At 55.9% G+C, this 138,069-nt stretch overlaps 5 protein-coding genes and 1 long non-coding RNA gene across 8 annotated transcripts in view; 2 read left to right on the top strand and 4 right to left on the bottom strand.

Annotated features, from left to right (window-relative positions):
* Positions 1 to 625: 625 nt before the first annotated feature.
* LOC129402521 (ras-related protein Rab-19-like) lies at positions 626 to 23,163 on the bottom strand. Its single transcript, XM_055129427.1, has 3 exons — positions 23,158 to 23,163; positions 4,828 to 5,011; positions 626 to 900 (listed from the first exon to the last, which is right to left on the bottom strand). The coding sequence occupies exons 1-3, from the start codon at positions 23,161 to 23,163 to the stop codon at positions 626 to 628; spliced, it is 465 nt and encodes a 154-aa protein (XP_054985402.1).
* An 89-nt stretch (positions 23,164 to 23,252) lies between these two features.
* Positions 23,253 to 29,094, bottom strand: LOC105942990 (ras-related protein Rab-19-like). Its single transcript, XM_055129420.1, has 4 exons — positions 28,915 to 29,094; positions 27,523 to 27,706; positions 23,924 to 24,160; positions 23,253 to 23,356 (listed from the first exon to the last, which is right to left on the bottom strand). Exons 1-4 carry the CDS (start codon positions 29,092 to 29,094, stop codon positions 23,253 to 23,255), a joined length of 705 nt encoding a protein of 234 aa, XP_054985395.1.
* A 1,736-nt stretch (positions 29,095 to 30,830) lies between these two features.
* On the bottom strand, positions 30,831 to 48,793 carry LOC129402516 (ras-related protein Rab-19-like). The gene is made up of 7 exons (XM_055129409.1): positions 48,788 to 48,793; positions 42,042 to 42,096; positions 40,162 to 40,379; positions 38,770 to 38,953; positions 35,378 to 35,614; positions 34,669 to 34,760; positions 30,831 to 30,914 (listed from the first exon to the last, which is right to left on the bottom strand). Exons 1-7 carry the CDS (start codon positions 48,791 to 48,793, stop codon positions 30,831 to 30,833), a joined length of 876 nt encoding a protein of 291 aa, XP_054985384.1.
* A 608-nt stretch (positions 48,794 to 49,401) lies between these two features.
* LOC129402515 (ras-related protein Rab-19-like) lies at positions 49,402 to 55,532 on the bottom strand. The gene is made up of 3 exons (XM_055129404.1): positions 55,332 to 55,532; positions 53,466 to 53,649; positions 49,402 to 49,676 (listed from the first exon to the last, which is right to left on the bottom strand). Exons 1-3 carry the CDS (start codon positions 55,530 to 55,532, stop codon positions 49,402 to 49,404), a joined length of 660 nt encoding a protein of 219 aa, XP_054985379.1.
* Positions 55,533 to 62,502: 6,970 nt separating this feature from the next.
* SLC37A3 (solute carrier family 37 member 3) lies at positions 62,503 to 96,220 on the top strand. Of its 2 annotated transcripts, none has more exons than XM_055121211.1 (15): positions 62,503 to 62,628; positions 69,315 to 69,467; positions 72,295 to 72,409; positions 78,506 to 78,598; positions 80,029 to 80,112; positions 80,354 to 80,499; positions 83,748 to 83,844; positions 85,282 to 85,366; positions 85,746 to 85,930; positions 88,658 to 88,799; positions 90,629 to 90,730; positions 91,182 to 91,229; positions 91,838 to 91,989; positions 93,890 to 93,955; positions 95,017 to 96,220. In XM_055121211.1, the coding sequence occupies exons 2-15, from the start codon at positions 69,379 to 69,381 to the stop codon at positions 95,101 to 95,103; spliced, it is 1,491 nt and encodes a 496-aa protein (XP_054977186.1). In that variant the 5' UTR covers positions 62,503 to 62,628; positions 69,315 to 69,378; the 3' UTR covers positions 95,104 to 96,220. The 2 variants fall into 2 exon arrangements, with proteins under 2 accessions (XP_054977186.1, XP_054977192.1); XM_055121217.1 differs by lacking the exon at positions 62,503 to 62,628 and adding an exon at positions 63,061 to 63,268.
* A 20,975-nt stretch (positions 96,221 to 117,195) lies between these two features.
* The window catches only part of LOC129405774 (uncharacterized), a 23,450-nt gene continuing 2,576 nt past the window's right edge, over positions 117,196 to 138,069 (top strand). The window contains exons 1-3 of one of the 2 annotated variants that reach the window (XR_008630768.1): positions 117,196 to 117,470; positions 117,732 to 117,943; positions 122,394 to 122,621. This is a non-coding gene — a long non-coding RNA (uncharacterized LOC129405774). Of the gene's footprint in view, positions 117,471 to 117,731; positions 117,944 to 122,393; positions 122,622 to 138,069 lie in introns of those variants that run through there. The other variant, XR_008630767.1, reaches the window with a different exon arrangement.

Here is a 138,069-nt window from a genome sequence, read left to right as displayed (position 1 = left end):
GATACTTGGGTATGCTGCAAGATACTCAGGTACTCTGCAGACAGCAGTTCTCTGCAGACACTGGATACTCTGCAAGATACTGGGACACTCTGCAGACACCGGGGTCCCTAGCACCCATGGGGTTACTCTGCAGACACCGGTGTACTCGGCAGACACTGGATACTCTGCAAGATACTGGGACACTCTGCAGACACCGGGGTCCCTAGCACCCATGGGGTTACTCTGCAGACTCTGGGTACTCTGCAGACTCTGGGTACTCTTCAGACACCAGTGTACTCGGCAGACACTGGGTACCCTGCAAGACACCAGGGTACTCTGTAGACAGACACTGGGTACTCTGCAGGCATTGGGTACTCGGCAGACACTGGGTACTCTACACACTGGGTAATCTATAAACACTGAGACACTACAGACACTGGGGTACTCGGCAGACACTGGGATACTAAGCAGTACTAAGGCACTTGGCAGATACTGAGGTACTCTGCAGACACTGGGGTACTCTACAGACACCGAGGCCCTCAGCAAACATCGAAGTACTCTGCAGACCCTGAGTACTCTACAGTCTGGGTAATCTGCAGACACTGAACTCTACAGATATGGGTACTCGGCAGGTCCCAGAGCGCGCTCAGCAGGTGCACTGGCTCTGGTCGCTCGCAGCCTGGGGGCTGGGGGCCAGCACGATGGTTGTGGACTGGGGGAGGCTGCTCGGGGCGCTGTCGCCACACACGGGCTGGCTGTTGCGGGCGATCAGCGCCTTGGCCATGAACTGGAAGACCTCGTTGATGTTCCTGGACTCCTTGGCCGAGGTCTCGAGCGCCGCCAGGAGGCCGTGCTTCTCCGCCATTGCGCAGGCTTCCTCGAACAGCACCTGCCGCTTCTCCCACAGGTCAGACTTGGTCCCTGGGGGGAGGGAGGGAGAAGTCAGGAGCCGGTGAACCGCTTATTCCAGTTTGGTTTTTCTAAACAGACTTTGAGGATTGCATTTCAGATGGGGCCGTGGCACTCCGGCCTTCCAAGCACGAGGCCTGGAGTTGGACCCCTGAGCCGAGCTTGGTCCCAGCAGCTCCGCCCTCAGACCTGGTGCAGCAACACAGGAGCAGGTATGTGCAAGCGTCCAGCAGGGACAGTGCCACTCCCCCCAGCCCCCAGCCAGGAGCGACATCCCCTCACTGCAGTACAAGGACATTCACCCTGGCACACAAAACTCAAACACCGTCGTGGGTAGCACGAAAGGGGGCGCTGTCGAGCCCATCTTCTGCCACTGCCAACTCAGGGAAGGCCAGAGGGGCGTGTTCTCGTCTCTGCTTTCATGATAAAGAAAGCTTTTACTGGAACTCGGTGGGAGACGTGTGTGTTCAAGAGAGAACATGGGCTTGTCCACAGTGGGGACAGGCCAGCGACATCTGTGCTCGAGAACACGGGCGTGGAGAGCCAGGCCAGAGGTGCGTGTTTTAGTGGTACGACAGGTCTCTGCTCTGAAGACCTGGTGGTGCTCAGGGCTGACTCCTGGCTCTGTGCTCAGGGATCACTCCCGGCAGTGCTTGGGGACCGGATGTGGGTCAGCTGCATGCGACATCTGTGTCCTGGCCCTGTGCTTTGTCTGAGCCCTAGGATGTTTTTCCCAGTCGAGAATCTAGACAGTAAACTGCGCAGATGCGCATCCCCTCCGCACTGACAGTGTCTGTGACCCCATCTCAGCACTCTCGGAACAGGCCCAGTTCCCCAGAGAGCCCAGGACCGAGGGGGCTGGCCGAGGGGGGCGTCCAGCTCTGCACCCCCATCCCGCAGGGGGACTAGGATGACTCGAGGCGGCATCCAAAGAGAAGCTCCCAGGGACGGAGGATTTCTTGCCTGTGTTGACAGTGAAACCAGGCGGGGCCGTTTCCTCCACCTGGTTTTCATTATTGTCCCCTGAGGGGCCTTGTAGCCCACCTCTGTCTCCCAGCTCCCCCTTCACTCCCCTCCCAGGAAGAACTTGACAACAGTTGAATGGAAACCAGGATCCTTTTGCAGGAAGTTGCAAATACACAGATCCTGGGAACCACCCAGTCCCCTGTGGGCCACCTCTAGCTACTGCACGAGATCAAAACCAGGAAATCACCCCTGACATGACCCACAGACATGACTCAGAGCCCGCCAGCCACACTTGCATGCTTGTGTGTGTGTGTGTGTGTGTGTGTGTGTGTGTGCTGGAATGTGTATAAGCATGAGCATATATGTGAGTATGCATGTAGATGTGTGTACACATGTAGAGGTTTGTATATGTATCACTGTAGCCCCGTTGTTCGAAGATTTGCTCAAGCGGGCTCCAGTAACCTCTCAATGTGAGACTTGTTACTGTTTTTGGCATATGGAATACGCTACAGGGATGTTGCCAGGATCTGCCGTGTGGGCGGGATACTCTCCGTAGCTTGCCTGGCTCTCCGGGAGGGACAGAAGGAAAAAAAAAAACTATTTACGTAATAAGTGCAAATAGGGGCTTGGGGGCATGTTCGACAGTGCTCAGGGCTTACTGTGACACTGTTCAGGGTCCGCTCCTGGTGTGGTGCCAGGGATCAAGCAGGGCACGAGCAAGGCAAGGCAAGGGCCATAACCCTGCAGCACGTCTCCCACCTCTGCTCCCACTCCGTCAGGTCTGGCCCCGTGGACTGGGACAGAGCCAGTCCTCCGTCCTTCCTCCTCCTTCCCAGGCCAGCTGTGCGGCTCACCCCTCCTGCTGCCACACTCCATCCCCACACGGGCCTGTCTCTGGCATTTCTCTGGCGCCCCCGGGAATCCAGCTGCACGCAGCCAGGTGTGTGGACGCGGCCATTGCAGGGTGCAGCCACCAGTGAGCCCCACCACCCAAGGAGCACTGGAGTCAGGAGTGAGGCCCAACCAAGGGGCAAGACTCCCTGCAAGGGTCAGGACCCCAGACCTGAGTACTGCAGCCTCGTGCAGGGGCGCCCCCTGGTGGCCATAACGGGCTGACAGGGACGGGAAGGGGATGAACTATGACTGGGGTCAGTCAAACTGGCCAGTGCTATGTGGCTGGAGAGAATCTTCCAGAGTGCAGCAGGCAAAGGCAGGTCTGCTCCTGGGCACAGCCCCCACCCCAGCAGCAGCCTTGGTGTGCCAGACACAGCTGCAAGGAAGGCCTTGCAGGAGATTCAGATCCGTCTCCTTTTCTGGGGCGGGGGGGGGATAGGAAGTTTGGATGACACCTGGTGACACTCAGGGCTTAGTCCTGGTTCTGTGCTCAGGGATCACTCCTGGTGGGGCTTAGAGAACATGTGGTGCTGGGGTCGAACCCAGGTCAGCTGTGACAAGTCAAGTGCCCTCCCCGCTGTGCTGTGACTCTGCCCTCCTGAGCACGCCTGATGTGCCAGGAGTAAGTGCTCATTTTCTCATTAAATGTTGATTTGCAGGGGGGGCTCTCCTGGCAGAGTTCAGGGGGCTACTCCTGGCTGTGCGCTTGGGCTTTGAACCCAGAGTCACTGCAGACGGATCTCTCCTATCCTCATTAATCATTTTATTGTGTGTGTGGGGGGGGCGTGGGGTGGGATTTGGCTCTGTGCTCAGGAGTGCCCCCTGGCAGTGCTCGGGGAAGCCTCTGTGGGGTGGGCAGCTGCTAGCCCAAGGCCCTGCCCTCTGGATTCCTTCACACGAGGAGTCTGAGTGGTCCTGGGCTCTGTTCAGCGCAGGGGACGCCTCTGGCCCTCGGACCCTGCGGGGCAGCGGGGCAGGAAGAGCCGACAGAGGAAGCAGCCCCATGGCAGAGAGCCGAGCCCCGAGGAGGAGAAGGAAGCTCTGCTCGCACAACTGAAGCGACAGGAGTGGCCGGAAAGGGCTGGCACTTTGCTAGATGACGCCGCAGCCCGAGAGTGTCCGGGCTGACCCCGCTGCTGCCTCTCTGCTCCTGAACCCCTGTCGGGGCTGGCCAGGGGTCCTTTCGTGTGTGTGTGGAAGGGGCGGTGATTGAACCCACAGGAGGCAATGCTCAGGGCGCGCCCTGCTTGGTCCCGGGGCTCCTGGGGTGTGTTGCTGGTGGTTTTGGGGACCATGTGGTGCAGGGATGGGACCTGGTCGGCCTCAGGCAAGGCCAGGGCACTACTTCTTTTTTTTTTTTCTTTTTGGGTCACACCCAGCAATGCTCAGCGGTTATTCCTGATTTAGCAGTCAGAAATTACTCCTGGCGGTGCTTGGGGGACCATATGGGATGCTGGGAATCGAACCCAGGTTGGCTGCTTGCAAGGCAAACGCCCTACCCGCTGTGCTATCGCTCCAGCCCATGATTTACTTCTCATACTATCTCCAGCCTGCAGAGCTTTTTTTCCTTAACAAATTAGCACCCCATGCTCATGCCCCGTGGGTCAGTGACTCTGATGATCCTTCCTGGGCCAGACCTGCCCTGAGGTGCTGTCTACTGCTGTGCTTTCTGGGCTGGGGGCAGGATCCCTCTCAGGCCCAGGGGTCAAACTAGCGTCTCATCCATTCTCGGCCTGGAGTCTACCACTGATCTCCCTTCCAGCCTCAGCCCTGCTTGTTCCTTTGCCGTGTGTGTGTGTGTGTGTGTGTGTGTGTGTGTGTCTGTGTGTCTGTGTGTCTGTGTGTCTGTGTGTATGTGTATGTAGGGGGGGAAGCACCAGACATGCATCCCGCAGTGCTCTGGGCCCTGGGGGTGCTGGGAATCAAACTGAAGGCCTTTGCGCAGGCCAGGATCGGACTCGCCGGGTCCAGCTGCCTTCCGGCCACTGCCACGTGCTCCATGAGCACTGTGCGTCCCAGAGAGCTGAGCCCCAGCAGGGGGCTGGCGGGGTCCCTCAGCCTCGAGGCTCCCATACAGACCCATCAGCATGATGACCAGGTTGGTGTCTCCGTACTTCTTCACCTCCTCAACCAAGTACGGAACAGACTCGAAGGAGGAGCGCTGCGTGATGTCGTAGGCGATGATGGCCGCGTGCGCCCTGCGGTAGTAGCTCCGCGTGATGGCCCGGTAGCGCTCCTGGCCCGCCGTGTCCCACAGCTGCATCTGGAGGGGGCGGGAGAAGAGGGAGTCGGGGGCGGCCCACCTGACGGGCACAGCTCCCTCAACTCTGAAAAACACAGTTTCCTGGAGTCACACAACTGCAGGGAGGGCGCTTGCCTGCTGCTCCTGGCCAATCCGGGTTCGATCCCCGGCACCCCATAGAGGCCCCGGAACCCTCCAGGAGTGATTCCTGAGCACCACTGGGAGTGGATCAAAAAATCGAAAATAAAAGGCAGTTTCAGGGTCAGAGAGATGGTACAGCAGGAAGGCGGTGCCTTGCACGTGGCTGATACAGATTCAACCCCCGGCAGCCCCCACGGTCCCCGAGCCCTGCCAGGGGGATTCCTGAGTGGAGCCAGGAGCCACCCCCGAGTATTGGCAGTGTGGCTCCAAAATACATAAGTAAGTAAGGCGGCTCTCTGGGCCTCCTTTCTAGGATATGGGCTCAGGGATCTGGTGCCGCCTGGGTTGTTACTTCCTGTTCCTCCCCCGACACTGAGGTATGCCCAGGCTTTGGGGTCTCCACCAGAGACTGGCTGGGAGGGTGAACCTGTTGTCCTGGTTTGGTGTCTTTTGTTCTTTTTAAAAAACTCTTTTTGGTTTGGGGCCACACCCAGTGAATTTAGGGATTGTCCTCACTGGGTGCTCGCAGTTGCACCCAGATGTGCTCAGAGAATGGGCTGGAGCAGTAGCACAGCGGAAAGGGCGTATGCCTTGCAGATAGCCGACCCGGGTTCGATTCCCAGCATCCCATATGGTCCCTTGAGCACCGCCAGGAGTAATTCCTGAGTGCAGAGCCAGGAGTAACCCCTGTGCATTGTCAGGTGTGACCCAAAAAGCAAAACAAAAAACAAACCAGATGTGCTCAGAGAAGCGGGTAACGCTCTCCCTCTGGCGCTAAGATTGTGTTATTTTGTCCACACACCCAGCTCTGCTCCGGGTTTACTCCTGGCTCTGTGCTCAAGAGCTCATTCCTGCAGTGCTGAGGTTTGGACCCGTTTGATCCCTGACACTGCACAGACCCCGGACCCTGCCAGGAGGGATCCCTGAACATCATGTGACATGGCCCGAAACCAAAACCAAACAAGCAAGAGGTGTGGAAGTCGATGTGGAGGTCTTGTTCTGTTCAGCAGGGAGAACCCTTCGTAGGGCGCAGCCAAAAGAACAGACGCAGAGCCCGGAGGAGGGAGAAAAGGCATTTATTCTATGGCAGTTACAGTATTTATACCTCCCTGTTGGGAGGAGATGGTGCCAAGACCCCCAACAGAAATGCAGGGTGTGGCACGGGATTTAGCTAGTAATAAACAAATGTTGATAGGATAAGATCAGTAAGATTAGGAGTGGCAACCTTTGCTAGGTGTGGCATGGGGTTAGCTAATGATTAAACAAATAGTGACAGGATAAGATCAGTAAGGTAAAATGGCTCCCTACATCTCCCCCTGTTTTGTTTTAAATTAAATGTGGTCAGGGGAGGCATTGTCCGGTATCCCTTGTGACATAAAGACTCCATTTTTGCAGGGAGAGGAAGGAAAGGATGATTGGGTCTATGCAGGGGGCTCCTCATAGGCCCCATCAATCCTTGGTTTTGGAGTAACCTCTAAGCTATACCGGAATACCTCGCAGGGAGCCGGGCCGGGGTGTCAGCCCTCCCTTGCAGTGCTTTGCCTGGCAACCTGATCCACAAGAATAAATCCTTGGGAGCCCGGCATCCTCAAGGTAAAGAACTGGGGGAAGATGAGGTCCTACAAATCAAGCCAAAGATCCTTAAACACTCGAAAATCTCATTTGTTACTCTAAGATATTAACCCAGCCCTGGACCCAAAGTAGCACTTGCTGTAGAGTGTCCAATTGTTGCTCAACATCACGGTTGACAGTAGCCTGCATTGTCCAAAGGTGGTAAGAGTCATTTTGTCATGTTTAGACGAAGTTGTGTGTCTGGACCGAGGCTTGAAGAACTATTCCTGCAGCAGCATCAGTGGTGGTTACAGCAATGAGTCCAGGATAGCTGCGATCAGGGGCCCAAGGAATTGTCAGGAGTGCCGGAGCAGTTGTGTCAGGTCTTCAGTCAGGAGCCCTTTATCGGGGGAGCGTTGCCATTCTCTGGTCAGGTTCACTGGTAACCATATGCGATCCGGCCCTTAATAAAATTATACTGTGGGGAGAATCTTGGATTGAGAGGGAAGAATTGAGACAGGTAAATAATGCACAATCACCAGAAAAGAAAAATCTTTTTGTGAGTTATCAGAGGTAGTATGAATTTGGGACTTGGTATGAATCCAAGTCTGAAAGTGAAGAGGGAGACAGGGAGGCACTCCAATGCAGACAGGATCAAGTGAGTATCCTAGAGAAAAAATTAAAAGGTGTTTCTTCTTTATTCGGCAGCTGAGGCATCTGTGAATCCCATGGAGGGGGTAAAAGAAAGGAATCGTTAGCCCAGATACTGGGTCCTGGCATGGTCCAATCTACAACCTGTAAAAGTGGAGGGTGAGGAATGTAAGTCCAATAGATATGTTTAGCTTACTAGAATTCAAGAGGATTTCAACTGTTAATAACTATTAATGTTCTCCCAATATGAAATCTGGATTGAAAACTTCAATTTCTTTGTAGGCGCCACATTCTGATTAGAAATCTTTGTTTAGACCTGAATCTAGCAAGCTCCAAAGATACTTAGATCTTTTAAATTGCTGGGCTCCATATCACTCTGACCTCCCTTGATTTTGTTTGCCCAGATCTAAGAATTACTGACTTTAAACTAGCTCTAATACTCGAGTGTTCCACAGACAGAGAGACAGACAGTCAGACAATAAACATCACACATGTGCACAAATATATACTTGATCGATCAATCTGACTCTTCAAGAATGGCAGGAAAAAACTGATAGACTGAGAAAGGAAAGAGCAGTCCCCAGGGCAAAGTGAGCCCTGTCGGCCGATTGGGAACATTGCTCCCCGTTTCTCTGCCTGAGCAGCCAGTTTCCTGCTTGTTGAAAAAACGGGTGAAGAAAGCACTTTTGTTGATATAAGCTGGCAAAACCTTCTCAAAGTTGTTGAAAACTAAGCAGAACTAAGAAAGATAATGAGACAATTGCACACACACTAGGAGCACACGCACAAATCTTACTCCTGCACACGCTCGGACCGGTCCTTCTTTCACTCGGGTGCGCACCCCACTCACCACATTCACACTGAGACTCCCGATCCTGCCCTACGGGCATCATCTTTGGTCTTGAAGTAACGCTGGTTCCTGCTCCAGCCAGGCCAAGTCTGAATAACTGTTCTGTGAGCGAGACCACTAGTTGGTCACTCCCGACGCGGCTGACTGAGCAGAAGCAAGTTCCTGGGCAGTGGCAGAAGGGACACTGTCCTCAGAGGATTCATTTATTCTCTGGGTGGAAGTCGGTTCAGCCAGAGCAGGTGTGTCGACCTGCCTTATCAGTCGTTCGGGGAGCCAGCGGGCTACACTATCAGCAGCATCAAATATGCAGGCTGATCCTCGGCCCCATATAAGGACTGGATCAGGGCCCTTCCATAGACCACTCAGAGGGTCTTTCCACCTTACTTTTGCATAAGTGTGGCTGGTGGAAGTATGCCAGAAACGGTCTGCTGCACTGCGACCTTCTTTGTCCAGTATAAGAAAGTTCATGACAAACAAAGCATGAGATAGTAACGTCTTAGGGGAAAGTGAGGCTGGGTACAGTTCCTTTTCTGTCCGGAGCTTTTGAATATATGTTTTAAGAGTGAGATGGGCTCGCTCCACTATCCCCTGCCCTTGAGGATTATAGGGGATCCCTGTATGATGGGAAATCTGCAGCTTCTTACAAAAATGCTCAAACTTTTTTCCAGTGTATCCTGGACCATTGTCTGTTTTTATTAGCTGTGGTTTGCCCAGTACAGAAAAGCAGTGCAAGACATGAGCAATGACATTTTTTGAGGCCTCTCCAGTCTGGGCTGAGGCGCAAACAAACCCACTAAAGGTATCAATAGTCACATGCACATATTTAAGCTGCCCAAAGGAAGGAATATGAGTGACATCCATTTGCCAGATGGCATTAGGGACTAGTCCTCGGGGATTGACCCCTAAGTGAGGCACAGGTAGAAGGGATACACAGGAAGGGCACTGGCGCACAATCTGTCGTGCCTGCTCACGCGTGATTTTAAACATAAGGCGGAGAGTTTGAGCATTCAGATGGTGAAGGGCATGTGCAGTTGTGGCCTCCTGCAGCGGATCTGCTTGTAGAGTTAGCGCTGTGAAAGATCGGGTGGCCAAATCTGCCAAGTGATTACCTGCCGCCAGTGGCCCAGGGAGGTTAGTGTGGGCACGAAGATGACCTATGAAAAATGGAGCTCGCAAAAAAAAAAAAAATAAATAAAAAAAAATAAAAAAATAAAAAAAAAATAAAAAAAAAAATGGAGCTCGCCGGGAGCGAATATACTGTTGGATTTGCAAAAACAATGACGTTGCGGGGGAGGAGGGTTTTATGTAACTAATAGTCTCCAGTAATGGTATAGAGAAGGCCACATAGGCACTATCCGTGTATAAATTGAAAGGAAGAAGGGAAAAAATTTTAAAAACCATTAGAACAGCTGTGAGTTCAACCAGCTGAGCAGAGGACTCCTTTGTGGAAAAAGAAACAGTCTCACCCTCACAGGCATAGGCGGCCTGGCCATTAGAGGATCCATCAGTGAAAATCACTTTAGCCCCAGGGATAGGGCTGGTCTTAGTGACAACAGGAAAAACCCATTGATGTAAAGCCATAAATTGTATCAACTTATTGGGGGGATAATGATTATCTAAAATTCCTGAAAAGGAAGCGCAGGCAATGGGCCAATCATCAGTATTTTGAAGAAGCCAATCTATCTGTTCCTTATTGTAGGGTTGAATAACAGAAGCCGGTTCAAGACCAAAGTGTCTGCGAGAGAAACCCCTTCCTTCAATAATTAAGGATGCCACTAAGAGATAGTAGGGTACAAGAACTTTCTTTGGTGTGGCAGGAAGGTGAATCCAAGAAACAGGGTTTTCCTGCCAAATTAAGCCTGTGGGAGAATGAGGAGTAGCGAAGATAAGGAGGTGAAAAGGGCGCTGATAATCTAGAGAGCAAACAAAGTGACCTTCAATCGCTTTTTCTATGAGAACTAGGGATTCTCGGGCTGCTGGTGTCAGACTCCGAGGGGAAGAAGGGTCAGCATCACCGCGCAAAAGGTCATACAGGGGCATAAGGTCTCCTTTGATAAGTTTCAGATAGGGACTGAGCCATGTAATATGCCCAAGCAGTTGTTGAAAATCATGTAGTGTCTTTAATGAAGTAAGCTTCAGCTGCGTTTTTTGCAAAAGTACACGGGACCCCTGAAGACGAAATCCAAGAAAGGTATAAGGGTCAGCGATCTGAATTTTTTCGGGGGCAATTTGAAAGCCAGACTGAGTAAACGCACGGATCACCTGATTGCAACAGAGCATAGTGGCCTGTGGGTCAGATCCAGCAAGCAATATATCATCCATATAATGGATCATATAGATGTCGGGCCATTGTGCCCTAATGGGAGCAAGAATTTGAGCTACAAATTTTTGACACAGTGTGGGGCTATTTGCCATTCCCTGGGGTAAAACCTTCCATTGAAAACGTTGCATGGGCTCTTTATAATTAATAGCTGGCAAACTAAAGGCAAAACGGGGGCGATCATCAGGATGCAAGGGAATTGAGAAGAAGCAGTCTTTTAAATCGAGTACTATCTTATACATTTCTGAAGGGATGGCTGCTGAAGCGCCCCGAAAATGACCATGGTTTTATTTACTGCTCGTAGATCCTGTAGCAGTCGCCAACTGCCGTTTTTCTTTTTTATAACAAAAATGGGTGTGTTCCAGGGGGAAGAGGTGGGTTCTATGTGTCCCGCTGCGAGTTGTTCCTGCACTAACAACCTGGCGGCCTGTAATTTTTCAGTGGGAAGCGGCCACTGGTCCACCCATACAGGCTCATTGGACTTCCATATGATCTTATCCGTATGGGGTGCAGGAGGAGCCGTGGCAGTTACTGAAAATAAACCTAAGCCTGCGCGGTCATTTTTCACTGGGTCGAGGGCTAGCGGTGCAGGCGTGCCCTGGAGGTATTTTCCTAGAACCTTTCCGGGAGAATAACCTGCTGCAAGGAGCATGTCTAGGCCCTTGGCATCAATTAGTATAAGGTCCATTTGTGAAAGAATATCCCTGCCCCAGAGATTGAGTGGGAGCCCGGGCAGAACATAGGGGCGTACCATCCCGGATTTTCCCTCCTTGGTGCGCCAATCAAGCGTAAATGAGCTTAACATAGGGTTTTGGGATTGACCTATACCCTGAAGGTGAGTCAGTGAGGGGGTGAGGGGCCACCTTTTTGGCCAGTCTTTTTCAGCAATGACCGTTACATCCGCACCAGTGTCAATCAGACCTAAAAATTCCTTCCCGTTGATCTCTAAAGTCATCAAGCCCTTGTGATTAAGAATGTGTTGGGCAAAAAATGCAAAAGTCTCTGACATTGGGGGTGGTTTTTGTACTGTTGTTATTGGAATGAGTATTAGCTGTGCTAGCCACGCGCCAGCGTCCAAGACTGAAAATGGGGAGAGTGATTCAACTACTACTCCAATCTGCCCTTGAAAATCAGCATCTATAATCCCGGGGAGTACTTGCACGCCCTGAGGGAGCATATTGCCTCGCCCAATAATTAGGCCAAAAGTTCCAGATGGCAAAGGGCCACAGGCGTTGACATACACTATCTGGGGTCCCTGTTCTTTAACTAATATTGTGCGGGAGGTGGCACAGAGATCCAATCCGGCTGAGTATGGGATGGCTCTGCAGAGGGATTGGGTGCTGATGGGTTGAACAGCCCATGATTTTGAGGTGCCCCGGTCATGGGAGAGGGAGCGAATTGGGGGCTGGACGCTGTTGGAATATTTCCCCTTTTCCAGCTGCCTTCTGGAGTTTTGTCACAGAAACCTAGCTGATCTTTGACCCCGCAGATCTAAGGTGCTAGCCAGGTTTGATTTGACATTGTAGATTCCAGGCTGCAGCCCAGCCTGGTCTTTGGGATGTAAATCCGAGTGCTTTCAGCCCAAAGAAGGCTTCCCTTTTGTTTTTGTATCTTCTTTCCGGGGGCCTAGATTAGCAGGCCTGCAGATACAAGAGAATTATGTTGCCTCAATGTTCTTCCTGTAAGATCTTTTGGTGCTTTTGGTGACGTCAATGTATTGCGCCCTTTGGAAGGGCCATGATCAATAAAAGGGGGAGAGAAGGTGAGGGGGGGAAAAGTGTATAGGGGCGGAAAGTGTATAGGCGCGGAAAGGATAGAGAGGATGGAGAGTGTATAGAGGGAAGACTGGAATAAACTGCAAGTGAGACCGACCATCTTGGCTCCGTTCCTTCCTTCGCCTGCCACATCTTCGCCATCAACCTCCCCGGGGTGGGGGAAGTGGCTGGAGGCTACCGAACTCGGGTGGCGGGAGAGACAGCTGCTGCCCTAGGCCCTGTGCCTGGCTCGGTGCGGTGAGGCGTCCCTTCCCTCACCCGCGCCTTTTCTTTTTATTTTTAACAACTGGCGTCCCTGTGCGTGCACGAACCTCCAACCGGTGTGCAACTAAAGGTAAGAATAGCGTTCGGTAGAACTCCACTCTAGAAAAGTTTGGTGGGAGAACAGAATTTTGTGGTGCAGTGAATTAAAATACTAGACTTACTGCCCCAGTAAGATGGGACAAAAACAGTGCCGCGAGAAGTCCGCTCAAAATTTTTCGCGCCAAACTGAACGTGGCAAGTTTTTTATTGAATTAATTAAGCATTTTGCAAAGAGAACTGGGCATCGTGTTTCTCGGGACCAACTCCGGTCCTGCCTAAAAATTGTCTATAAGTTTTATCCTTGTTTTCCAGATAAGGGTACTTTAGAGCCTAAGGTTTGGGAAAAAATTAAGGATAATGTCTTTAGGGAATTTAAAGGAGGGGCTAAAATCCCCAAACAATTCTGGGTAACTTGGGAAATCATTAATTCCATTCTCAAAGCTTTGGAAGATACCTCCGAGGAGGAGGAAGTTAGATATGCTATGGGAGGCTTTCCTCAGGAGTTAAACAGAGAGGATTTTAAATTTGAGGATGAAGTAAAGAAAGTTTCTACTACGGAGAGAGCCTTACCCTCAGCTCCTCCCATACCCAAGCCTAGAAAGAAGCCTGATGCTCAATGCTTGGCTGCTCCCGTACCCAAACCCCGAAAGCAGCTCAAGGCGTTTCCAGTGCAGACACGTTCTCAGAGCAAAAATCGCTCTGCCACTGATGAATTAACGTTCTCTACTGATGTTAGGCCAGAGAGACCACCACCTCCCTTGTATGACCCCACTTCTAGTGAATCAGAGGAAAGTGATGGGTATGATGAGCCAGCTACCACTTCCTCAGATCCTGAGTCTGAGAGCGGCTTGGTAGAGGAGGCTTCTCACAGGAGCCGCCGCCCTTCAACCAAGCGGCCTCCAGGTCGCTCGGGACATGCTCCCGATAGAAGCTTACAGCTGAGACCTCTCGACCGTAAATGGTCAATTCCACCCAGACCCCATGAGCTCCATCTCTTTTTTCCCATCCAGCTGGAGGAAAATCAGCCTCCATCTTATGAAGGGTTAGGAATGGATTCACTCAGTAATTTTAAAAAGGCCTGTGCCTTGTACGGACCTACATCTCCGTACTGTAAGGAGTATCTTACAGGCTGGAGCAAAAAGGCTCATTGGGTACCTCAAGATTTTCACGTGGTTGCTAAGACGTGCTTAAGCCCTTCTCAGTATATGCAGTGGAGGATGTGGTTCAGTGATGAGGCCAAGGCAAAACTACAGAGCCTAGGCCACGCTGGACGAAAATTTTCAGGGATTAAATTGACTTATGAGATGTTAATAGGTGAAGGGAAATGGCACGACCCTAAAAAGCAAGTCACCTTGCCTTGTGCTGTGTTTGCCCACGTCCGTGATATCGCCTTGTGGGCCTGGGAGAGGATTGATGCAGACGCTGAATTCAAGGGAAGCTATACAAAGATTATCCAGGGAGTCTCAGAGCCTTATGCAGACTTCATAGGGAGATTGATGGAAGCCATAGAAAAGCAGGTGAAAGGAAAGGAAACTCAGGAGCTTTTGTCCAAACAATTGGCCTTTGAAAATGCTAATGAGGATTGCCAGGCCATTTTGCGCCCCATTAAGGAGAAGGAGGATATTATGGGGTACTTGAAGGCATGTCGGAATGTTGGTTCTATCAAACATCAAGCAGGTATTAATGCTGTTGAGGCTTATGCCATACAGAGGCAAGATAAGGGCAAGTGCTTTAATTGTGGGAGATCAGGCCACTTCCGCAAGGACTGCAGGGCACCTCCAAACCGTGCCACTGTGAGAGCGCCACCTGGACCTTGTCCACGATGCCGTAAAGGAAACCATTGGGCCAGAGATTGTCCCTCCAATCTTGGTGTGGCTGCTGACCCCAATTCGGGAAACTTGCAGTGGGGCCAGCCCCAGGCCCCGCAAAATCAGGGGATGTTCCCAGCTGCAGCCCTTTTCCCCAGTATGGAGCTTCAGAGCTCCAGTTCGTAGATTCACTGCAACCAGCCACGGCAGGGAGCAATGCCTTGGATATTCCCTGCCCTGATACAGTTACCATCTGCCTCACCCAGAGTCCCGACACATTAAATTCTGAAGTAAAGGGACAAGATTTGAGCCCCCAGGTAGAAAGGGAGCTTGCTCAAGTGAACCTTGCAAGCAGCACATCAGGTTTTCATGGTTGTCTGGAGGATTTCCTGACAGTGAAGGTAAAGGCGTCGCCAATCTCTGACGCCACTCATGGAGTGCATCTAGAATCTCAAGGACAAGCGGCTGAGTTCAGGGAACAGGAAGCTATCCCGTGTATGGGACATGCGGAGCTGAGTTCTATACCTAATGGGCAACAGGTTTTGAGCCAGGATAAAAGTAAGGAAATTTGGAATCAAAGAGTCGTGTCTGTTGGTGAATTTGCACTGGCTAACCGAGCAGAACTCTGTGTAAAAGGGCTCAGCTACCCTGAGAGGCCTCAGTCAGGCCAGAGGTGGAGAAAGCCTTGTCTAGTTTCTAGTCTCAATTCCCAAGATCATCTGCCAGGAACTCAGTCTGGACAACCAAATCTCAGGTTTTTTATCAGAACCTGTGGTGATGTGCCAGTTCCAAGGAAGGTTATTCAAAGATTCAGGCTGGTACAGTTTTATTTTTGGGGAAGTGAACTTCCACTTCTAGTTCATGAGATGCCACCTCTGGGAAAACGGCTTCAGGGCCAGTGGGTACGTGGTTATTCTCCCACTCGGCAATTGCTTATTGACCCAGGAGGCACAGAGACGCCTCATTCCTGGGTGCTCACCCACTCAGCCACTACAGATGCTGAGTCTGGTGAGGGACAGAAGGCATTGTCACTAGGATACTTCTGCTTGTGTGTGTGTGTGTGTGCATAGTTATGAAGCAGGTTATTCTGGATATCAGAAAAGAGCTTCCAATGAGGGCTATAACTTGCCACATTGGTTTCTTCATTGCCCATGTGCCAGGGCTGGCTAATATCATCTCAAACTCAGTTTATGTTGTTGGTTTCTTCCCTGGTATTATGACTGTCTTTAAATGCATCAAACACTATAGTTCAAAAATTGCTTCAGCAGCTACAAGCTGTTTTACAAAAGTGCTCTGAATTTTTTTTTCCTTTTCCTTTGTTACTCATATCAGATCTCGTGCTGGTCTTACTGGATCATGACTTGAGCACAGTTTTTTTAAAAAAAAAAAAAAAAAGGAGGTATGCCCCGTTTGACTCCTTGTCCTTGACATTGTTTTCTTTAAAATTTTTGAATTTACCTCAAGGAGAGCCATTTACAACAGCTGAAAGGCATTTCCAGGAAGGTGCACAGGCTCAAGAGACTACTAATTCTCCTATTTGGATTAAAATTGACAAATTGGATAGCAGGGGGACTCCTCATTCGAGGAAAAGGCTATGTTTTTCTTTCAACAGATATCTCTACCAAGAAACTTTGGGTCCTGTTTTGCATTTTGTCAGGAGCCGAATTCATCTGCCTGCTTTAACTTTCAGAACTTTGCAGTTTTACAACCCTCCAAATTCCAGCCACAAGCCACCGCCAAACTGATTTCAGCTGGCAGCCACAAGAAAACCAGAGGAGGAGTTTGCATCAGAGAGCCTGCAGCAAAGGCCTCTAACTCCTCTAACATATCATGAGGTCACATTTAGAGCATTCCTTGTATCTTTCTTTCACAGGCTGTAGAATGGAAAACGCCAGGACCCCATATTTTGGATTGACAATTCCTTCCTTTTACCCTTTCTTTGGAATTCACAGGTGCCTCAGTTTCTGAAGGAGGAAGGAATGACTTTTAATAGGAAAACCTTTTAATTTCTTTCTAGAATAACTGTTTGTGTCGGAATTCCCCCTGTCTCTTTCTCTACCTCTAGGCATGGAGACATACCAAACCCCAATGGTTGAAGCCTCTAATAACTTTAAAAAAGTATTTTTTCCAAACACAAGCTAGGTTACACAGATATGACTGCCAGTGAACCTGACCAGAGAATGGCTGCATTCCCCTGCTGAAGGACTCCTGACAGAAGTTGTGATGCTCCTGTTCCAGTGCTCCCTGCCTGATCCAGTACTTCATGAAGTTCATCAGACTCCTATAGCTGCTCCTCTAGGACTCATTGCTGTGACCACTACTGCTGCTGTTGCGGAAACAACTCTTCAATTCTGATCCAGACACTTCATTTCTTCAGAATGGGACTGAATGACTCTCATCATTGGTGACTTTCCTCACCCTTGGACAGTGTAGGACAATTGGACGCTTTATTACAAGTACTGCTCTGGCCAAGGGTCGGACTGAAATTTTACTACAATTTATAAGACTGTATTGTGTTTGGAATTGTTCCTCTATTTCAAATTTTTATAATTTTGTAAACAGAAAAGGGGGAGTTGTTGGATATCATTGGTTCTCCCCTTGCCACTAGGAGCTTAGGTATATCGGCCACGCCCATCAAAGTTATGTTCATACAGACAAAAGAGTAGAAATAAGCCTGGTATGGCAATTTAAAGATAATCAGTGTATGGATGCAATAGATTTTTTCTTACTGCATCATTTTAATTTGGATTTTTAACCTGATGTATTTTAACAGAAATTTAACTCTTCCTGTTTTAGCTTGTATGCCCTTTTGATTTCCTGTAGATTAGAATTATGCTTTATTTTGTATAACACTCATGTTGTAAGATTTGACTGAATTTTTATGGGGTAATGTTAAGAATCATTTGTTAGCATATAATATATATATGAACAGTTAGAATAATGGATTTGTAAATTCATAGTACCTGTAATAACTATTCTTCTGGTATTGGGTTTTCAGTTATATGGCAAAGTATTTTTGATGAGTTAAATCTATGATTTTATATGTATGAGTGAGATATTGTCTTTCTCCTCTCTTCCTGTCTTTTGAATAGTTTAGTTTATAGCCATTTCTTTTTGTATGGACAAAGGAAGACATTTAATATTATGCCTTTGCAATTGGGATTTAATTGGCTTTGAATATTATTAATTCCCGGGCATCTGCTTTCTTGACTCTAGCCTTGGTTGCCCTCAGTTCCTAGCCCTCTAAAAGGCAGGGTCCCAACGTGGGACGAAGAAGGACCCAGGGCAAGCGGTAAGTTGTGTGCTACCCTGGCATCGAGATGGGCCTGGCCAAAGCTCCTAATGCTTAACTATATGTTAAGAGCTTGGTCATGGGGTGTAATGTCATGATCCAAAAGCGACGAGACAGGGCCCTGCTAGGGCTAGGAAAGACTAATCTGGCCTGAGCGCTGTAGTCTGAGATCGAAGTGACTCCCGGAGAGCAATTCTAAAAGTTTAATGCATCTCTTGCTATGCCCATACAAAATGATTAATATTGTGAATGCTTATATGTTTTCAGACAAGGAGAGGAGAAACACAACCATTGGGATTTCATCCTTGGATGGGTCCTGCTGAAAGAGTATCTGTCCTAGAGAATAGGTGTTCTGCTAGTGTTATTGAACCTTTTGTGCCTAGTATTTTATTTTATGGTTAAAATCTGTTCTAAACAAAAAGGGGGGAGATGTTGGAATATTTCCCCTTTTCCAGCTGCCTTCTGGAGTTTTGTCACAGAAACCTAGCTGATCTTTGACCCCGCAGATCTAAGGTGCTAGCCAGGTTTGATTTGACATTGTAGATTCCAGGCTGCAGCCCAGCCTGGTCTTTGGGATGTAAATCCGAGTGCTTTCAGCCCAAAGAAGGCTTCCCTTTTGTTTTTGTATCTTCTTTCCGGGGGCCTAGATTAGCAGGCCTGCAGATACAAGAGAATTATGTTGCCTCAATGTTCTTCCTGTAAGATCTTTTGGTGCTTTTGGTGACGTCAATGTATTGCGCCCTTTGGAAGGGCCATGATCAATAAAAGGGGGAGAGAAGGTGAGGGGGGGAAAAGTGTATAGGGGCGGAAAGTGTATAGGCGCGGAAAGGATAGAGAGGATGGAGAGTGTATAGAGGGAAGACTGGAATAAACTGCAAGTGAGACCGACCATCTTGGCTCCGTTCCTTCCTTCGCCTGCCACATCTTCGCCATCAACCTCCCCGGGGTGGGGGAAGCGGCTGGAGGCTACCGAACTCGGGTGGCGGGAGAGACAGCTGCTGCCCTAGGCCCTGTGCCTGGCTCGGTGCGGTGAGGCGTCCCTTCCCTCGCCCGAACGGCCCATGATTCTGAGGTGCCCCAGACACGGGGGAGGGAGCGGACTGGGGGCCCTGGGGCTGGCCCTGTGCCCAGTTTCCCGGCCTGGCCTTCTGGCGGCACTCTGACGCCCAGTGGAAACCCTGTTTGCACTTAGGGCAAGGACTTCTAGGTCTGGGCCGCGATTTTTTATTGGGACAGTTTAAGAAATGTCCAGGCTGCCGACAGCCAAAGCACAGCTTGTTCTGACTGCTCGATGGTTGAATAGAGAACTGTTTGAAGGCAGCCCCTATAGCATGCCCTATTTTTTGGGTGGTGGGATCAACCTCGGAGCATAGCCGAATGTATTCTGAGAGGGTCTTCCCATGCTTATAGGGGCGGAGTGTGGCCTGGCAGATGGGATTAGCATTCTCATAGGCCAAATGGCGGATCAGCTCATTATCCGTCTCTTCGTTTCCCATGAGTTTTTCAGCCGCCTCCGTGAGGCGCCCTATGAAATCACTATAGGGCTCGTTAGCTCCCTGACGAACCTTGGCTAAGGATGTTACCACCGACCCTTTAGAGGGAAGTGCCTTCCAGGCCCGGAGGGCAGCCACATGTATTTGGGCAAGTAGCCCTGGGGGAAATTGAGCCTGCACCTCATTAGAATCAAAGGGTGCCTGACCCTGAAATTTAGCAAAGATCCAGGATGAGGAAGAGCCTCCTGCCTCGACGTGCGCCATTTCTTGGCATCGTTCTAAATAATCTGCTTTCCACAAGAGATAGTCTCCCCTACTCAGGACAGCCTTAGCGACTGAGAACCAGTCCTTCAGCGTGAGCCATCCCTCACAAAAGGAGTCCAAAAGGCCAAGCGTAAAAGGAGCAGTGGGGCCGCAAGAAGAGACAGCAGCCTTTAAATCTTTCAGGTCTTCGAATTTCAATCTACGGTAGCTTTGGCGGATTGGTGCCTGCGGAGCTACGTCCTGAGGGGAATTTTCCTCTTGGGAATGTGCCCCTTCCTCAGGCTGATCGGCCTCCTCAACTTCTCTGTCTGAGGGATCATCATCAGGTGGAGCCGTGGCAGAGGTGGGGTATATGGGGGCCCGAGAATGGGACCTGGTAACTGGGAAGGCAGCCATAGGTTTTGAAGCTATAGTGTGGCAGGGCGGAGGAGAGACCGAGTTTGCACTAGATTCTTGGGAGAGGGTAGAAGGCTGCAGGGCACTCACTAGTTCCTGAACCAGCTGCCTTATTAAGGCAGCGGTGTCCTGGGCAAGCTGGCGGGGTGCCTCACTGGCGTATGGGGGATTAAAAAAGGCAGTGTCATGGGACAGATAATGGAGTGGTGGAGCTGACGGCTGACACCTCTCCTCCTCATCTACCTGGGTAGCCTTGTCCTCCAGCTTACACCTCTCCTCCTCATCTACCTGGGTAGCCTTGTCCTCCAGGGGCAAGGATTTAAGTTCCGGAGGAGAGGGATCGGGGATATCAGAAGTCACAGGATAAAGTCTCGGAGGTGCCTCTGCGCGGGAGGAGTCAGTCCCCTGCATGGGGGGTGCCTCATCCAAAAAGACTGAGGAAGCCTCTGAATTCTGAACTCTGGGTGAAGCTTCACCCAGCCCTACCTGGCAGCGCTTCCCGGGGGGAGAGACAAATGGCTCTTCCTCTCTGAGCCCCTCGAGGAGGGAAGGGTGGGTGCTCGGGGAACATATGGGATGCTGGGGATCAAACCTGGGTCGGCTCATGCAAGTCAAACGGCCTGCCCACTGTACTATGGCTCCAGCCCCTCACATATTACTTTTTTAAAATATATTTATTTCTTATTTTGCTTTTTGGGTCACACCCAGCGATACACAGGGGTTACTTCTGGCTCTGCACTCAGGAATTACTCCTGCAGTGCTCAGGGGACCATATGGGATGCTGGGAATCGAAGCAGGATCGGCCACATGCAAGGCAAACACCCTACCTGCTGTGCTATCGCCCCAGCCACTCAAGTATTACTTTTTAGCACTGAAGAACTCCAGGCTAAAGAACCTCTCTCCAGCCTGACGTCAGCAATAATGACCCCTTCAAGTCCAGGGAGCTGCTTTTTTTTTTTTTAAGTAACAGATTTTATTTAGAGGCTTTTGAGGATGGGAGGAAGGGATAAGAAAGGGAGAGAGAGGGAAGAGTAACGCGCTGAAGAGAGAACGAGGGCTTCTCCAAGGGTGGAGGAAGCCCCTGCACATACCCGAGCTTTAGACGCAAAAGTATGAAAGCATGGAAGTACACATCTCCAGAGGGGAGATGCGGGTGACACGTGTGCTCGGGCGACACATGTGCCGGCCACGCGGGCGCAAACACAAGTGGGGAGGGAGAATAATGCCCTAGGCTCTAGAAGCCGGTCCTTCCCTTCCGCTGGAAAACCTAGTTTCTGCAGGTGGCTGGTGCATTTCAATGTGCAAAAGGAATTTCCATCCTGAAGATATGAAAAGCTTGTTTCAGGATCCCCTAGCCTTCCCAGCCTGGGCACTTTGCTTGGCAAACTTTGGTACTCGTTTGAGGGGTTTTGTTGTCAGGTTTTTGTGGTGTCCCTGGCCATGCAGCTTCAGGTTTGTGTCCTGTGTTAGCGGCCAGGTGGCAGGGTCAGGTGTTTACCCTTTCCAGATGGCCCTGTGCTTGACCACGCACTCCCCCCCTTCTCTCCCCCTGGGCAGGGAAAGGGATGTCTCTATTTTGATTTTGCTTCCCCTCCCCTCCCCATTCCTGGCTAAAGTGGAAGTCAGCCTGACCTCTGGGGTCAGCCTTGTCCCCAAAATCTGGTCTTGGAGGCATCTGAGCCTTCATTGTGGCCCTGTGCCGGGGTGGGGTGTGGCGGGGGTCCCTGCTGTCCGGAAGGGGGTCGTGCGAGGTGCTGTACAGGAAGCTCTCTGGCCGCAGAGAGCGTCGGGCTGAGGCGCTTGCCGTGGGTGCTGCTGTCGGGTCCCTCCCTGGCACGTGGTCCTTGAGTGCAGTTGGGGAGGCCAGAGCAGCCCTGGGTGTGGCCCAGACAGCAGCAGAAGGCTTTGGTATCTGTGCGAGTCGCACCCAGGGCTTCTGCCATGCCAGGGCTGTGCTCGGTGCCGGTTCAGTTTCCACCCCCCCTTTTGGGCCATACCTGGCTGTGCTAAGGGCCACTGCTGACCGGGCTGGGGCGTCTACACGGGGCTGCCAGGGATTGAACCTGGTTGGGCCGCGAGAAAGGCAGGCGCCCGCCCCGCTGTGCCGCCTCTGCAGCCCAGCTGCTGCTCACTAAATGCACCCGGTGTCCCGGCACCTGCCCGCCAGCAGCGGTTTCATTCTCAGCAGTCAGAGGTTGGCGCTATCTAGGTGTCTTGGAGGAGGAAACAGTCACTCTTGCCTGTGGCTTCCTGGGGGGCCTGTTGTGCAGCACAGGCTCTCCTTCATCCCTGCCCCCTCCCCCCACTTCCCTCCACTACTTCCTGCAGCCCTAGAAGGAGCAATATGCACTTCCCCCATTGGGGGGCAAAGCGGGGTCCCTCCCATCAGTGCTCAGGGCTCTGCTTGGGGGGCCATATGTGCTGCTGGGGGTTGGAACCCAAAGACAAAACCCAGAAACCTGGGAGGAAGGCCAGAGAGAGAGTCCCGGGGCTGAGCCTCGCATCCCACTGACCCTGATGAGAAGCCCCCTGCATCTTGTATTGTCCGCGAAGAACCACTAGGGGTCACTCCTGAGCACAAAAGAAGGAGTATCTCCTGAGCACTCCTTGATGTGCCTGCTCCCGCACACACACCCCTCCCTCAAAACCACCCCCAAAATCTAGTGAGAAGAAATTGGGGTTTGGGGCCGTACCCTGCAGTGTTCAGGAGCTAATCCCCGTTGGTGCTCAGGGACCTCGTGTGGTGCAGGGCTGACCCCGGTCGGCTGGTACAGGTAAGAGCCTTCCCCCCGTGCTCTCTTGGATGGTGGAATTGGGATCGTAGATTCCTTTCGTACGTAACCGACACCAAGTGCTGCAGGAGGCGCCTTTGGGGGAGGGCAGGCCACACCCGGTGGTGCTCGGGGATCACTCCTGGGGGTCCTTGGGCCTCAGGGCTCAGGAGCAATCCTGGGGGAGCACTCTCGGCCGTGCTCTGAACTGGAGTTGCCGGGGGCCGTCCCCGGGCAGACGGTTCCCTGCCGGTGCTGGGGTTGGCCCAGCTCCGCTGGCCCTAGGGTCCTGTGCTGCATCTCAGCAGACAACCAGCTTTGTCCAACAAGGTTTATTGCTCCCGGGGTCTGCAGGCCTACGGGGCCAGGATCGGTTTGATACTCGGTACACACTGAGGTATCTGCAGACACTGGCTACTCTGTCCCAGCTCAAGGGACAGCGGGCAGGTGACTTCGACTCTGCACACTTAGAGTGAGTGGACGGTGTCGTGTCCGAGGAGATGGGCACACAGGGCAGCCACTGACCCCAGCAGGACGCGCCCCCACCCTCACCGGCATTCGGGCCTGTCGCTGCTCCCTGTGCCCAGGCCGGGTTCCTGGAGATGGCTCCGGAATGTTCCAGACCTCCTGTCTCCTCCCTTGTCTTCTCACCACTCTTCAGTCAGGGCCGAAGGGGAAGCGCCCCTGGGGTACTCAGACCGTCTGTGGGAGAGCGCCGGCCCCCACTGCGACCCGGGCAGCTCCCTGGCGTCTGCAGGAGAGAAAAGGCCCAGGGGACGTGCCAGAGCAAACCTGTCCTGTCCAGTCTGGCTGTCCCTGGGAGGCCAGCAGAGGGACTCGGCCCTCCTCGGAGGGGGAAGGCGAGTGGCAAGCAGCTCCGGACCCTGGGGCATGGCAGAAACCAGGCACTCGGCAGACACCGTGGTCCTCAGCACACAGGGGGGGTACTCTGCAGACACTGGGTACTCTGCAGACACTGGGGTATTCTGTGAGACACCGGGGTACTCTGCAGACTCTGGGTACTGTACAGATTGGGTAATCTGTAAACGCAGAGACACAGCAGAGACGGGGTACTCTGCAGACACCGAGGCCCTCAGCACACGGAAATACTCTGCAGACCCTGGGTACTCTACAGACAGGGGTACCCAGCAGACACTGGGGTACCTGGCAGACACTGGGTATATATCTACCCACATGGGTACTGGGCAGACCCCAGGAGCGCGCTCAGAGCAGCACTTGGTCTTCTTGCTTGCACCCTCGGAATTCAGTTTCACACCATTGGAACCGAGTCTCGCACCCTGGGAGCCCTGACTCGCACCATGGGATCCCTGGGAGCGGGGGGCCCGCACGATGGCCATGTAATGGGGGACGCTGCTCAGGGTGGGCAGGCTGTTGCTGGCGATCAGCGCCCTGGCCATGAGCTCGAAGGCCTCGTTGATGTTCCTGGACTCCTTGGCCGAGGTCTCGAGCGCCGCCAGGTGGCCGTGCTTCTCCGCCATTGCGCAGGCTTCCTCGAACAGCACCTGACGCTTCTCCCACTGGTCAGACTTGGTCCCTGGGAGGGAGGGAGGGAGAAGTCAGGAGCCGGTGAACGGCTTATTCCAGTTTGTTTTTTCTAAACAGACTTTGAGGATTGCACTTCAGATGGGGCCGTGGCACTCCGGCCTTCCAAGCACGAGGCCTGGAGTTGGACCCCTGAGCCGAGCTTGGTCCCAGCAGCTCCGCCCTCAGACCTGGTGCAGCAACACAGGAGCAGGTGTGTGCAAGCGTCCAGCTGGGACAGTGCCCTCCCCCCAGCCCCCAGCCAGGAGAAACATCCCCTCACTGCAGTACAAGGACATTCATTCACCCTGGCAAACAAAACTCAAACACCGTCGTGGGTAGCACGAAAGGGGGCGCTGTCGAGCCCATCTTCTGACACTGCCAACTCAGGGTCGGCCAGAGGGGCATGTTCTCGTCTCTGCTTTCATGATGAAGAAAGCTTTTACTGGAACTCGGTGGGAGACGTGTGTGTTCAAGAGAGAACACGGGCTTGTCCACAGTGGGGACAGGCCAGCGACATCTGTGCTCGAGAACACGGGCGTGGAGAGCCAGCCCAGAGGTGCGTGTTTTAGTGGTACGACAGGTCTCTGCTCTGAAGACCTGGTGGTGCTCAGGGCTGACTCCTGGCTCTGTGCTCAGGGATCACTCCTGGCAGTGCTTGGGGACCGGATGTGGGTCAGCTGCATGCGACATCTGTGTCCTGGCCCTGTGCTTTGTCTGAGCCCTAGGATGTTTTTCCCAGTCGGGAATCTAGACAGTAAACTGCGCAGATGCGCATCCCCTCCGCACTGACAGTGTCTGTGACCCCATCTCAGCACTCGCGGAACAGGCCCAGTTCCCCAGAGAGCCCAGGACCGAGGGGGCTGGCCGAGGGGGGCGTCCAGCTCTGCACCCCCATCCCGCAGGGGGACTAGGATGTCTCGAGGCGGCATCCAAAGAGAAGCTCCCAGGGACGGAGGATTTCTTGCCTGTGTTGACAGTGAAACCAGGCGGGGCCGGTTCCTCCACCTGGTTTTCATTGCTGTCCCCTGAGGGGCCTTGTAGCCCACCTGTCTCCCAGCTCCCCCTTCACTCCCCTCCCAGGAAGAACTTGACAACAGTTGAATGGAAACCAGGATCCATTTGCAGGAAGTTGCAAATACACAGATCCTGGGAACCACCCAGTCCCCCGTGGGCCACCTCTAGCCATGGCACGAGATCACAACCAGGAAATCACCACTGACATGACCCACAGACAGGACTCAGAGCCTGCCAGGCACACTTGCATGCCTGTGTGTGTGTGTGTGTGTGTGTGTGTGTGTGTGTGTGTGTGCTGGATCGTGTATATGCATGGGTATATATGTGAGTATGCATGTAGATGTGTGTATACATGTATAGGTTTGTATATGTATCACTGTAGCCCCGTTGTTCATCAATTTCCTCAAGGGAAGAGGATGAAATAAAGGGCAGTCGCTGGCTGGGGTCAGTCAAACTGGCAAGTGCATGTGGCTGGAGAGAATCTTCCAGAGTGCAGCACGCAAAGGCAGGTCTGCTCCTGGGCACAGCCCCCACCCCAGCAGCAGCCTTGGTGTGCCAGACACAGCCGCAAGGAAGGCCTTGCAGCAGATTCAAATCCGTCTCCTTTTCGGGGTGGGGGGGATAGGAAGTTTGGATGACACCTGGTGACACTCAGGGCTTAGTCCTGGTCTGTGCTCAGGGATCACTCCTGGTGGGGCTTAGAGAACATGTGGTGCTGGGGATTGAACCCAGGTCAGCTGTGACAAGTCAAGTGCCCTCCCCGCTGTGCTGTGACTCTGCCCTCCTGAGCACGCCTGATGTGCCAGGAGTAAGTGCTCATTTTCTCATTAAATGTTGATTTTTGCAGGGGGCCTCACCTGGCAGTGTTCAGGTTTGAACCCAGAGTCACAGCAGAGGGATCTCTCCTGCCCTCATTAAACCGTAGTTTTGTGTGGGGGGTGGGGTGGGATTTGGCTCTGTGCTCAGGAGTGCCCCCTGGCAGTGCTCGGGGAAGCCTCTGTGGGGTGGGCAGCTGCTAGCCCAAGGCCCTGCCCTCTGGATTCCTTCACACGAGGAGTCTGAGTGGTCCTGGGCTCTGCTCAGCGCAGGGGACGCCTCTGGCCCTCGGACCCTGCGGGGCAGCGGGGCAGGAAGAGCCGACAGAGGAAGCAGCCCCGTGGCAGAGAGCCGAGCCCCGAGGAGGAGAAGGAAGCTCTGCTCGCACAACTGAAGCGACAGGAGTGGCCGGAAAGGGCTGGCACTTTGCCAGATGACGCCGCAGCCGAGAGTGTCCGGGCTGACCCCGATGCTGCCTCTCTGCTCCTGAACCCCTTGTTGGGGCTGGCCAGGGGTCCTTTCGTGTGTTTGTGTGTGGAGGGGGCAGTGATTGAACCCACAGGAGGCAATGCTCAGGGCGCGCCCTGCTTGGTCCCGGGGCTCCTGGGGTGTGTTGCTGTTGGTTTTGGGGACCAAGTGGTGCAGGGAGGGGACCTGGTCGGCCTCAGGCAAGGCCAGTGCTTTACTTCTTTTTTTTTTTCCTTTTGCTTTTTGGGTCTCACCCAACAAAGCTCAAGGGTTTCTGCTGGCTCTGCACTCAGAAATCACTCCTGGCAGTGCTCAGGGGAACATATGGGATGCTGGGAATTGAACCCGGGTTGGCTACATGCAAGGCAAATGCCTTACTTGCTGTGCTATCGCTCCATCCCGTGTTTTACTCTTTTTTTCTTTTGCTTTTTTGGTCACACCTGGAGATGTACAGGGGTTACTCCTGGCTCTGCATTCAGGAACTATTCCTGGCAGTGCTCAGCGGACCATAAGGGATGCTTGGAATCAAACCTGAGTCGGTCGCATGCAACGCATACGCCCTACCCGCTGTGCTATCGCTCCAGCCCATGATTTACTTCTCGTACTATCTCCAGCCTTCAGAGCTTTTGTTCCTTAACAAATTCACACCCCATGCCTCATGCCCCATGGGTCAGTGACTCTGATGCTACTTCCTGGGCCAGACCTGCCCTGAGGTGCTGTCTACTGCTGTGCTTTCTGGGCTGGGGGCTCGATTCCTCTCAAACCCAGGAGGCAAAGTAGCGTCTCATCCATTCTCGGCCTGGACTCTACCACTGATCTCCCTTCCAGCCTCAGCCCTGCGTGTTCCTTTCCCGTGTGTGTGTGTGGAGGAGAGGGGGCGCCAGGCATGTGCTCTGGGGCCCTGGGGTGCTGGGGATCAAACTCAAGGCCTTGGCACAGGCCAGGTACAGACTTGCCCCGTCCAGCTGCCTCCTGACCACTGCCACGCGCGCCTGAGCACTGCTCATCCCTTGGAGCTGAGCCCCAGCAAGGGGCTGGCAGGGTTGCCCGCAGCCCTGAGGCTCCCATACAGACCTATCAGCATGATGACCGTGTCCGTGTCTCTGTACATCTTCACATCGTCAATCCAGTCTGGAACAGACTCGATCGAGGAGCGCCGTGTGATGTCGTAGGCGATGATGGCCGCGTCCACCTCATGATAGAAGCTCCTCGTGATGGTCCGGAAGTGCTCCTGGCCCGCCGTGTCCCACACCTGCATCTGGAGGGGGCGGGAGCAGAGGGAGTCGGGGGCGGCCCACCTGATGGGCACAGCTCCCTCAACTCTGAAAAACACAGTTTCCTGGAGTCACACAACTGCAGGGAGGGCGCTTGCCAGCTCCTCCTGACCAATCCGGGTTCGATCCCCGGCACCCCATGGAGGCCCCGGAACCCTCCAGGAGTGATTCCTGAGCACCACTGGGGGTGGATCAAAAAATCCAAAATAAAAACAGCTTTAGGGTCAGAGATATGGTCAGCAGGGTACACGCCTTTCACGTGGCTGATACAGATTCAACCCCCGGCACCCCACACGCCCTGCCAGGGGTGATTCCTGAGTGGGAGCAGGAGCTACCCCTGAGCATTGGCAGTGTGGCTCCAAAATTCATAAATAAATTAGTAAGTAAGGCGGCTCTCTGGGCCTCCTTTCTAGGATATGGGCTCAGGGATCTGGTGCCGCCTGAGTTATTTCGTGTTCCTCCCCCACACCGAGATATGTCCTGGCCTCCGGTTCTCCACCGAAGGCACCCTGGCTGGGAGGGTGAACCTGCTGTCCTGAGATTTGGTGTCTTTTGTTCTCTTTAAAAAAATCTTTTTGGTTTTGGCCACACCCAGTGAATTTAGGGATTGTCCTCGCTGGGTGCTCGCAGTTGCTCCCAGATGTGCTCAGAGAAGCGGGTAACGCTCTCCCTCTGGCGCTAAGATTGTGTTATCTTATCACACACCCAGCTCTGCTCCAGGTTTACTCCTGGCTCTGTGCTCAAGAGCTCATTCCAGCAGTGCTGAGGTTTGGACCCGTTTGACCCCTGACGGTGCATGCAGACCCCTGACCCTGCCAGGAGGGATCCCTGAACATCATGTGACATGGCCCGAAACCAAAACCAAACAAGAGAAAGGAGAACAAAGAAAACAAAACGGTCACTTGCCATGTCCCATGTGTGCGACTAGTTCTGTGCACTTTGTTCACGGTATCTGCGTGTGCAGGAATTTGACTCCCGGTAGCCATAGAGAAGTGGACACACCTGCCCTTCACATGGTGACATGGAGCGATGGTTTCTTTCATGCTTTGCCCCTTCCCGATGCTTTGATTTTAAAGACCCCCAGGACTTGGGGGAGGGGGGCTGATCCTGTAAGAGGTTCCTGTTCTCTCTTTACCCCACTCCTTCCTGACTCTCGTATCTCCTTGAGGAAAACCCAGCCCGGCTCCCCAACCTTCACTTTCTTGCCGTCGATGTCCAGGGAACGCAAGATGATGTCCACGCCGAATGTGATCTGGTGGTCATCGCTGTAGACCCCGGTGGCGAAGGTCTGCACCACACACGTCTTGCCCACGCCAGAGTCCCCGATGACAATGACCTTGAACTGGAAGTCGAAGTTGTCGTCCAGGGCCATGGTGAGGCTGGGGAACTGCGTGGCTCTGCTCGCTGGCTCTGAGCTCAGGAGGGAAGGAGAGACCCGCTGAGTCACAAGGAGATGCCCCGTGACCGTCAGCACGCCTGCCCTCGGGGGACCCACTTGCGTGTTGAGTGGGGGCCAGGCTCAAAGCTTTCCCCGCCGTCCTCTGCGTGGCCCTGTGCACGGTCAGCACTGAGATGATGCTGGGATGGAAACCCTAGTCGGGGAGATCGCGTGTGCTCGAGAAGTGGGGTATCACAGGAGACCCCACCATTGTGCACCTGCCTTTCATCAGCGGACTCATGTCTCGCTCCCGTGCACCCCAGAGTGGTGTGGGGAGACGGGATGCCCAGGCTCCCAGCAGCCAGTGCGGGGGCAGGATGGTCAGGTGCGGGGGCCAGAGGGAAAGGACAGTAGGGAGGGCATTTGCCTAGCACGTGACTGATCTGGTTCGATCCCCAGCATCCCATAGGGTCCCCCCAGCACTGCCAAGGGTCATTCCTGAGGGCAGAGCCAGGAGGAACCCTTGGCATCACAGGCTGCGACCCAAACAGCAATAAATAAATAAAGGAGATATCTTAAAATATATATATTTTATATATAATATATATTTTATATGTATATATATTTTAAGATATCTCCTTTATTTATTTATATATATTACATGTATATACATATATATACAGAGGGAGGTATGGGCCAGAGAGAGCTCAAAGGGCTGAGCTCAGGCTTTGCGTGCAGGAGGCCCGGGCTCCGTCCCTGGTACCACATGGCTCCCTGACACCTCCAGCAGCACTGCTGGGTAAAGCCCCGAACCAAAGAAAAGATAAAGGTTGGCACAGTTCAGTGGGGAGGCTGTTTGCTTTGCGATTGGCCGCCGCAGTTCCACCCCGAGCACTACCAGGAGTAATTCCCGAGCATGGCAAGGTATCGCCCAAAAACCAAATATGTATCTCCGTGCTGGAGTTCGTTGTCTAATATATATCTACACACATACACACTCACACACAGACACAGACACACACTTTACATGTTGTACTTTTTGAGGGGGAAGTCTGGGTGTCACATCTGGTTGTGCTCAGGGATCCCCCTCCCTCCACACACACACACACACACACACACACACACACATACACACACACACACATACACACGCACACATACACGCGCGCACATACACCCCCCTGCTCTGCTGTCTTTGAGCCCCGCAGGCACTGCCTCCCTCTGGGTGCTCAGGTGCGGCTGCTGGGGTGCCCTTGGCCCCCCGGGGTCTCCACCTGCTGCCCTGCGCCTCTGTGCCCAGGAGACCGGCCGGAGCCCTTCCTCACCACAGCCCAGCAGGTATTCTTGGAAGGGCCCGTCCCTGCGGGCGCCCTGGTTGGGTGTCTTAGTCTAGGGTAAGCCCTGAGCAGGGCTGTGATCCCCCCAACCAGCCCTGCCCCTGACACCCCCAAAACAGAGTCCTAGAAAAGGCGAGGGGGCTCATGAACCCTCGGACGGAAAAGTATGAGTCCTAGGAGGTCCAATCCCAAGTTCCCCAAGGGGTCCCCCAGTTCTCCAGGCCCCCCTGAAGCCCAGGACAGAGTGAGCGGACCCCCGGCCACACGGCCCACCAGGCGCCCACTTTGCCGTCCTCTGACCCCCAGGCCTCGCTCCCCGCACCCCTCCCTACCTGTCTCCTGCTGCCCCGGTCACTGTCCTGATGAGAGAAAGGAGCCCCCACCCTGGCCATGCTACCCCCGCAACCGGCCTGTGCGCTCACCTTCCCGCAGCCGAATGGTGCGAATCCCGCGCTCGGTGCCCTGGGAACTGTAGACCTGGGCCCGGGGGACCGTCGCGCAAACGAAAGTGAAAGGAAGACCAGGGCCTGCAGCAGCCCTTGGTGACAGGTGGGACGGGCGCAGATGAAACGCCCTGCCAAAGCCTAGACCTCATCCCGTGTGGGGACGGCGCCGGGGCAGGGGCCCTGCAGTGGGGTCTGGGCTTGAGAAACCGAGGGGCTCTGACGGGACAGCCAACTGGGAAGCAGAGAGCACCTGGGGCAGGCGCTTGCCTGGCCTCTTGTCCACCTGCAGTGGGTGCCCGATGCCACGTGGGGCACTGCCAGGAGTCACAGTCAGGAGTAGCCCCTGAGCACTGTCAGGTTAGAAACAAACAAACCAACCCACAACACTCCTCCAAATAACAATAACGTGATGTCTGAGCCAGGGATGGCCCCGCGGGCTGGGGGCTGTAGGAGGCCTGGGTCTGAGCCCCTCTGGGAGTGGCTCCTGAGCACTGTCCAATCGGCCCCATTCCCCTTTCCTGCCCGAGAGAAACGCTCAGGCAGACCCGGTCCACAGGATGGAGGGGCGATCACAGGGAGTCCGAGAGTCCAGTGTTGGCTCCTGATAACAGTGTCTGGAAAGAACAAGCCAGACGCTTCACCCAGCCCTACCTGGCAGCGCTTCCCGGGGGGAGAGGCAAATGGCTCTTCCTCTCTGAGCCCCTCGCGGAGGGCAGCGTGGGTGCTCGGGGAACATATGGGATGCTGGGGATCAAACCTGGGTCGGCTCATGCAAGTCAAACGGCCTGCCCACTGTACTATGGCTCCAGCCCCTCACTTATTACTTTTTAAAAATATATTTATTTATTTCTTATTTTGCTTTTTGGGTCACACCCAGTGATACACAGGGGTTACTTCTGGATCTGCACTCATGAATTACTCCTGCAGTGCTCAGGGGACCATATGGGATGCTGGGAATCGAACCAGGATCGGCCACATGCAAGGCAAACACCCTACCTGCTGTGCTATCGCCCCAGCCACTCAAGTATTACTTTTTAGCACTGAAGAACTCCAGGCTAAAGAACCTCTCTCCAGCCTGACGTCAGCAATAATGACCCCTTCAATTCCAGGGAGCTGCTTTTTTTTTTTTTTTTAGTAACAGATTTTATTTAGAGGCTTTTGAGGATGGGAGGAAGGAATAAGAAAGGGAGAGAGAGGGAAGAGTAACGCGCTGAAGAGAGAACGAGGGCTTCTCCAAGGGTGGAGGAAGCCCCTGCACATACCAGAGCTTTAGACGCAAAAGTATGAAAGCATGGAAGTACACATCTCCAGAGGGGAGATGCGGGCGACACGTGTGCTCGGGCGACACATGTGCTCAGCCACGAGGGCGCAAGCAGCACATGGGCTCAGGCAGCATATGCGCCCAGGGAGCTGCTTTTTGAAACACAAGTAGGGCGGGAGAATAATGCCCTAGGCTCTAGAGGCCGGTCCTTCCCTTCCTGCTGGAAAATCTAGTTTCTGCAGGTGGCTGGTGCATTTCAATGTGCAAAAGGAATTTCCATCCTGAAGATATGAAAAGCTTGTTTCAGGATCCCCTAGCCTTCCCAGCCTGGGCACTTTGCTTGGCCAACTTTGGTCCGCGTTTGAGGGGTTTTGTTGTTGTGTTTTTGTGGTGTCACTGGCCATGCAGCTTCGGGTTCGTGTCCTGTGTTAGCGGTCAGGTGGCAGGGTCAGGTGTTTACCCTTTCCAGATGGCCCTGTGCTTGACAACGCCTTCCCCTCCCCTCCCCTGGGCAGGGAAAGGGATGTCTCTATTTTGATTTTGCTTCCCCGCCCCCCCATTCTTGGCTAAAGTGGAAGTCAGCCTGACCTCTGGGGTCAGTCTTGTCCCCAAAATCTGGTCCTGGAGGCATCTGAGCCTTCATTGTGGCCCTGTGCCGGGGTGGGGTGTGGCGGGGGTCCCTGCTGTCCGGAAGGGGGTCGTGCGCGGTGCTGTACAGGAAGCTCTCTGGCCGCAGAGAGCGTCGGGCTGAGGCGCTTGCCGTGGGTGCTGCTGTCGGGTCCCTCCCTGGCACGTGGTCCTTGAGTGCAGTCGGGGAGGCCAGAGCAGCCCTGGGTGAGCCCCAGACAGCAGCAGAAGGCTTTCGTGCCTGTGCGAGTCGCACCCAGGGCTTCTCCCATGCCAGGGCTGTGCTCGGTGCCGGTTCAATTTCCACCCCCCTTTCTGGGCCATACCCGCCTGTGCTAAGGGTGTACTGCCGACCGGGCTGGGGCGTCTACCCGGGGCTGCCAGGGATCGAACCTGGGTGGGCCATGAGCAAGGCAGGCGCTGCCCCGCTGTGCCGCCTCTGCAGCCCAGCTGCTGCTCACTAAATGCACCCGGTGTCCCGGCACCTGCCCGCCAGCAGTTTCATTCTCAGCAGTCAGAGGTTGGCACTATCTCGGTGTCTCAGTAGAGGAAACAGTCAGTCTTGCCTGTGGCTTCCTGGGGGGCCTGTTGTTCAGCGAAGGCTCTCCTTCAGCCCTGCCCCCTCCCCCCACTTCCCTCCACCACTTCCTGCAGTCCTAGAAGGAGCAATATGCACTTCCCCCATTGGGGGGCAAAGCGAGGTCCCTCCCAGCAGTGCTCAGGGCTCATTCAGGTCTCTGCTTGGGGGGCCATATGTGCTGCTGGGGGTTGGAACCCAAAGACAAAACCCAGAAACCTGGGAGGAAGGCCAGAGAGAGAGTCCCGGGGCTGAGCCTCGCATCCCACTGACTCTGATGAATAGCCCCCTGGCGCCTTGCATTGTCCTCGAAGAACCACTAGGGGTCACTCCTGAGTACAGAACCAGGAGTATCTCCAGAGCACTCCTTGATGTGCCTGGCCCCCCCCGCCCCCCCCACACACGCACCACCACTACCAAAATCTAGTGAGAAGAAATTGGGGTTTGGGGCCGTACCCTGCAGTGCTCAGGAGCTAATCCCCGTTGGTGCTCAGGGGACCTCGTGTGGTGCAGGGCTGACCCCGGTCGGCTGGTACAGGTAAGAGCCTTCCCCCCATGCTCTCTTGGATGGTGGAATTGGGATCGTAGATTCCTTTCGTACGTAACCGACACCAAGTGCTGCAGGAGGCGCCTTTGGGGGAGGGCAGGCCACACCCGGTGGTGCTCGGGGATCGCTCCTGGCGGTCGTTGGGCCTCAGGTCTCGGGGGCGGGCCTGGGGGAGCACTCTGGCCATGCTCTGAACTGGAGTCGTCGGGGGCCGTCCCCGGGCAGACGGTTCCCTGCCGGTGCTGGGGTTGGCCCAGCTCCGCTGGCCCTAGGGTCCTGTGCTGCATCTCAGTGGACAACCAGCTGTGTCCAACAAGGTTTATTGCTCCCGGGGTCTGCAGGCCTACGAGGCCAGGATCGGTTTGATACTCGGTACACACTGAGGTGTCTGCAGACACTGGCGACTCTGTCCCAGCTCAAGGGACTGCGGGCAGGTGACTCCGACTCTGCACAGTTAGAGTGGACCGTGTCATGTCCGAGGAGATGGGCACACAGGGCAGCCGCTGACCCAGCAGGACGTGCCCCCACCCTCACCAGCATTAGGCCTGTCGCTGCTCCCTGTGCCCAGGCTGGGTTCCTGGAGATGGCTCCGGAATGTTCCAGACCTCCTGTCTCCTCCCTTGTCTTCTCATCACTCTTCATTCAGGGCCGAAGGGGAAGCGCCCCGGGGGTACTCAGACCGTCTGTGGGAGAGCGCCGACCCCCATGCGCGACCCAGGCAGCTCCCTGGCGTCTGCAGGAGAGAAAGGGCCCAGGGGACATGCAGAGCAAACCTGTTCTGTCCAGTCTGGCTGTGCCCGGGAGGCCAGCAGAGGGTCTCGGCCCTCCTCGGAGGGGGAAGGCGAGTGGCAAGCAGCTCCGGACCCTAGGGCGCGGCAGAAACCAGGCACTCGGCAGACACCGGGAACTCTCAGACACCGGGTACTCTGCAGACACCGGGTACTGTGCAGACACCGGGTACTCTGCAGAAACCGGGGCACTCTGGGAGACACCGGGGTTCCCTGCAGACACTGGGTACTGTACAGATTGGGTAATCTGTAAACGCGGAGACACAGTAGACACTGGGGTACTCTGCAGACACCGAGGCCCTCTGCACACAGAGGTACTCTGCAGACCCTGGGTACTTTACAGACACGGGTACTCGGCAGACACTGGGATACCTGCCAGACACTGGGTATATTCTGCCCACATGGGTACTGGGAAGACCCCGGGAGCGCGCTCAGCAGGAGCACTTGCTCTTGTTGCTTACACCCTGCGAATCCAGTCTCACAGTCTGGGAACCCAGTCTCGCACCCTTGGAACCCCGTCTCGAACCCTGGAAGCCCCGTCTCGAACCCTGGGAGCCCCGTCTCGAACCCTGGGAGGCCCGTCTCGCACACTGGGAGCCCTGTCTCGCACACTGGGAGCACTGACTCGCACCCTGGGAGCCCTGAGTCGCACCCTGGGAGCCCTGTCTTGCACCCTGGGAGCCCTGTCTCGCACCCTGGGAGCCCTGGCCGCAGGCGGCCATCACAATGGTCTTGGAGTAGAAGACGCTGCTCAGGGCGGGCTGGCTGTTGCGGGCGATCAGTGCCTTGGCCATGAACTGGAAGGCCTCGTTGATGTTCCTGGACTCCTTGGCCGAGGTCTCGAGCGCCGCCAGGAGGCCGTGCTTCTCCGCCATTGCGCAGGCTTCCTCGAACAGCACCTGACGCTTCTCCCACTGGTCAGACTTGGTCCCTGGGAGGGAGGGAGGGAGAAGTCAGGAGCCGGTGAACGGCTTATTCCAGTTTGTTTTTTCTAAACAGACTTTGAGGATTGCACTTCAGATGGGGCCGTGGCACTCCGGCCTTCCAAGCACGAGGCCTGGAGTTGGACCCCTGAGCCGAGCTTGGTCCCAGCAGCTCCGCCCTCAGACCTGGTGCAGCAACACAGGAGCAGGTGTGTGCAAGCGTCCAGCTGGGACAGTGCCACTCCCCCCAGCCCCCAGCCAGGAGAAACATCCCCTCACAGCAGTACAAGGACATTCACCCTGGCAAACAAAACTCAAACACCGTCGTGGGTAGCACGAAAGGGGGCGCTGTCGAGCCCATCTTCTGACACTGCCAACTCAGGGTCGGCCAGAGGGGCGTGTTCTCGTCTCTGCTTTCATGATGAAGAAAGCTTTTACTGGAACTCGGTGGGAGACGTGTGTGTTCAAGAGAGAACACGGGCTTGTCCACAGTGGGGACAGGCCAGCGACATCTGTGCTCGAGAACACGGGCGTGGAGAGCCAGCCCAGAGGTGCGTGTTTTAGTGGTACGACAGGTCTCTGCTCTGAAGACCTGGTGGTGCTCAGGGCTGACTCCTGGCTCTGTGCTCAGGGATCACTCCCGGCAGTGCTTGGGGACCGGATGTGGGTCAGCTGCATGCGACATCTGTGTCCTGGCCCTGTGCTTTGTCTGAGCCCTAGGATGTTTTTCCCAGTCGAGAATCTAGACAGTAAACTGCGCAGATGCGCATCCCCTCCGCACTGACAGTGTCTGTGACCCCATCTCAGCACTCGCGGAACAGGCCCAGTTCCCCAGAGAGCCCAGGGCCGAGGGGGCTGGCCGAGGGGGCGTCCATCTCTGCACCCCCATCCCGCAGGGGGACTAGGATGTCTCGAGGCGGCATCCAAAGAGAAGCTCCCAGGGACGGAGGATTTCTTGCCTGTGTTGACAGTGAAAGCAGGCGGGGCCGGTTCCTCCACCTGGTTTTCATTGCTGTCCCCTGAGGGGCCTTGTAGCCCACCTGTCTCCCAGCTCCCCCTTCACTCCCCTCCCAGGAAGAACTTGACAACAGTTGAATGGAAACCAGGATCCATTTGCAGGAAGTTGCAAATACACAGATCCTGGGAACCACCCAGTCCCCCGTGGGCCACCTCTAGCCATGGCACGAGATCACAACCAGGAAATCACCACTGACATGACCCACAGACAGGACTCAGAGCCTGCCAGGCACACTTGCATGCCTGTGTGTGTGTGTGTGTGTGTGTGTGTGTGCTGGATCGTGTATATGCATGGGTATATATGTGAGTATGCATGTAGATGTGTGTATACATGTATAGGTTTGTATATATATCACTGTAGCCCCGTTGTTCATCAATTTCCTCAAGGGAAGAGGATGAAATAAAGGGCAGTCGCTGGCTGGGGTCAGTCAAACTGGCAAGTGCATGTGGCTGGAGAGAATCTTCCAGAGTGCAGCAGGCAAAGGCAGGTCTGCTCCTGGGCACAGCCCCCACCCTAGCAGCAGCCTTGGTGTGCCAGACACAGCCGCAAGGAAGGCCTTGCAGCAGATTCAGATCCGTCTTGTTTTCCGGGGCGGGCGCGGGGGGATAGGAAGTTTGGATGACTCCTGGTGACACTCAGGGCTTAGTCCTGGTTCTGTGCTCAGGGATCACTCCTGGTGGTTCTTAGAGAACATGTGGTGCTGGGGATCGAACCCAGGTCAGCTGTGACATCAAGTGCCCTCCCCGTTGTGCTGTGACTCTGCCTTCCTGAGCACTCCTGATGTGCCAGGAGTAAGTGCTCATTACCTCATTAGATGTTGATTTTTGCAGGGGGGCCTCACCTGGCAGTGTTCAGGGGCTACTCCTGGCTGTGGGCTCGGGGCTTTGAACTCAGAGTCACAGCAGAGGGATCTCTCCTGCCCTCATTAAATCATTTTGTGTGTGGGGGGGGTGGGGTGGGATTTGGCTCTGTGCTCAGGAGTGCCCCCTGGCAGTGCTCGGGGAAGCCTCTGTGGGGAGGGCAGCTGCTAGCCCAAGGCTTGCCCGCTGGATTCCTTCACACGAGGAGTCTGAGTGGTCCTGGGCTCTGCTCAGCGCAGGGGACGCCTCTGGCCCTCGGACCCTGCGGGGCAGCGGGGCAGGAAGAGCCGACAGAGGAAGCAGCCCCGTGGCAGAGAGCCGAGCCCCGAGGAGGAGAAGGAAGCTCTGCTCGCACAACTGAAGCGACAGGAGTGGCCGGAAAGGGCTGGCACTTTGCCAGATGACGCCGCAGCCCGAGAGTGTCCGGGCTGACCCCGCTGCTGCCTCTCTGCTCCTGAACCCCTGTTGGGAATGGCCAGGGGTCCTTTCGTGTGTGTGTGGAGGGGGCGATGATTGAACCCACAGGAGGCAATGCTCAGGGCGCGCCCTGCTTGGTCCCGGGGCTCCTGGGATGTGTTGCTGGTGGTTTTGGGGACCAAGTGGTGCAGGGAGGGGACCTGGTCGGCCTCAGGCAAGGCCAGGGCTTTACTTCTTTTTATATTTTTTTTCCTTTTGCTTTTTGGGTCTCACCCAACAAAGCTCAAGGGTTACTCCTGGCTCTGCACTCAGAAATCACTCCTGGCAGTGCTCAGGGGAACATATGGGATGCTGGGAATTGAACCCGGGTTGGGTGCGTGCAAGGCAAATGCCCTACTTGCTGTGCTATCGCTCTAGCTCTTGTTTTTTTCTTTTGCTTTTTGGGTCATACCAGGAGATGCACAGGGGTTACTCCTGGCTCTGCTTTCAGGAATCACTCCTGGTGGTGCTCAGAGGACCATATGGAATGCTGGGAATCGAACCTCGGTTGGCCGCATGCAAGGCAAGCTCCCTACATGCTGTGCTATCGCTCCAGCCCGTGCTGTACTTCTCGTACTATCTCCATCTTGCAGAGCTTTTTTTCCTTAACAAATTCACAGTTCATGCTAATGTCCCAGGGGTCAGTGACTCTGATGCTACTTCCTGGGCCAGACCTGTCCTGAGGTGCTGTCTACTGCTGTGTTTCTGGGCTGGGTCCAGCTGCCTCCCGGCCACTGCCACGTGCGCCATGAGCACTGCGCGTCCCAGAGAGCTGACCCCAGCAGGGGGCTGGCGGGGTTACCCGAGGCCTCGAGGCTCCCATACAGACCCATCAGCATGATGACCGTGTCGGTGTCTCCGTACTCCTTCACATCGTCAATCCAGTCCGGAACAGACTCGAAGGAGGAGCGCCGTGTGATGTCGTAGGCGATGATGGCCGCGTCCACCTCACGGTAGTAGTTCTTTGTGATGGCCCGGTAGCGCTCCTGGCCCGCCGTGTCCCACAGCTGCATCTGGAGGGGGCGGGAGCAGAGGGGGTCGGGGGTGGCCCACCTGACCGGCACAGCTCCCTCAACTCTGAAAAACACAGTTTCCTGGAGTCACAGAATTGCAGGGAGGGCGCTTGCCTGCTCCTCCTGGCCAATCCGGGTTCGATCCCCGGCACCCCATGGAGGCCCCAGAACCCTCCAGGAGTGATTCCTGAGCACCACTGGGGGTGGATCAAAAAATCCAAAATAAAAGGCAGTTTCAGGGTCAGAGAGATGGTACAGCAGGAAGGCGGTGCCTTGCACGTGGCTGATACAGGTTCAACCCCCGGCAGCCCCCTAGGTCCCCGAGCCCTGCCAGGGGGATTCCTGAGTGGAGCCAGGGCCACCCCTGAGTATTGGCAATGTGGCTCCAAAATACATAAGTAAGTAAGGCGGCTCTCTGGGCCTCTTTTCTAGGATATGGGCTCAGGGATCTGGTGCCGCCTGGGTTGTTATTTCCTGTTCCTCCCCCGACACCGAGGTATGTCCAGGCTTTGGGGTCTCCACCGAAGGCGCCCTGGCTGGGAGGGTGAACCTGTTGTCCTGAGGTTTGGTGTCTTTTGCTCTTTTTTAAAAAATCCTTTTGGTTTTGGGGCCACACCCAGTGATTGTCCTCGCTGGGTGCTCGCAGTTGCTCCCAGATGTGCTCAGGGAAGCGGGTAACGCTCTCCCTCTGGCGCTAAGATTGTGTTATTTTGTCCACACACCCAGTGCTGCTCCAGGTTTACTCCTGGCTCTGTGCTCAAGAGCTCATTCCTGCAGTGCTGAGGTTTGGACCCGTTTGACCCCTGATAATGCATGCAGAGCCCGGACCTGCCAGGAGGGATCCCTGAACATCATGTGACATGGCCCGAAACCAAAACCAAACAAGAGAAAGGAGAACAAAGAAAACAAAACGGTCACTTGCCATGTCCCATGTGTGCGACTAGTTCTGTGCACTTTGTTCACGGTATCTGCGTGTGCAGGAATTTGACTCCCGGTAGCCATAGAGAAGTGGACACACCTGCCCTTTACATGGTGACATGGAGTGATGGTTTCTTTGATGCTTTGCCCCTTCCCGATGCTTTGATTTTAAAGACCCCCAGGACTTGGGGGAGGGGGGCTGATCCTGTAAGAGGTTCCTGTTCTCTCTTTACCCCACTCCTTCCTGAGACTCGTATCTCCTTGAGGAAACCCCGAAAGACCCCCCCAACCTTCACTTTCTTGCCGTCGATGTCCAGGGAACGCAAGATGAAGTCCATGTTGACTGTGTTATTCTGGTCATCGCTGTAGACCCCGGAGGCAAAGTGCTGCAACACGCTCGTCTTGCCCACGCCAGAGTCCCCGATGAGAATGACCTTGAACACGAAGTCGAAGTTGTCGTCCAGGGCCATGCTGAGGCTAAGGAACTGCGTGGCTCTGCTCGCTGGCTCTGAGCTCAGGAGGGAAGGAGAGACCCCCTGAGTCACCAGGAGAGGACCCTGTGACTGTCAGCACGCCTGCCCAAGGGGGACACACACGCGTGTAGAGGGGGGGCAGACTCAAAGCTTCCCCCGCCGTCCTCTGCCTGGCCCTGTGCACGGTCAGCACTGAGATGACGCTGGGATGGAAACCCTAGTCGGGGAGACCGCATGTGCCCGCGAAGTGGGGTATCACAGGAGACCCCACCATTGTGCACCTGCCTTTCATCAGCGGACTCACGTCTCGCTCCCGTGCACCCCCAGAGTGGTGTGGGGAGACGGGATGCCCGGGCTCCCAGCAGCCAGTGCGGGGGCAGGATGGTCAGGTGTGGGGGGCCGGAGGGAAAGGACAGTAGGGAGGGCATTTGCCTAGCACGTGGCTGATCCGGGTTCGATCCCCAGCATCCCATAGGGTCCCCCCAACACTGCCAAGGGTCATTCCTGAGGGCAGAGCCAGGAGTAAGCCGTGAACATCACAGGCTGTGACCCAAACTGCAATAAATAAATAAAGGAGATATCTTAATATATATATATGTATATATATATATATATATATATATATATATATATATATATATATATAGTGAGGCGTGGGCCAGAGACAGCTAAAAGGGCTGAGCTCAGGCTTTGCGTGCAGGAGGCCCGGGCTCCGTCCCTGGCACCACATGGTTCCCTGACACCTCCAGCAGCACTGCTGGGTAGAGCCCCGAACCGAAGAAAAGATAAAGGGTGGCACAGTCCAGCGGGGAGGCTGTTTGCTTTGTGATTGGCCGACCCCAGTTCCATCCCGAGCACTACCAGGAGTGATCCCCGAGCAAGGCAAGGTATCGCCCAAAAACCAAATATGTATCTCCGTGATGGAGTTCGTTGTCTAATATATATCTACACACATACACACTCACACACAGACACACACACACACACTTTACATGTTGTACTTTTTGAGGGGGAAGTCTGGGTGTCACATCTGGTTGTGCTCAGGGATCCCCCTCCCTCCACACACACACACACGCACACACACACGTACACACACACACATACACGCGCACACACACACAGCCTGCTCTGCTGTCTTTGAGCCCCGCAGGCACTGCCTCACTCTGGGTGCTCAGGTGTGGCTGCTGGGGTGCCCTTGGCCCCCCGGGGTCTCCACCTGCTGCCCTGCGCCTCTGTGTCCAGGAGACCGGCCGGAGCCCTTCCACATGACAGCCCAGCAGGCATTCTTGGAAGGGCCCATCCCTGCGGGCGCCATGGTTGGGTGTCTAGGGTAAGCCCTGAGCAGGGCTGTGATCCCCCCAACCAGCCCTGCCCCCGACAACCCCAAAACAGAGTCCTAGAAAAGGCGAGGGGGCTCATCAACCCATGGACGGAAAAGCCCCGAGTCCCAGGTGGTCCAATCCCAAGTTCCCCAAGGGGTCCCCCAGTTCTCCAGGCACCCCTGAAGCCCAGGACAGAGTGAGTGGACCCCCGGCCACACGGCCCACCAGGCGCCCACTTCGCCGTCCTCTGACCCCCAGGCCTCAGCCCCCCGCACCCCTCCCTACCTGTCTCCCGCTGCCCTGGTCACTGTCCTGCTGAGAGAAAGGCGCCCCCACCCCGGCCACGCACCCCCCCCTACCCGCCTGCGAGCTCACCTGCTCGCAGCCGAAAGGTGCGAATCCCGCACTCAGTGCCCTGGGAACTGTAGACCTGCGCCCGGGGGACCGTCGCGCAAACGAAAGCGAAAGGAAGACCAGGGCCTGCAGCAGCCCTTGGTGACAGGCGGGGACGGGCGCAGATGAAACGCCCAGCCAAAGCCTAGTCCTCATCCCGTGTGGGGACGGCGCCAGGGCAGGGGCCCTGCAGTGGGGTCTGGGCTTGAGAAACCGAGGGGCTCTGACGGGACAGCCAACTGGGAAGCAGAGACACCTGGGACAGGCCCTTGCCTGGCTTGTTGTCCACCAGCAGTGGGTGCCAGGTGCCACGTGGGGCACTGCCAGGAGTCCCAGTCAGGAGTAGCCCCTGGGCACTGTCAGGTTAGAAACAAACAAGCAAACCAACCCACAACAACACTCCCCCATCTAACAATAAGGTGATGTCTGAGCCAGGGATGGCCCCGCGGGCTGAGTGTGTGGAGGAGGCCTGGGTCTGAGCCCCTGTGGGAGTGGCTCCTGAGCACTGTCCAATCGGCCCCATTCCCCCTTCCTGCCCGAGAGAAACGCTCAGGCAGACCCGGCCCACAGGATGGAGGGGCGATCACAGGGAGTCCGAGAGTCCAGTGTTGGCTCCTGATAACAGTGTCTGGAAAGAACAAGCCAGACGCTTCACCCAGCCCTACCTGGCAGCGCTTCCCGGGGGGAGAGACAAATGGCTCTTCCTCTCCGAGCCCCTCGTGGAGGGCAGCGTGGGTGAGAGAACAGTTTGGGAATGTGGGTGGAGGTGGGGAAGCGTTTTCTCCCTCCCCCACCCCATCTTTCTTTCTCTCTTTCTCTTTCTTTCTTTCTTTCTTTCTTTCTTTCTTTCTTTCTTTCTTTCTTTCTTTCTTTCTTTCTTTCTTTCTTTCTTTCTTTCTTTGTTTTCTTGAATCACCATGTGGAAGTTGCAAAGTTCTCAGGCTTATGTCTCAGTTATACAATACTCAAACACCCATCCCTTCACCCGTGCCCATATTCCACCACCAAAGACCCCAGTCTACCTCCCAACCCCTGTCCCCGCCGCCCTCCATCCCCGCCTGCGTAATTGATAAATTTCACTTCATTTTCTCTTTACCTTGATTCCATTCCATATTTCAACACAAAACTCACTATTGTTGGAGTTTCCCCCCAAGAAAGACAGCCTTACTGCCAAGGAAGCATTTGATAATTAGTTTTCCATTGCTGAGACTGGAGAGATATGAAGTCCCGCTGTATCAAGTATATAGAATTTTTTTCCCTCCTTTTTGCGCCACCAAGTTTGTGCCTGCTCAATAAATAGTCCTCATATTATGGCTGACACCATGCTGCCCGAGGAGAATAAAGGATATTTCCCGTCCTCGGCTGGCGTGGGGCTATGGCTTAGTTCACAGTCTAGAGACATGGCTGCAAGTAGTTTCTGGTACCAAAAGTAGTCTAGTTGGCCTCCGGATTCTGGTTGATCAGCAGCAACGTGGCCGCACAAAAGTGTGGCCACTTGTGTCGAATTTCGGTGGAGCATGTGCTGGTATCGGCCCGAGACTGCCCAAGCGTCCCACTGTTCCAAGTACATAAATTTTTTTCCCTCCCATTCCCACTCCTCTAAGTTTGTGCCTGCTTAATAGACCTCATAATATGGTGGATGCCACACCGGTTTCTCCCAGAAAAGGGAAAAGGACCGAGAAAGGAGGATATTTCCTCTCCTCGGCCGGCGCGGGGCTATGTCTTAGTTCACAGTCTAGAGAAATGGCTGCTACTTTGATTACCTTCAATATTTCAACAAAAAACTCAGTATTATTGTTTGGAGTTTCCCCCCACAGTCAGACCTGCTAAAAAGGAACCGTTTCACATTGCTGACAATTAAGAGATATTAGGTTTTGGATCTCTGTATAAAGTCCATGGAAAATCCATCACTGCAAGCGTTTACTTCCCTTTTGTGGTGCTCATATGATGGAGAAGCCTGGAGAGAAAAACCCTGCCCCGCTGGCGGTGCATGGGCCAGTGGCTCGGTTCACAGTCTGGAGGCCTTTCTGGGAGCTGCTCGTGTCCAAAGTAGTTCAGTTGCCTCTGGGGTGGAGCTCGTGGAGCACCAAAAAGGGCTCTTTCTTCCTTCCTTCCTTCCTTCCGTTCTTTCTTTCTTTCTTTCTTTCTTTCTTTCTTTCTTTCTTTCTTTCTTTCTTTCTTTCTTTCTTGCTTTCTTGCTTTCTTGCTTTCTTGCTTTTCTTGCTTTCTTGCTTTCTCTCTCCCTCCTTCCCTCCCTACCTTTCTCTCTCCCTTCCTTCCTTCCTTCCTTCCTTCCTTCCTTCCTTCCTTCCTTCCTTCCTTCCTTCCTTCCTCCCTCCCTTTCTTCCTTCCTTCCTTCCTTCCTTCCTTCCTTCCTTCCTTCCTTCCTTCCTTCCTTCCTTCCTTCCTTCCTCCCTCCCTTTCTTTCTTCCTTCCTTCCTTCCTTCCTTCCTTCCTTCCTTCCTTCCTTCCTTCCTTCCTTCCTTCCTTCCTCCCTCCCTTTCTTTCTTCCTTCCTTCCTTCCTTCCTTCCTTCCTTCCTTCCTTCCTTCCTTCCTTCCTTCCTTCCTTCCCTCCCTCCCTCCCTCCCTCCCTCCTTCCCTTCTTCCTTTCCTTCTGGTTGTTGCCCAGTGGTTACTCCTGGCTCTGTGCTCAGGTGATGGTTGGTACTGGAGCTTGAACTAGGGTCATCAAATGGTTGATTCTCTACTATTTCAAGAGTCCTGTATCACTCTATCACTGTTATCACTGTTATCCCGCTGCTCATCTATTTGCTCGAGTGGGCACCAGTAACATCTTCACTGTGAGACTTGTTACTGTTTTTGGCATATCGGATACGCCATGGGTAGCTTGCCAGGCTCTGCCTTGCTGGCGAGTAGATAGGTTGTTTTTTAAGGGGTCGATGGAGGGGTCACACCTGCTGACGCTCAGGGCTTGCATCTGGCTCTGCACTCAAACTGCTCGGGACGGTGCTGGGGACCATGTGGGCTGGTGGGACTGAGCCCGGCCAGGCTGTTGCCGGGCAACCCTACCCACTCTCCTATTGCTCGGCCCATACTGGTGACTTCTGGGGTTGCTTTTTTAGCAGGGATTGGAATTTAGTTAGTTTTAACATGATTGTGTTTGTTTTGGAGCCACGTCCAGTGGTGTTCAGGGCTTACTCTTGACTGTGCTCAGGGATCACTCCGGGTAGGGCCCCGGGGACCATATATGGAACCGGGGTTGAACCCGGGTCAGCTGTGCACAAGGCGAGCCACCCAACCTGCTGTACTATGTTCTCTAAACATTTTTTTTTCTTTTCAGGTCCCAACCACAGTAATTACTCCTGGCTCTGCACTCAGGAATTACACCTGGAGGTGCTCGGGGGACCTTATGGGATGCTGGGAATCAAACCCGGGGTGGTCTCGTGCAAGGCAAATGCCCTACCCGCTGTGCTATTGCTCCTGCCCACTCCAAACACAATTTTTTTTAACAGTAGTGGTTTCGAATGGGGATCCCGAAATCACGTATGAATAATATCTATAATATCTATACATGTCTGAAGACACCTGGATTTTCTGATATCATTAAATTCCATGTAGTGAACATTGGTTACCAGTGACTGTCGGCATGCCAAACAAACGCAAATGGCGCTGGTGTTTAGAGTTGAGTGAACTTGCCCAAGATCGCACACACACACACACACACAAACTCACAGAACTGTAATGCAAACCCAGAGAACGCTAAAGTCCGTGGGTCTAAATAATCATACGACTGAAATTCAGACATAAAAGTTTTGTAATTGCAGCTCAAGGTGATTCAATTAAAAAAAAATCAACAAGTCCCTAAACCACTTTCAGTGACTCACAATTAGTCTTCCTTCCAGAATTGGGACTCGGTGTGTATTTCAAGGGCCTGAGAGCCTTCATTCTTTCTAAGGGCAGAGGGACTGGGAAGATGGTGTGTGGGTAGGACACCTGTCTTGCATACAGATGGTCCGGGTTCGGCCCCTGGCATCCCAGGTGGTCCCCAGAAGGAGTAATTCCTGGGTGCAGAGTGAATAGTAACCCTGAGCTTCGCCAGAATTGGAAAGAGAAAAATTCTTGGTCTTTGCCAAGCTGCATATATTGCTTTTAACCATTATTATGTATTACTTTTTGCTTTTTTTTTTCTTGCTTTTTGATTCACACCCAGTGATGCACAGGGCTTACTTCTGGCTCTGCACTAAGGATTACTCCTGGTGGTGCTCGGGGAACAATATGGGATGCTGGGGATCGAACCTGGGTCAGCTGCATGAAAGTCAAACGCCCTACCCACTGTACTATGGCTCCAGCCTCTCATGTATTACCATTTATTTATTTATTTATTTATTTATTTATTTATTTATTTATTTTTGCTCTTTGGGTCACACTCAGCGAAGCACAGGGGACAGGGGTTACTTCTGGCTACTCAAAAATTACTTCTGGCAGTGCTCAGGGGACCATATAGGATGCTGGGAATCAAACCAGGATCGGCCACGTGCAAGGCAAACGCCCTACCTGCTGTGCTATCACTCCAGCCCCTCAAGTATTACTTTTTACCACTGAAAAACTCGAGGCTAAAGAACCTCTCTCCAGCCTGACATCAGCAACAATGAAAACTTCAAGTCCTGGGAGTTGCTTTTTGAAACACAAGTAGGGAGGGAGAATAATGCCCTAGGCTCTAGAGGCCGCTCCTTCCCTTCCTGCTGGAAAACCTAGTTTCTGCAGGTGGCTGGTGCGTTTCAATGTGCAAAAGGAATTTCCATCCTGAAGATATGAAAAACTTGTTTCAGGATCCCCTAGCCTTCCCAGCCTGGGCGCTTTGCTTGGCAAACTTTGGTCCTCGATTGAGGGGTTTTGTTGTCAGGTTTTTGTGGTGTCACTGCCCATGCAGCTTCGGGTTCGTGTCCTTTGTTAGCGGTCAGGTGGCTGGGTCAGGTGTGTACCCTTTGCCAGATGGCCCTGTGCTTGACAACGACCGTCCTCCCCTCCCCTTCCCTCCCCCTGGGCAGGGAAAGGGATGTCTCTATTTTGATTTTGCTTCCCCGCCCCCCCATTCTTGGCTAAAGTGGAAGTCAGCCTGACCTCTGGGGTCAGCGTTGTCCCCAAAATCTGGTCCTGGAGGCATCTGAGCCTTCATTGTGGCCCTGTGCCGGGGTGGGGTGTGGCGGGGGTCCCTGCTGTCCGGAAGGGGGTCGTGCGCGGTGCTGTACAGGAAGCTCTCTGGCCGCAGAGAGCGTCGGGCTGAGGCGCTTGCCGTGGGTGCTGCTGTCGGGTCCCTCCCTGGCACGAGGTCCTTGAGTGCAGTCGGGGAGGCCAGAGCAGCCCTGGGTGAGCCCCAGACAGCAGCAGAAGGCTTTCGTGCCTGTGCGAGTCGCACTCAGGGCTTCTCCCATGCCAGGGCTGTGCTCGGTGCCGGTTCAGTTTCCACCCCCCTTTCTGGGCCATTACCCGCCTGTGCTAAGGGCGCACTGCCGACCGGGCTGGGGGCGTCCACCTGGGGCTGCCAGGGATCGAACCTGGGTGGGCCGTGAGCAAGGCAGGCGCCCGCCCCGCTGTGCCGCCTCTGCAGCCCAGCTGCTGCTCACTAAATGCACCCGGTGTCCCGGCACCTGCCCGCCAGCAGAGTTTCATTCTCAGCAGTCAGAGCTGGGCACTATCTCGGTGTCTCGGTAGAGGAAACAGTCACTCTCGCCTGTGGCTTCCTGGGGGGCCTGTTGTTCAGCGCAGGCTCTCCTTCCGCCCTGCCCCACCCCCCACTTCCCTCCACCACTTCCTGCAGCCCTAGAAGGAGCAATATGCACTTCCCCCATTGGGGGGCAAAGCGGGGTCCCTCCCAGCAGTGCTCAGGGCTCATTCAGGTCTCTGCTTGGGGGGCCATATGTGCTGCTGGGGGTTGGAACCCAAAGACAAAACCCAGAAACCTGGGAGGAAGGCCAGAGAGAGAGAGTCCCGGGGCTGAGCCGCGCATCCCACTGACTCTGATGAATAGCCCCCTGGCGCCTTGCATTGTCCTCGAAGAACCACTAGGGGCCACTCCTGAGCACAGAGTCAGGAGTATCTCCAGATCACTCCTTGATTTGCCTGCTCCCTCCCACCCCGCCGCCACCAAAATCTAGTGAGAAGAAATTGGAGTTTGGGGCCGTACCCTGCAGTGCTCAGGAGCTAATCCCCGTTGGTGCTCAGGGACCTCGTGTGGTGCAGGGCTGAACCCGGTCGGCTGCGTACAGGTAGGAGCCTTCCCCCGTGCTCTCTTGGATGGGGAATTGGGATCGTAGATTCCTTTCGTACATAACCGACACCAAGTGCTGCAGGAGGCGCCTTTGGGGGAGGGCAGGCCACACCCGGTGGTGCTCGGGGATCGCTCCTGGCGGCCCTTGGGCCTCAGGGCTCAGGAGCAATCCTGGGGGAGCACTCTCGGCCGTGCTCTGAACTGGAATTGCCGGGGGCCGTCCCCGGGCAGACGGTTCCCTGCCGGTGCTGGGGTTGGCCCAGCTCCGCTGGCCCTAGGGTCCTGTGCTGCATCTCAGCAGACAACCAGCTTTGTCCAACAAGGTTTATTGCTCAAGGGGTCTGCAGGCCTACGGGGCCAGGATCGGTCTGATACTCGGTACACACTGAGGTGCTCTGCAGACACTGGCTACTCTGTCCCAGCTCAAGGGACAGCGGGCAGGTGACTCCGACTCTGCACAGTTAGAGTGGACCCAGCAGGACGCGCCCCCACCCTCACCGGCATTCGGGCAGTCGCTGCTCCCTGTGCCCAGGCCGGGTTCCTGGAGATGGCTCCGAATGTTCCAGACCTCCTGTCTCCTCCCTTGTCTTCTCATCACTCTTCAGTCAGGGCCGAAGGGGAAGCGCCCCTGGGGTACTCAGACCGTCTGTGGGAGAGCGCTGGCCCCAACTTCGACCCCGGGCAGCTCCTTGGTGTCTGCAGGAGAGAAAAGGCCCAGGGGACGTGCCAGAGCAAACCTGTCCTGTCCAGTCTGGCTGTGCCAGGGAAGCCAGCAGAGGGACTCGACCCTCCTTGAGGGGAAAGGCGACTGGCAAGCAGCTCCACAGAGCTTGGGCGCGGCAGAAACCAAGTACTCGGCACACACAGAAGTATTCTGCAGACACCGAGTACTCTGCAAGATACTTGGGTATGCTGCAAGATACTCGGGTACTCTGCAGACAGCAGTTCTCTGCAGACACTGGATACTCTGCAGACACTGGGGTACTCTGCAGACACCGAGGCCCTCAGCAAACATCGAAGTACTCTGCAGACCCTGGGTACTCTACAGACTGGGTAATCTGCAGACACTGAGACGCTACAGACACGGGTACTCGGCAGGTCCCAGAGCGCGCTCAGCAGGTGCACTGGCTCTGGTCGCTCTCACCCTGGGGGCTGGGGGCCAGCACGATGGTTGTGGACTGGGGGAGGCTGCTCGGGGCGCTGTCGCCACACATGGGCTGGCTGTTGCGGGAGATCAGCGCCTTGGCCATGAACTGGAAGACCTCGTTGATGTTCCTGGACTCCTTGGCCGAGGTCTCGAGCGCCGCCAAGAGGCTGTGCTTCTCCGCCATTGCGCAGGCTTCCTCGAACAGCACCTGCCGCTTCTCCCACAGGTCAGACTTGGTCCCTGGGAGGGAGGGAGGGAGAAGTTGGGAGCCGGTGAACCGCTTATTCCAGTTTGGTTTTTCTAAACAGACTTTGAGGATTGCATTTCAGATGGGGCCGTGGCACTCCGGCCTTCCAAGCACAAGGCTGGAGTTGGACCCCTGAGCCGAGCTTGGTCCAGCAGCTCCGCCCTCAGACCTGGTGCAGCAACACAGGAGCAGGTGTGTGCAAGCGTCCAGCAGGGACAGTGCCACTCCCCCAGCCCCCAGCCAGGAGCGACATCCCCTCACTACAGTACAAGGACATTCCCCCTGGCACACGAAACTCAAACACCTTCGTGGGTAGCACGAAAGGGGGCGCTGTCGAGCCCATCTTCTGACACTGCCAACTCAGGGTCGGCCAGAGGGGCGTGTTCTCGTCTCTGCTTTCATGATGAAGAAAGATTTTACTGGAACTCGGTGGGAGACGTGTGTGTTCAAGAGAGAACACGGGCTTGTCCACAGTGGGGACAGGCCAGCGACATCTGTGCTCGAGAACACGGGCGTGGAGAGCCAGCCCAGAGGTGCGTGTTTTAGTGGTACGACAGGTCTCTGCTCTGAAGACCTGGTGGTGCTCAGGGCTGACTCCTGGCTCTGTGCTCAGGGATCACTCCCGGCAGTGCTTGGGGACCGGATGTGGGTCAGCTGCATGCGACATCTGTGTCCTGGCCCTGTGCTTTGTCTGAGCCCTAGGATGTTTTTCCCAGTCGGGAATCTAGACAGTAAACTGCGCAGATGCGCATCCCCTCCGCACTGACAGTGTCTGTGACCCCATCTCAGCACTCTCGGAACAGGCCCAGTTCCCCAGAGAGCCCAGGACCGAGGGGGCTGGCCGAGGGGGGCGTCCAGCTCTGCACCCCCATCCCGCAGGGGGACTAGGATGTCTCGAGGCGGCATCCAAAGAGAAGCTCCCAGGGACGGAGGATTTCTTGCCTGTGTTGACAGTGAAAGCAGGCGGGGCCGGTTCCTCCACCTGGTTTTCATTGCTGTCCCCTGAGGGGCCTTGTAGCCCACCTCTGTCTCCCAGCTCCCCCTTCACTCCCCTCCCAGGAAGAACTTGACAACAGTTGAATGGAAACCAGGATCCATTTGCAGGAAGTTGCAAATACACAGATCCTGGGAACCACCCAGTCCCCCGTGGGCCACCTCTAGCTAAGGCACGAGATCAAAACCAGGAAATCACCCCTGACATGACCCACAGACATGACTCAGAGCCCACCAGCCACACTTGCATGCCTGTGTGTGTGTGTGTGTGTGCTGGAATGTGTATAAGCATGGGCATATATGTGAGTATGCATGTAGATGTGTGTACACATGTAGAGGTTTGTATATGTATCACTGTAGCCCCGTTGTTCGTAGACTTGCTCAAGCGGGCTCCAGTAACGTCTCAATGTGAGACTTGTTACTGTTTTTGGCATATGGAATACGCTACAGGGATGTTGCCAGGATCTGCCGTGTGGGCGGGATACTCTCCGTAGCTTGCCTGGCTCTCCGGGAGGGACAGAAGGAAAAAAAAAATATTTACATAATAAGTGCAAATAGGGGGTTGGGGGCATGTTCGACAGTGCTCAGGGCTTACTGTGACACTGTTTAGGGTCCACTCCTGGTGTGGTGCCAGGGATCAAGCCAGGGCACGAGCAAGGCAAGGCAAGGGCCTTAACCCTGCAGTACGTCTCTCACCTCTGCTCCCACTCCGTCAGGTCTGGCCCCGTGGACTGGGACAGAGCCAGTCCTCCGTCCTTCCTCCTCCTTCCCAGGCCAGTTGTGCGGCTCACCCCTTCTGCTGGCCACACTCCATCCCGCACACGGGCGTGTCTCTGGCATCCCCTGGAATCCAGCTGCACGCAGCCAGGTGTGTGGACGCGGCCATTACAGGGTGCAGCCGCTAGTGAGCCCCACCACCCAAGGAGCACTGGAGTCAGGAGTGTGGCCCAACCAAGGGGCAAGACTCCTGCAAGGCTCAGGACGCGACACCTGAGTACTGCAGCCGCGTGCAGGGGCGCCCCCTGGTGGCCATAAGGGGCTGACAGGGACGGGAAGGGGATGAACTATGACTGGGGTCAGTCAAACTGGCAAGTGCCATGTGGCTGGAGAGAATCTTCCAGAGTGCAGCAGGCAAAGGCAGGTCTGCTCCTGGGCACAGCCCCCACCCCAGCAGCAGCCTTGGTGTGCCAGACACAGCCGCAAGGAAGGCCTTGCAGCACATTCAAATCCGACTCCTTTTCGGGGTGGGGGGATAGGAAGTTTGGATGACACCTGGTGACACTCAGGGCTTAGTCCTGGTTCTGTGCTCAGGGAGCACTCCTGGTGGGGCTTAGAGAACATATGTGGTGCTGGGGATCGCACCCAGGTCAGCTGTGACATCAAGTGCCCTCCCCACTATGCTATGACTCTGCCCTCCTGAGCACGCCTGATGTGCCATGATTAAGTGCTCATTTTCTCATTAAATGTTGATTTTTGCAGGGGGGCCTCACCTGGCAGTGTTCAGGTTTGAACCCAGAGTCACAGCAGAGGGATCTCTCCTGCCCTCATTAAATCATTTTATTGTGTGTGGGGGGTGGGGTGGGATTTGGCTCTGTGCTCAGGAGTGCCCCCTGGCAGTGCTCGGGGAAGCCTCTGTGGGGTGGGCAGCTGCTAGCCCAAGGCCCTGCCCTCTGGATTCCTTCACACGAGGAGTCTGAGTGGTCCTGGGCTCTGCTCAGCGCAGGGGACGCCTCTGGCCCTCGGACCCTGCGGGGCAGCGGGGCAGGAAGAGCCGACAGAGGAAGCAGCCCCGTGGCAGAGAGCCGAGCCCCGAGGAGGAGAAGGAAGCTCTGCTCGCACAACTGAAGCGACAGGAGTGGCCGGAAAGGGCTGGCACTTTGCCAGATGACGCCGCAGCCGAGAGTGTCTGGGCTGACCCCGCTGCTGCCTCTCTGCTCCTGAACCCCTTCTTGGGGCTGGCCAGGGGTCCTTTCGTGTGTGTGTGGAGGGGGCAGTGATTGAACCCACAGGAGGCAATGCTCAGGGCGCGCCCTGCTTTGTCCCGGGGCTCCTGGGGTGTGTTGCTGGTGTTTTTGGGAACCAAGTGGTGCAGGGATGGGACCTGGTCGGCCTCAGGCAAGGCCAGGGCTTTACTTCTTCTTCTTTTTTTTTTTTTTTTGGGTCACACCCAGCAATGCTCAGGGGTTACTCCTGATTTAGCACTCAGAAATTACTCCTGGCGGTGCCTGGGGGACCATATGGGATGCTGGGAATCGAACCCAGGTTGGCTGCTTGCAAGGCAAACACCCTACCCGATGTACTATTGCTCCAGCCCACGATTTACTTCTCATACTATCTCCAGCCTACAGAGCTTTTTTTCCTTAACAAATTCACACTCCATGCCTCATGCCCCGCGGGACAGTGACTCTGATGCTACTTCCTGGGCCAGACCTGTCCTGAGGTGCTGTCTACTGCTGTGTTTCTGGGCTGGGGGCAGGATCCCTCTCAGGCCCAGGGGTCAAACTAGCGTCTGATCCATTCTCGGCCTGGACTCTACCACTGATCTCCCTTCCAGCCTCAGCCCTGCGTGTTCCTTTGCCGTGTGTGTGTGTGTGTGTGTGGGGGGGGGCACCAGGCATGCACCCCGCAGTGCTCTGGGGATCAAACTCAAGGCCTTGGCAGGGGCCAGGTTCGGACTCGCCCGGTCCAGCTGCCTCCTGGCCAAGGCACACGCGCCCCATGTCCCGGAGAGCTGAGCCCCAGCAGGGGGCTGGCGAGGTTGCCCGAAGCATCGAGACCCCCGTACTGACCCATCAGCATGATGACCAGGTTGGCGGCTCCGTACTTCTTCACCTCGTCAATCCAGTGCGGAACAGACTCGAAGGAGGAGCGCCGCGTGATGTCGTAGGCGATGATGGCCGCATGCGCGCTGCGGTAGTAGCTCTGCGTGATGGTCCGGAAGCGCTCCTGGCCCGCCGTGTCCCACACCTGCATCTGGAGGGGGCGGGAGAAGAGGAGTCCGGGGCGGCCCACCTGACGGGCACAGCTCCCTCAACTCTGAAAAACACAGTTTCCGGGGCTGGAGCTATAAGCACAGCGGGTAGGGCGTTTGCCTTGCACGCGGCCGACCCGGGTTCGATTCCCAGCATCTCATATGGTCCCCTGAGCACCGCCAGGGGTAATTCCTGAATGCAGAGCCAGGAGTAACCCCTGAGCATAGCCGGGTGTGACCCAAAAAGCAAAAACACAAAACAAACAAAATACCCCCACAGTTTCCTGGAGTTACAGAACTGCAGGGAGGGTGCTTGCCTGCTCCTCCTAGCCAATCCGGGGTTCGATTCCCGACACCCCATGGAGGCCCCAGAACCCCTCCAAGAGTGATTCCTGAGCACCACTGGGAGTGGATCAAAAAATCGAAAATAAAAGGCAGTTTCAGGGTCAGAGAGATGGTACAGCAGGAAGGCGGTGCCTTGCACGTGGCTGATACAGGTTCAACCCCCGGCAGCCCCCATGGTCCCCGAGCCCTGCCAGGGGGATTCCTGAGTGGAGCCAGGAGCCACCCCCGAGTATTGGCAGTGTGGCTCCAAAAGAAAGAAAGAAAGAAAGAAAGAAAGAAAGAAAGAGAGAGAGAGAGAGAGAAAGAAAGAAAGAAAGAAAGAAAGAAAGAAAGAAAGAAAGAAAGAAAGAAAGAAAGAAAGAAAGAAAGAGAGAGAAAGAAGGCAGCTCTCTGGGCCTCCTTTCTAGAATATCGGCTCAGGGATCTGGTTTTTTTATTTTCTTGTTCCTCCCTGGACACTAGGAGGTATGCCCAGGCTTCGGGGTCTCCAACGGAAGAACCCTGGGTTTTAATCTTTTTATTTTGGGGCCACACCCAGTGAATTTAGGGATTGTCCTAGCTGGGTGCTCGAAGTTGCTCCCAGATGTGCTCAGAGAAGTGGCTGGGGCAGTAGTACAGGGGGTAGGCCGTTTGCCTTGCAGGCGGCCGGCCTGGGTTTGATTCCCAGCATCCTGTATGGTCTCCTGAGCACCGCCAGGGGTGGCTGATTCCTGAGTGCAGAGCCAGGAGTCACCCCTGTGCATTGCTAGGTGTGATCCAAGAAGCAAAAGAAAAAAAACAAACCAGATGTGCTCAGAGAAGCGGGTAACGCTATCCCTCTGGCTCTAAGATTGTGTTATTTTGTTCACACACTCAGCTCTGCTCCTGGTTTACTCCTGGCTCTGTGCTCAAGAGCTTATTCCTGACAGTGCTGAGATTTGGACTCGTTTGATCCCTGACGGTGCATGCAGACCCTGGACCCTGCCAGGAGGGATCCCCAAGCATTGCCTGGCATGACCAAAACCAAAACCAAACAAGCGAAAGGAGAACAAAGAAGACAAAACGGTCACTTGCCAAGTCCCATGTGTGCGACTAGTTCTGTGCACTTTGTTCACGGTATCTGCGTGTGCAGGAATTTGACCTTCCGGTAGCCATAGAGAAGTGGACACACCTGCCCTTTACATGGTGACATGGAGGGATGGTTTCTTTCATGCTTTGCCCCATCCCGAGGCTTTGATTTTAAACACCCTCAGGACTTGGGGGTGGGGGGAGACACTGTAAGAGGTTCCTGTTCTCTCTTTACCCCACTCCTTCCTGACTCTCGTATCTCCTTGAGGAAACCCCAGCCCAGCCCCCCAACCTTCACTTTCTTGCCGTCGATGTCCAGGGAGCGCACGGTGAAGTCCACGCCGATGGTGTTCTGCTGTGCCTCGCTGTAGACCCCGGAGGTGAAGTGCTGCACCACACACGTCTTGCCCACGTTGGAGTCCCCGATGAGAATGACCTTGAACAGGAAGTCGAAGTTCTCGTCCACGGCCCTGCCGAGCCCGGGGAACTGCATGGCTCTGCTCGCTGGCTCTGAGTTCAGGAGAAAAGGAGAGACCCGCTGAGTCACCAGGAGAAGCCCCTGTGACCGTCAGCACGCCTGCCCTCGGGGGACCCACTTGCGTGTTGAGTGGGAGCCAGACTCAAAGCTTTCCCCGCCGTCCTCTGCGTGGCCCTGTGCACGGTCAGCACTGAGATGATGCTGGGATGGAAACCCTAGTCAGGGAGACCGCGTGTGCCCGCGAAGTGGGGTATCACAGGAGACCCCACCATTGTGCACCTGCCTTTCATCAGCGGACTCACGTCTCGCTCCCGTGCACCCCCAGAGTGGTGTGGGGAGACGGGATGCCCGGGCTCCCAGCAGCCAGTGCGGGGGCAAGATGGTCAGGTGCGGGGGCCAGAGGGAAAGTACAGTAGGGAGGGCATTTGCCTAGCACGTGGCTGATCCGGGTTCGATCCCCAGCATCTCATAGGATCCCCCCAGCACTGCCAGGGGTCATTCCTGAGGGCAGAGCCAGGAGTAACCCCTGAGCATCACAGGTTGTGACCCAAACAGCAATAAATAAACAAATAAAGGAGATATCTTAAAACATATATGTATACATATATATATATATATATATATATATATATATTGTCAGGCATGGGTCAGAGATAGTCAAAGGGCTGAGCTCAGGCTTTGCGTGCAGGAGGCCCGGGCTCCGTCCCTGGCACCACATGGTTCCCTGACACCTCTAGCAGCACTGCTGGGTAGAGTCCCGAACCGAAGAAAAGATAAAGGATGGCACAGTCCAGCGGGGAGGCTGTTTGCCTTGCAATTGGCCAACCCCAGTTCCATCCCGAGCACCGCCAGGAGTGATCCCCGAGCATGGCAAGGTATCGCCCAAAACCCAAATATGTATCTATATTGCTGGAGTCCGTTATCTAATATATATTTATATCTACACACACACACACACACACACACACACACACACACACACACACACACACACACACACACCCCACACTTTACTTACTGTACTTTTGAGGGGGAAGTCTGGGTGTCACAGCACCTGGTTGTGCTCAGGGATCACTCCTGGCTGTTATCAGGGGATATGTGTGATGCTGAGGATCAAAATGGGGTGGCTACATGCAAGGAAAGTGCTTTACCTACTAGGCTAGCTCACCGGCCCCTACACACACACACACACACACACACACACACATGCACACAACCCCTCTGCTCTGCTCTGTGAGCCCTGCAGTCACTGCCTCACTCTGGGCGCTCAGGTGTGGCTGCTGGGGTGCCCTTGGCCCCCCGGGGTCTCCACCTGCTGCCCTGAGCCTCTGTGTCCAGGAGACCGGCCAGAGCCCTTCCACATGACAGCCCAGCAGATATTCTGGGCAGGGCCCGTCCCTGCCGCCTTCTGCTGCTCCCCCGGGCAGGCGCCCTGGTTGGGTTCCTTGTTTCCCACCTCCCGCTTAGAGACTTGGGAGGGACAGAGTGAGCGGACCCCGGCCATATGGCCCACCGATGGCACCCACTTCGCCCTCCTCTGACTTTTCCAATGAAAGAAAAGCCCTTTCACTTCCGGGACCTGGTCCCGGACACCTGAGCTGAAATCTGACTCCCAGGCGTCACCCCTGGCCCCCAGGACAATCTCCAGCCGCCCCCGACACTGTCCTGCTGAGAGGAAGGCGCCCCCACCCCGGCCACAGCACCCCCCACCCCCCACCCCCCGCCGGCCACACCTGTGCGCTCACCTGCCCTCAGCCGCCAGGTGCGGCTCCCGCGCTCGGCCCGCGCCCCTTCCTCCTCCCGCCTCGCGCCGCGGCGGGAACTGCAGTCCTGCGCCCCGGGGACCGTCGCGCCCAAGAAAGAGAAAGGAAGGCCCGGGCCCCGGGCAGCCGTTGGGGACAGGCGCAGGTGAGACGCACTCGGCTTCCCGCGGGCCACGCTGTCACCCAGCCAAAGGCCAGACTCCAGCATCGGCCGGGAGCGCCCAGGCTCCTCCCCCTCGTCCCCGCGTGGGGACGGCGCCCGGGCAGGGGCCCTGCAGTGGGGTCTGGGCTTGAGAAACCGAGGGGCTCTGACGGGACAGCCAACTGGGAAGCAGAGAGCACCTGGGACAGGCGCTTGCCTGGCCTGTTGTCCACCTGCAGTGGGTGCCCGCTGCCACGTGGGGCACTGCCAGGAGTCTCAGTCAGGAGTAGCCCCTGAGCACTGTCAGGTTAGAAACAAACAAACCAACCCACAACACTCCTCCAAATAACAATAACGCGATGTCTGAGTCAGGGATGGCCCCGTGGGCTGAGGGCTGTAGGAGGCCTGGGTCTGAGCCCCTCTGGGAGTGCTCCTGAGCACTGCCCGCTGGCCCCATTCCCCCTTCCTGCCCGAGAGAAACGCTCAGGCAGACCCGGCCCACAGGATGGAGGGGCGATCACAGGGAGTCCGAGAGTCCAGTGTTGGCTCCTGATAACAGTGTCTGGAAAGAACAAGCCAGACGCTTCACCCAGCCCTACCTGGCAGCGCTTGGGGGGGAGGGGTGGAGACAAATGGCAACTGTTGCAATAGCTCTTCCTCTCTGAGCCCCTCACGGAGGGCAGGGTGGGTGAGAGAACAGTTTGGGAATGTGGGTGGAGGTGGGGAAGCGTTTTCTCCATCTCCCACCCTGTCTTTCTCTTTCTTTCTTTCTTTCTTTCTTTCTTTCTTTCTTTCTTTCTTTCTTTCTTTCTTTCTTTCTTTCTTTCTTTCTTTCTTTCTTTCTTTCTTTCTTTCTTTCTTTCTTTCTTTCTTCTTTCTTTCTTTTCTTTCTTTCTTTCTCTTTCTCTCTCTCTTTCTTTCTTTTTTCTTTCTTTCCTTCTTTCTTTTCTTTCTTGTTTTCTTTCTCTCTTGCTTTCTCTCTCCCTCTTTCCCGTCTCCCTTCCTTCTTCCCTTCTTCTCTTCCTTCCTTCCTTCCTTCCTTCCTTCCTTCCTTCCTTCCTTCCTTCCTTCCTTCCTTCCTTCCTTCCTTCCTTCTTTCCTTCCTTCCTTCCTTCCCTCCTTCCTTTCCTTCTGGTGGTTGCCCAGTGGTTACTCCTGGCTCTGTGCTCAGGTGATGGTTGGTACTTGAACTAGGGTCATCCAAATGCTTGATACTCTACTATTTCAAGAGTCCTGTATCACTCTATCACTGATATCACTGTTATCCCGCTGCTCATCTATTTGCTCCAGCGGGCACCAGTAACATCTCCATTGTGAGATTTGTTACTGTTTTTGGCATATCGGATATGCCATGGGTAGCTTGCCAGGCTCTGCCTTGCTGGTGAGTAGATAGGTTGTTTTTTGGGGGGTGGAAGGAGGGGTCACACCTGGTGATGCTCAGGGCTTACTTCCGGCTCTGCACTCAAATTGCTTGGGACAGTGCTGGGGACCATGTGGGTTGTTGGGACTGAACCCGGCGAGGCCGTGTGCCGGGCAACCCTACCCACTCTGCTATTGCTCGGCCCATACTGGTGACTTCTGGGGTTGCTTTATTAGCAGTGATTGGAATTTAGTTAGTTTTAACATGATTGTGTTTATTTTGGAGCCACATCCAGTGGTGTTCAGGGCTTACTCTTGACTGTGCTCAGGGATCACTCCTGGTAGGGCCCCGGGGACCATATATGGAGCCTGGGTTGAACCCAGGTCGGCTGTGCACAAGGCGAGCCACCCAACCTGCTGTACTATTTTCTCCAAACACAATTTTTTTCCTTTCTTTTTGGGTCACGCCCAGCGCTGCACAGGGGTTACTCCTGGCTCTGCACTCAGGATTACTCCTGGAGGTGCTCTGGGGACCTTATGGTATTCTGGGAATCAAACCCGAATTGGCTGTGTAAGGCAAACACCCTACCTGCTGTGCTATTGCTCCTGCCCCCTACAAACACAATTTTTTTTTTTAACAGTAGTGGTTTTGGATGGGGATCCCGAAATCACATATGAATAATGTCTATACATGTCTGGGGACACCTGGATTTTCTGATATCATTAAATTCCATGTAGTGAACATTGGTTACCAGTGACTGTTGGCATGCCAAACACACGAGCGAATGGAGCTGGTGTTCAGAGCTGAGTGAACTTGCCCAAGGTCACACAGGAAAATAAAAATCACAGACTGTAATGCAAACCCAGGGTCTAAATGTAATGCAAAGTCGATGGGTCTAAATAACCATACGACTGAAATTCAAACATAAAAGTTTTGTAATAGCAACTCACGGTGATTCAATTAAAAAAAAAATCAACAAGTCCCTAAACCACTTTCAGTGACTCACAATTAGTCTTCCTTTCAGAATTGGGATTTGGTATGTATTTCAAGAGCCCAAGAGCCTTCATTTTTTTTTTTTTTTAGCTTTTTGGGTCATACCCAGCGATGCACCGGGGTCACTCCTGGCTCTGCACTCAGGAATTACCCCTGGCGGTGCTCAGGGGACCATATATGATGTTGGGAATCGAACCGGGTCAGCCGCGTGTAAAGACAATATGATGTAGGCAGGTAGATAGTAGATAGGGAAAGGCCCCTGGCAATGAAACTTAGATTATCAAAGTCTCTGGGGAGGAGAATCCTGAGACTGACCCACCCTGTGGATACAGGAAACGGACCTGATAAGACCTTCAGCAGACCCTGAGGATAATAGACCCCTCCCCAGGAGGTTCCCCAAAGAAGGCCATCACCACTCCCAACCTCCCTGGTAACCTTAGCAACGAACTTTTACCTGGAAAGAAGCCCCCACGTGGGGGCAGGTTGGAGAAACCCTATAAAGGCCACCTTGAACAAAGGAAGTGCGCGCATATGCTGCCTGAGCACATGTGCTGCTTGTGCCATGTGGCCGAGCACATGTGTCGCCCGCATCTCCCCCCTTGAGATGTGTACTCTCATACTTTCGTGTCCAGTGCTAGGATGTGTGTAGAGCTCTCTCCACCCTTGGAGAAGCCTGCGTTCTCTCTTGAGCGCGTTATTCTTACTATTTTCTCTCCCACTTATCCCTTCCTCCTTCCCTCAGAAACCTCTGAATAAAATCTGTTACTTCAGGGCTTGTCTACTCCTGAAATTCTTTTCCGCGAGCGAGACAAGAACCCAGTAACCCTGGGTCCCGGGTGTTTGAGGCGGTTGGAGAGAAAGTGACCGTCTTTCTCCTCCCCGTTTCATGTAAGTCACCCGTGGGGCCCACCGACATCAAAACAACCTACCCGCTGTGCTATCGCTTTGGCCCCAAGAGCCTTCATTCTTTCGAAGGGCAGAGGGGCTGGGAAGATGGTGTGTGGGTAGGACACCTGTCTTGCATGCAGATGGTCCGGGTTCGGCCCCTGGCATCCCAGGTGGTCCCCAGAAGGAGTAATTCCTGGGTGCAGAGTGAGTAGTAACCCTGAGCTTCGCCAAAATTGGAAAGAGAAAAATTCTTGGTCTTTTGCCAAGCTGCTTATATTACTTTTTACCATTATCATGTATTACTTTTTTTTTTCTTTCTTTTTGAGTCATACCTGACGATGCTCAGGGGTTACTCCTGGCTTTGCACTAAGGAATTACTCCTGGCGGTGCTTGGGGGACCATATGTGATGTTGGGAATCGAACCCGGGTCAGCTGCATGCAAGGCAAATGCCCTACCCACTGTACTATCGATCCAGCCCCTCATGTATTGCTTGTTTTTTTTTGCTTTTTGGGTCACACCCATCGATGCACAGGGATCACTCCTGGCTCTGTACTCAGGAATTAACCCTGGTGGTACTCAGGGGACCATATGGGATGCTGGGAATCGAACCAGGGTCGGCCACGTGCAAGGCGAACGCCCTCCTTGCTGTGCTATCATGCAAGAACTGGAGGCTAAATAACCCCTCTCCAGCCTGACATCAGCAACAATGATCCCTTCAAATCCTGGGGGTTGCTTTTTGAAACACAAGTAAGGAGGGAGAAGAATGCCCTAGGCTCTAGAAGCTGGTCTTTCTCTTCCTGCTGGAAAACCTAGTTTCTGCAGGTGTGCTGGTGCATTTCAGTCTGCAAAACGAATTTTCATCCTCAAGTTATGAAAAGCTTGTTTCTTAGCTGGACAAGTCAACCCAGGTGATATCCCCACTGACCCAGATAAAGTGAGGGAAGTTGGGGGAGAACTGTGTGTGACAGGGGGTCTTGCGGATCTTTGATCTTTACACTGGAGCACTAGAGGTGGTTTGTCTTGAAGCAACTTCTCCTGGGCTTTGTCTGCTGGCCCTAGAGGGAGACATTCCTTTCTGTCTTTGTCATGTACAGGGCAGTGCCTCTAATGCATGACCAATGGGAGGTAAAGCAGGGCTGGAGCACGTGGTTTGTGGTTCACAGGCTTTGAACCCCTAGGGTCCATCCTTGGCGCTGGCTGCCAGAAGCGACCCCCAGGACTGAGCTGGGGGTAGTGATTCCCGGTCCCACGCCGGCCACTGCTGGGAGTGGCCACAGAACAAGCAACAAAGAGCAGAATAAGGGGCTGGAGCGATAGCGTTTGCCTTCCACGCCGCCCACCCGGGTTCGATTCCCAGCATCCCATATGGTCCCCCAGCACTGCCAGGAGTCATTCCTGAGTGCAGAGCCAGGAATAACCCTTGTGTATCGCCAGGTGTCACCCAAAAAGCAAAAACAAACAAACAAAAAAACAAAGGGCAGAATGAAGGATTTTGGGTTTTGTTCTTTTGGGCCACACCCGGTAAGCTCTACCTCCGGCTGAAAAGGGGCTTTTTTTTTTTTTCTTGAGAAAAGATGATCTTCAAGGCAGTTCTCCCCGGATGATTCCTCCCTCACCCCCTTTCTCCAACTAACACCCGTAGGCGGAGTCAACCCGCCCAGCCTCCAGGCTCAGGGACGTCCTGGCTCCCAGCTGCAAGGCCCCCGCGCCTCCCCCCCATCCTCTCCCTTCCCCCTCCCCGCTCCCCACTTCCTGCACCAGAGTCCGGGAGCACAGGTGCGACCGCGCCGCCGGACTACAACTCCCATCGTGCCCTGGGCGGGGCGGTCACGTGACGCCCGGAAACCCTGGCCGCGGCCCGGGGCTGAGGTGGCGGCGGGGGCGGCGAGCAGCGGCGCGCGGAGCGAGCACCTCCCGGAGAGCAGCGCGGGCCGGCGGGACGCTGCGGTTCCGGCGCCTCTCGGGTGCGCGGGCCGGGCTGGGCGGGACGGGAGCGCCGCGCCCCGTGCGGGGGTTCGGGCGGGGGGGGGGCTCCCCGGGGACCCCCTTCCCGAGCCCCGCGAGCGCGGCGTGGGGATGCGCGGTGGGTGTGGCCGCGCGGCCCCGGGGCCCCGCAGCTTGGCCAGCGGGCAGGGGGGCGCCGGCGGCCTGGGCGCGGCCCGTCTGCGAGCCGCGGCCTTGCTCAGTGCCGCGATCTTTGCAGGGCGGCAAAGCGTGCACGGGGGGCGGGGGGAGAAGGGGGCTTCGTGGAAGAACTTTATTTTGAGGGGGCGGGGTGGGGGCGTTGGATTCGGGCCAGCCCTGGCGGTGCTCGGGTCTTACCCCTGGCTCTGCTGCGCTCTGGAGTCACTCCTGGCACGGCCCTGGGGACCATAGGGGATGCCGGGGATCGAACCCGGGTCGGGCGCGTGCAAAGCGAGCACTTACTTCCCCGCAGTAACTGTCCGTCGCTCGGGTCTGGGACCAACTCTTTCTTGCCTTTTGAAACGGGCATGAGTCCGGTCAGGGTGTGGGGCATGAGTCCGGTCAGGGGTGTGGGCGAGCGGCTTTATCATCCCTGCGGTGGTCCTTGTGGAATGCGGTCTGGGCACTCTTTGGTAGAAGGTAAGGAGTAGGGGGCTGTGGGGGGCTGGAGGCGCGCTGAGATGCGATGATGCCCCAGGAACTCGGAACTCTGAAATCTTTTTGGAAAGAAGACCCCGACGGGGCAGGCGAGCGAGCGAGAGCTGAGTGGTTTTCAGTGTTTAAATCATCTTGCTGCCTTCCGACGGCAGGTTTGTGGCTGAGTCTCGGGCCAGGTTCTGTGCTAAGAACCTTCCAGGCGATCTCCTTTCAGCCTCCACGGAGGAAACTGAGGCTCCAAGAGAGGGTGGGGTGGGGAATTTCCACTTGATCTTAAACGCCATTTGTGGCTCACACGTGGCGCCAGATGCTTTTCTTTACATCTTTCGAGGTCTAGTTTCTGCCACAGGAAATTTGATCCTGAAATGCAGCTTTGGTAAAGGTCTCCTTGGCGCCTGGTTGCTCTGAATCGCCCCTGTTCATCTGTGTTCAATGAAATGTCCCAGCAGTGACCCTTCACTTGAATGTTCTTTGTCTAGCCAGGAAAGGAAAGTTCTTTGTTCAGTTAGGAAAGGGTTTCTCTTTTTTGCCCTTTTTTTTTTTGCTTCTTGGCCACACTCAGCAAAGCTCAGGGGTTACTCTGGGCTCTGCTCAAGGATCAGTTCATGCCATATGGTATTCTGGGGCTCGAACTCAGGCACATGCAAGGCAAACACGCTCTACTTGCTGCCCGATCTCTCTGGCCCCAGGAAAGGAGTTTTCTTTTTTTTTTTTTCTTTCGCTTTTTGGGTCACACCTGGCGATGCACAGGGGTTACTCCTGGCTCTGCACTCAGGAATTACTCCTGGCGGTGCTCAGGGGACCATATGGGATGCTGGGAATTGAACCCAGGTCCATTTCATGCAAAGCAAACACCCTACCGGCTGTTCTATCGCTCCAGCCCCAGGAAAGGAGTTTTAATCTTGAAAAGGAGTAATTTCCAACCTGGGTTCGACCCTGGGCACCGCATATGGTTCCCTGAGCCCTACCAGGAGTGATCCCTGAGCACAGCCGGCTCAAAGATGTTTCCCCCCACGACCACCCCATTTTTTTTTTTTTTTTAGTCAAGTTGTCTTAAGAATCTTTCCAGAACAAGTGGGATTGGAATGTGGCCTGGTGGAAGCCTGCATGAGTACCTTTCGCAGATAAGTGCTAGGTACTGTCATCTGTGGTCATGAAACTGCTTCAGTGAATGGAGGGATTTATGTGGTACAGGTAAAGGGCATTGGGTGGGACCGTGTGGGATTAAAAAGTAACCAAAGAGCTGGAGAGAGAATGGGAACCACGGGTGAAGTGCTTGGAGTGCCCCAAACCAAAGCACTTACTGGGTACTGGGGCTGCTGGTTCGAACTGCCAGTCCGGTTCCAGCCCCTTTTAACAGAGGGCAGGGATGCCCTGCAGACTGGTATGTCTGAGTGGGAGGTTTCTAATTACAGCTTCTCTTTGAGCCTCCCCTGTGCCCACAGTGCAGGCCCGGGTCTGGCTTTGAATGCCCCTTCACCTCCTCAGGGGGCTCCTTTCGAACTCAGCTTCCTGGGTCAGAGTCCAGAGTGCCCCAGCTGTGGGCCTGGCAGGGCCCGAGTCCCGGGGGATGGCTGCCTTGGGAATTCTCCATCTGTTCCTCCCCGCGCCTGCTGGGCTCGGCCGCCAGTGGGGCGCAGGGCTCAGGTGAGCACCGCTCTGGGCTTTTCCTGGGTGGGGGTCAGCCCTTCCACCTCTGGACTCTGACCTTTGGCCCCCGTTTTTGTATTTTTCGGGGCACGCCGGGACCACACCGTGCTGGAGGTTGGACTCAGGCTCCTGCGTCCTCCTGTCCTTGGACGAGTTTGTTTTTAGGGCAGAGCCCCGAAGGGGGGGGGGGGGGCGGGCTCAGGGCTTCCTTTGGCTCTGCACTCGGGGCTCACTCCTGGTAGGCTGGTATGTGTGGGGGGTGCATGTGGGGTGCCGGGGATTGAACCCGGTTGTGCGGCGTGCGAGGCAAGCGCCCTCCCATTGTACTGTCTCTCCGGCCCTGCTTTGGGCGTTGTAGCCGGCCCCGCCCACTGTTTGGATGGAGCTTGCAGTGAACGTGTGGGCAGTGCTGAAGGGCAGGAGCGGTGGGGTCGAGGTGGTCACCATGGGCAGGGCAGGGCGGGGCAGGGCAGGAGCCAACGCCACAAGCTCTGCGCAGGAGCAGGAGGAGAGCAGAAAGCTTTTCAGGCAGTGGTGGAAGGGGTTAGTGCAGGGCTGGGGGGTGCAGGTGGGCTGGGAGTCAGTCAACAGGAAATGCGCCCCCCTGGCCTTGTGAGCTGGGGGGGTGGGGAGGCAACAGGGAATGCCTGGACAGGGTCCGAGTGCAGCGGTGAGAGGAGCTGGTCAGTGGCGGGCTGGGCAGGGAGGGCCTTTGGCCTCCGGGTTCCCTTTGGAAATCAGTAATGGAAAGACAAATGAAGACCCAGCATCGCCGGGCAGTGCCCAGGCTGTGCCCCCTCTCACCCTTGGACCCCTGATACTGCCAGGGGGCCATGGGCGGGGGCCGTGGGGTGGGCACGCGGGCTCTGGAGCCCAGGCCCGGCCTGTGTCATGGCGGTGTTTCTGCCCAGTGTGGGGTGAGGGTCGCTATAGAGGGAGCCCGCAGAGGCTGGGGGGCTGTGGACTGGGGTGGCGGGATCTGGGAGTCGGTGGTCTCAGGATAGGGGATCTGGGAGGGATTGCATGTGTATCCCTGGGGAAGAACGGGCAGGAAGTGGACGCTGAGTGCAGGAGGGGGAGCACTGAGCCAGCTCTCCCGGGCAGCTGGCGGGGGCGGGGAGGTGGCACACACCGGGTAAAGGGGGCACCTGGGGGAGGCGGAGAGGGCAATGAAGGATGCGTGAAGGGGTAGCCTGGGGGCACCCCGGAGGGTCTGGGTCAGAGTTAGACGTAGGCGGTGTGGGACTAGCCGAGGGGAGAGCGGGAGAGGGAGCGCGCCCTGGGGAGGGCCAGGTGTGCGGGTTCGAGGGGTGGGGCAGAGATGGCCCTGGAGACTGGCGAGTGTGCCCGCGCTGCCTTCGAGGTTGGGAAAGCAGAGCTTGGGGAAGTGGGCAGGGCCGCTGGGCTGTGTTGCTAGCCCTCTGGGGTTTGTGGTCGGAGTCGAACAAGGAAACCAGCCCGCCTGTGTGATTTCCCCTGGCCACACTCGGCTCCGGGTGCCAGGAAGGAGGCCAGAGGCCGCTGAGCGAGCCGGGCGAACTCCAGTCTGAGGAGCCGGGGGCGCGGCAGACGGGCCGAGAGAGGCCGAGAGGGGCCAAGAAGGGGCTGGAGGGGGTGGCAGGGTTCCGGGTGACAACCACTGCTGGCTGCTGACCCACCTTGGGCTCCAGGTGTGGTGGCAGCGGTGTCCCTGGGGCACCGTAGTGGCTGGGGTTGGTGACCAGGGTCCTTGTGCAGCTTTGAGCGTGTTAGTGGCCGAGGGGGCCGGGTGGGGACGGCCCCCCGCGCCAGGCTCCGTCCACAGCCCCCGAAACAGCATCTCCCCTCACCCACTTTGGTTTGGGTGGATTCTGAGTAGAATGCGATACGGGCGTGGGGTGGCGGAGTGGAGTGACAGTCCAGCGGGGAGGGCGCTTGCCTTGGCACGCGGCCAGCCCAGGTTTGATTCCCGGCACCCGTATGGTCCCCCTAGCCTGCCAGGAGTGATCCCTGAGCACTCTGGTATTGTCCGAAAACCTACAAAAGGAAAAACAGTGTTTGTTTGGGGGGCTTGTGGACCTTCCTTGGTGGTGCCTGGGGTCCTCTGGTTCTGGGCTCAAAGGTCACGCCCAGCCATGTTTTCCCTGAACTTGCTCTGGCTCTTGCCGTTTCTGCTCTCGGATGGCAGCTTTGTTGGGACCTGCACGGGGACAGTCCGAGTGAGGTGCTGCCCGGAGTTCTGATCCCTCAGCTGAATTCTGGTTTTCTCACGCAGCGTTTCCGTACACTTGAAAAAAATGTTAAGGCACATTCAGTCTAAATTTAAAGCGGGGAGAAAGTGGGGTGTGCTTCCAAAAGTGGGGCGTGCTTGAGAGTCAGACTCAGCAACAGCTGCCTGGGCGCCCCCCGCTGAGACGGAGGGAGAGACTCGCCAGGGGGTGGTATTAATTATTATAATTACGTGACTCAGGCCTCTAAGCAGCTTTCTGCCAACAAAGGACGAAAGTTTAAAATGATTATCCCAGGGTCCTTTATTCTTTCTTTCTTTCTTTCTTTCTTTCTTTCTTTCTTTCTTTCTTTCTTTCTTTCTTTCTTTCTTTCTTTCTTTCTTTCTTTATAAATTTTCTTTTGCTTTTTGGGTCACACTCAGCCATGCTCAGGGGTTACTCCTGGCTCTGCACTCAGGAATTACTCCTGGCGGTGCTCGGGGGACCATACGGTTCGATCACCAACCGGAGATCGAACCCGGGTTGCCATGTGCAAGGCAGATGCCCTCCCTGCTGTGCTGTTGCTCCAGCCCTGGTCCTTTACTTTATAGTTTTGGGGCCACACCCGGCGATGCTCAGGGCTTACCCCTGGCTCTGCACTCAGGAATCACTCCTGATGGTGCTCGTCGTGGGGTGGGGGAGGGGGGACTACATGGGGTGCCAGGGATCGGACCCAGGCCAGCCACAAGGGCCCTACCCGCTCTGACCACCCCCCTCTCCTCCCAGAGTCCTTTATTAATAGGCCTTTTTCCGCCCCGTCACCATAGCAGTGGAAAAGGCGGTTCACTTAGGAATGAGGTAGGTCCAGATGGTCTTCGGCAGTTTGGCCATCGTGTAAAGCGATCAGCGTCACTGTCTGCCCGGCCCACAGCTGCTAGTGCTGGAGCGGGTCCTCAGGGAATGATTTTACCTGGTGAGAGAGAATTTATGGCCCTTTTCCTTTGGGGGGAAGGGGAGGAGCCCACACCCGGTGATATCAGCTCAGGGCTGACTCCTGACTGCACCCAGGAGCCACTCCCGGCGGTGCCGGGGGACCCTGGGGGTGCCGTGTGCCAGCCCTGCGCCCCCCTGCCAGCCCCTGATGGGCCCGTGGCGCGGCTGTGTTCGGTACAAAAGCTAAAGAGTTTTTGAAGCGTGGACCAACGGTGGTGTGTTTGAGCTGGGCTGTGGCGGCAGCTGGACAGGAACCCCGACAGCCTGGGGTTTGGAGCCTCCTGGGGGGGCGGGCAGGGGCCTCTCCTCCTCTCTCCGGCCATCTGGGCTGGGGCTTGGCACCATGAGGGTGGCATCGTGACCAGGGACATGTCCCAGCCGCTCGGCTCAGGGAGCAGCCAGTAGAGAGGGGGCGGCTGCCCAGGGCGGGCCAGTGCCACGCCCACTCTTGGCCCCTCGCTACTTTGTCTCGGAATCCGGCCTGCTCCGGTGTCTCCGCTGGGGTGAGGCTTTTGTGTTTGATTTTTTTGGGGGGCCACGGCCTGGGTGCTCAGGGCTTACTCCTGGCCCCGTGCCTAGGGATCACTTTTGGCTAGACTTGGGACCGTTCGGATGCCGGGGATTGAACCCTGGTTGCGAGCCCTGTTTTGGCCCCACCTGCTCATTCTGTCAGGATTTGTGATTTTCTTCTAATTTCCACTCGAGTCCTTTCTAGTAGGTGCTCATCTCGGTTCCCAGCATTTCTGTTTTTTTTTTTTTTTTTGCTTTTTGGGTCACACCCAGCTATGCTCAGGGGTTACTCCTGGCTTTGCACTCAGGAATTACTCCTGGCGGTGCTTGGGGGACCATATGGGATGCCGCGTGCAAGGCAAACGCCCTACCCGCTGTGCTATCGCTCCGGCCCCTCTGTTTTTTTTTTTTTCTTTTTCTTTTTGGGTCACACCCGGCAATGCACAGGGGTCACTTCTGGCTCTGCACTCAGGAATTAACCCCTGGCGGTGCTCAGGGGACCATATGGGATGCTGGGAATCGAACCCGGGTCGGCTGCATGCAAGGCAAACGCCCTCCCCGCTGTGCTATTGCTCCAGCCCCCTTCCCAGCGTTTCTGTTTGCTTGTTTCCAAGGCACTCTCTGTGGCTGAATTGGGGAGATAATCTGCCCGCTGCCGGGTCACGGAGATCCTGTGTCTGTCTTTGCAGGAGGAAATGACGTGACTGGTTCGTGCTCTGGACGTGAGGCCGCAGCAGGACCGTAGGGGGCAGCATGGCCTGGCCTCGCCTGGTCCCCCGGGGCGCCGCCCCCTCCCGCCTCAGCCACCACCACGTGGTCGTCTTCCTGCTCACCTTCTTCAGGTCTCTGCTGCCCCCGCCCTGGGGCTTCACGCTGTGTGCACGTGTGTGTGTGTGTGTGTGTCTGTTTGTGTCTGTGTGTGTCCGTATGTGCCTGTGTGTGTGTCTGTCTGTGTGTATCTGTGTGTCTGTATGTGCCTATGTGTGCCTGTCTGTGTGTTTGTGTATGTGGCTATGTGTGTGACTATGGCTCTGTGTGTGTCTGTGTGTATGTCTCTGTGTGTGTGGCTGTGGCTGTGTGGCTGTGGCTGTGTGTGTCTGTGTGTCTGTCTGCGTGTGTGTCTGTGTATGTGAGACTGTGGCTCTGTGTGTGTGTGTGTCTGTGTGTGTCTGTATGTGCCTGTGTGTGCCTGTCTGTGTGTGTCTGTGTGTTTGTGTATGTGGCTGTGTGTGTGACTGTGGCTCTGTGTGTGTCTGTGTGTCTGTCTGTATGTGTATCTATGTATGTGGCTGTGTGTGTATGTGAGACTGTGGCTCTGTGTGTGTGTGTGTCTGTGTGTGTCTGTATGTGCCTGTGTGTGCCTGTCTGTGTGTGTCTGTGTGTTTGTGTATGTGGCTGTGTGTGTGACTGTGGCTCTGTGTGTGTGTCTGTGTATGTGGCTGTGTGTATGTGAGACTGTGGCTCTGTGTGTGTGTGTGTCTGTGTGTGTCTGTATGTGCCTGTGTGTGCCTGTCTGTGTGTCTGTGTGTGTCCATATGTGCCTGTGGTGCCTGTCTGTGTCTGTGTGTTTGTGTATGTGGCCGTGTGTGACTGTGGCTCTGTGTGTGTGTCTGTGTACGTGGCTGTGGCTGTGTGTGTGTGGGGGTGGGGCCTGGGCTGTGTAGGGTTTTTTGGGATTTATTTTTCGGGTTTTGAGGCTCCCCGTGAGGCTCAGGAGTTGCTCCTGGTGGTGGGACCATATGGGTGCCAGGTACCCAACCCAGGCTGGACGCATGCAAGGCGAAAGCCCCACCCTCTGCGCTGTGACGTGTGCTCCTGACCTGGGTGGGGGAGCGGTCCCGCTCCCTGGGTGCCCACTCTGCCGCTGACCCACCTCCCTAGCCCTGAGGGCGCGGGGGCTCGGATACCAGTTTGTCATTTGCAGCCTGCAGAGAGCCTGGGTGTCCCGCTGGGAGCCGGGTGGGAATGGGGACCTGGGGTGCCCCGAGACATCCGTGGGGCTACAGGCAGCACCCCCGCACGGAGCCTGGGGCTCCCCCCAGCACAGCCTAGGGCTGAAGCGCTCCCCTTCCAGTCTGCTCCTTTATGAAGACCTAGGCCTGGGGACGCGCTGAACCTTGTGTCTGGATGTAAACTGAGGGTGTTGGATTCCAGCTGGGTCAGGCCAGGAGCGGCCCCCGTTGCCCTTCCTGGGTCATGACCCCGTGACAAGGACCGAACTCTGGTTCCTCCCATCACTGGCCCTTCAGGAGCTGCCACGTGTTTCTCAGCGCTGGGCTTCCAGCTCTGCTGGAGTCTGCGTTGGTGGGTGGGCGGCACCCCACCCAGGGTGCCTGGGGTGCCCTGTGTGCTAGCAGTGGGGGGTCCGTCCATCTGGGCCTCTCTCCAGCCGTCTGGGGCTGGCATACCCCTGGCTCTTGTGTGGACATCACTCACTCAGCTGTCCTGATGATTTCTTTCTCTCTTTTTTTTTTTGGGGGGGGGGCGTGGGTACATCCAACAGTGCTCAAGGCTTACTCCTGGCTCTGCACCCAGGGGTCATTCCTGGCCATGCTTGGGGGACGTATGGGATGCCAAGGATCGAGAGTGGGTTGACCACCCCCAAGGCAAATACCTTACCCACTATATTACTGCTCTTGCCCGCTTCCCCCCCTTTTAGGGGGACCACACCTGGCAGTGCTCAGGCGTCACCCCACTCAGGAGTGACTCCTGGCGGTGCTCCGGAGACCAAGTGTGTTGGGATCCGAGTCAGGCTCTGTGGGTGCCAGGCAAGTGCCCTCCCCGCTGTCCTCTCCTCTGGCCCCATGGTGACAGTTTTTGAAGACAGGAACCACGGGTGGACAGCTGTAGTTCAGCAGTCAGGGGGCGCACCTGACCTGGGCTTCATTCCCAGCACTAGGTGGTTCTCCAAGCCTCGCATCGTGGGGTGCAGTCTTAGGCCCCCCCCAGCACCCTGGGGTGGCCCGGGTACCCCTTATGCCACAGGGCCTAAGCAGTATTGCATCCCCAAGCTCGGGCACTGAATCGCGGGTCCAGTGAGCTGAGATTTGTTTTATTTATTTATTTTCCTTTTTGAGTCACACCCAGCGATACTCTTGGCTCTGCTCAGGAATGACTCCGGGCGGTGCTTGGGGGACCATATGGGATGCTGGGAATTGAACCTGGTTTGGCTGCATGTAAGGCAAATGCCCTCCCCGCTGTGCTGTCGCTCTGGCCTCGAGCTGAGATTTCTGGTGGGGCCCCTGGAGCTTCTGTGCGCTGTTTAGCGGAGCCCCCACCTCCGCCCTCCCAGAAAGAAGGCCAGGACCAGGGAGATGTCTCTCCGTGTGGAGGAGCTGAGGGACACGGGGTGGGCCGTGAGGGTGTAGAGGTGGCCCCACAGGCTGGGAGCGGACGTGGTCTCTCACTACCCCTTAGGGTCCGAGACAGGGCTGGTGTGAACCCTAAAGCAGGACTCTTTTTTTTTTTTTTCTTTGGTGGGGGCGGTGCAGGGAAACCCAGAAAGCATCAAATGAGCACTGCCAGGGGCCACTCCTGAGCACAGAGCCAGGAGGAAGCTCGGAGCACCCCTCAGTGTGACCTGCCCGGGCGCCCGCCCCTGGGTTCCGAGGTTGGCGCCTGCGCGGCCGGCCCCTGTCGCTCACCGGCCCTCGTCTCTCTCTCCGGCAGCTACTCCCTGCTCCACGCCTCGAGGAAGACCTTCAGCAACGTCAAAGTCAGTATCTCCAAGCAGTGGGCGCCCACCGCCGCCAACGCGTCCACGTCCGTGGCACTGCCCGTCGAGGTAAGCGGGCTGCGTTGGAGGGTCTCCGGTGGACGGGGCGTGCGGCCACTCGCTGCTCTCGCTTGGACCAAAGCGCTTGGTTGAGCCAAAGCTGCACACGTGCAGGGGCAGCTCTGTCCCGGCTCTGCCCACAGCCTCCCCAGCGGCGCTCCTGCTGGCTCTGCCGGCCCGAGGGAGGGTCCCCTGTCCGGGGCGCCGGGAGAGCAGTTAGGCGTCTCTGCCTCCCGCAGGAAGGCCCGTGTGCGTCAGCCCGGCCACGGCCCCTTTAAGGAGAGCCACCTGTCCCTCACGCGGGGACTTTGTGCCCGGCTCTCTGTTTACCGAGCGCCGTCCTGGCCCGATAGCTTTGCTTGTTCTGGCTTCGGCAGGCCCCGTGGCCGAGGAGCTAGGGCGAGTTCTGTCGGGGCCAGTTCGGAATTAGCCTGATAGCTTCGTGTTTCCTGCCGTCAGGGAGGGCAGAGCGCAGTGTTCGTGGCTTTCTCTGCCCCTGAAAGGGCAGGTTTTGTCTCCGCTGAGGCCCAGGCCTGGGAGTGCAGTGACGAGCACAGTGGCAGCTGGGAGTGCAGTGACGAGGATGGTGGTAGCCGGGAGTGCAGTGACGAGGATGGCAGTGGCTGGGAGTGCAGTGAAGAGGATGGCAGTGGCTGGGAGTGCAGTGACGAGGATGGTGGTAGCTGAGAGTGCAGTGATGAGTATAGTGGTGGCTGGTGGTGCAGTGACGAGTACAGTACAGTGGAGGCTGGGAGTGCAGTGACGAGTACAGTACAGTGGAGGCTGGGTGTACAGTGACGAGTATTGCGGCGGCCGGGAGTGCAGTGATGAGGATGGTGGTGGCCAGGAGTGCAGTGACAGGGATGACGGTAACTGGGAGTGCAATGACAAGGATGATGGTAGCCAGGAGTGCAGTGACAAGGATGACAGTAGCTGGGAGTGCAGTGACAAGGTTGACGGTAGCTGGGAGTGCAGTGACGTGCAGTCCAGTGGAGGCTGAGAGTGCAGTGACGAATATGGCGGTGGCCGGGAGTGCAGTGACGAGTACAGTGGTGGCTGGCGGTGCAGTGACGAGTGCAGTACAGTGGAGGCTGGGGTGCAGTGACGGATGAGGGTACAGTAATGAGTGCAGTTGCTACTGGGACTCTGGTGGTGGTTGGGAGTGCAGTGGCTGGACACTGTGCCTGTCCCTTGTGTGCTGCTGACCTCGTGGTTGTTTCCCCTCGAGCATCTTCTTGTGGTGACTTCCTGACCGAGAGCGGGAAAGCCTTCTTTTTTTCTCTTTTAATTTAACTTTTTTGGAAATTGTTCACAATCATTTATTACATTCAGTATTCCAATACCAATCCCACCACCACCCCAAAAGCAGGTCCTAAATAACTTATTTTGTATTGCTTGTTATGAATAATTAGCTAAAAATGATCCAAGTGTGTGAAGATTGTTGTATTTTACCCTGGAGCCATTAAGCCCTTTATATGAGATTACTAACATGTTATGGTTGAGCCTTTGTGTGCTTGTGTGTGTGTGTGTTTATTTATTTTGGTTGGGATGAGATCAGTTGCTTTCTTCTTTACACTCCATCACATGTGGTGTGCTACTCTTGGTACATCAGTGGTGTAGAGTATAAGATGTTGTGGCCGCAAATTCCAGGAATTTCTAACTTTTAAATAGGATGATACAGCTGGAGATAAATTTTTTTTTTCTTCTTGGGTCACATCCAGCGATGTACAGGGGTTATTCCTGGCTCATGCACTCAGGAATTACTCCTGGCCGTGCTTGGGAGACCATATGGGATGCTGGGAATCGAACTTGGGTCAGCAGCGTGCAAGGGAAACCCCCTACCCACTGTGCTATCACTCCAGCCCCTGGAGATAAAATTTTAACTGGATGGTGACTTTGGGGTCAGGGGGTATCTCTGCAGCTTGTGGCTCTCTTCTGCGATTTATTTATGAGTCTCTGGATCATGATCGTTAATGAGCTTTTATGGCACCAAAGGCTGTTCATGAGTGTGACTGCCAGGCTCCCGGGAGAACAGGGAGATGAGGGAGGGCACCCATCCCTGACTCCTTGAGAGCCTGCAGATTTTGGTCACAAAACGCCCATACCTGGGCTTTTCAGCAGATTCATTCATTGTCCTGAGCCTGTGGAGATTGGCCGTGATTGGGTTCTGGAGGTCTTCAGCTGCCTGGGCTCTGTTGGGGTAGGTGGGGGGGACTCACCTACCTCACTCCCGGGTGCCCCAGATGACTCAGCCTGGTGTGGAGGCTTCTATGCAGCTTGTGATCTCTTCTGAGATTAATTTGGGGGAGCCTTCTTTAGGACCAGGAAATGTCAGATGAGTCTGAGCTCAAAAAATATTCTGTGAGGGCCAGGACAGAGCTCTGGGTAGAACACATTTTTTTTTTATTATTTAAATTTATTTATTTTTTAATTAGTGAGTCACAGTGAGGGTACAGTTACAGATTCATACATTTTCGTGCTTGTTTTTCCCTCATGCAATGTTTGAGAGCCCATCCCTCCACCAGTGTCCATTTTCCACCACCAATGAACCCAGTATCTTTCCCACCCCTCCAATTCCATCCCCCACCCCACTCTGTGGTGGGGCATTCCAATTTGATATCTCTCTCTCTCTTTTTTTTTTTTTTTTTTGCTTTTTGGGTCACACCTGGCGATGCACAGGGGTTACTCCTGGCTCTGCACTCAGGAATTACCCCTGGCCATGCTCAGGGGACCATATGGGATGCTGGGATTTGAACCCGGGTCGGCCACGTGCAAGGCAAACGCCCTACCCACTGTGCTATCTCTCCAGCCCCTGATATCTCTCTTTCCTTTTGGGTGTTGTGGTTTGCAATAGGGGTATTGAGTGGTCATCCTGTAGAACACATTTAAAAAAAAAAATTATCAGGGCTGGAGCAGTAGCACAGCGGGTAGGGTGTTTGCCTTGCACACGGCTGACCCGGGTTCGAGTCCCAGCATCCCATACGGTCCCTTGAGCACTGCCAAGGGTGATTCCTGAGTGCAGAGCCAGGAGTAACCCCTGTGCATCTCCGGATGTGACCAAAAAGAAAAAAAAATTATCTTCATAAAGTTGTTCACAATAATTGATTACATTCAATACTTCAGCACCAATCCCACCACCAGTATTTCGTTTTTTCCCCACCATCTCGCAAGCCTGCCCCACAGGCAGATGTTACATAATTTATTTTGTATTGTTTGTTGTGTATGGCATGAGAAGTTGCATGACTGCAAGCTCCTGGAATTCTAAAATTTTAAACAATTAGGGTCCAGAGAAGTCTGCAGCAAGCTGCTCAGTTCTGAGATTCCTTTGTGAGTCTCTGGATCATGGCGGCTAACTCCCTTAAACGGCACCTGGAGGCTGTTGTGGGCGTGACAGCCAGGACCCTGCAGGGGCGGCGAGATGGGAAGGAGCAGCCTGGCCGGAGTTGGCAGTCACTCACTGGTCCTGTGGACCTGGGTCTTTCACTGGGTCCTGGAGGTTTGCGACCACCGGGATCCATCGGGGGCAGGTGGAGGGACGACACCTGCTCCTGTCTGGGCACCTGGTGGAATCGGCCTGGCACAGGGTCCGGAGGCATCTCTGCAGCGAGCTAGAGCACATGTTTTTGTACGGGTTTGGCCCTGGGTTCGGCCCCTGTCACCTCCGCAGTGTTTTGTCTGTGGTTTAACGCTCTTTTCTGTTTATGCGTGTGGTTTCTTTGCTTTTATCTTGGCTCGCTGGGGGTCCCCTCGTGATGCAGTGCTGAGGATTGAACTCCCTGTTGGTCAGGCGAGGCCGGTGCTTCACCACTGGAGCCATGTCCCTGCACCCCATTTGGTTTTGTAAAGTGAGTTTTTTTCCCCCTTTTTCTTTTCTGGACCACACCCAGCAGTGCTTAGCACTGACTCCTGGCTCTGCGCAGGGAACATTCCTGGCAGGCTCAGGGGGCCATTAGGGTGCCAGGGATCCAATCCGGGTAGGTGATTCTTGGGTTACTCCTGGCTCTGCACTCAGGAATCACGCGTGGCGGTGCTCGGGAGACCATATAGAACACTGGGGTTCAGACCTGGTCAGCTGCAAGTGCCTTACCCACTGTACTATTTTTCCAGCCTTTTAAGATATCTTTAAGTGAATGAAATAAACTCAGTGTTAATGTACATAATACTTTATGACAAATGGCGTTTGAAACGCCCACCAAAAGGCACTTAACCAGAAAAGTGGCTTTTAAACTCATTCCCCACCTCTTGGTGTCTGGATTCAGAGAAGATCAGGTTCTCTGGGTCTGATCTCAGTCTCGGCTCTCTGTAGCAGACCTTGGAGGGTTTGGAGAGCGCGTGCTCTTTCTCTGATACATTGTGTCCAGGCAAGACTGTCTAATGCCTCTTCCCTAATTGGCGGTTTTCTTTGTCAGGTTTCAGCAAAACAGGTCAAGTGGCAATTTCATAAAGGTTAGCTACAAGGTAACTGAAACCGAAACAGTATCCATTAACTTTGTATGCCATTTCATGCCCCTCCGTGGGGATCCATTTATCTGTTTTGTCCTTGGAATACAATTGAAGGGACAGCCCCCCAGTTCACGCTTTCTGTGGACACCACTCGCAGGCCTTGGGCAGCTCAGGGGTGACCCCTGGTGGTGCTGGGGGCAACATGCAGTGCCGGGGATGGACCCCCTGGTTATCTGCGCTCCAGGCAGGCACCTTAACAGACAGTAAGGGGTTAACCCTTCCAGTCTCTGCTGCCCTCGTTTCACTCTTTATTGGGGCAGGACCTGCCAGATGCCCAACTCTGCATAATTACCATTTGCCTGTTATTAATTTTTGGGGGGGCGCTGGAGAGGGTAGGGCTCCACCTGGCGGTGCTCACGTCCTCTTCCTGGCTCTGTCCTCGGGAGTGCCCCCTGCCAGTGCTTGGAGGACCGGATGCGGTGCTGGGCCTAGGCTGGGGTCAGCAGCTTGCCAGGCGGGTCCCTGTGTTCTCTCTCTGGCCCTTGCCCGTCATTCTTCCACGGAGAACTGTCAAAGCACGCCCAGGCTGATGCATAAATCCTTCCGGTGTGCCGAAGTGCTGTCTGTCCCGTCACAGTCCAGTAGCGGGCGTGAGAGTTTTCCGGCCTGTGGAATGCCGCTAATACTCTGTCGCTACGCCAAAGCCACCTTCTTTTTTGTTTCTTTTGCGGGGAGGAGTCCACACCTGGTAGTGCTCAGGTCACTCTCAGTGGTTCTCAGGTCACTCCTGTGGGTGCTGGGGCGCCACCCAGCTTCCTGCCCTGGGACTGTGAGCATGGAGCTCTTTTTTTTTTGTTTTTTAATTTTATTGAATCACCGTGAGATAGTTACAAGCTTTCGTGTTTGGGTTACAATCTCACAATGCTCAAACACCCACCCCTCCACCAGTGCACATTCCCCACCACCAATATCCCGGGTATACCCCCCCTTTACCACCCTCCCCCTGCCTCCATGGCAGACAATATTCCCCATACTTTCTCTGTACTTTTGGGCATTATGGCTTGCAGCACAGACACTGAGAGGTCATCATGTTTGGTCCATTCTCTACTTTCGGCAAGAGCATGGAGCTCTTTCTCCAGTCCCAAGACATCCTTTGAAAAGGCCAGGCGAGGCTCTGGAATGCTGGTCCAGATGGGATGGCTTGCCTGGCCCGAGGCTGACCCGGGTTCAATCCTGGCACCCCATGTGTTCCCCAGAGCCCTGCCAGGACGGATTCCTGAGTGCAGAGCCAAGTGTGGCCCAACCCATCCCCCTTCCTTCCACCCCCCCCCTCAAAAAAAAGCCACGTGCAGGGTCAGGGCTATATCGGCTGAGCTTTCGTGGGTGATGCCCTGGCCTCCGGCCCCAGTGCCTCTCGCTCTGCCAGGTTGAGAGAGAAGCCAAGTGAAAGTGACTCTCCCGCCTTGGTTACTGAGCGTGTGTGGCGGTGAGGAGTGTCCCGACCAGGAGATCAGGAGCACGGGCTGTGCTTCTCCCGATGGCTCCTGAGCGAGGGTGTCGCCCCCCACCGCCCACCGCAGGGAGGAGGCGAGTCGCGGGTGGGCCTGGCGCACGGGTGTCGCTGTCGGGAAGGGACCGTGACGCGGCCGTGTCTCACCATAGATCTGGAGCCGCAACCACCTGTTCCCCAGTGCGGAGGAGGCCACACTCTTCCTCGGGACACTGGACACCCTCTTCCTCTTCTCCTATGCCGTGGTGAGTATCACGGGCCAGGGCGTCGAGGTGAGGAGGGAGTGAAATGACGGGCCTGAAGCCAGGGGTGACAGGTTTATTGATGGCGCAGGATTCAGTGTGGCTCAAGGTTTTCCTTTGTGACACCGCCGTGCCCTTCCCTGCCTCATTATCCCTCTCCCCATCCCCCCGTCCGTGCCTCTTTCCGTCCGCCATATATCCACCCACCTGCAGGGAGTAGCCCCTCAGCACTGCCGGATGTGACCCCCCCGTAAACAAAAGATAGGTATCCATCCGTTCCCACTCCCCTGTTCCATCCGTCCAGTCCTTGTCTCTCTGTCTGTCCATCTTCACCCATCTACTGCTCTCTGGGTCCATCCACTGATCTCTCCTTCCCTCCCGTCGATCAGCTGCACATACAGAACGCCTGGCTGTGAGTTGGAGCTGGGGCCACAGTGGCTGGGGAACCCCTCTGCCCTGAGTTGAGCCCCTGAAGGAGCCGGGGTTGAGAGTCCTGTAGCTCCAGGGAGTGCCTGGGGGTTCCTGATACTGGGGGTGCCTCTCCCTGGGGCGCCCAGAGTAAAGTGAGGCCTTGATGGAACCAGTAAGACTTGTTTGCTTTGATCACCTGGAGTAGGAAGCCATGGGCACAGCAGCTGGAGTGAGGCCCCGGGCCTGGGGGTGCTTCTGGGGATTGAGAACTGGGCAAGAGCCAAGGAGAAACATTGAAGCTGGCCCGTGCTCTCTTGGTGGCCTAACATGACGTGCCCAGTGCGCGCAGCCTCTTAGGCACGCTGGCGTCCGAACTGGGGTTTAGAATCAAGACTTTCATTATGTGTCGTGTTTATGGGAGGAGCCTGAGAGTGTGGCCCTTGGGTTGGCCTCGGCCTTTCAGTTCCTGCCTCTCTGAGGACACTGAGCAGAGACAGAACATTCTGGTGCTAGAACAGTAGTATAGCAAGTGGGGTGCTTGCCTTGCCCGCTACCGACCTGGGTTCATTCCCCGGCATCCTGTGTGTTACCCCACCCCCTTCCCCTCGGGCCCCACCTGAGTAAGCCTGAGACCACTGGGTGTAGCCCAGAAACCAACAGAGCATTGCTCCCTCGCTCCAGCTTCCTGCCCTGCAGAATCAGGGTCAGACAGGCAGTGCCTGGGCCCGGAGCTGTGGTTCTGAGGACAGAGTGGGACAGGGTGTCACCCCCAAATGCCTCCCGCCCCCCACCGAGGGGACAGCCCATTCGTCCATCCCCCAGGGAGAGAGCCCACGTATCCACAGCTTCGGCCAAGCGTTGTCCTTGGCTGTCATTTATTGCTCAGTTTCCTTCGAGGAGGTTAGGGGGGTCCCGCGGCGCCCAGGTTTGCTCCAGATGGCCGAGTCGCGGGGCAGCGTGCAGAAGGCCACCGGCGGCTGCTGGGAGCCCCAGGGCGCCTCGTGATACGGGCTCGCTTTCAGGGCCTGTTCATCAGCGGCATCGTCGGGGACCGGCTGAACCTGCGATGGGTGCTGTCCTTCGGCATGTGCTCGTCTGCGCTAGTGGTAAGTGGCCACGGGCTGTGGCGTCCTCACCGCCCCCTGCCCAGCCGTCACTGCCCTTCACACCCTGGCAGGAGCCCAGAGCCTGCCTTTGGGTCGCGCCCCTTCCGGCCTCCCTGCTTTGGCCCCGCCCCTCATGGCCCGCCCCTTCCGGCCTCCCTGCTGTCAGGCCCGCCCCTTCCACCCCCCCAGGGGCTCTCCCCACCTGCTCCCTGCCCACTCCTGCCCGTGGCCATCCCCGCAGGTGTTCGCCTTCGGCACGCTCACGGAGTGGCTGCACTTCTACAACAAGGGGCTGTACTGCTGTCTGTGGATCGTGAACGGCCTGCTGCAGTCCACAGGCTGGCCTTGCGTGGTCGCTGTCATGGGCAACTGGTTCGGGAAAGCCGGGTAGGCCACCGTCCCTCCCCCTCTCCCCACCCCTGGGTCTGTGGGACGCAGTGGACAGCCCTTCGTCCGCGTGGGGCCAGGGAGGTGGACATTGGCGCAGCTCTAGCTCATGGGACACTCAGTGCTCGCTCCTGGGCCACTGTCAGATTCTGAATGGGGCCGAGGCGGTACGTTTCCTTTATTTAAGAGAAAAATAAAACAGAAAGCTTTTGGGGCTTACTCCTGGCAATGCTCGGGATCATAGGCGGTGCTGGGGACTGAACCCTGGTCAGGCATGTGCAGGGCAAGCACCCTGCCCACTGTACTGTCCAGCCCCAGCCCCCAGGACTGTCTCTCCTGCTGATAGTTTTGTTGTTTTCTTTTTCTTTCTTTTTTTTTCTTTTTGGGTCACACCTAGCAATGCTCAGGGGTCACTCCTGGCTCTGCACTCAGGAATTACCCCTGGCAGTGCTCAGGGGACCATATGGGATGCTGGGATTTGAACCCGGGTCGGCCGTGTGGAAGGCAAACGCCCTACCCTCTGTGCTATCACTCCAGCCCCCACGTTTTGTTGTTGTTTTTATTTGGGGGCCTCAGTTAGTTTCCAGTGTCCCAGACTCCTCACAACTCTGTAGCCATCCATTGTGTCCCGACGGCTTCGGGGTTTGCTCGGTAGCTGGGCACACATGCGCTTGGGTGCACCCCTAAAGCCATCACCACAGTGAAGATGAGGACATGTTCGTCTCTCCCCAAGTTTCCCTCAGTCCCTTGGTGATTCCTCCCTTCCGTTGCTGTCTCTAGGCAACTCCTCATCTGCCTTCTGTCACCTTAATTTGCGTTTGCAAAAATTTATATAAATGGGCTTGCACAGTATGTACTTGTGCTTTTCTCCTTCGTTTGGAATAAATTGCGGACCACACCTGGCAGTGCTCAGGGGTGTCCCACGGCTCAGTGCTCAGGGATCACTCCTGCTGGTGACCGGAGGCCATGAGGTGTTGGGAGTTAGACCCAGGGCCACACACGTGCAAGGCTAGTGCTCTACCGCAGCCCCATCCGTGCCCCGGCCCTGCTTTTGAGATTGATTTGTGTGTGTGCTGGGGGTTCCTTCCTGTGCCCCGGTTTTCTCTTCCTCAGCAGCAGTGGCTGACTTATTTACCTGATGAGCGTTTGGGCCCTTTTCAGTTCGGGGCCCATACAGAGCTACTGAGAACTTCGGGTACGAATCTTCAAGCAGACTTACGCCTTCCTGTCCCCTGAATCGGCACGTCAGACCAGGATGGCTTGGTCACAGGCAGCTGTGCTTGTCTCTAAGAAACTGTCAGTAGGGGCCAGAGTTAGTGCACAGCAGGCAGGCCTCTTGCTTGCCTTGCACCAGGCCCATGGGGTTCAAATCCTGGCACCCCATATGGTCCCTGAACCTGGCCAGGAGTGATCTCTGAGCACCTCCAGATGTCACCCCAAACCTTGTGGCAGCGCTTCTCCAGGGGCACCCACTTGCCCGCTTACCTGCAGTGCGACACAGGTCATCCCTGCCTCAGGTGTCCCGTTGGGCCAGTGCCCTGGATTCGGGACACGTCACTGTAGTGTCGGAACATCTTTTCCTGTGCGTGTTCCAGCGGGTGTTTGGGGAAGGCCTGTTAAAATCCCCCCCCCTTTCAGAAACCTTTTATTCGAGGTCATTGCCCGTTGGTATTTCAGTGCACGGTCTCTGCTCCAGTCGCTGTGTCTTGAGAGTTTTCACATTCCCGAGACTCCCTCCTCCCTCTCTCCACCTCCACCCCTGTTCCTGCTCCTTAGCTCAGGAGTGGCCCTCGCAGGGCCTGGGGGGCCCGTCTGTGGTGCCCAGGATTTGAACGGGATCACAGCTCACAGCCGGCTGGGCCACTGGGGTGAAAGCACCTCCTCTCCTGTACTCTGGGGCCCACAGAGGCATCTTTGTAGGGAACTCATACACGTGTTTTCCCCCACGTCGTGGCTTAGGGTCGTTAAATTCTTTTGGAGTGGGGTGCTGGAGAGAAGTATAGGGCTATATCTATGGCCTTGCTTGCTCGAGACTGACCCTGCACTCAGCTCTCCCAGGAGTGCTCTCTGAGCCCAGAACCAGGAACAACAGCCCTGAGCACTACTGTGCGTGGCTCTAAAAACAAAACCAAATTCCCTTTATATGTCTTCTGAGAGGCCCCAACTTGAATTTCATTGTAGCATCTTAGCAAGAAGAGACCTAGTTTTCCCCACTCTTTGGGGAATTTGGGGAGCATTTTTTTTTTAATTTAATTTTTAAATTTTATAAGTTAGTTCACAATATTTGATTACATTTAATATTCAAAGACCAATACCACCACTATTATACCTTCCCACCACAAAATTCGGGATGTTTCCATCCCAAACCCTAATCCTCGTCTCAAAACACAACCAAAAGAAGATACTTTGTATTGTCTGTTATGAAGAACTGCTGAACAGGCTTACAAAAAAAGTGTTTCTATAGGAAACAGTGTGAAGATTGTTCTATTTTGGCAGGAGCCATTAAGATATTCTATAGGATATCACTAACCTGTTGTTAAAGTTTGGGTGATGTGAGCTTTGGTATATATACTTGAAAATATGTGTATGTGCATATATATGTATATATATGTACATTCCCTCTATGATTTGTTGTCCACTGTCCGAACCCCATCAGATGTGTTGAGGTAATTATGGAGAGTGGGTAGGGAGTGTCTCACGATGCCTCTCAGTCCAGGAATATGTTCACTTATAGTTGAGGCTCGGCCCGAGCGTGTGGGGAGGGGCCCGGAGCATGGCGGCGGTTAGGTTGTGGAGGTCGGCTGCCGGGGCTGGGTCCCTTGGGGCGGGGAGGGCTCTCACATCCCTCTGGGGCGCCCCGAGTGAAGCAGCCTTTGGGAAGCATCTTCCTAGGACAGAATGCAGATGACCCCGTGAAACTTCGCTCTTAGGCAGTTGCTTTAGAATCTTTCATTAATGGGGGCTGGAGTAATAGCACAGTGGGTAGGCTGTTTGCCTTGCATGCGGCCGACCCGGGTTCGATTCCCAGCATCCCATATGGTCCCCCAGCACCACCAGGAGTAATTCCTGAGTACAGAGCCAGGAATAACCCCTGTGTATCGTTGGGTGTGACCCGAAAAGCAAAAAGAAAAAAAAAATCTTTCATTGATGATCTTTGGCGGTGCGGGTGGGGGGTGGAACCCCGGGCCTCACACCGCTGAGCCCAGAGCCGCCCCTCTCATCCCGGTCCTGCCCATCTCCCTCCGCAGCCGCGGCGTGGTCTTTGGCCTCTGGAGCGCCTGTGCCTCAGTGGGGAACATTCTCGGCGCGTGCCTCGCCTCCTCCGTCCTGCAGTATGGCTATGAGGTGGGTGTTTTTCTTGAGCATACGTTTTATTTTCCAAGGAATAATTCGGGGGCTGCGGAGAGCCTCCAGGGTGGTGGGCCAGAGAGAGAGCGCAGCGGGGAGGGCACTCGCATTGTCCGCGGCCAACCCAGGGTTGACCCTCGGCCACCTCTGATGGGGCACTCACCTGTGATGGAACCTGAACCTGCCATGCATGAAGCCTGTACCCCTGCCCCTGAGCTGGTTCCTGCGGGCCTGGAAACTACTCTGTGTGTGCGTGTGCGCGCGTGTGTGTGCTGGCTTGTGTGTCCCCACGCAGTCCAGAAACTCTGTGTGTGTGTGTGTGTGTCTGTGTGTGTGTGTGTGTGTGTGTGTGCTGGCTTGTGTGTCCCCATGCTGTCCAGAAACTGTGTGTGCGTGTGTATGTGTGTGTGTGTGTGTGTGTGTGTGCGTGTGTATGTGTGTGTGTGTGTCTATGTGTATGTCTGTGTGTGCATGCTGGCTTGCGTGTCCCCACGCAGTCTCCGTCAAGATGACTGAGCATGGCGCTGGGGCTGTGCGGGAGCCGAGGACGGGGTGGGGGGGGGGTGGGCGGCTCTCCATCTGCCTCCGGTTGCCTGGGTCCTGAGCCGACTCCCTCGCAGAACGTCAGTAATTAAAAGTGGCTCTTCCGACAGCAGATGCGTCTTGCAGCAGCTCTGTGTGGTGGCTGCAGTGGGGACTCCCGGGCCCACGGCCAGTCCAGCTTGCAGTGTCACCCCCCGCTTGTACTGACCGGTTCTGGCCGGGGCTTTGCTTTCCCCATCCTGCTGCCCCCAGCTTTGACTTCAGGAAACATTTGGGCTTCTTGGTTTGGTTTTGTTACTTGCCATTGCTTTGCTAAAAAAAAAAAATTCTGACCCTTTCTCCATGCCAGGGTCCGAGAAAGTCATTTCTCTAGGTGGCCCTCCAAGGGCCTCCTGCTCGCCCTTCCGCAACGTCCTTCTCTTCCCTCTTGCCCCCAGTCCTGTGCTCTGGCCGGTGCTGACAGCTCTGTGGGGGTGGGTGTGCTTTGCTTGCCAGCCCCTCCTGCAGGCCTGGCCTTGCCGCCTCACCCCTGCTCCCGTCCACGCCACCCCTCTGTCTCGTGCCTGCTTCTGTCCACGGCACCCCTCTGCCTCGCCCCCGCTCCCGCCCACGCTGCCCCTCGGGGCCCGCTGCCTTCTCCCGGCCAGTCCCCGGGTTTCGGGGAGCTCGGGCCCGGGCTGTCCTGGAGGGCTGCGGGGCGCAGTCGGGGAGCTGGTGCCATTCCCAGGCCATGATGGACTTGGTGGCCCGGGGCGAGGGGTGGGGAGAAAGTCCACACCAGTGTCAGGCTCAGCCTCGCGGGGTGGGGCGTGGGGGGTCTCCTTCCTGGCTTTGGGCTTCGTGTCCCCTCGCGGGGCCCGTGTGGCCATCCCGACCTGTCCTCTCTCGCAGTACGCCTTCCTGGTGACCGCGGCCGTGCAGCTCGCTGGCGGGATCGTCATCTTCTTTGGGCTCCTGGTGTCCCCGGAAGAGATCGGTAAGGACGTCTTGCTGGGGCCCAGGGGCCGTGGGGACTGACAGGAGCTGGGTGCTGCCTGGGGGCGGGGGAGGGCGCATGGGTGTGGCTCACACGCCCCCTTCCCAGTGGTGACAGTGGGGGGACCCTGGCTGGACCCTGTGTCACCAGCCTCACTGCCTCCCTTGGGGCCGGGGCTGAGCTGCCGAAGGTCACCTGCGTGCAGGTGGGCGTGGGGCGAGCAGCTGCCCGGCCACGCGCGCTAACTCTCAGGGTTAGTCACTCCCCAGCTGTCTCGGTTGTGGGTCCCGTGTATGGGGCTGTGGCCCCTTGTCCCCCGGGGCCTGACCCAGGACCCTCAGTCCCCGCCGGCGTCCTGAGCGTCCACGGGGTGTTCCAGGGCTCCCTGCCGCCGAGTCCGCCGAGCTCGCCGAGGAAGACTCACGCCGGCCGCTGATGGGCGGGACGGAGCCCGAGGAGGAGTGCGAGCCAGGCTACTCCATCCAGGAGGGCGCGGCCGCCCCTGCCCCGCCCGCCAAGGCCATCGGCTTCCATCAGGCCTGCTGCCTCCCCGGCGTCATCCCGGTAAGCCGGTCATCTGCACACGCGTGCAAACCCGTGCGTATACACACGCGCACGCACTCCTCCCCCTCCGGCCCCCACTGTGGGCCTCCCTTCGGCCCCGTCCTCCGCTTTCTGGGCCGGGCCACCTGCGTGCAGCGCTTCACCTGCCTCCGACACATCATTTATAAAATGCCGTTTTTGTCAGAGGAGGCGTGTTTCGTGCTCCCCAGCTCGCCCGTCTTGTCACCACTGGCACGGGACATCGCATCTGCTCTCGAAGCGTGTTAGGGTCTGCAAACTGGCCTTTTTGTTTATTTGATTTTGCCAGCTAAGGTTTTGCGCTCTCGGGGGCCGGGGAGCGGAGGGCTCGGTGCCATGCAGCCTCTCTGCCCCGACCGTTCAGTTCCGTGGGGCAAAGGAAGGCCCAGACGAAAAGTGAGGCTTTGCCTGATTGGTCCCTGCAGACCCTAACCTTGAAGTGGCAGAAGGTGCTGGTGTTTAGTTTTTGTGTTTTTTTTTTTCCTTCCTTTTGGGTCACACCCGGCGATGCACAGGGGTCACTCCTGGCTCTGCACTCAGGAATTACTCCTGGCGGTGCTCGGGGGACCATATGGGATGCTGGGAATTGAACCCGGGTCGGCCACGTGCAAAGCAAACGCCCTCCCTGCTGTGCTGTTGCTCCAGCCCCCACGCTGGTGTTGAGAGTAGAAGGGGCCTGTTGGCAGGAGTCTAGACACGCAGGCGCACAGCATGGCCAGTGCCTGGTCCGCCAGGGGAGAGGCGGGAGGGAGGCCTGAGAGACGCCGGTCCCTCCGGGAGTGTGCTGGAGTGCAGGCTCAGGGGCCTGGCTTCTGCTCCCAGCAGGCCCCATTGGCCCTCCCCGGGGCCGGGGTGGTGGGAGATTTACCCTGGGACCCCTCCGCCCCCAGGCAAGCTTCAGGCTGGGTCCTCTGTTCTCTGACTTGGGACACCAGCAGCACAGCCGCCTGCATCTCGGCCCACCCCACCCCCCAGCGACCTGCGTGATATAAGGAAGTGGCTGGCCCCTACTTGGGCTAAAGGCTGGATTTTTTTTTTTTTCTTTTTCAAGCTAGTGATTAAAACTTGCCACTGGTAATCAGTGCCCGAGACAGGACTGGACCGGGTGCTGCCCAGATGTGGCTCTCTCTGCCTTTGCCCGCCGCCAGCCATTGTCCCCTGCCGTGGCCAGGGAGGTAGGGGAAGTGGCTTCAGGGAAGTCCTTTGTCTGTCCCTGGCTGTCTGGACGGAACACACTCGGGCGTGGGGCGTGGCCCTCGGGGCGGGGCCGGCTGCTCCTGCCAGGGACGCCGCGTCAAACCAGCTGGTACCCCGGGAGTTACTGGCCGCTCCGAGGAAGAGCCTGCCCTGGCGAGACGCCCTTTGAAGTGGGCCCCCCGCCTCTCCCCCCCTCCCCTTTGATGCTGCCCGTCAGGGTTTCCTGGGATGGTGTGGGGGATGTGGGACTCTCGGGCGCTGGCCGGCCACCCTCAGCCCCGCCCCAAGGCAGGCCCCGGCCCCGTGGTCTTTCATTTCTGAGTTAGCAGCAGTGCCCCAGAGAGCCACGGGGGTGGGCCGTGCTGGCCCCTGGAGCTGGGCGCGGGGTGGGGGGGGGGGCGGCTCTCCTGCGGGGCCTCGCTGGGGCCCACAAGCTCATTTGGTCACTTGCTTCCTGTGCTCCTTAGTGGCTGAGCCGGAAGACCCAGAGAGGCTTGGCCGCCTCTGATGGACAGCCAGGGGGAGCCGTGGCGTGGGCTGGAGTGACTTGCCCTGGTGGCCGTGCTCCCCTGCGGCCGGGCCCCACTGCAGAAGTCAGAGAAAGTGCCCTGTCCTGCTCGGTCAAAGCTGTTGTTGGCATCTGCCGGAGAACTGGAAGTAGAAAAAGCTGGGGACAGTTCAGGAACAGTCCTCGATGTTGTTTGCTTTGGCTTGGGGGCTCACCCTGCAGTGCTCAGAGCTTACTCCTGGCTCTGCCCAGGGATCACTCCTGACAGGGCTCAGGGGACCCTGTGGGGTGCGAGTGATTGCACCCAGGTCGGCTGTGTGCAAGGCAAGCGCCTTACCCGTTATACTGTCGCTTTGGCCCGGTCACGTGTGTTTTGTCTTTCAAAGGCTCCCTGTGTAGTCTTTCCAGGGTGGTTGAAGAGAGATGAGGTTGGCAGGGGCTGGCGAATGGGGATGAGTGCAGATGGCCTCCAGAAAGCCCGGTGTTACTCTCCCGAAGGCCTCTCTTGTTTTGCTTTTCATTAAAAAGTACTAATTTTTTTGCAGTTTACTTTTCTGTTTCAGGGGCCTGAGAGACAGTGCAGTGGGTAGAGCATTTGCCTTGCTTGCCACCAACCCAGGTTCAATCCCCGGCACCATATTGTTCCCCGAGCATCCCAGGAGTGATTCCTGAGCCCAGAGCCAGGATTGAGCCCTGAGCACTGCTGGGTGTTGGCAAAACTCCCTGCACAGCCCTCCCTCCCCCTTAGCCCCCCATTGATTTACTTTCCTTTTTGCTTTTTTTTGGGGGGGGTGGTCATACCCGGCAATGCACAATCTGCACTCAGGAATTATGGATGCTGGGGATCGAACCCAGGGTGGCCGCGTGCAGGGCAAATGCCCACCCGCTGCCCTGTCACGCCAGCCCCCGGTTTACATTTCTGTTACGGCGTTTTGTTACGTTCACGTGTTGTGCTTTTAGTCGCGCGTCCGAGTCGCAGTGCTGAGCGCAGTGTTTCCATGCAGTACTCGCTGGCGTACGCCTGCCTGAAGCTGGTGAACTACTCCTTCTTCTTCTGGCTGCCCTTCTACCTGAGCAACAACTTCGGGTGGAAGGAGGCCGAGGCAGACAAGCTGTCCATCTGGTACGACGTGGGCGGAATCATCGGTAAGGCCCGCGGTGCGCGCCCCTTGCTGTGCCACCAAGAGGGACTCCCTGGGCACCCGCTCTGGCCTCTGGAGCCCGGCCTGTGCGACTCAGGAGAGAGCCCAGTGGGCTGAGTGAGCGCCTGCTTGTGTGGGGGACCCTGGGTTCGGTCCCCGCCACCACATGAATCCCCCCCAACACCACCGGGTTTCCGAGCAGAGCCAGGAGTGGCCCCCCAGCCCCACCCAGTGCGTCCCGGAAGCAGAACACAGCAGAAAGGGTGCGTCCTTGGTCAGCAACTCTCAGGGGCTGGAGCCATAGCACAGCTGCTTGTCGTGCACACAGCCAACCGGGTTCCGTCCCTGGCATCCCGTACGGTCCCACGCGTACCGCCAGGAGTGATCCCTGAGTGCAGAGCCAGGAGTAAGCCCTGAGCACTGTCGGGTGTGGCCCAAACAAAAAACGGCGTTAACAAAAAAACATGAGTCCCAGCTCTTTCCCCCAGCAAGCAGCCGAACCCGGAAACCGAGACGGGCCCTCAGAGGGCGGTATGGGCTCCCCGTAGCCCCAGGGGCTCCCTAAATGGGACCCTTTTTTTTTTTTGCTTTTTGGGTCACACCCAGCGATGCTCAGGGGTTACTCCTGGCTTTGCACTCAGGAATTGCTCCTGGCAGTGCTTGGGGGACCATATGGGATGCCGGGGATCGAACCCAGGGGATCGAACCCAGGTCGGCCGCGTGCAAGGCAAACGCCCTACCCATTGTGCTATCGCTCTGGCCCCCGGACCCTTTTTCTTTTGTTTTGTTTTTGGGTCACACCTGGCGATGCACAGGGGTTACTCCTGGCTCTGCACTCAGGAATTACTCCTGGCGGTGCTCAGGGAACCATATGGGATACTGGGATTTGAACCCGGGTCGGCCGCGTGCAAGGCAAATGCCCTACCCGCTGTGCTATCACTCCAGCCCCCTAAATGGGACCCTTTCTGCTGCCCAGCTGCCATTTCACTCTGCAGCCGGGTGTCGGTCAGCCAGCTCAGCCTGTGAGTGTCCGCCGTCCGACCCCGCCTGTCCAGCAGCCCTGGCCAGGGGTGAGACACAGTGAACCGCATAGTACCCGGAGTGCCCCTTGCAGGGGTCAGAGCAGCACCAGGCACTCATTTATTTTTGGTGGATGAGTTTGGGGCCACCTGCGAGGGTGTTTGGCTCCTCGAGGGTTGCCCCCGCGGTGCCAGGTCTGGAACCTGCATCCGAAGCCTGCGCCCATCCTCTCCTTGAGCTCTCTCTCTGCCACTCCCCCTTTTTTTTTTTCAGTTTTGGGTCACACTTGGTGATGCTCAGGGCTCACTCCTGGCTTTGCGTTTAGAAGTTACTCCTGGCAGTGCTCTGGAGGACCATACAGGATGCCGGGGATCAAACCCGGGTCAGGTGTAGGCGAGGCAAGCTGCCCTCCCAACTACCCACCACACTCTCCGCCCCCATCTCTCCCCCACAGCACAGGAATCAGGTGAAGGCGTCAGGGGGCTGAGACGGGGCTGCAGCAATGGTGGGTGTCGGGTGCGTTTCACTGCTTTCATATTCCGTTGTCCGATTCCTGGCGATGAAGTCGAGGCGCCTTCCTGAGGGGAATTTGTGGAGGGACGCTGTTTCACTGTTTGGATGTTGGGGGGGCACGGCTGCCCAGCAGTGCTCACGCGGGCCTGGGCGCCGCTCCTGGTGGGTCTCGGCCGCCCGGGCGTGCCATCACTGTCCGGGGCCGTGGTGCAGGACGCCACTCCGTGTCAGGGGTCGACCCCCGTGGTCCCTGTGGGGGAAGGTCTGGGCGGGCTGACGCCCGTGTTCTCTGCACTGCAGGCGGGATCCTGCAGGGCTTCATCTCCGACCTGCTGCAGAAGCGCGCGCCCGTGTTGGCCCTCAGCCTGCTCCTGGCCGTCGGCTCGCTGGTGGGCTACAGCCGTGAGTACCCCTCAGAGAGTCGCCCGGGGCCCGCCGCTGCTACTGGGGACAAGTGCCAAAGGCACCGCGTTCCGTGTTCTGGGGGCGGGGCCTGTGGTCAGCCCCGGCCGCTCATTCTCCCCCTCCCCCCCCCCCCCCCCCCCCGCCTGACACCCCCCTTCATACACACACCCCCCCTCCCCCTCTGCTGCCCGCTGCTCTGGGGGCTTCTGGCTCCAGGGGGACCAGCCCGGCCAATAAAGCCATAAAAGGGGGCGGGCCCTGCGGTAATTAGTGGGCTCCCAGCCGGCCCTCCCGCCACCCTCCCTGGGAGTGGGAGGGGGAGGGGAGCTTTTTAAGGGCTCATTAGCTGGCGGCCAGGGGCTCGGCTGGTGGGGTGGGGGCCGCTTCCCTTTGTTGTCTGGGAAGGTCCCGACCCCTGGCCTGCCCTGCAGCGAATCTTCTTCCTCAGGCTCTCCCAACGACAAGTCCATCAACGCCCTCCTGATGGCCGTGACAGGTACGGGTGCCCTGGGTGCCTCCTAGGGTAGCCTCGGGGGCTGGGGGCTGTTCCCGAGTGCCCGGAGAGCCTTCGTTCCTGGGGCCTCAGCGGCCCGCTCGCCTCTGCCCCGGGCTGGGCAGTCCTGTTGCAGGAAGCAGCTCTGTGCTGAGGCGACTGACGCGGGCGCTGGTGGCGGATGGCGTGAGTGCCACTGGGCCGCACGACGCCCGCCGCGGGGTCCCGGCCCTGGGCCCGCCCGTCTGCTGGCCCGCCAGCACCGGGCCAAGGTTTTCTGCTTCTGGCGCGGCCAGATGGGACCAGCCGGCTCCGTCGCAGACTCGCGCTGTGGCGTAGCGGGTGTGTTCCCCCGTGTGCAAACGGTCCCGGGCTGGTGTCTCCTGAACCACAGTCTCGATTCGAGGAGACACCAGCACCGTCGGGGGCCCTTTAAACCTGGTCACCTGGGAGCCACCATCCCCCCCCCCACCCGGGACTGTGCCCCCTTTTCCCAGCCGCCGCCCACCGTCCCGGCTCGGGTGCCGGGCACAGCTCCTGCCCGCTGACGGCTGGGGGGCCGAGGTGGCCGCCGGGCTTGGGGCTTGATGGCCGTCTGTCCGTGTCCTCAGGGTTCTTCATCGGCGGCCCGTCGAACATGATCAGCGCTGCGATCTCTGCCGACCTGGGCCGCCAGGAGCTGGTCCAAGGCAGCAGCGAGGCCCTGGCCACCGTCACGGGCATCGTGGACGGGGCTGGGAGCATGGGCGCCGCCGTGGGCCAGGTGAGTATGCGGCCGCCTGCCTCGGGGCTCCAGCAGGTGGCGCTAGTGCGCCGATGTGCAGCCCCAGAGGGCCCCCCCCCGGGATTCCAGCCTCCTGCAGAGGGGTCTGGCCACAGGGCACACACTTACGCACCTCCTCCTGCGGGGTCCCTGCAGGCTCGGGCCTCTCTCTCTACTGCCGAGGATGCAGGCCAGCCTGCAGAGCACGGCTGAGCCTCTACGGGCTGGTGGTCCAGGTCCTGTGTTTGTGTTTATGGGCCTCACCCAGCAGTGCTCAGGGCTCACTGCTGACGGATTCGGGGGTCTCACAGGTCCCAGGTACTTGAGAAGCAACTCCTGAGCACTTCTAGGCATGTCCCCACCCGCCAAAATAGATAAAATGTGTTTGGGACAGGGGCAGGGCGAAAGCACCTCAGGCCAGAGCACGGGCTTGAAGCAGGTAGTCCAGAGCCCCTGTAGGCCCCGGGCCGGGAGAGCCCAGGGCCAGCGCCCCCGGCACCCCCCCCCCGCAACACTGAGCCCCTCAGACGAGTAAAGGAGGCCTGCAGCCCCAAAGGCTCGTGTCAGACCTCGTACCCGGGCCCCCGCAGTGCACATCATGGGCTCTGGCCCGCGCCTCCCCGGCTGGACATTCTAAACTGACAAACTTAGCCATAGGACTCAATGGCAGAGCGCGGGCCCCGAGCCAGGCGTCACAGGTTAGAGCCCCCACCCTGAAGAACATTGCCGAATGACAGTGTTTTAAAAATGGACATTTAGGGGGCTGGAGCAATAGCACAGCGGGTAGGGCATTTGCCTTGCACTCGGCCGACCCGGGTTCTAATCCCAGCATCCCATGTGGTCCCCTGAGCACCGAGAAGAGTAATTCCTGAGTGAAGAGCCAGGAGTAGCCCCTGTGCATCGCCAGGTGTGACCCAAAAACCTAAATAAATAAATAAATAAATAAATAAAAATGGACATTTAGGGGCTGGAGCGATAGCACATGGGGAGGGCGTTTGCCTTGCACGCGGCCGACCTGAGTTCAAATCCCAGCATCCCATATGGTCCCCCAAGCACCGCCAGGAGTAATTCTTGAGTGCAGGGCCAGGAGTAACCCCTGAGCATCGCTGGGTGTGACCCCAAAAGGCAAAAAAAAAAAAAAATGGACATTTACAGGGCTGGAGCAATAGCACAGCAGGTAGGGCATTTGCCTTGCACGTGGCCGACCCGGGTTCGATTCCCAGCATCCCATATGGTCCCCTGAGCACCACCAGGAGTAATTCCTGAGTGCATGAGCCAGGAGTAACCCCTGTGCATCGCCGGGTGTGACCCCCCCAAAAAAAATGGACATTTACACCCACTGTATATAGGTAGAACTCAGTGCCTCTCTGGAGGGGACTCAGGCCTGGCTTGTTCCAGGAGTCCTCCCCGCCCTGTGCTCCCGCTACTCCTGGGGGTGTTTTAGGGACCACATGCTGGGGATTGAACCTGGGCCTGTATCCAGCCCATTGAGTCCTCCCTCTGACCCTTGGGCCCCACCCAGGATGAAAGATAAGCCCCCCAGGGGCCCGAGGTGCTTCCTCTCCTCTCCACAGCTCAGTGAGTGAGCGGGAACCCTCAGAGCACCCCCCAGCAGTGCTCAGGGCTTACTCCTGGCTCTGTGCTCAGGGTTCACTCCTGGTGGGTCTTGGGGGAACCCTCTGGGATGCCGGGGATCGAACCCGCGTCGGCCGGTGCCTTACTGTTGTACAGTTGCTCTGGCCCCTCCTGACACCATATTTGCATCTGGGCCAGGTTAGTTCCAGAAGGGCGGGGGAGGGGTGCCTGTGGGAGCCGTCCAGGGCCACTCCTTCCTCCCCGGGCCCCCAGACAGTCCGGGGCCTGCGCCCAGGGCCTGATTTCCTCTCTTTCCCTCCCGCAGTGTTTAGTGTCTCTGATCCAGGACAACTTCGGGTGGATGTGGGTTTTCTACTTCTTCATTGTCATGGTAAGTGCATGCTTTAAAAAAAAAAATACATTTTTTTTTTTAGACCCATAGTTTCTCACTTTAATTTAGCTCAAAGCCTGTCCATCCGTCGCTTCTTAAACCATCCGCAGGGACCCTTGGTGAAAAGTCACGTTTTGATACATCCCAGAGACACCTCCTTCTTCCAGGCCCTCCACTGTAGGCTTAGCCTTTGACCCTGGACTCAGGAGTACCAGTTTGTCTGCGGCCTCTTCCAGAACATTCTGCCTGTTGGGTAGAATGTGGAAATTCTGTCAGCAATTGCATCAGGCACTGAACAAGCCACTGCCCTGTGGAGGTGTTACTCTGTGTGTGTGTGTGTGTGTGTGGTGGGGGTGTCTGGACCCAGGCCTCAGGGAACAGCTCTGTGGGGGCCAGCGGGGGCTTCCTCTCTCCCAAAGACAGGACCTCAGACCCTGCTGCTTGGGCCTCCACCCCATCTCGCCAAGTCCCTCAGGAAGAGCCTGTGAGGGGATCACCCCAGAAACTGCCGCAGAGACTCACGGGTGCTGTGGCCAGTCTCTGCTTTGACCTCAGGCCGTGTCCACTCCCCCTCCAGCTAGTGCCTCGTTTGGGCACCTTTGCCCTCTCCCCTCTCCCTCCTTTTTTTTTGGCCACACCTGGTGGTTCTTAGGGGTTACTCCTGGCTTTGTGCTCCGGGCTCCTGCTGGGGCTCAGGTGCCAGGGCTTGAACCTGGCTCAGCCAGAAGTGCGGCGAGTGTCCTGCCCGCTGGACTACCCGGCCCCTCGTTCTCTGGCTTTTGGCGGCCGGCGTGTTTCATGAGCCTGATTCTTCCCAGAATCGCTTCCTCGTTCCTCCCCGTGCCCGACTCCCACTGCTCCGGCAGAACGAACCCCTCCGTCCTCCCCTCGCGTCCCTCCGCCCTCCCCTCGCGTCCCTCCGCCCTCCCCTCGCGTCCCTCCGCCCTCCCCTCGCGTCCCTCCGCCCTCCCCTCGCGTCCCTCCGCCCTCCCCTCGCGTCCCTCCGCCCTCCCCTCGCGTCCCTCCGCCCTCCCCTCACCTGCTTCTCCTTCCCCTTGCAGACCAGTTGCACGAACCTGTTTCTCTCGCCGCTGATCGTGCGGGAGATCCGGCAGCTGGTGCAGAGGCAGCACGCGCTCAGCGAGTGACCGCCCGCGGGACCAGCGCCGCGAGAGCCCCCGGGCCTGGCGTTTCTTGAAATTCCCCCGGTGGGGCTGTCTCCGGAAGCCCCGGCGTCACCAAAGCCCGGGTGCCCCCCCCCCCCACGGTGCTGAGCAGCCCTGAAGGCCGGGCTGTGTGTTTACACTACAGGAGTCACTGCTTCGTTTCCTCTGGGGCCCCGGGGCCAGCGCGGCGGTGCTTGGGGCGCACTCCTGGCTCTGCGCTCAGGGTTTGCTCACGGGACCACACGCGTGGTGCCAGGGATTGAACCCGGGCCGGCTGTGTGCAAGGCAGTGACCGCCCCTGCTGACACTACAGGAGTCCTCGTGGGTGCTTTGGATTGCTTCTGTGGCGCGCGCTGGACGCCCCGCGTGCTCTCCCACGCCTCGGTCCGGCCCTTCACCTTCCAGGTGCCGCTGCCTCCCCAGCCCCTGAGCTGCTGCTGACCAGGAGGTGCCCGTGCAGGGCCAGCGGGGCCTCTGCCAGTGGCACGGCAGCCTCAGTGGATCAGGGACCGAGACGGACTCAATCTTGGAGGCCTCACGTCCGGCGGGAGCGGCCGGGCCGGAAGCAGACATCCCGTGTGGGCGCCAGATTCTGGATTTCTCTGAACCCTGGCAGCACGGGTTCCTGCGGCTGGTGGGCGTCCGAGTCTCGTCTCCTGTTGCACCTGAAGTCCTCGGGGGCGTGTCCCCTGCAGCAGACGGGAGGTGGAGAAAATGGAGGAGCCCCGCCCCCTTTGCAGACTTTTAACCTTTTAGCCTGTCACTGCCCCCAAGGAACAGATCCCTGGGGCCCGAGGGCCAGCCAGCATCTCTTCTTGGGACCCTGGAGGCATGTCCTCGGGGCCATGAATTTTGTCTGCTCACTGTGGATGTTTGAGAGTCGTCTGTGTGGAGGTCTTAAACCGTCGGCCAGCTGGGAAGAAAGCGTGCCCGTGCCCGAAAGAGCCGCTCTCCAGGCTCGAGCTGGTTCTCCGAAACGGGGTGCGGTCACGACCTCGCTCGCATGTTAACCGAGTCCAGCGGATTCCCAATCAGCTGGCTCCTGACACAAAGGGAACATAGGAAACAGGAAGAGAAAATAAAGCGGCTTTTGTAACAAGCATGTCCACCTGGTGTTGACATACGTGGACCGAGGCTCCTGCCTTCCTGCTTCCGGCCCAGGCGCTGGCCTGGGGTTGCCGGGCTGCCTGGTGTGCCCCCTCCCCGCCATTTCCGTGATGCTTCTGGAACCTTCTTCGAGGGGTGGGGTCGGGCCGGGTGATTGAAGAGTCCGACCCAGAGGCCGGAGCGTTTTGCCTTGAATGCGGCCAACCCAGGTTGGATCCTGGCACCCCATATGGTCCCCCGAGCACACCAGGAGTGACCCCTGAGCATCACCGGGTGTGGCCCCCAAACAAAAACGAAAGCATCTGACGGCGCTTTCCTCTCCCCACACCTCTTGGCTCCGGCTCGGCCTCGGTTTCCTCAGCCAGCGCAGGGCGGAGCTCGAGTAGGCCCGAGCCGAGCCCAGCGTGCGGTCAGGGCCTGGAGGACCCGGGGCTCCCGGACCACGCTGGCTGCCAGGCTGCAGGTGGCGGGGGCGGGAGCTGTGGAGGGAACGTCCCTGTAGAGAACGTGGGCGGCGCCTGGGGTCCTGCAGCCTGATCCCGGCGGGCGAGGCTGGGCTGTTCACCGTGGGGCGTGCTTGGGGGATGCGCTGCCCGGCGTTAGTGGCCGTGGTTTTGCCGACCAGCTGGCTCCCTGCTCGGCCCCAAGTGCAGGTCCTGCCGTGCTGGTGGCCCCGTGGCTCTGCCTCCTGTCTGCCCAGGGCCTTCGTTGGAACTGCATCCTCTGACGTGCTAGGCTGCGCTGTGCGGCCTTGCGGTGTTTGCTGCTCCTCTGCGCCCCCCGCCCCCTTTTCCTTCCTCTTCCTCCTCCTGGTGACCCCTGGCCGCGCTCAGGGCCTGCTCCTGACTGCACTCTGGAACCACTCCAGTGGGCTCCGGGAAACAGGATGCCGGGAGTCGACCCCGGGTGGGCCGTGTGCAAGGTGAATGCCCTACTCGCCGTACTCTCTCCAGCACCCCCTGCTGCCCTCTTTTTTTTTTTTTTTTTTTCTTTTTGGGTCACACCTGGCAATGCACGGGGGTTACTCCTGGCTCTGCACTCAGGAATCACCCCTGGCGGTGCTCAGGGGACCATATGGGATGCTGGGAATCGAACCCGGATCGGCCGCGTGCAAGGCAAACGCCTTACCCGCTGTGCTACCGCTCCAGCCCCCCTGCTGCCCTCTTTATGACGGCCGAGTAATACTCCGTTGATGCTCGCGGTCTTCTCTCTCCAGCACCCCTTCTGCCCTCTTTATGACGGCCCAGTAATACTCCCTTGATGCTCACGGTGTTCTCTCTCCAGCACCCCTTCTGCCCTCTTGATGACGGCAGAGTCCGACTCCCTTGACTCCGCTGGCAGCTTCCCCGTCCGTTCTCCCGTCTCTGCGCGTTTAGGTTGGTTTCTGTCCTGGCTGTTGTGAAAATGCTGTGAACTAGAATCAGGGCCGCAGAGTCTTTGGGATGTGTTTCCGAGTCTGTCCGATCACTGCCCCAGAGCAGGGTCTGTGCGGCCCGCATTGTCAGGAGCCGCCCCGTGTTCCACGGAGAAGGCAGCCCTCGCCTCCCCGCCCGCTTTCCCTTCCCACTGCAGTGCCCAACTCCTTGCATCCGTGGCCTCTTCCTCTCGTGGCCGCGCATGGCCGTGTCTTTGGGCCTGGGGTCAGCTCTGTCCCCTGCGGCAGGGAAGGCCTCGCTCTGGACACGGCACTGGTTGTCTCTTCACTGCCTAGCCTGTTCTCTGATGAGAGAAGTTGTCAGAGAAGCAGCGAAACTCATCCAAAACGGTTGTCACAGGTGCGGATGAAAGGGCCATTCTCTGAGTGTTGTGGATTTTAATGAGATAATTGTATTGAAGCCTTCAGCATTTGACCATGCTCAGGGCTTACTCTGGGCCCTGCACTGGGGTCACTCTCGTGGGGCTCGGGTATACCGCGATCCTGGCCAGCTGCCAGGCAAGGCCTACTAACAAAAGTGCCCAAGGAGTTACTACCGCGTCACCCACTGTTTGAATCTTTCGGGGTACAAAGGGAAGATCTATAAGAAGTTGGCTGCCTTCTGAGGCTGGTGAACTGTCCGTGTCTGCAGAGCGGATGGTTTGTTGTGTGTAATAAATAAGCGGATGAACTGCCGTGAAGGAGCCCCGCCAGGTGGTTGCGTTCAGCGTCCAGGCAGACGGTGCCACAGCAGACGGCCCCACGTGATGCAGTGAAGGGCCGTGCCCTCGAAGGGGGAGCAACCAGACGGAGGTCGCAGACACAGAACTTGGTGCTTCACCCAGATCAGACGGCACAGCAGATCAGTTCCTCCTGGCGAGGCTGCTTTGGTGTCCTCTTAACATAGCAGCTGCCTTCCGCACACGAGTCGTCCGAGAGAGCAAGTTGATTATATATGAACGTGGAAGAAAATTCAAGATGTGGGGAAAGTAGTGTGGAAAGCAAACTTTTTTTTTTTTTTTGCTTTTTGGGTCACTCCCGGCATTGCTCAGGGGTCACTCCTGGCTCTGCACTCAGGAATTACTCCTGGCGGTGCTCAGGGGACCATATGGGATGCTGGGAATGGAACCCGGGTTGGCCGCATGCAAGGCAAACGCCCTACCCGCTGTGCTACCGCTCCAGCCCCACTTTTTTTTTTTTTAATCAAAGTCCCTCCCCACCCACTGTTCTCCCAGGAGACATCCTTATTAGCCACTACACAGATGGCACCAACGCCACCAAAACCCTTCGTGCTCTCTCGAACCCGGCTCACCGTCTTGCCTTAGACAACGCGCACGTGACCCCTGCTGGAACCCCACGCATGATTCCTGCTGGGCATCGCTGGCTGTTTTGCAAGACTCGGACAGAGTGCCTGAATCCGGGGGCGACATGGGCTGCGCAGATTGGAGGCAAGATGGCGCCGACGCCACTCAGACCCCTTGAGCTCTCCCGAACGTGGTTCACCATCTCGCCTAGACAACGCACAGCTCAGCATGCCAGGCATGGGACTCAACATGTGACCCCTGCTGGAACCCCACCCGTGATTCCTGATGGACATCGCCGGTCGTCATGCAGGAGTCAAAATGGCATTGAGGGGCATAGAGAAACCGCAGCAGTGGGCTACAGCGTCGCCACCTGCCCAGGCGGGCTGAGTCACAGCGCCGTCGGACATCGAGCCGTGGGGGCAGTGCGAACAGTGGCTCATCCACTGTGGGGAGCTGTCAGCCAACCACCGGGTGACCTGGGACTTGGCGCAGGTGTTTGACCTGGCACACACCCTCCACAATAGGGTCCTGCTCTGCCAGCTGCTCAGCAACCTCCGGGCGCACTCCACCAACCTCAAGGAGATACACCTGAGGCCGCAGATGCCCCAGGTGCTGCCCAGGGATGCAGGCAGGTGCCCTCCACCAACCTCAAGGAGATACACCTGAGGCCGCAGATGCCCCAGGTGCTGCCCAGAGACGCAGGCAGGTGCGTGTTTGCCAATGTGCAGATTGTTGCAACATGCCAAAAGCTTACATTCGGTAGACTGGGAACACCTGTAAAGGTGATTAGAGGCTGCCCCAAAATCTTCCGTCTCTCTCGGAGAGCTTGGCAAGCTGCCTAGAGTATCCCGCCCGCATGGCAGAGCCTGGCAAGCTACCCGTGGTGTACTAGATATGCCGAAAACAGTAACAACAACGGTCCTCGTTCCCCTGACCCTGAAAGAGACCCCAGTATGCCATCGGGATACACAAGCACACGACGGGATCGAATGGAGATGTTACTGGCGCTCGCTCGAGCAAATCGATGAACAACAGGATGACAGTGATAGTGATATAGTGAATCGTATTTAGGTAAAACCTTTCACCTGAGGACTTCAGAGGACTTTCTTCACCTGTTTCATACTCTCATCAGCCCCGAAGAATGGCCAGCGGCCACAGTCCAGCAGAGTGTTTGTTCATTTTTTTTTAAAAAAAGGGGCAGAGTTGGGGCTGGCGTGATAGCACAGCAGGTAGGGTGTTTGCCTTGCACGCGGCCGACCCGGGTTCGATCCCCAGCATCCCATATGGTCCCCTGAGCACCGCCAGGGGTAATTTCTGAGTGCAGAACCAGGAGTAACCTCTGAGCATCGCTGGGTGTGACCCAAAAAGCAAAAAAAAAAAAAAAAAAAAAAAAAAGGGCAGAGTCTGGTTTTAGCATATAATCTTCAATTATGTACTTTTTTTTCCTTTTTGGGTCACACCCAGTCATCAGGAGTTACTCCTGGCTTTGCACTCAGGAATTACTCCTGGTGGTGTCGGGGGACCATATGGGATCCTGAGAATCGAACCCAGGCTGGCCGAGGGCAAGGCAAACACCTTACCCGCTGTGCTATGGCTCCGGCCCCCACGTGTAGCCTTTTTATGTCTTATTTCCGGGCCACACCTGGCCGTGCTCAATCCTGGCGGTGCTTAGGGGACCATCTGCGGTGCCGGGGGTTATCCTGAGGTCGGTGTCTGTCATGCAAGCCGAGTACCTTAACCTCGGTACTCTCTTTCCCTAGTGACATTGAGGTTTGAGATCGGTCTGTGGTTTTAGAACTATCCAGTCACACGTTTGTCGTTTTTATTGAATCACCGTCGTAGGGTCACACAGAGCTGTTCGTGGTCAGGCTCGGGCACAGTGTTCCAGCACCCGTCCCTCCACCAGCCTGCGTTTCCCGCCACCACCAGTGTCCCCAGCTTCCTTCCCGCCTCTGCCTCCGTGGCAGACACTTTTCCTCTCTTTTTTTTTTTCCCTTTTTAGGACATAATCTTGATTTTTATTTGCCCCTTCCCCATCCTTGGTGGTCGTGATGTCTGGGAGCCACGCCGTGGGGCTTGCACACTTAGTGCTCACGTCAATTGAGCATCGGTCCTGGGGCTGCCGTGAGGCAGTGCCAAGGCCGTGGTTACCCTTGGCAGCTGCCCACCCAGAGCAGTGTCCGAGCCCCGGAGCACGTCCTCCCTCCCCACTGCCCAAGTCGCCGCAGGGGTGCTGGCATCCCCCCCCCCCCCGTGCTCCGGCTTGCCCGTGTCAGCTGCGGCCTGACGCCGGGTCCCCTGTGCCAGAGGTGGAGGCGTCTGGGCGTGTGTCCGGTGGCTGCCCCTGTTGCGTTGTTTCGCGTGTAAGGTCAGTCACTGGCTTTTTCATTAATTTGGGGACTTTTCCATTTTGTTTTGGGGCCACCCGGGCAGTGCTCGGGGCCCGTCCTGGCTCTGCACTTGGCTCCTATCGGGGCATGACGAGCCCTGTGGGGTGTCGGGGATTGAACCTGGATCAAACTGTTGGTCTATAGCTCTGGCCCTTAATTTTTTTTCTGTTTTTGCTTTTTGGGTCACACCCGGCGATACTCAGGGGTTACTCCTGGCTCTGCACTCGGGAATTACTCCTGACGGTGCTCAGGGGACCATATGGGATGCTGGGAATCGAACCCGGGTCAGCTGCGTGCAAGGCAAACCGCCCTACCTGCTGTACTATCATTCCAGCCCCCGTTAATTTTTTTCTCAGTTTTATTTTTTGTCTGTGGGCTTTTGTGTGCTCTAGGAGGCCACACCTGGTCTTGGCAGGCCTCATTCTGGCTGTGTTGGGTAGAGGGTATAGGGGTCCCGAGTATCAAAAAACTTCACCCCACCTTTGAAAAAATTCTCTGCGTGTCTCCGTGGCATCCATTTATCCAAGGGCCGACAGTATTCGCTCTGTTCCCCGGTTTTCCACCTTCTGCAGACTCTGGCGTTCGGGGGCCTCCTTGCCGGGGAGAGAGACCCTCTCAGGCCTGGCAGTTCTCAGCGAGGGGCTCGTAACTCCCAGCGAGTTGATTTCCCTGCTGTCCATCAAGCCAGGGCAGGTCCCAGGCACCGGACCTGCTCGAACCCTTCCCGTCTGCCCTTCCCAGACCATAGCTCCTGCCCTGACATGCCTTTCCCGCAGAGAACCCAAACAGGGTCTGGCCCTAGCTCTCACCCAGGGGCGTCCACCGCTGCCCTCCCTGGAGCTGTGAGTCTCTGTAGCCTGGCCGTCCCCTGGCCCCTCAAGAGTGGACACTCCCCTGGGCACATTGGGACTTCTAGGGGCTCTCCTAGGGCTCTCCTAGGGGCCAACCTGTCCCTTGTCAGTCACTTTCGAACTTGGTTGCATGTGGCTGAGCCGCTGGCCAGTGCACGGCTGTTGGGAGTCACGGTGTGTCTTGGCCACGAGGTAAAGGAGTTCAGCTGCCGGGCTCACGGGTCCAGGTGTGCGGGCGCTCTGGGCCTGCACCTGTGCATCCCGCCGGCCCGCGGCAGGCTCCTGCCCACAGCCTTCCCAGGCTGCTTCTGTTCAATGCACGCTTGTCCCAGCCATGGGTGGGCGTTAGCGGGGCCCCCCTGGCCTGTTTCTAATGACTAGGGGTGCTGTCCGTTTGGGGGGCTATTGGCCACTTGTCAGTCTGGGCAATAGCTTCTTTTTATTTGCTCGGTTGCTTTTTATTTTGGCTCCACACATGACGATGCTCAGGGGTTATGCCTGCTCTGCGCTCCGGAATCACTCCTGGTGGTGCTCAGGGGAGCGAATGGGATGCTGGGGATCGAACCCGGGTCAACTGCATGCAAGGCAAGCGCCTGACCCGCTGTGCTGTCTCTCCGGCCCCCGGAATTAGCTTCTTGATCCACTTCAGAACTGGACTGGGCGTGGACAGAGCACTGTGGGGCGAGGTGCTCGCCTTTCCCTCCGTCCTGTTCCCTCCCTGGCACCCCGTCTGCTTCGCGTCTCTCCCGAGAGTCAGCCCGGAGCAGGGGAGGCTCCAAACACACAGAACCCGCGCAGGGCTGGAGAGACGGGACAGCCCTCGTGCCCTGTCGCTTGCCTGGCGCGCAGCCGGCCTGGGTTCGGGCCCCAGCGCCCCCTGTGGCCCAGGGGAGGGTGAGACCCTGAGCGTCCCTGGCTGGCACCCGAGGCCTGCAGTGCGAGGAGGGTTTGTTAGGGTCCCGGCTAGATGGGCTCAGCTGGCTGGAGAGGCTGTGCCCGTGTCACGTGGCTGTCAGCCGTGGGGACCCACGGGGTGGCTGCAGCGGAAGCCAGCGCGTGAATGCACCGGCTTGTCCGGCCCTTTCCACGGGAACAAAGAGCCCGATGATTCACTTGGGGGATTGCACAAGGCGGGCCCGCCCCTGCTCCCCGCCCGCCCCCGGGCCTCGCAACCGGGCCTGGAGGGAGGGGCCCCTGCCCCCCCCCAGCCCCCAGTGACTTCCAGGAACCGCGGAGGGGAGCAGTAAGAGGAGGAGTGAGACCGCTTCCGTCTGGCACTAGGAGAAAACCCTGAGCCACCAGGAGACTCGGTCGCTGCCGCCCGCACGTGTGTGCAGGGGCGGGGGCGGGCGGGGGCGGAAGGCGAGGCGCCAGGGTGCCAGCGCCAGCATCCGGGGCCTTGGCAGCTTTCAGAAGAGCCCCTGCAGCTCTGGGTGAGTCACGGCGGCGCCTGCCCACGGGGACGGGGCTGAGGACGGGGTGACTCAGGCCCCGCCTAGGCCCGCCACTCAGTCAGTGCTCGCCCCCCTCAGGCAGGCCGTGGGTGCTGCTGCCCGCCCCCCTCCTTCCCTCCCTCTCCCTCCCTCTCTCCCCTCCCTCTCCCCTCCCCCTCCCCTACCTTCCCTCCCTCCTCCTCCCTCCCCTACCTTCCCTCCCTCCTCCCTCCCCTACCTTCCCTCCCTCCTCCTCCCTCCCCTACCTTCCCTCCCTCCTCCTCCCTCCCCTACCTTCCCTCCCTCCTCCTCCCTCCCCTACCTTCCCTTCCTCCTCCTCCCTCCCCTTCCCTCCCTCCCTCCCCACTTCAGACTCCCGTTCCCCCTCCTCATCCATGTGGTCATGGGGGTGTCACTTCCCACCCTCAGAGGCAGCCCTGGTGGTGTCCATATGCTGGGTCAGCCTGAGGGAGGGGACTGCTCACGCCCCCAAGGTTCTGGAGTGACATCCAGCCACACTCGCCCGGCAGCAAGCTCACCCGAGGACCCAGGTCTCCGAGCAGCCTGGGACCCGGGTCAGAGGTTCCTCGCCCAGGCGTGGCAGGTGCTGGGGTGACAGAGCCTCGGGCGGCTGGGGCGGGCCGCGCCCTGGGCCCCGCCCTGCTGCCTCCTAATTGAGTAACTGAGGATTAGGGCAGGAGGAATGTGTGGGGTTAGGACTTAGTCCATGTGGGCTGTTACAAGAAAAGTCTAAAATTGGGGAAATGAATTGCAGATTAGTGGCCCTCGGGGATGGGCTGATGGCTTCCTCATCTTAAAATATGTCTTCATTAGGGTTTTCTTTTTTTAGCACCTCAGGCTGATGAAAATTGCCTGAAAGGTGATTTATGGAAAACTGGGTTATGAGATCATACGTAGAGCAAGTTAATAAGAAATAGAAACAGGAACCAGAGAGAGTGCGCGGCAGTCAAGATGCTGGCCTTGCACGCAGCTGGTCCTAATTTGACCCCTGGCATCGCATATGGTCCCCCAAGCCCCACCAGGAGTGATCCCTGAGCACAGAGCCAGGAGTAAGCCCTGAGCATAGTGGGCATAGCCCAACCTCTCCCTGACGCCCACCCACACTAAATAAAAGTGCAACAAAATGTAGTGTCTGCATCTCCATGTACAAGATAAATCTGGGTCACCATCTCACACTACATTAAAAGATAATTCAGAATGAATTCTCACTTAAATATAAGAGCTAAAACTATAAAACTCAGGGAAAAAAGCAGGCATAAATCTTTTGAGTATTGAGTCCAATACAAATAGAGCTTCATCAGATTGAAAACTTATTTCAACTTGTGTATCAGAAAGTGAAAGAAACACATGGAATGAAGTAAAATATTTGCAGTTATGATAAGAAGATCATCTGCAAGGGGCCAGAGTGGCATCATAGTGAGTAGAGAGCTTGTCTTGCACGTGGCCGACCCAAGTTTGATCCCCAGCACCCCATATGGTCCCCCGAGCTCTGCCAGGGATGATTCCTGAGAACAGAGACAGGAGTAAGCCCTGAGCACCACTGGGTGTGCACTCCCTCCAAGAAAGTAAAAGAGAATTATAAACTATTGAAAGCTCTCTCAACACTATGTTAAAAGGCCAATAATCCGGGGCCGGAGCGATAGCACAGCGGGTAGGGCATTTGCCTTGCACGCAGCCGACCTGGGTTCGATCTCCGGCATCCCATATGGTCTCCCCAGCACCACTAGGAGTAGTTTCTGAGTGCATGAGCCAGGAGTAACCCCTGTGCACCGCCGGGTGTGACCAAAAAAGCTAAAATAAATAAATAAATAAAAGGCCAATAATCCAATTTGAGAAATAAGCCCAAGAACCTAAGAAGATCCTTCTCCAAAGAAGCTGTCTTAGTGATCCGTGAACACTGAACAAAGCTCAGCAGCATTAATCACTCGAGAAATGCAGACCGAAGTCACAGTAGGTGCCGCTTCCCACCCACAAAAAATACAGGAACTAATATTGGAGAATTTATGGAGTAATCATCTTCATTCATGGCTGATGGGATTCTCAGTGTTGGTCAGTTGAGAACAAGGTTTAACAATTCCCAGAATTCGAAGTATAATATCGTACAAATTCAGAAGTTCCCTTCTTAGGTGTGTGTACAAGAGAAATGAATACATAGACCACACACAAGCGCTCACTGCAACATAATAGCCCAAATTGGAAGCAACCCAAATTTTCGCCAACCAATACAATGTAACACATCTCTGCAGTGGAATATTATTTAGCTGTAAAAAGGGATGAAGTGTCGTCCATTGTTGCTTGATAAAGTGTTGGTCAACAGCAGCCCCTATAGTTGACGGTGCCCAAAACACATAGGCAGCCTGGGTGAGCACTGGACTGAACCAGCAGGTTTATGGAAGTACACGCAACAGACATCCACAGAATGAGGGACACATTTCTCAGGCCATCCCCATCAAGGAGCCTGAATATTTGGTTTGTCTTTGGACCACACCCAATGATGCTCAGAGGTTACCCCTGGCTCTGTACTCGGGAGTCACTCCTGGCAATGTTTGGGGTCCATAGGAGATGCTGAGGATTGAACCCGGGTTGGCTGCATACAAGACAAGTGCCCTTTCCACGGGGGACAAGTCCTCCGGAAGGAGCCTGGATTTTGATGCGTTCTGTACCGCGTGCTCCTCGTGACCCATATCTCCCAGTGGAAGAAGGCAAGTATGACCGCCCACAGGCTGAACAATTCTGCTTATCAGAAATGTTCACAAGGACCAGGGAGGGACAAAGGGCTGAGCACATGCTCTGTCCCCCCCACCCCGCGTGCCTCCGGGAGTGACCTCCAAGCACAGAGCCAGAAGTATCCCTTGTGTACCGCTTAGGTATGACCCCAAGCCCAAAAGATAAACCAACCTGAGATGTTCCCAAGAGCACATCTATAGAGAAAGTGGGTGAGTGTCCATGGGGCTGGCAGGGCAAGGACCAGCCTGCTGACGGGGCTTTTCCTGGGAGATGGGTGAGCTCAGATATTGGGGGCCAGGCCTGGGCACGACGGCAAGATGCATCCTGGTCAGCATGAGACCTGGGCTGGGTCCTGGGAGGGAGAGGAGATGGTCTTCGTAGTGATGGTTGCACAAGTTCACAAATGTATTTGAACTGCCCAACCTTAAACACCAGAAGCAAAGACTTTAGTGACGGTGCCACAGACCCATGAGTACATCTGAACTGCTAAACCTTCCCGAGGAGAAGCGGAAGAGAGGGTCCAGGCATTCAGCACCATCGGTTCCTGCCACTTACTGAAACGCACAGTCCTCAAAGACGGGCCCCCCCACAAGGGAAGCTGCTTAGACAAAGCTTGATGCAGATTGACTCGTTGAGTTAGCCAGGGTCTGGGGCCAGTGAAATAGGCTGGGCAGATTGGCCAAAGCTGGCGTTTTGTTTTAGTGTTTTTTTAAACTATACCTGGTGATGCTCAGGGCTTACTCCCGACAGTGCTTGGGGGACCATATGTGGTACTGGGGGTTACATCTGGGTCTGCCTCATTCGAGGCAGATGCCTTCTCTGCGGTCCTCTCTCTCTCTCTGTATTTCTCTGTCTCTCCTTTCCTCTCTCTCTCTGTGTTTCTCTGTCTCTGTCTCTCCTCTCTCTCTCTCTGTCTCTGTCTCTCCTCTCTCTCTCTTTCTCTGTCTCTGTCTCTCCTCTCTCTCTTTCTCTGTCTCTCCTCTCTCTCTATTTCTCTGTCTCTGTCTCTCCTCTCTCTCTCTTTCTCTGTCTCTGTCTCTCCTCTCTCTCTCTCTCTCTCTCTCTCTCTCTGTCTCTCTCTCTCTGTCTCTCTCTGGCCCTGCCGGAATTTCTGGAGCTGGGGACGCACATGGGACACGGGATGCAGCTCCCTTGGGAGGAGGTAAAAGTTTTCCCTGGTTTGAGTTCAGGTGAAGGAACAGCAGCCTCTGTCGTTCCGGGTGGCAGTGGACACAGGCTGGCTGGACGGCGAGCTCATGTCAGGCTCTGGCCGGGGACCCCATGCTGTCCTGGGGAGCAGGGGTGGGGGCAGAGTTCAGGGATTCTTGGTGGTGGGCAGCTGTGCTCGATGTTGTGGCCACACGATCTCGGGGGTCCTTCCCTCTGTGGGTGTCTTTCTGGACCTCTCCTCTGGCCGGGACGCCACAGACAGGGGACCCACCTTTCCGGGGAGCAGCAGGGGTGCGGCAGTCTAGAAGGGAGGGGCACGAGGCAGAAATGGCAGAAGAGGAAGGGGTCTGACATTTGGAAGGTAGCGGTGAAGCGGTGAAGCTGCAGATGGTCCACTCGAGCCTTCTCAGGAGGCCAGGGAGGCTGGGCACTCCGCCAGGCACCATCAAGCGCTGGTGGCGTCCACCCTGCATCGTCTCTGTGTCTCTTCACAACGCTTTTGGGCGCCCGTGGTTTCTGGCCGCCACGGGCCACAGGGCAGCAGCTACACAGAGGTCACCAGGCTGTCCCCCCACTTTCTGGGGGGTGAAGTGTCACACTTGGCCATGCCCAGGGCTCGGTGCTGGCTCTTTGCTCAGGGATCACTCCTGGTGATGGGACCGGGTGCAAGGCGAGCACCCAACCCTCTGTACCTCTCCCCTGCCCTGCCTTGGCCGGCCCCTTTCGCTGACTTGCTGTGTTTGGGTTTCAGAATGACTGACGACGCCTAATTGAAGCACGATGAATTATTACCACGGATTCGTATCTAGGATCTGGCAGCTCTCTTCCTGGTGGTCACGCCCCCTCCCCCCCACCCCCCCCACCGAATAAAACCCGCCTTCATGGGGCAACTCAGGTCTTGGCAAATATGACTCAAGGGTCAAATCTTCCCTGTCACCAATTTTTGTAAATAATGTTTTACTGGAACACAGCCACGCCTCCCCACTTTCCTGTTACCCACAAATGGAACAGGTGTGGCAGGGCTGTGTGACCCTAAAATACTTATCACCTCGCATACGAACAACTGGTGCCTCATCGTGGGAGGCTTTCCTGGTTGGCACCAGACTGTTCCTCATGGCCAAAGCAAACATCAGAAGCAGGCGGGGGGGGGGATGGGGGGGGAGGGGGGAGGGGTTGGAAGTTCCAGCGAGAACGCTGAAATCACCAGGTCACGCCAAAGAGATAGTACAGGTTTAAGATGCCTGCTTGGCGTGCAGCCAGCCCCGGCTTAATCTTGAGTACCACACACGGGCCCCCAAGCACGCCAGGGGGATGCCTGAGCAAGCACCAGGGGTCAGCCCTGAGCACTGCTGGGTGTGGCCTCACCTTCCAAATAAAATCAGCAGCTCAGAGGCGTGGGCGCAGAGAGACTGGGGACGCTGGGAGGAGCACGTCCCCGGCCCCGCGTCCCTTAGCTTAGAGCGAGAGTCTATTTTATGTCTTGGAATTTTGAACAGAAGAAACTGAAGAAATTGCGGAACCTAAGATAGCTGTTTCTTCACTACAAGAGATGTTAGTTCCTAAAATACTCTTCTAAGGCGTTTGGAAAAAAAAAAAAAAGATTATGAAACCATTAGAGGTTGAATTCATTATACTCTTTATGGGTCCGGGAAGAATTCCTTCCGACCGCCTGGAGCCGGGTGATGGGGACGGGTTCTGTCGGCTCTGCTCCCCTTGGGGCTGGCTCCCTGTGGCGTTCCTTCGTCTAGGTTCTTGTACACTTGTCGTCTCTTCTCCACCCCTTGGCAGCTCTCCGCTTGAGGGTTCTGTGTTTCCGCTCGCCTTTGGTAGGTTTTCCCACGAGTGCTTTGCTCTGGGGGGCTGGGGGCTGACTCCCGTGGCGAGGCTAGCCTCCTGCTCCCCGTTAGTCTGGTTGTTTGTACTGCTCACCTTCTCCCCAGTCCTTGCGAGACAGCGCGCTTTGTCTTTTGACATTGGAGGCACCCTAAGGGATTCTGGTTTGTTTTTTTTTTCGGCCATATCTGGCGATGCTCAGGGCTTACTCCTGGCTCTGTGCTCAGGATTTATTCTTGGAGGTGCTCAGGAGACCATATGGGATGCTGGGATTGAACCTGGGTCGGCAGCGTGCAAGGCAAAAACACCTTACCCGATGGACTATGGCTCCAGCCCCCTTAAGGGACTCCAAGACCACTATGTTTCATTCCTCCTTTAAAAGTGAACTGTCTTGGGGGCTGGAGTGATAGTGCAGCGGGTAGGGCGTTTGCCTTGCACGCAGCTGACCCTGGTTCGATTGCCAGCATCCCATATGGTCCCCTGAGCACCGCCAGGAGTAACCCCTGTGAATCGCTGGGTGTGACCCAAAAAGAAAAAAAAAAGTGAACTGTCTTGGGGCTGGAGCAATAGTACCATGGATAGCGCATTTGCCTTGCATGTAGCCAACCCCAGTTTAATCTCCCGCATCCCATGTGATGCCCTGAGCACTGCCACAAATAATCCTTGAGTCCTTCTGGTGTGGTTCCCAAAACAAAACAAAATGGGACTTGTCTTTATTTTTCCCTTCAACAAGGTGGCCTGTAGTGTTCTCTGTGTTTGATTTCCCTTTGGGCAGCGTGGGGACTTGAACCCAGGGCTTCACACATGCAAGGCAAGTGCTTTACTGCTCAGCCCAATTTCCAGTCCCCAGGGTAGCTCAGCCTTCTATTCCTGACATGGAAACGGAGACTCTTAAACAGAACGTCAGTGTAGGGTACCCTAAAGCAATTTAGCCTGGCACAGATGGCAGCTTCTCAAGCTTCAAGATGAAATATCCATTCATGTCTAAAACATTTTTCTGGTTTTATCTCCGGGTAATCTTAAACTCCTTTTGTGCATCCGGTGTATGTGTGTGTGCATGTGTGCGTGTGTGTGTGTGTGTGTGTGTGTGTGTGTGTGTGTGTAATGGTGGTGGTGGTGGTGGTGTTACCAGCATTGCTCAGGGCTTACTCCTGGCTTTGCACTCAGGCAGTGCTCAGGGCACCTTGTGGGATGCCAGAAATCAAAACTGGGTTGGACACATGCAAGGCAAGCACCCTCCCCACTGTGCTATCTTTGGGCCTTCCTCTTATTTTATCTGTACACAGAGAGGGTAGGGCATTTGCCTTGCACACAGCTGACCCAGGTTCAGTTCCTCTATCCCTCTCAGAGAGCCCAGAAAGCTACCAGAGTATCTCACCTGCACGGCAGAGCCTGGCAAGCTAGCCGTGGTGTATTTGATATGCCAAAAACAGTAACAAGTCTCTCACAATGGAGACATTACTGGTACCCGCTCAAGGAAATCAATGAGCAACAGGATGACAGTGACAGTGACACAGGGGACACTAGCTTTCTTTATTTTTTAATTGCGTCACTGTGAGATACACCATTACACAGCTGTTCATGGTTGGATTTCAGTCACACAGTATTTCAACACCCATCCCTCTACCAGTGTAGTTTTCCTAGTGCCAACGTCCCCAGGTTCCCTCCCATCACCCCCCACCCCCACCCCCAACTGTCTATGGCAGACGCTTTTCTTCTCTGTCTGTCTGTCTGTATGTATGTATGTATGTATGTATGTCTGTCTGTCTGTCTCTCTCTCTCTCCTTTTGGGCATTGTGGTTTGCAATATTCATACTGAAAGGTATCAAGAATATTTCTCACCTACTTTCAACCCTGCGATCTTGTCCCAGCTATTATTGTCACAGCGGTTGCTTCTCTATCTTACCTACCCTCAGTCTCACACACATACTTGTGGTTAGTTCTAATCATTGACAAGTCTTCCTAACCCCTGTTTTTCCTGGCCATGGATATTAATCTTCTACTGTATATTTTTTTATATCCCACAAATGAATGCAGCCATTCTATATTTGTCCCTCTCCTCCTGAGTCATTTCACTTACCATAATGCCCTCCATGCCCATCCATCTATAGGCGAATGTCATGACTTCATTTTTCCTGACAGCTGCATACTTTTCCATTGTGTAGATGTGCCATAGTTTCTTCATCCATTCATCTGTTCTTGGGCACTCAGGTTCCAGATTCTGGCTACGGTGAATAGTGCTGCAATGAACATAGGAATGCAAATGGTATTTCTGCTGGGACACCAGTTTTCTATTTTCTTTTTCTTTTCTTTTTTGGATCACACCCAGCGTTGCACAGGGGTTACTCCTGGCTCGTGCACTCAGGAATTACTCCTGGTGGTGCTTGGGGAACCATATGGGATGCTGGGAATAGAACCCCGGTTGGCCGTGTGCAAGGCAAATGCCCTACCCGCTGTGCTATTGCTCCAGCCCCTGGGACCCCAGTTTTCTTAAGTCAGAACATCCTCACCTGCTCTCCTCAACATGTGAAGTTGATTTGTAATCATGATCATTGAAAACATGTTTTCTAATTGCTTTTTCATATCTTCATATCTGCAATCCTAGGGGCTTTTTTTTTGTTTGCTTTTGGGTGACACCTGGCGATGCTCAGGGGTTACTCTTGACTCTGCACTCAGGAATTACTCCTGGCGGGTGCTTGGGGGACCAGATGGGGTGCCAGGGATTGAACCCAGGTTGGCTGTGTGCAAGGCAAGTGCCCTGCCCCCTATACTACTGTACAGCCCCAATTCTAGTATTTTTAGTTTCAAATTATTTCCTTAAGCAGCAGCTTCTCTTTCCATCGCATTCTGTAATTTTCTTTCATTTTCAGTTTTTGTTTTATTGAATGAAATCCATATCATATTGCTCTACAGCCGGACTATTCTGAGATTCCCTCTGAAGGGGGGCTAGCCTGCAGAGCCGTGAGACAATGCGTTTCTTTTTGTTTAAGATTGGCTAGAATTCTTTGGGTTGGGTTTGGGGGCCACATCTGCAGCAAGTCCTCCAGGAATTGGTGCTTGGGGAGCTGGGGATTGAATCTGGGGACCCCCCCCCAGGTTGAGTCTGGGCTTCAGTTCCCTGAGTCATCTCTCTGCCCACCATTAGATCAATGAACTCGTCAATTCATTTCATTTTGGGGCCACACCTGGTGGTGCTCGGGGCTCACTCCTAACCCGAGGCTCAGAGATCACTCCTGGCACCCTAGGGGGACCATCTAGGGGACCCTGAGTCGAACTCTCCTACCCTTAACCCTTTCATGCCTATGGACCTGCACTCAAAGCCATAGGGCCCAGCTGGCCCTCGGCCAATCAAGCAGACCCCGTGGCTGCTTTCCCAGCCTGTGCCCCACCCCCGGGCCCCTGCACTCTCGTGCCCTCTTCTCGGTTTGAGTTTCCTTCTTCACAGTCTACCTGCTTCTAGTTTCAGACAGACGCCACCGTGCCAGACTTCCGTTCCCGGGGGAGGCAGAGACAGTTCATTTGTGGTGTCTGAGGCGAGGCCCCGGGTATCAGCCGCAGGGTGGGTGGGCGTGCCTTATCCTGGGTGTGGGAGCGGGGCCTGGGGGCTGGAGTTGGTTCCAGACACTGCCTTGATGTCCCACTCGCCTGCCTGACTCCCTGGGGCTGTGACAGGGAAGCTCGCACCAGCCCCTTGGCCTCCGCCCAGCCAGCCGCTGCTGCTGTCCACACCAGGAACAGCCCCTGAGCACTGCCTGCCGAGCCGCCTAACACAGAGAAGAAGGAACCCCAGAGGAGTGAGGACGCGGGTGTGGGGTGTTAGCAGCGAGCACTGTCGGCGGAGCAGGCAGAGAGTGTGGGGGCCAGTGTCTCCCTGGCGAGCACTTCCGGTATCACGAACCAGGCCCCCACCCAGCAGGTTTTGTGCAGCAGCATGAGATGCGGGGGGGGGGGGGGGGGGAGCAGCAGGACATTCGGCGGGGCAGGCGGGAGGGCGCTGGACTGGGCGGGGGCACAGCCGGTGCCCTCAGGAAGCTGTGCACGGGCCTGGGTGACCTGCGCCCCATCTTGCACCTGTCCAGAGGCTGTCTCCCTCCTCGGGGTGCGGTTTGAGCGCCCCACCCTGCAGCAGAAGGGCTGCCCTGGGGAGTGTGCACCCGTAGGAGGAGAGAGCGCCCCCTGGAGGGCGGTGCTGGCGCCGCCGCCACTGGCGAGCCTCTGAGCTTGGAGGTCCTGGACCAGGTGGTTTCTGGGTCACACCGTTCTCTGCTGGATTTCCTGCCTTGTCTATCGCCCCAGGAAGACTCCCCAAATGCGTTTATTTTTAGTGTGGAAAATGCATTCTCTAAAGGCCGGGGGAGGGAAGAGCGAATGCGTCAGACCGCTACGCTCAACTCACGTGGGTTCTGAAGCCAGGGCGCGCGTGCGGGCCGACCCAGCCCATTGGGACAGGTCTGACGTTTGGGGGTGCAGGAGGGCGAGCGAAGAGCCCCATCGCCTGGCCGTCGGTAGCGCTGATGGGAGAGGTATTTGGGAAGGCAAAGGCCGGCTGCCAAGCAAACCCGCGGCTGGAAAAAAGAGCATCACAAGTTTTATATGACCCAGCGGTGTCCCGATGCGGTGGGATTATTTTTCCCACTTTCTGGTTTTGCCACAGGAGAGGGGACGAAGGGAGGGAGTGGAGGAGTGCTAAGATGCCCAACCGCTGGGCTTCCCGCAGCTCAATTACCAAGGGGCGTTTAAAGACGTCCACCACCACAGACACAAAACAGCCTTCAGAGAGCGGCATGCCCTCCTTTGAGAAGCACTCCAGCTATGGCTGGTTTCTAAGACGATCTGTTTCTCCAAGGAGGGATTAAGCGGAGTGAAAAAGGAACAGAAATAAAATGAAAGAAAACACCAGCTCCCCATTCCTGGGCCCATGGCAGGCATGACTAATCAACCACACAGGTTTTTCTCTGGCGCCTGAGAATGGATCAGAAGTAAGAAGCGCCCTCTATGCTGGTTCAAAGTGAGGTCTCTGCAGCCACATCTCAGCTCAGACCCTTAAATTTTTTATTTTTCGCTTTTGGGTCACACCCGGCAATGCTCAGGGGTTACTCCTGGCTCTGTGCTCAGGAATTACTCCTGGCAGTGCTCGGGGGACCATATGGGATGCTGGGAATCGAACTCGGATCGGCAGTATGCAAGGCAAACACCCTACCCGCTGTGCTATTGCTCCAGCCCCAGACTCTTAAAATTTTAGATTAGTTTCTTTATCTGCCAGATAGAAATTATATATATATATATATATATATATATATTTGTATGTGAGGGTGTGTGTGTGTTGGGGCCACACCCAGCAGTGCTCAGGGGTTATTCCTGGCTCTGTGCTCAGGAGTTCCTCACAGTGCTCAGGGGTCCATACGGGATACCAGGGATTTACCCCAGTTGAGCCACATGCAAGGCAGATGCCCTCCCCGCTGTTCTATGGCTCTGGTCCCATAAGTGACATTGGTCTGGCTCTCATGGGGCGGTGGGGAGAGATGCAATGAATCCCACTCTCTAAAGAGCTACTGACCTAAGTCGGCACACCTTCATTCAGAAATCACTGGACTTCCTCTAACTCCTTATTCTGGGACAGTGACCAATGAGTGTCTGTTGAGTATTTACGTGCTGGCCTGGCCGTCTCCCTTCCCGGCGCTGCCACCCCCGCAGCATCTAGACATGAGAACTGAGCCATCAGCCTGCTTGGCCTTGTCACCCGGAGCAGCCCTGGGGACCCCTGAGCATCACTTGAGAGGTCCCCCACACCCAAAAGATCACGAACAGTTTCTGTGTCCCAGGGCATGTATTATGATGCTGAGAATCTGTGACTATCCAGATAAAGTACCAGTTTTTCCCCTCCTTTATTTAAACACCATGGGTTACCACGTTGCTCATGATGCAGTTGTCATATGACCCAGCGGGGGGCACTCAATGTTCCAGCCCCAACCCCTGTCCCCTACCCCCCACCACCACTGCCCTCATTTTTCCAACCACCCCTCAAGCCTGCCCCCATACCAGGCCCACAATAATTTGATTGGGTTTGTTACCACTAAGTGACCAATGCAATGATCAAATAATACTTCAGTAACAGAAAATTTGTGGAATTGTGAAATTGTTGTATCTCACCATGGGGACACTGAGTCCTTGTCTGCGGGTTTCCTGAGCTGTTTGTTGTTAGCTGAGCCTTCTGTGCTGTTGTTTCCATTAATCGAGCTTGGTCGGCCCCTACATTACATTCCCATCTAATTTGGTGCGCGCCTCGGAGAGTTTGGCGCCATCGAGCAGCCACGAATGCGGCTGCACGCACTGGAAAATGCAGAATATCTCACTGGGCAGTGAGCTTCCGAGGAGGCGGCGGTGGCAGGGGGTGTGGGCGTGGCTGCCGAGCTTCCAGAAGCCCCAGGAGAGGAGTGGGGGAGGCTGCCAGCCCCCACTCCCAGAAGGTAAAGCATCAGTTGTCCGGAAGTGATGTTTACAATTCTCAGTTGAAGCTGGGAGTCTTGGAATGTAATGACACACTGACAACTTGTCAGTTTACGTTCATCTGTCTCACATGAAAGAAAAATATTATTTAGGGGCAAGAACGACAGTCTAGCCCCTGGGGCTTGGGAGCTTGCCTTGCGTGAGGCCGACCAGGGTATAATTCCCAGCCCATATGGAGCCCTAGGACCACAGGGAATGATCCCTGAGCATCACTAGGTGTGACCCTTGTCCCCACCAATAATTCCCCCACAAAGCCAGTACATGAAAAGTGTGTGCTCTTACCTCTGAGCTGTGCCCCCAGTTTTCAAAAATTTGTTTTAAAAATTATTTTTATTATTAAAATTTTTATTAGTGAATCACCGTGAGGTACAGTTACAAACTTATGAACTTTCATGTTTGTATTTTGTTTCCATCCCTCCACCAGTGCCCATTCTCCTCCACCAATGTTCCCAGTATCCCTCCCACCACCCCCACCCCAACCCCCACCACCCCACCCTGCCTCTGCGGCAGGGCATTCCCCTTTGTTCTCTCTCCTGTTGGGTGTTGTAGATTGCAATAGAGGTATTGAGTGGCCATCATGTTTTCGGTCTATAGTCTACTTTCGGTACACAGCTTTCAACCCGAGTGGGTCCTTCCAACATTCTCTACTAGGTGTTCCCTTCTCTATCTCAGCTGCCTTTTCCCCTAGCATGTGAGGCCAGTTTCCAAGCTGTGGGGCAGACCTCTTGGTCCTTATCTCTACTACTCTTGGGTGTTAGTCTCCCATTCTGCTACTTTATATTCCACAGATGAGTGCGATCTTTCTATGTCTGTCTCTTATGCCCCCAATTTTATTGGAAATGATCGCCATTAATCCGTGCCTAAGTTTTAGTTACACCGTATGATGGGTTTTCTTAGCAATTTGGTGTGTTGGTTTGGTTTTGGGGGTCACATCTTAGAGGTGCTCAGGGCTTCCTCCTGACTCTGCTCAGAGATCACCCCCTGGAGGCTCAGGGGACCATCAAGGGTGCTAGAGATCAAACCTGGGTTGAACCCAGGTTACCTGCATATGCTAGGCAAACAAACACCTTGTATCTGAGCTAGAGGTCCTGGACCAGGTGGTTTCTGGGTCACACCGTTCTCTGCTCGATTTCCTGCCTTGTCTATCGCCCCAGGAAGACTCCCCAGATGCGTTTATTTTTAGTGTGGAAAATGCATTCTATAAGGGCCAGGGGAGGGAAGAGCGAATGCGTCAGACCGCTACGCTAAACTCACGTGGGTTCTGAAGCCAGGGCGCGCGTGCGGGCGGACCCAGCCCATTGGGACAGGTCTGACGTTTTGGGGTGCAGGAGGGTCAGTGAAGAGCCCCATCACCTGGCCGTCGGCAGCGCTGATGGGAGAGGTATTTGGGAAGATGAGATGCTTTTAGGAAACACACTTAACTGAAGGGAAGAAATATATTTATTTATTTATATTTTGGGGGTTATTTTTTTGGGGGGGAAAACTTGGCAGCGCCCAGGGCTATTCTGGACTCTGTGCTCGCGAGTGACCTCTGGCAGTGCTCAGGGCACCATATTTGGTGTCCGGGATCAAACAGGTCAGCTGTAGGCAAGGTAAGTGCTCTAACCCTTATGCCATCTCTCTGGCCTCAGGAAGGGGGTAAATTTAAAGAGAAAGAGAGAGAGGGGGAGTGGGAAAGGGAGGGAGGGAGAGAGAGGGAGGGAGAGAGAGACAGAGAGGGACAGAGAGGGACAGAGAGGGAGGGAGAGAGAGGGAGGGAGAGAGAGACAGAGAGGGACAGAGAGGGACAGAGAGGGAGGGAGAGAAAGAGAGGTTCCTTAGGAGGGAGAACATGGTATCCCATGCTTCTGCAGGGTGATGTGAACCCCAGAGCTTTCTCGGTGCATGAGGCCGGAGCTCTGAGAGTTCTTCCCGCCGAGGGGCGTCCCCCGAGTGTCCTGGTAGGGAGAGATCCCCATGTTTGGGCAGACAGACCCACACGGCTGTGGCCGAGACCTTGGAACGTCCAACTGTTTCTCAGCTGCACAGTATTAGTCACCCTGCAGTGTCGCCTGTTGAGGCCAAGGTGAGTACGACACCACACACAGCTTGTTTTTCACCGGAAATCTGTGCCTTTGACTCCTGCCCCCCCCCCCCCGCTCCCCCCCACCGCCTCGTGACTGCTAGTCTGTTCTCTGCATCTAGGACACTTCTGAAATTTTTTTGTAGGGATTCCACAGCTAAGTGAGAGCATATGGTGCGCTGTCATATATCCGCTCTCGTTTCTATCAGGTGTTGTTTTCACGCTGGAAAAGAAATTCAAAGAGAAAGCAAGAAAGGGTGTGAGTTTGCTCTGGACCGGGGTGTAGGGGTGGCCTGTGAGGGCATCTGACTCAGCATCTTGTGGCGCCCCCTAAATCGGGATGGGGAGGGGCCCTGGTACCCAAGGCTGTGCCTGGGGGAGCCCCCCCACCTCCCCTCTGGGGGACTGCCTTGCTGTGGAGGCCCACAGCCAGAGTGTCAGGGAATGAGCTTCCTGTGGCCGTGGGTGTGACTGTGACCGTGGCTGTACCAGGACTGTGGCCGGGGCTGTGACTTTGGTCTCGGCTGTGATTGTTATGGCATACCTGTGACTTTGGCATGACTGTGGCCGTGACCATACCCGTAGATGTGACCACGGCTGTGACAGTGGCCGTGACTGTAGTTGTGACCATACCTGTGGTATGACCATGGCTGTAACTGTGGCTGTGGCTCTAACTGTGGCTGTGACTGGCCGTGACTGTGACTGTGGCCGTGAACGTGGCCTCCGGGGCTGTGTGATGCTGCCCAGCGCCCAGCCCTCCTCCTGGGAGCACCGCGTCCTCGCATCTACCAGACGGCCCTTGGGCTGCTCTGCCCTCGCCCTGCTCCCCCTCCCGGCCGCCTGCTGTCTCTCTGCAGACAGAGCACTCAGGGAGGGGAGGGCGAAGGCGGTGAGAAGCGGCCAGTGTGACGAGGAGGGGTGGGGGGACCCCTGAGCTCCGGAGAGTAGAGGCTCCCCTGGGAAGAGCCACCAGGGCTTCCTGCTGTGCTCGAAGGGAGTTTTCTGCACCCCCAGCCCTGCCTCCACCCCTGGGGGTGGGGGTCCGTGGCCCCCAGCGCCCTCTATGCCTGCTGGTGGGGGAGGGGACCCCCCAGAGCAGCCGCCCTGGTCTGGGGGCCGTGCTCGCCCCTCCCCCAGATCCATGAGGTTTCCACCCCAACACAAAACGGCTCTGAAGTCCACAGCGAGAGCAAATAACCAGCAACCCTGATGGAACCAGGGGCAGGCACTCGGCCTCTGGACTACGAGTAGTTTAGGGGGTCATTTTCCATTCTGGGGCTCGAACCCAGGGCCTCCCATTAGGGGTACTGCAGGGCCTATTAACAAGCCTTAGCGCGCACCGATGGCCAGGAAAACGGCTCCGGGGTCTGCCTGGACGGGGCCTGGCGCTGACCCCAGCTCGGCGTGGTCCCGCCAGCACCACCAGGAATGCCCACCGAGCACCCAGCCCGAGCAGCCTGGACCCACCCAGCCGTCACCGAACCAAAGCAAATCAAAGCCACGCTGAGAGAGTTACGGTCTCTGGATCTGCCCACGGGACTGGCCAAGGGGCCCCGCCCACAAAGGATCAAAAAATGTAAAGGGCTGCTAGTTCATGGGGAGGGGGGTGGTAGGAGAGCAGTGGCTTCATGTCTGAGGCCCTGGGTTCAGTCCCCCACATCTCACACACACATGCGTGCGTGCGCACATACACACACACACACACTACACACACCACACACTCCCCCAGACCACACCCCATACACACACCACACACCCCATTCATACCACGCCCCACACACCACACACACCCACACCCCACATCCCCGCACACCACACACCCCACACACGCCCCACACCACACACATCCCACACCACACACACATTACACAGACCCCAGAACCCCTCACACTATAGACACACTCCCCCACACTACACACACACATCACACATCCCATACATACCACCTCCCCCACAACCCCCACACCCCCCACCACACACATACCACAACACGCCCCACACACCACACACACACTACACACATCACACACATCTCACACCCCCTCCCACACCTCACACACCTCATACACATCACACCCTCACCATCACCCCCCACACCCACCACCCCTACACCACACACATCCACACACATACCACACAACCTCATACACACCAGCTTCCCACAGCACATACCACAAACACACTCCCCACCATACACACACTACACCCCATACACACTACCTCTTCACATCACATACACCTCACACACATCACCCCCACACCCGCACCACCACCCTACACCACACACACCCACATACACACCACACCCCCCATACAGATCCCCTCTTCACACCACAAACACACTCCCCCACACCACACACACTCCCCCATACCATACACACACATACAAACACACTCCACACCTCATATGCACCACATCCCCACACCACACACACTCCCCCATACCATACACACACATACAAACACACTCCACACCTCATATGCACCACATCCCCACACTACACACACACACACACACACACACACACACCTGCTACACCACACATCCCCCCATATACACCCTTGCACCATACACACCATATGTACCCCCATCCCCACTACCCCCCCCCCCCACACACATACATAAACACCCGCCACCAACAAAATAAAATGGAAAGGAGCTCTTGGCTGGTGATTGGTAGAGAACCGTGAAGCAATAGACCCAAAGACCGTGAATCCAGCCTGTAGGATGGATCCGAATCCCCTTTACAGTTGGGCCACGTACCTGCCATCTCCCAACTCCCATCATGGTGTGAGAATTTCAGGCTAGACAGAAGGAAAGTTGGAACTCTCCTACGTCTAAAGGATTACCCAAAGTAAGACTCATAGTCATTGATGTGAAAAGGGGGAAACAAAAAGGAAGCTGTAAAAGTGCTAGTAAAATACGGCAGATTGAAACCAATGTTCCGCGTGGAGAGAGCGCGGAGCTGGGGCCCCACCTTCAGGAGCAGCCCCTGAGCACTGAGTCGGGAGGAACCCCCAAGCATTGCTGGGTGTGGCCCCAAAACAGTGTTAGTGGGGCTAGGAACGTGGCTCAGTGGCTGAGCACTGGTTCTGCATATGTGAGAGCTGAGTTCAATCTTGGCATGCCATTCCTCTCCAAACACACACACACACACACACACACACACACACACACACACACACACACACAGAGCCAGAGGCATTTTTAAAATGAGAAATTAGAAAAGTGACAGACAAATTTGAAAAATTCTACCACACAATAATAATAAACTCTGGTACTCAGTCCCACTGAACTATAACTGGACATGGATTTACTGAGAAGTATGTGCGTATGCTCAGAGCTTCCTCCTGGCTCTGTGCTCAGGATCATGCATGCTTGGGGGACCACATGTGGTGCCGGGGGCTAAGCTGGGATCTGTAGCATTCAAGGCGAGCACCTCAACCCTTCTATCACCTCTCAGTGTATATCTGACGTGTATATTTTATTTATTTTTATTTATTTATTTATTTATTGCTTTTTGGGACATGTATATTTTAATACAGAAAAACCTACATACTGAAAATGAAGTCAGAAGACAGGTTAGATTTTGCAATCTTCAGTGGAAAAAAAAAAGTGTGGGAAAATGTGCTTGTAATTCACATCAAACCAAGAGATGGAGCTTTCTGTCATGTGTCTATATAAGTTCCCCCCGAGCCGAGCCCCGGGGTGGAAGGGGACTGTCCCCGCAGTGTCCTCAGCCCAGGCCCGGGCTCCCTGCCTCCGCATCCACATTCATCCTCACCAGTATTCCATGCGGGCCAACTGTGCCGACCTCGTGGGTAAATAATTTGTCTAGGTCACACCACTGATACTCAGCAAAGCTGAGACCCAAACGCAGGGATTCTGGAAGCTTCAAGTTTCCCATTCTAGAAGCTTCCTGATATATATGTAGCACTGTAGCACGGTCATCCCATTGTTCATCGATTTGCTCGAGTGGGCACCAGTAACGTCTCCATTGTGAGACTTGTTGTCACTGTTTTTGGCATATCGAATACGCCACGGGGAGCTTGTCATGCATGCGAGATGCTCTCGGTAGCTTGCTGGGCACTCCAAGAGGGACGGAGGAATCGAACCCAGGTTGGCTGCGTGCAAGGCAAATGCCCAACCCGCTGTATGTATATATAAACTATTATTATTTTTTCATTGAATACCATGAGATACACAGTTACAAAGTTGTTCATGACTGAGTTTCAGTCATACAGTGTTCCAGCACCCGTCCCTTCACCAGTGCACATTTCCCACCCCCAGTGGCCCAGTTTCTCTCCCACCAACCCCCCCTGCCCCCGCCTTACCTCTGTGGCAGGCACTTCTCTCTCTCTCTCACTCACTTTTCTCTCTCTCCTCTTGCACATTATGCTTTGGTTACAGCTACTGAGAGGTTTTCACGTTTGTCCCTTTTCCTACTTGCAGCACTCAGCCAGAGCACGTCTTTCTTCTCTCGAAGTCAAAGTGGTCCTCTGTCTGCCAGCTGCCTTGCCCTGCCCCTGGAGCCAGCTTCCTGACATTAGCCACGGGGTTAGAAGCGAAGGAGGACCACTAAACACGTCGGAGATGCTCAGTCTAACTCGCGCTACACGGAGGGCCGTGGAGAGTCTTCCCTGGAGGGAGGCCCGCCTGAGTTGGGAACCAGCAGGGGCGTAGGGCGAAACAAATGTCTTTGGGTGGGTAGGGCGTTTGCCTTGCACCCAGCCGACCCGGGTTCGATTCCCAGCATCCCATATGGTCCCCTGAGCACCGCCAGGAGTAATTCCTGAGTGCAGAGCCAGGAGTAACCCCTGTGCATCGTCGGGTGTGACCCAAAAAGCAAAAAAAAAAACAAAAACAAAAAACAACAAATGCCTTTGGGTGTTGGGTCGGACCCTGGGGCAGGCAGAAACACAGGTCCCTCCCTCTCGACCAGACATCTGTCCCTCGCCTTCCCCTCTTCTGCACTGGCCCCGTTGGCTCTCCACACCGACCTGCGCTCTGGCTCAGCCAATATGGGTGAATTTTTATTTTTTTGCTTTTTGGGTCACACCCGGCGATGCACAGGGGTTACTCCTGGCTCTGCACTCAGGAATTACTCCTGGCGGTGCTCGGGGGACCCTATGGGATGCTGGGAATCAAATCCGGGTTGGCTGTGTGCAAGGCAAGCGCCCTCCCTGTTGTGTTATGGCTCCAGCCCCTAATATGGATGAAGTTTTGTCCAGACGGGCCTGGACATCTCGACGGCACCCCCAAAATGGAGTGGGGGTGTCTCTCCTCGCTTCATGGCTGGGGTCCAGGAGGGCAAAGGCGAGGAGCATCACGCATCACGCAGAGGGTCTGGGGTGACGGGGAGTCCTGGGCCACTTCTCCCCCCGCCAGTCTGGGGCACGACAAGGGACCCAAAGACTCAGAGACCCCCAGGACGGTGAGCCGTGCGCACTCCAGGGAGAGCCCCAAGCTTAGTCGACCTTCTGTCACAAATGACCTTGGAGAGGAAGCACGGCCCGCAGGCGCCAGGTTCGCCCACAGTGCTCATCTGAGAGGTGAGGTGCCCCCGGGGTCCGCACTGTGCTGACGGGAGGGGCAGGCCTGGACCCAGTTCCTGCCCACTGGCCGCACAGCAGAAGGCCTCGCGGGGGTTCCTGCTCCTCCTTGTGCCAATTGTGGGGGCCAGGCAGGGGCTCCTGACCCTTCCGGGTGGGGCCGAGAACAGCCCGCGCCTTCTGCCCGAGTGACCTGAGGGACCCTCTGTGGCATCTTCGCCTGGTCCTGCAGTTTCTATCAACGGACAGGCACAGACGGCCATCACCTGCCTTGGCCGTCAGCTTCTCTCCGCAGGGAAGAAGGGTGGGGGGACCCGTGGGATCTCTGGGGCCTCTGCCTCCCGCTGGCGGCCCCCCGGGTCTGCCAACTCGAGTTTACGCAATGGCGTTTAGTGCCCCGCCTCCGGCCAGTCCACCAGTCGGGCCTGGCGCCCACAGGCCCAGAGTGCCATCAGGGCGCTCACTGCAAAGGCAAGGGCAGCTCAGGACCGTGGCGCCGACCTTGCCGCCTGCCTTTGCTCCCCGCTGACCTGCCGTCTGGGGGGCTGTTCCGTGCTGGACTCTTGGGCGGCAGCTCCCCGAGAAAGGCAGGGACTCGCCAGGCCAGCGGCCACTGGCGATGATTATCCGAGTCAAGCCACAGGCTCGTGCTCCTGGAAATAAGCTCCCCCGCTCCACCCCCCCTCCCGCCCCCTCCCCCACCCGACTTCCTGCTGACAGACCCTTTACAAAACAAAGAATCTGGGCCAGAGTGGCTGGATTCACATCACTTGAAGAGGACCCACACGAAGAGGACCCACACGTTCCCAGGTTTCCTGGTGTCTCGAATGGCAAATGTTCTTGCTGCGATGATCACCCCGGTTTCTCCCACAGAGTCCCGAGAAAGGGAAGAGCCCTCAAGAGCTAACACATCTGTTCGAGGGTTGGCCAGAGAAACCTAACATACAGGGGTGAGCCACGGAGAGGGGTAGAGCTGTCGGCATGCAAGCCTGACTGATGAGGGCACATTCTAGAAAGTGTATGGAGAGGCGAGTTCACCATTGTGTGACGGTCACCAAACTCATGTGGTCGAGACCACCACACATCCAGGCTGCCTGGGGTATAGACTATTGGGGTCATCTAGGTGTGTGTGTGTGTGTGTGTGTGTGTGTGTGTATGTGTGTGCGCGTTATGTGTGGTGTGTGGTTGATCGAGGCACTTTTAAGATCTTGGACTGGAGCGATAGTACAGCAGGTAGGGTGTTTACCTTGTGCATGGCCGACCTGAGTTTGATCCCCAGCATCCCAAAGGGTTCCCCAGGCACTGCCAGGAGTAATTTCTGAGTACAGAGTCAGGGATAACTCCTGAACACCGCTGGGTCTGACCCCCAGCCCCAAAATTTATTCCTTGGCATTGGAGAGATAGTACAGGGGAAAAGGCACGTACCTTGCACAAGCCTGACCCTGTTTTTTTGTTTTGTTTTGTTTTTTTGCTTTTTGGGTCACACTCGGTGATGCACAGGGGTTACTCCTGGCTCTGCACTCAGGAATTACTCCTGGCCATGCTCAGGGGACCATATAGGATGCTGGGAATGGAACCCGGGTTGGCCGAGTGCAAGGCAAATGCCCTACCCGATGTGCTATCACTCCAGCCCCCCTGACCCTGGTTTGATGCCCAGATCTGCCCGTGAGCATATGCCCTAGGCACCTCCAGAAGTAATCCTTGAGCACAGAGCCAGGAGTAAGCCCTGTCCCCCTCCAATAGATAAAATTTCCATGTTGAAACTAGCCCCTAACTGTGCCGGTCTTCGGAGGAGGCCTTTGGGAGGTCGCGTTCTCCTCTCTGACCCAAACACTGTGGCCTGGCCTCTGCTCCAGAGAGAGGCGGATTCAGTTCCAGGGAAAACAGACAAAGTGGGGGCATCTGAGGACATCCCCAGCGAGAACTTGGGGGATGATTACCAGGGGCAGTGGAAGTGTGTGCTAGGAAGCAACCAGAGTCCTCTCTGAGAATGCGGTCTTTTTCCAATGCCGAAAGCTCCTGGCTTTCATGTTTGCATTCCGGAGTCTAAAAGCAGTGAGCCTCAAATAAATATCTGCTCCCTCGCTTCGGGTCTCTAACATGATTTGTCCTGGAGGGCTTTATTCACTATAAACTTGAGCACCCATTTCGGACTCGGAGCAAATCCAAAGCCATCAGGATACTTCCCCGTGTTTGGGGGTTTGGTTTATGGACCACACCCGGCAGTGCTCAGGGATTACTCCCAGCTCTGTGCTCAGGGATCATTCCTGGCAGTGCTTGGGAGACTGTATGTAGTCCTGGGGATGGAATCCGGGTTGGTCACATGCAAGGCAAGTGGCTTCAGCCCTGTGCTATCTCTCCACCCCAAGATCCTTCCCTTTCTCAAGACCTATCTAGGTCAACCAGTATGCTGTGTGGAAACAGTCTTTAGAACTTCCATGAAAGGGGCTGGAGTGATAGCACAGCAGGTAGGGCATTTGCCTTGCACGCGGCTGACCTGGGTTCGATTCCCAGCATCCCATATGGTCCCCGGAGCACTGCCAGGGGTAATTCTTGAGTGCAGAGCCAGGAATGTCACACCCAGGAATCGCTGGGTGTGACCCAAAAAGCAAAAAAAAGCCTTCCATGCAAGGGGCTGGAGCGATAGCAGAGTGGGTAGGGCATTTGCCTTGCACACAGCAGACCTGGGTTTGATTCCCAGCATCTCATATGGTCCCCTGAGTACCGCCAGGGGTAATTCCTGAGTGAAGAGCCAGGAGTAACCCCTGTGCATCGCCGGGTGTGACCCAAAAACCCCTGAGCATGGCCAGGAGTAAGTCCTGAGAGCCAGGAGTAACTCCTGAGCATCACTGGTGTGATGCAAAAGCAGAAAAAAACCCAAAAAAAAAACCACCACCCAAATAAAAAAAAAACAAAAAAAACTTTCATGAAAGAAAAAAAAACAAAAAAAAATTCCATGAAAGAGACCTGAAATAAAAGTCGTGTGTGTGTGTGTGTGTGTGTGTGTGTGTGTGTGTGCGCGCGCGCGCACAGACGCGCGCGGGCGTGCTCATGTTAGAATCAAGTATAGCAGGGGCTGGAGCGATAGCACAGCGGGTAGGGCGTTTGCCTTGCACGCGGCCGACCCGGGTTCTAATCCCAGCATCCCATATGGTCCCCTGAGTACCGCCAGGGGTAATTCCTGAGTGAAGAGCCAGGAGTAACCCCTGTGCATCGCCGGGTGTGACCCAAAAACCAAAAAAAAAAAAAAAAAAAAAAAAAAAAAGAATCAAGTATAGCAGGAGATTAATACAAGTGATGGCGAAGCCGAGGAGCAAAGAAATAAACCTGCAAGGGCCTGAGAGACGACAGCAGGCAGGCGCTGGCCTCGCACGCAGCCAACCTGGGCTCGGTTTTGTTATCCCGTAGGGTCTCCCGAGTCATTCCTGAGTGCAGTCAGGGGTGACCCCTGGGCACAGCTGGGTGGCTCCCCCATACCTCCGGGGGGAAAAAAGAAATCTCCCCCTTTCCCTTCTGTCCCAGCACCACCCCGCACCCACAGCCCGCCACGCCCCCCACGCCCCAGATCAGAGTCGTGGAGCCCAAGACTGTGAGCCTCGTGTCCCCTGGGCTGTGAGCTCCGGCGACGGTCCCCCAGCAGTTCAGACCCGGGAGAGGGGCCGTGTCCCCGCAGGCACCCCGAGGAGCCCACGCCCAGAGGGCGAGCGCCGAGGACCCTTCATCCGCAGGGCTCGGGGGCCACTGGGGGAGTCTCGGCCTGGCCCCGATGCAGTTTGCCGCCCACGAACCCTCTTGGCCCGCGGAGCTGCCCCGGGGCTGGGACCGCTGAGTCAGCGCGATGGCACAGTGACTCACTTCTGAGTAAAGGGTCTGAGGAAATTCGGGCCCGGCCCACAGCCCCACGAGATTTTCCTGTTTACTCCGGGCCAGGAGAAGGGGGAACTTCTGTTTGTGATGCTGCGGCTTCGTCCGGAGAGCCAGGCCGGCCCGCGGGGTTCGAGCTACGCATGCGCAGTTCACCAAGGGCGGCAGACGCTTGTGCCAAGGGCGATGGTGCCACCTTAACGACAGGACAGACACAGTTTTTTGGAAAGTGGTTTTTCCGAGGGTGTGAACCAAGGCCCTTTTCTCCTTGATTTCCATTTGGAAAGGGACACTTGGTTTACCTCAGGAAGTCTGTTGCAGTCAAACGGGGCTTGAAAATTGTGGGTTCTGAGAATTTCCTGTTGAATGTGTGTGCTTGCCCCAAATACCTCCCCCATGCCCCAGCGTGAATAAAGAGACTTTTAAAAAAGCTTTATTATTATTATTATTATTATTATTTTGCTTTTTGGGTCACATCCAGTGGTGCTCCGGGGTTACTCCTGGTTCTGCACTCAGGAATTACTCCTGGCAGTGTCCAGGGGTCATCTGGGATGTCAGTGACCAAGCAGCTGTGTGCAAGGCAAGTACCCTGCCCATTGTACCATTGCTCTGGCCCTATAATAAACTTTTCTTTTAAAAATAAAAAGCCTTTTAAAATTTTTTTTTGGGGTTTTGGGTCACACCTGGCAATGCACAGGGGTTACTCCTGGCTCTACACTCAGAAATCACCCCTGGGGCTGGAGCGATAGCACAGCGGGTAGGGTGTTTGCCTTGCATGCAACCGACCCGGGTTTGATTCCCAGCATCCCATATGGTCCCCTGAGCACTGCCAGGGATAATTCCTGAGTGTAGAGCCAGGAGTAACCCCTGTGCAGAGCCAGGTATGACCCAAAAAGAAAAAAAAATCACCCCTGGCTCCAGCCCCCGGCCTTTTTAAATTTTTGATCACACCGGCAATGCTCAGGGGTTACTCCTGGCTCTGCACTCAGGGATTACTCCTGATGGTGCTGGGTGGACCATGTGAGACGCCAGGGATTGAATTTGGGTCAGCCACGTGCCAGGTAAAATGCCCTACCCACTCTGCTATCACTCTGGCCCTTAGAAAAAAAAAAGACTTTTAAAGAAATATACATCTATCTATGACCACTCGAGAAATTCGACGATCAATGGGATGATGATGATGAGAGATAAAAGTGGAGACAAAAAAAAATAAAAAAGAAACTGTAGCTGAAGTCTATTAATGTTCCAGGGAAATCGATTGACAGTATATTTATTGGAAAATTTATAGCCAATCATGGGTAGACTCACTGAAGCCCTTGTCATCTTTATGGGAGCATGTGGTGTTGGTTGTTTCTGTTGGAGATAAATGTATGTGCGCCGTCTCTCGGAAGAACCTGTCCTAGAGTTAGAGTAGTTGGCAGGAGGAAGGTGGCAGGAATTTAAACATATCCATGTGGATCTGCTACTCGGCACCTTCAGGGACCTGGTGAGGGGAATGCTGGCTGCAAAGGCATCCTGAGGCTGCCCCACCCCGGCCCCCGGCGGGGTCAGAGACACAGCAGGCTTGGGTGAATTGCCAGAAATTGTTTTCTTCCTCCAACTTTTGCTTATTAAAAATGTTAACCTTATAGAAAGGTTGAAGGAATGCCATGCTTGGGCCCCCGGCCACAGCACAGCAGGGCTGGGGGGTTGGGGGGTGGGGAGGTCGCTCAGGCTGCACACAGCTGCCCTGGTTCAACCTCCAGCACCCAGTGTAGCCTGCCAGGACTGGTCTCTGAGCATAGCCAGGTGTGGCTCCGAAATACACAGACCGGAGGGGAGGGGAAGGGAGGAAAGGGAAAGGGGAAGGGAAGGGGGAAGAGAAAGGGAGGGGAAGGGAAGGGGAGAGAAGGGATAAAAAAAACCTTGCTCACGCTTCTACATTCTCCCTAGCTTTGGAAATTCTAAATCTAACCCCAGTGCATGTGTGTGTGTGTGTGTGTGTGTGTGTGTGTGTGTGGGTGGGTGTGGGTGTGTTTCTCCACATCAGCAAACAACCAGGCACACCAGTAGGGTGTCAGAGAATTCAACAAAACTCAGTTCTGAGACTCTACTCAACACTGCGTCAGATCCCAAGGCTGATACCGGTGGCCCCTAAGAGCCGCTCCACTAGCCAGGCTGGCTGTTCTCCGAACATCCACTTCCCACCAGCTGTGAATCAGAGATTCCCAGACTGGACTGGGCAAGCCTCGGATGGGGTGGGGGCCAATCCCTGGGAGGCTGGTCATTGCCTGGGCAAGGAGAGAACCTTCATCTGGGCCTTAGAGCCTGTTCCAGCCTGTGGATTCGTCTCTTTGAGGTCTGAGGGGATGATTTAACTGGTCTCTTCATCCCCATCTTTCCCAAACACTGGAATTTAGGTCACAGGCTTGCGCAGATTCACACAAGACGGGTGAGAGTATGTGCTCTGGCTCACATCAAACCAGCGGGTGCATCATTATTGCTCTCTCATCAGTGCTCAGTTTTGACCCATTGATGGAGGTGACTCTCACCAGATCTCTCCACCATCAAGGAACAGTTTCCCTGGGGGCATTTAGAAATGACCTACCAGTGACTGTGGGGCCCAAGGCGAACGCGTCACACGTTGCTGTTGTCCGACAGAGGGTCTCCCATCATCTTAGCCTGAATCGCTGTTTTCACTGAGGGCTGGAGGATCATGATTTCCAGTTCTATCATTTTTGTCTTTTTTTTTTTAAAGCTGGTACTTTGGAGGTTGGGGGGACTTGTTTTCCCAATGACTATGCACATGTGGATTTGTTTTATTCCTTGTTTTACCAATTACAGTTGTTATTCATTTGGATGCTCCAATTGTTCCAGACTCGGCCAGGAAGAATCCCTTCCAGCTGGCCACTTCCTGTTCTTTGGGGACAGTTTATGTCTGGAGCTACTTTCCCTGCTGTAGGTTTGGGAGCAGCTCCCGCTCCAAGGGACAGAGGACACGATAATACTCAGTCAGCCATAGCGAAGGAGTCACTTCCTTGGCCATTTAAAATAAACTTATCTGGGTTAATGTGTATTAAGTACTGTCGGTGGGCAGTGTGCCAAGCATTTTCCACGCCTCGGCTCATTTTATTCCCATCCTAATTCTTTATGGCAGATACCCTTACTTATTCCCATTTTACAGACCAAATCGGACTCTAGAGAAGCTAAATAAATGGCCCAGGACCATACAGGTAGCAAGTGGAGGAACTGAAGTCGCAACTCAGATAGTTTGGATTTCAAAATCAAAGGAGGAGGAGGAGGAGGAAGAGGAGGAAGAGGAAGAAGAAGGAGAAGGAGAAGAAGTAGAAGGAGGAAAAGAAGAAGAAGAAGAAGAAGAAGAAGAAGAAGAAGAAGAAGAAGAAGAAGAAGAAGAAGAAGAAGAAGAAGAAGAAGAAGAAGAGGAGGAGGAGGAGGAGGAGGAGGAGGAGGAGGAGGAGGAGGAGGAGGAGGAGGAGGAGGAGGAGGAGGAGGAGGAGGAGGTGTTTATATTCTGCCCCACCCCTGCCTCCAAACCCAGGCTCTAAGAGATAGGTATTGAGCTGGGGATATGCATGAAGGATTAGAACTCAGGTACGCATCTAGAGCCCCGGGCTGGATCCCTGGCACTGTGTGGCCCCCCCCCCCCCCCCCCGCTCCCAGGAGCAATCCCCTTGCACCTGAACTGGAAGAACCCCCTGAGCAGTGTGTCTTTGAAACCAAACAACACATTAAAAGACTGATAGGTAAGAAGAAGGAAAGAAAGAGGAGAAGAAGGGACAGAAGCAAAAAAAGAAGGAAAGAAGGAAAGAAAAAAGGAGGAAGGGAAGGAGAGAAGAAAGAGAAGGAAAGATAAGGAAGAAGGAAAGAGAAAAATCTCTGGGAACTCTGGTAACCTTCGCGTTACTTCTGAGCTGCCCCATCACAGTTTAGGCTAATGGGGTCAGCCCACGGCAAAGCTCTCTCCGGACGCCCAGTAGCCTCACAGGATGCACTGGAGCTGGGGCTCGGACTTCCTTTTTTGATTGTTTCGTTTTTGGGTCACACCCAGAGGTGCTCAGGAGTCACTCCTCGCTCTGCTCTGACATGCAGGACTCGCTCCTGGAGGGCTCACGGGGTGGCTGGGATCACAAGGCAGGCGCCTGTCCGCGGCACCCCCGTCCTGGTAAGAGGCTTTCAAGCTTCTCAAAGCTGCACGCATCGCCTCTGTCCCTGGCACTCAGAACTTAGGTGTGGTGAACTTAGTCCTGGCGAGGCAGCCGGCAGCAGAGCTCTCATCTGTGAGGGGTCCTGGTGGGTTTCATCCCCCGAAGCCCCCCCAAATAAAAATAAACATTTTTTTCTTTTTTGGGTCACACCCAGCGATGCACAGGGGTTACTCCTGGCTCTGCACTCAGGAATTACTCCTGGTGGTGCTCAGGGGACCCTATGGGATGCTGGGATTCGAACCTGGGTCGGCCGCGTGCAAGGCAAACGCCCTACTCACTGTGCTATCGCTCCAGCCCCCTAAACATTTTTTTTAAATCTGTCTAGGTTAGGGCTAAAGAGGTAGTACAGGGATTAAGGGACTTGCCTGCGTGTGACTGACTCTGGTTCTGTCCTTGGCACCAAATGATGTTCCTTGAGTCTCCCAAGGGTGATCCCCGAGCACTGAGCCAGGAATAAGCCCCGAGTCCTGCTGGATATGGTCCTATAACAACATCCCTGTTCAGGTTAGTGGACGAGATGGGTGTGGGGGGTGGGGGAGGGAAGGAGGGTTGCTGCTAAGATTAAGTAACTGGTCTCCGTCTCCGTCTCCTTGTTTGGGGACCCAGGGGAAGCCAGGGCGGGCGGGGGTGGGGGGGGACAGGGGGTGGGCGGTGTGCCAAGTGGAGGTTGTTGATCCCTGTAGGACGGGTCCCTTCTCAGAGTCTGCAGGGAAGGTGCCCCGGGGCGCAGAGACACCTCAGCTGGGCAGAGTTCTCCCGGGACCTCAGGTCCTGTTCTGGGTTCAAGGGTGAGTGGCTCTATTATCCCATAAGGAGAGAAAACTTCCTCCCCTAACCGGAATTTCCAGTTGTGGTTATGACTCTAGGTGTAGCCCCAACTCTCGGTGTAATTACACTGCTCCCAGAGCGAAGGTCGCCCCAGAAACCGGCCAGGGTCCTGCCCTCCCTTCAGGAGTGGAATCTGGGTCCTGTCGCGTGTGTTTGTTGGCCTTGGGGACACACCAGCAGTTCTCAGCGGAGGCGCCGGCTCTGCGCACGCCTGGCAGTGCTCCGGGGACCAGACGGGATCCTGGCCCTTCACCCCACACGGTCTCTCCGGCCCCCTCTGCGCCTCTTTCCTTTTCTCTCTTCCATCTGCGATGCTGGGGAGGGGAAGACTCACCTCCCGCCTGCCCCCCCTTTGCGGGGACAGAGCCCCGAGGAGCTTACTTGGGGGCTTGACCCTCAGGGGCCCATTCAGATAAGGAGGAAGAGGGACCAGAGGCAGGGGCACAGCCCCCGGCCCGGGAACAGTGAAACAGGCCTCAGCTGCCAAGAGCGGGCTCCTGCGTGGGTGGCCCCGGAGTCCAGAACATTCTCTAGACCCGTTTCCCGACCCAGGTCTAGTGTTCCCAGTGTGCAAGTGCAGACCTGAGAGACCCACTTCCCAGACATTCTGCTCGAAAAGATGTGCAGAACCAGTTTCTCCTGAAATTTTATTCATTTTTTATAAAAAATGTTCAATTAAAAATTTTTTTTATTTTAGAAAGTCTCTGTCACTGTCACTGTCATCTGTTGCTCATTGATTTGCTCGAGCGGACACCAGTAGCGTCTCTATTATGAGTCTTGTTACTGTTTTTGGCATATTGAATACGCCACGGGGAGCTTGCCAGGCTCTGCCGTGCGGGCGAGATGCTTTATAAAGTAGTTCACAATATTTAATTACATTTAATATTCCAACACCAATCCCAACACCATTATACTTTCCCACATCCAATATTTTGATATTTCCATCCCGAATCCCAACCCCTGCCTCCAAACAAAACTGAAATAATATATTTTGTATTGTTTGTTATGAAAAACTGCTGAAAATGCTCCAAAAAAGTTTCCTTAGAGGAAAGAGTGTGAAGATGGTTGTATTTAACCCAGGGGCCATTAAGCCCTTCTATAAGAGATCACTAACATGTTGTTAGAGGTTGAGCCTTGTGTGCCTATATATATATATATATATATATATATATATATATACATACATATATATGTGTGTGATACAGTGAGATATATACATATATACATATATATACATATATATCTCACTGTATCACTGTCATCCCATTGCTCATTGATTTGCTTGAGTGGTCATGAGTAACATCTGTCTCCATTGTAAGACTTGTTACTGTTTTTAGCATATTGAATACGCCACAGGTAGCTTGCCGGGGTCTCCGAGAGGGGCGGAGGAATCGAACCTGGGCCAGCTGCGTGCTACCCGCTGTGCTATCACTCCAGCCTATATATACATATAATATATATATTGCTAATATATATATACACACACATATATCTGTATAAAAAACATTTCCCTCTAAGATTGGTTGCCTCCTGCTTTGAACCCCATCAGATGTGGTGGTCTTGGAGTATGGGTAGGGTGTGTGGTATGCGGCCCCTCGGTCCAGAAACAGGTTCACTCGGGTGAGGCTCAGCCCGAGTGTGTGGAGAATGGCCGTGAGCATGGCAGTGGTTGAGTTCTGGAGGTTTGCAGCTGCCGTGGCCCGGTCCCTTGGGGCAGGAGGGGTGTGTCTCACCCACCCCCTCCGGGGTGCCCTGAGTGAAACAGCCTGGTGCACGGTCCAGTGGCATTCTCCTGAAATTTTAAAAATGGAGAGCATGTTTGTATGTGTGTACACCTCAGCTCACACCCCATCCACACACCCATCCACACACTCATCCACACACCCATCCACACAGCATCTACACATCATTCACACACCATCCACCCACCATTCACACACCATTCACACACCCGTCCATAGACCCATCCACACATCATCTACACACCCATAGACACACCCATCCATACACCATTCACAAACTCATCCACACACCATCCACACAGCATCTACACACCATTCACATACCATCCACAGAATCCACACACCCATGCACAGACCCATCCACACATCATCTACACACCCATAGACACACCCATCCACACACCATGCACAAACTTATCCACACAGCATCCACACACCCATTCACACACCCATCCACATACCCATCCACACACCATCCACACTGCATCCACACACGATTCACACATCATCCACACACAATTCACACACCCATTCACACACCCATCCACACACCATCCACACATGATTCACACACCCATTCACACACCCATCCACATACCCATCCACACACCATCCACACTGCATCCACACACCCATTTACACATCCATTCACACACCATCCACACACCTGTACACGGACCACATTCACACACCCATCCACATTATCTCCTGTCCAAACTGCATCCACACTCACAATCCCATCTAGGTTGAGATTAAAACACTAGAGAGCTCTAATTCCCAGGTACTATGGTCCCCCCAAACTCACAGTTAAGGGCTCCCTTCCAGAGGATGGATGGCCCAGACTTCACTAATGGGCTTTCTGGGCCTGCCTGGGTGAACAGGAGAGGTTCTGGAGACTTCCTGACTCCCAGGAGATTTCAGGTCCCCTTCCCACCCCCAGCCCCCTCCAGAAGGGATCGAAGTGACCCTTGAGGGCTCCCTGCTCTGTCATCCTTGCAGCCACATCTCTTACAAAGGAATGTGGGGTTTGGGCTATAAACTGACGGACGGTTTTTGTTTTGGGGCGTCCACACCGGGAGGTGCTACAGGCTACTCATGGTGGTGCTAGGGGCCATACAGCGTGTGTGTGTGTGTGTGTGTGTGTGTGTGTGTGTGTGTGTGTTTGGGCCTCATCTGTATGCCCCCTCTCTGGACATGCAAACATGTCCCTGGCTTGCATGTTCCATCACCTAAACACAGAGTGTGAAGCCAGGTAAAACCCGCCACTCCTTGACTGTCCATAATGGCAAAAGTCCAGCAGGATCAAAGGAGACGCTGGAGTCTCGCCCTTCTCCCAACACGAGGGCAGTCTCTGCCCCCCGCCCCACGTGCTTCCAGGGGGCTGGTCCCCACTGTGTGCCCTGTGGGGAGCGGGGGGCTTTCCTCTGTCGCTCACTCCGGGCACCGTCTTCTCCCCTCTCTGGATGTAGTGGGGCTAGTGGGGTTCTCTCTTCATGAGCCTAAGTGATGGGGTGCAGATGTCCTGGGGGAGACACCCCAAAACCATCCCTAGGAGGTTTGCTCCCCGCAGCAGGCGGCCACAGTGGGAGAAGGGAAGGGAAGGCGAGAGTTAGCTGGAGCTGGGGGGCTGTGCAGCCTCCCCAGGTGGTAACTGGGGCTGGTGGCTGGGCGTCCCCCCCATCCTGGACAGTTGAGCTGGACCGGATGCCCGCTCCTTCCCTGGGCCGGAGAGGCTGGCTGTGTGCCACCGGTCCGACTAGGCACCGTGGCCTCAGGCCCGCCATGTGGCTTTGGCTGTGCTTTCTTCCCAGGCCTGCCAACTCCTCCCTGGGAGGGGAACGTGCTGGTCAGGGGGCACAGAGTCTGCAGTCCTCCGGCTGGTAAGGGGGTGTGCACCCAGGGGGTCTGACCCCCACCTCCTGCTCCAGGGAGGGGAGCAACCGGACTTGTGTGTGTGTGTGTGTGTGTTTGTGTGTGTGTGTGTGTGTGTGTGTGTGTGTGAGACACCCAGTGATGCTCAGGGTTTACTCTTGGCTCTACGCTCAGGAATTACCCGGTGTTGCTTGGGGGGGCCATATGGGATGCCGGGGACTGAACCCGGGTCTGCCGCATGCAAGGCAAACGCCCTACCTGCTGTACTATCGCTCCGGCCCACAACCAGACTTTGTGAAGTGTGGGGAGGAGGACTGCCAGCCTCTCGGGGGCCCCGACCCAGACCTCTGCCATTTGCCTTATCCTGCGTCTGCCCATCCCTTGGGGACCCGCAGGAAGGAGGTGGGATGTAAGTTCCTCTTGCATTCTCACTCATAGCAGAGAGTGGCAGATTCGCACAGAATGGACGAGGGAGTTCAACAGGACACAGCAGACCCCAGATTTCTTGGGGATCCCTGTCCACAGGGATAGAAAAGCCCATCTCTGGGCTGCCCCCCCCCCACATTCCTTACCCAGCAGAAGGGCCTCTGCCCTGTGAGATAAAAAGCACCATCGTATGCATGCGCCACCCCCCACCCCTACAGGGGGACCCCGAATGTGGGCTCCACTTCCCATCCTGCCTGACTCCTCAGCACGCAGGCGCAAGGCTGTCCTGGCCTTGGTGCAGACCCCGTGAGCCCCTGCTGTCTCTCTCAGCCGCTGGCTCTGTGATGGCTTTCCCAGATGCCTGAACCCCAGACGCAGCCCGGGAGAGGTTGTTGATGGCTGTTGGGGGGGTAGTGCTCCAGTCTGGCCACCACCTTTGTTGGGGTGGGGTCCAGGGTCTTGCCTGTCTGTCCCCCTACTGTCCCCTGCTTGAGTCAGCCAGGGATGGAATAATTCGCTGGCCCCCGGACAGGGGTTTCTGATGGAGCAGAAACCAGGAACCGGAGCAGGTGGGGCTGGATTTGGCAGGATTCCGCTGGATTTGTTCCCCGTACCCAGGCTGACCCTCACGCCCTTTCCTGAAGTGGACACAGCCATGTCTCAGCTCTGAGTGGCCTCTCCCAGGGGAACTCGGGGTGATGGAACCCGGGTCCCCTCCGCCTTTTTTTACAGTTTTGGTGCACGGAGCAGCAGCAGCAGCCCCTGGGAACGTCTCTTTCCCCGTGCCTCCGTTTCCCCCTCTGTCCAGTAGGAGGCTGACATAGTAGGCACTGCCGCCTCTCATGAGGGTGAACTGAGTGGACACTTAGGGCAGCACCGTGGCCGTAGGACCGGGCCCGTGAGTAGATGACATGTCTGAAGTCTTGTTCCCGTCACCCCAATGTTCCCGAAATGGGGTGTAGCCGGGCTACAGAGGCTTGAGTTGGGACAGTCACTCACTCACCTCCAGGCCATGCCATTGTCACTCTCGTTCCCTCTATGAGTCACTCGGGTCTGTCCGAAGCTGCGCCATGTGGGTCCTTTTTTTTTTTTTTATTTTTATTTTCTTTTTTGGTTAAACGCTTCTAGGCCTTTCTCCCCCCAGCCCTGGCCTGCTCGGCTTAATGACTTCCATGAGCCTGCCACCCACGGCGTGAGGCCTGACTCTCTCATTATTCCCCCACGGAATCGTCTCCCCCTCCCAGCAAAGCCTCGCGCTTCGGGGCCCGGTGGCTGAGTTCATGACCACTGGCCCCGCTCGCGCCGAGGTCACTCGCGTGGGACCCGCCTTTCCTTCCTTCTCCAGCCCACTGCGGCCTTTCCTGGCCGCTTCCCAAATTCCTCCTCTGCTGCCCTGCTCCGCTGTCTCTGTGGAGGTGTGGGACCCCGGGCAGAAAGCCTCCACCACAGACGCCCCGGCCGCCAGAGCCTATTATACTTGGACGCACTTCTAAGCGCCCACTGAGAGTTTCCGTCCGCTCCCTGCGAATTGCAGTCCTTGAGCTGGGGGGAAACGGGGCATCAGAGACTGGAGCTGGTGAAAGAAGAGTCAAAGCAACACGCAGACCACGCAGAGGTCTGGCCCAGGAGCTGGGGGCAA

This window comes from Sorex araneus, chromosome 1 (assembly GCF_027595985.1).
Source record: "Sorex araneus isolate mSorAra2 chromosome 1, mSorAra2.pri, whole genome shotgun sequence".
In the NCBI taxonomy this organism is placed as follows: Eukaryota; Metazoa; Chordata; class Mammalia; order Eulipotyphla; family Soricidae; genus Sorex; species Sorex araneus.
This window is presented reverse-complemented; position numbering and strand designations above follow the sequence as displayed.

Excerpts from the sequence above, each read along its gene's own strand:
- SLC37A3 (XM_055121211.1), top strand. The coding sequence starts at position 69,379 with ATGGCCTGGCCTCGCCTGGTCCCCCGGGGCGCCGCCCCCTCCCGCCTC. Across the intron at positions 69,468-72,294 it reads TTCCTGCTCACCTTCTTCAG|CTACTCCCTGCTCCACGCCT; the intron begins GTCTCTGCTGCC and ends TCTCTCCGGCAG. Across the intron at positions 78,599-80,028 it reads TCCTCTTCTCCTATGCCGTG|GGCCTGTTCATCAGCGGCAT; the intron begins GTGAGTATCACG and ends GCTCGCTTTCAG.
- LOC129402516 (XM_055129409.1), bottom strand. Across the intron at positions 40,380-42,041 it reads CACCTTTCGGCTGCGAGCAG|AGCCAGCGAGCAGAGCCACG; the intron begins GTGAGCTCGCAG and ends TCCTGAGCTCAG. Across the intron at positions 34,761-35,377 it reads CTGCGGCCAGGGCTCCCAGG|GGTCCGGAGCTGCTTGCCAC; the intron begins GTGCGAGACAGG and ends GCCGCGCCCTAG.
- LOC105942990 (XM_055129420.1), bottom strand. The coding sequence starts at position 29,094 with ATGGCCCTGGACGACAACTTCGACTTCCAGTTCAAGGTCATTGTCATC. Across the intron at positions 27,707-28,914 it reads TCGACGGCAAGAAAGTGAAG|ATGCAGGTGTGGGACACGGC; the intron begins GTTGGGGAGCCG and ends CGCCCCCTCCAG. Across the intron at positions 24,161-27,522 it reads CACGGTCATCATGCTGATAG|GGACCAAGTCTGACCAGTGG; the intron begins GTCTGTATGGGA and ends CCTCCCTCCCAG.
- LOC129402521 (XM_055129427.1), bottom strand. Across the intron at positions 901-4,827 it reads CCTGGTCATCATGCTGATGG|GGACCAAGTCTGACCTGTGG; the intron begins GTCTGTATGGGA and ends CCCTCCCCCCAG.
- LOC129402515 (XM_055129404.1), bottom strand. The coding sequence starts at position 55,532 with ATGCAGTTCCCCGGGCTCGGCAGGGCCGTGGACGAGAACTTCGACTTC. Across the intron at positions 53,650-55,331 it reads TCGACGGCAAGAAAGTGAAG|ATGCAGGTGTGGGACACGGC; the intron begins GTTGGGGGGCTG and ends CGCCCCCTCCAG. Across the intron at positions 49,677-53,465 it reads CCTGGTCATCATGCTGATGG|GGACCAAGTCTGACCTGTGG; the intron begins GTCAGTACGGGG and ends CCTCCCTCCCAG.